The sequence below is a fragment of the Gossypium arboreum genome, chromosome 6 (genome assembly GCF_025698485.1).
Source record: "Gossypium arboreum isolate Shixiya-1 chromosome 6, ASM2569848v2, whole genome shotgun sequence".
NCBI lineage: Eukaryota > Viridiplantae > Streptophyta > Magnoliopsida > Malvales > Malvaceae > Gossypium > Gossypium arboreum.
Genome location: NC_069075.1, coordinates 3,161,923 through 3,288,245, shown reverse-complemented (window position 1 = coordinate 3,288,245; position 126,323 = coordinate 3,161,923). Strand labels below are relative to the sequence as shown.

The 126,323-nt window shown below is 35.4% G+C and overlaps 1 protein-coding gene, 2 long non-coding RNA genes and 1 pseudogene across 3 annotated transcripts; 3 read left to right on the top strand and 1 right to left on the bottom strand.

Moving 5' to 3' along the window:
* Window positions 1-40,085: 40,085 nt before the first annotated feature.
* On the bottom strand, window positions 40,086-95,304 carry LOC108485031 (lupeol synthase-like; annotated as a pseudogene).
* Window positions 41,617-43,009, top strand: LOC128293873 (uncharacterized). Its single transcript, XR_008283990.1, has 2 exons — window positions 41,617-41,758; window positions 42,676-43,009. It is a non-coding gene; the product is annotated as an uncharacterized LOC128293873 (long non-coding RNA).
* A 1,868-nt stretch (window positions 95,305-97,172) lies between the features above and the next one.
* Window positions 97,173-100,589, top strand: LOC128294069 (uncharacterized). The gene is made up of 3 exons (XM_053029799.1): window positions 97,173-97,198; window positions 99,527-100,114; window positions 100,208-100,589. Exons 1-3 carry the CDS (start codon window positions 97,173-97,175, stop codon window positions 100,587-100,589), a joined length of 996 nt encoding a protein of 331 aa, XP_052885759.1.
* Window positions 100,590-121,622: 21,033 nt separating this feature from the next.
* LOC128293875 (uncharacterized) lies at window positions 121,623-122,272 on the top strand. The gene is made up of 2 exons (XR_008283992.1): window positions 121,623-121,824; window positions 121,913-122,272. It is a non-coding gene; the product is annotated as an uncharacterized LOC128293875 (long non-coding RNA).
* The last annotated feature ends 4,051 nt before the right edge of the window (window positions 122,273-126,323 follow it).

The window sequence follows — 126,323 nt, the reverse complement described above, 5'->3', positions numbered from 1 at the left end:
CTATGTGAAAATGTTTAAAAATGCTATAGGTTAAATTGAAGTGGCCAAATAAATAGGAGTGCAAAATAGGAGGATTTGCATGACAAACCTCCCATTTTACATGAAGTGGCCAGCCATCATGTTGTTGTAGACAAAATGTACACTTGATATCCATAATTTATGGTACAAATTGATACAAATTGATATCCATTTTACATGCATGTACCTTAGATGCTAAAGGGAAAAATTGGCTAACATGTTGTGCTTTAAAATGATGAAATGGAGATTATACTTAAGTAAAATCATAGATATGTGATGATTGATTGGTGATATACATGTTTAAATAACATGCATGCAAGTTATGTGTGAAAGAGTGAATTTGGTAATAAATCTGCTTGGGACAGCAGCAGTAATGTGACTTTGGAAAATCACCATAAATTGTGGGAGATGAATTAGAAGCAGAATAAATTATGTAATTAAAGCTTGTTGAGTCTAGTTTCAAATGAAATAAACGAGAACATATTTTGAATTCTGTACAATGAGAAATATGATTCGTAATGAAGAGTGGTCAGATTAGTCAAACAGTGAAACATGGGAAACTTTAAGAAAAATCTGGTATTGATTGGCCATACCAAAAATTCTGAAAATTTTATAGATAGAAGATATATGAGTCTATTTTCAGGGAAAATTAACAGTACTTGATTTGGAGTTTCGTAGATCCAGTTATAAATAATTTAGTGACTGTTGCTCAGGAAGACAGCTTGCAGTGAAATTATGATTATGTGGTAAACATTGACAAAAATTTGTTAATGAGTTGCTTATTGATTTCTTATAAGCTTACTATGATTTGTAGGTGTGGTTGGCCGAATATTGTAAGGGGTTAATACGTAGTTTGTATTTGAATAGTTAGATTAACGTATTAGTAATCCAATTGTAGGCGGTTCGTGTGTGGATCTCGTCGGCATATCGTCGCAAAGCAGTGTAATCGACACCCTCTCATAGACTAGATTGGCAAAAGCGAAAAGCGAAATGCCGAAAAGTCAGATTTTGGGAATTTGCAGTGTGCGAATGCTCGTAAGATAGTTGGGTTTGTATATTTGGTAATCTAAAGTACTAAACTGCGATGCGCGCGATTTAGTACATTTTGATAATTTGGGCTTAATGGGTCAAAGATCGGGTTCATGGGTCAACGGGCCCAATTCAAGAAGTATTTATGTAAGTGTTCGATAGTACGTAAATAGTTAGGATATGCATGAAAACCCTAAAAGTAGCTAAATTACTATAATACCCTATGTATGGAAAATTCTTTGTTATACCCCTAGGTGCAAAATTATCGTTATACCCTAGGGTTAATTTTGACCTGAAAAGCATGACGATTTGATTACGTATGATGTATGCCATGGTTATATATCATTGCATGGGGACATGGGTTATATTATGGAGGAAGCGTTCTCGTGGCTATGCCACAAATATCGATCCGGTGGCTCGCCACATATATCTGATCGGTGGCTCGCCACGATTATCTCAGATCTGGTGACTCTGTCACATTATTCTGCTCGCAGCCATGCTGCAAATTCGTGGTGTGTAGCGGTTGGGTGGGTCGAGTTGTCTCCCCACACGGTGTAAGGTTGGTACAGGGGGTGTATACAGATTGGATATGGTTGGGTTTCGCATAAACATGTAATATCATTACGTTCATTATGGGCCTATGGGCTTTATTTTGAATTCGCTCGGGCTAAGGCCAACTTATTCTATTTCGTGGTTTAAGCCGATATAGGCTATGGTTGGGTTAATTTACACACGAGTTTCCCAAACTCACCCTTTTGTTTTCATCCACGCAGAAATCCCCAACCATAGTGGGCTTGGAGTCGTGAGGGAATTGGAGTGGCCACCCGCTCGAAAGTTTGATTTTCTTCTGGTGAACTGGACATCCTTTTAATTACGTTTGAGGTTTTGGGCTTTTAAATGTAATAAGGCCGCTTATTTATTTTTGATGGTTTTTATATGTTTTATTAAGATAGGTAATATTTATATTTAACTGTTGAAATTGGATAGCTTTAGGGCGCGTTTTCAAAAACAACAATTGATTTCAAAATAACACGACAACAAGCAAAGCTTCCGCAATGAAAGTATTTTCCAAAATTAATCACTTTTCCTAAAAATGACTTAATCAAATCGGTTTCCTAGAAATATCCATGACGTTAAGGTGTGGCAATGGCGGTATGCATGTCTAGGATTGGATCCGAAGGAGCTTGGTATTAGCGATCCGATGGACTCACCACCTCTTTTCCTGGTTTCCTACCGGTGCATGACTTCCATTCACTTTAACTTATAATGAAATTATCTTTTAAAACACTAAGTAAGTTTTTTCCTGGATCAACAATATAAAATGTTTTGAACGCTTCGATGTGGCATGTCGGATCCGGTCATAACTTTTGGGCCGGGTTTGGGGTGCTACACTTGGTGCAGATATTTGATCATGTTATTTTAAATATATAGTTTTTAAAAAGAAATCTATTTGTATATATAATTATGTTGTTAAAATATATTACGTATATAACTTATGATAAAGTTAATTTAATCCTATAATTTATATTTTAATTCCATGTTATTTTTGTATATAATTGTTTCAAATTTATTCACATATACATTTGTTTAGTTTCGTATTTTATACACATGCAATCTTCTCATATTTTATGTTTTTTTTAAATTATCCTTATTGTATAGATATTGTTAATTTCAAATAAATGTTTTATTTCTAAATATTTGGCATTTTGTTTGATTCAAATGTTTTAATTATATATTTATGTTCTTAGTTTTTTTTCTTTTATAAATTATTTCAAGTCCTAGCATATGTTATTTGCTCGTTAGTCCATTATTTTTAGAAATTATTTTAGTATTATATCAGTTTTATATTGTTTGGTATTTCATGAGTTAATTGTCCCCACGTCATTTCATGTATATTTACATCGCGTTTACTTGTTTCACCCATGCTCGTAGATTTTTTTGTTTTAAATTAATTGTTTGTTTGATTTGATTGGTTAAATAAGATTATGTTATCTGCACTTATCAAGTATTGTACGTTTTTCATGCATATTAACCCATATTCATCACTTCTTTTCCTCTTGATTTACAAAATGTTGTTTTGTGGTTTTTAACTCTCTGAAATCAATTATTTCATTTTATTTCTAGTAAGATCAATGTGTTTTGAGATAATTTACAACCATTTATTTAAATTTTTTGTTAAAAGCAAAGCAATATGCAATATTTGGAAATTCGGGAAATCGTGCCCATCGTGCTGGGTTTCGATTTTTTGTTGGACTAAATATCTGGATATCCTTTTATAACCTAAAAGCTTTCGGAAGTCAAAAGTCAATCATATTTTCAAAGGTATGAAAAATCGTGTCCAATCGTGCTGGATGTGATGCTACATACCTTTGAAATGAGAGAATTTTGACAACCAATTTGAACCACGCACGTGTTTTAATAATAATCATATTTCAAAATTTCTTTTCTCAAACCTTAAACATAAGGACAGCGTATAATCAACCTGGTACCAATCTTTGGGCGTAGTGAGGGTGCTAACCCTTCCCATACGTAACCGGCTCTCGAACCCATTTTTAAATTTACGTGGACCAAAATTGTTTTAAAATGTTTTATTAGGTGATTCAATCACACCTAAACAAAAGATTGGTGGTGACTCCACACTCGGTTTTTGTCGAAACCATTCTTTTGAAAACGGGGATCGACTTTGTTTGAAAGTGAAAATTAAAACGGGAGTCGCCACCAATCTTTTATTAGGTGTGATCGGATCACCTTTATTTTAATAAATCAATTTTAGTTTACTGAAACAGGGCCTTTGGTCTATGAAACTTGAGAGAATAAGTTCGGGAGTCGGTTACGTGCGAGGAAGGATTAGCACCCTCGACACGCCCAAAAAATTGGTACCGAATTGATTAGTTAGTGTCTTAATGTCAAAAATTAAAAATCGGGAAGGGACTTGAAATACGATCTTTTCTATTAATACCGATTTTAAAATTCTTGAATTAGCTTAAATCGATTTGTTTAAAGATTTCCTTATCTCGAGATATTGGAGTATCACATCCTGTAAGTTAGGACACAATACCATGAATTCTCGAGCACAAGGTTGTCTTTTAATTTAAATTGAGTTTCGTATGTTTTAAAACTCGAAAAGGATATTTAGCTATTTAGAAATAACGAGAAAATCGAAACCTCGTAAGTTAGGGCACAATTCCTTGATATCTCAAAATGCATAACATTGCCTTATTTGGAAAATTTCGTTTTTGAGTAGTAGCGAATATGGCATTTGAACGACGTACATTATTTGTTTGGAATAAAAAAAATCAAGCGATCCAAGTTGGGCAAGTATGTTGGGTTAATGTATGATATGATTTAAACTAGATAAAACAAAAATATAACATAGAGTACGTAATAACAACACAAATACAATATTATACAAGCAAATGGCAATAACGAAAATATGAATAAACTAATTATACAATACACAATGGCAATAATCACATAACATATGTAACTTGAATACTAATCATTAATAATCAAAGACAAGTGAATTAAAAATATTAGAACGCATAAACTAAAATGACTAAAACGTAAAAAAATTTCAAAATAATTAATAAATGAATTTAAAATAGATAATGAGAAAAGAAATTTAATCAACAATGTACAAAACAATTTAAAAATAGAATATATGTACACATATATATATTAGGTAAGGAATAAATAATATATATATAAAATAGACCAATATAAAATATATGCATAAAGCAAGTTAAAATAAATAATAAGAATTTAAACAAACAATACATTAAAATAAGTTGGAATAGATGTAAAATAAATAACATATAAAATATTTTAAATAACACATAGGTGAAATATTATTTTTTTAAAGTTAAAATAAATGGATTAAATAGATTTAGGACATGGTTGAAAACGAGTTAAAATTTGGGGTACAAAATTATAAATACTGGAAAGTTAATCAGGGACCTAATCAAAAACCAAACAAAATCTGAGGGTTAGAATTAAAAAAAACAAAAGAAAATTGGAAATGGGGGCCGATTGAATGGAGTTGCGAATGGAAAGGACTAAACGCACAAATATCCCTTTTAGGGAGAATTCACAACCCCCCCTACTACACTCACAGTACCTTTTCAAATGATTTTAAAAAAGCTTCCTACTTTTCTATTCTGCTAGTCCCTTTTTCAAGAGAAAAAAAAAACCAAAAACTCTTCCCTTCCCCCTTTTCATTTTCATTTCTCTGAAACAAACCTCTCTCTCACCAAGTTCAAGTGAGAAAGCTCCTATTTCGCCCTCTGAGTACTCGTCCCCCTCTTCTTTTCCATGGCCTAAATAAGAAACCTGAGGGGTTCCGTGGCCTTTTTGGATCGGGGAATCTCCGATGGGGGCGGGACGCGAAGAATAGGAAAGTTTTCAGCCCCCTCTTTTGTTTTTTATTTTTATTTTTTTAAAAAATTTTAATTCAGAAAATAAAATAAAAAAATCTAAAGAAAGAAAAAAAAACCAAGGAAAGAAAATATGAAAACAACCTTTTTTGTTCTCTTTTTTATTAATAATCTGTGTAATACAACCCCATTTTTTGTATTTGAAAACAAAAACCCCCTTTTTGTTTATTGATTTGCAGTAAATTTGAAAGGAAACTAAGAAGTTAAAACGAAATGAAAACAAATAAAATGAAATCGAAGATCCACCTTTCTGTGTTTTTTCTCTTGATTGCTAATGTTTTTTTTTTTTGGATTTTTTTTGCTGGAATTTTTTTGCTCTTTTTTTTGAAATGGGAGAATCCTCTCTTTTTTTTGTGTGTGTTCCTCTCTCATTTCTACCATTTTGCTTGTTTTTTATGCCATTTGCAGGTAGTGGGTGAAGAAGGAACAACCACCCATGTTTTTGGCCTGAAAATCAGGAAGTGGGTGCCCCAATCACGTAATATGTCCGAAGGACCAAATCACAAATGCAAAGAAAACTTCGGGGCTAAATGTAATTTTAGAAAATTTAGGGTTAAAATGTAATTTAAGGAAAGTTTAGGGGTCTAAGATGTAATTTTTTTCGAAATTTTTTTATTTTTTATTTTATTCTTTTGAAATTTTGGAACTTAAATACGAATTCTAGTCGGACAAAAATTTAGTGCTTACAGCTGCCCTTCTTTGCTCATCATTGTGAAATAAGGATAGTGCAAAGACTTAAAAGCACTAAATTTTGTTCAAATGTCCAATCTTTATTCTTTATTGAAAAACAAGAAACTGAAAATAGCTCGGGATGTGACCCGAAGTTCAATTCACCTCTCGAATTATGAGTTGATCTTTGAAAAAGCAAAAAAAAATTGAAAATATCTCAATGTGTGACCTAAGGTTTAACTCACCTCTCGCAATATGAGTTGATTTTTTTTTTTTTGAAAAATAGAAATTGAAAATACCTCAGGGCGTGATTTGAGGTTCAACTCACCTCTTGCAATATGAGTTGATTGATTTTTTTGAAAAGTAGAAATTAAAAATACCTCAGCATGTGAACCGAGGCTCAACTCACCTCTCGCAATATGAGTTGATTTTTTTGAAAGACAGAAATTGAAAATACCTCAACGTGTCTTGAGGCTCAACTCATTTCTCGCAATATGAGTTGATTTTTTTTAAAGACAGAAATTGAAAATACCTCAACGTGACTTGAGGCTCAACTCACCTCTCGTAATATGAGTTGATTTTTTTTAAAGACAGAAATTGAAAATACCTCAACGTGTCTTGAGGCTCAACTCACCTCTCACAATATGAGTTGATTTTTTTGAAAGACAGAAATTGAAAATACCTCAACGTGTCTTGAGGCTCAACTCATTTCTCGCAATATGAGTTGATTTTTTTTTTGAAAGGCAGAAATTGAAAATACCTCAACGTGTCTTGAGGCTCAACTCATTTCTTGCAATATGAGTTGATTTTTTTGAAAGACATAAATTGAACAGAAATTGAAAATACCTCAACGTGTCTTGAGGCTCAACTCACCTCTCGCAATATGAGTTGATTTTTTTGAAAAATAGAAATTGAAAATATCTCGGCGTGTGACCCAAGGCTCAACTCACCTCTTATGAGTTGATTTTTGAAAAACAAGATTTTTGAAAAACAAGAATTGAAATTACCTAAGCGTGTCCTGAGGCTCAACTCACCTCTCGCAATATGAGTTGATTTTTTTGAAACAGAAATAAAAACATCAGAATACCAAAACATGTTATCTGGTGGAACTCAGGTGTCTTTTCCTTTAATTCAGTATAGCTATCATCACGTCCTCTCGCTTTACTGGAATACCTGTAGATGTCATGCATAACGTTATCATGATATGCATATGTTTGTCTTAAATGCCTTTATGCCTACATGATTATGCTATGCGCCTTTGGCATGTTTGTCTTATGTCCTTTTTCATCACGATTTTTTTTTGTGATGATCTGCATTCATTTCTTCGGCTCTTGACTTTCTATTTAGGCCCTGTACCCATCCTCAAGTTTTTACAAGTAATCAACGTTTCTCAGATGCCCCTAGTCAAACTTTGTCCTTACCTTGAGACTCTTGTACTTATCAAATTCTTATCCGAGTAATGCTCAACATTTCTTTTGTCTAGAGTATGTCATTTCACATTTATCATTTAAATAAACCACATAATGAGATACATGAAAATGGTCAGGTAGGAATAAAGGGATACCTCACATTTATTTATTTCAAATGTAGCAAACAAAGAAAATTAACCAATGATAGTGAAAAAGTGTCATAAAGAGAAAAGGGATCGCATTCAATGGATACAAATGCTCTAGATATTCAACACATGAACTCTTCCACGTTTCTTATCAAGAATCTTTTCAAGCATGGCTTCTTGCGTAGAAGATTTTGAGCTACTGAAAAATGCTTCAAATGCTGTAGTCTCACTGTTTGACCCACCATTCAACCGCCTTGCTTTTTAAACCTGGGTTTGCTTCATTAGAATGCCCTTTCGGGTTTTTGTTCTAATCCTTTGTGTTAATCAAGACGCCCTTTTCGGGTTTTCACCTTGATCCCTTTTTTTTTTGAATTTTTTTTATTTTTTTCAGGCATAATATTTCTTCACAGCATCTGAATTCACTGGATTCGGTAACTCCTTCCATCCATCTCAGTGAGAATCAAAGCTCCTCCTAAGAATGCCTTCTTTACGACGTATGGTCCTTCCCAATTTGGTGCCCATTTTCCTCGTAAGTCCTTCTGTATTGGAAGAATCTTTCTCAGTACGAGTTCTCCTTCGTGGAATTCTCTTGGCCGTATTTTCTTTTCATGGGCCGCGATCATTCTCTTCTGGTACATCTGTCCGTGACAAATTGCCTTTAAACGTTTTTCTTCGATGAGGTTTAACTGGTCATATCGAGCTCGAACCCATTCTGCTTCCTCTAGTTTCGACTCCATTAATGTAATATCCTGATTTTGGGCCTAGTCGGAATAGTGGTTTCGTGACCACAAAATTCGAGATAGAAATAATTATTTTATGATTATTTTAAGGTCTATGATATGATTGCATGATTGTGTGAAAATTTCGTGAAGAAATTTTATGCATAAAGTGCTTAATTTGAAATTTGGGACTAAATTGAATAAATTGCAAAACTTGTGTTCTAGAAGTATTTTGCATAAAATTGAATTAGATTATTAATTAGAGGTCCTTAAAGAGTAATTTTACCAATTTCTAAGTCTATGGACAAAATTGGACATGGATGGAATTTTGGAAAGTTTAGTAGTAAGGGCATTTTGGTCATTTAGGGGTAAAATGAATTAAAATACAAAATTAAAAGCCAATTTTGCTCATCTTCAACCCCATGGCCGAATATAGCAAGGAGAAACCATGGCTAGGGTTTTTCAAGCTTCCAAGCTCGATTGTAAGTCCGTTCTAGCCTCGTTTTTAATGATTTTTACGTTTTTTGAGTCCCAGTAGCTCGATTTAGCTTATGCTAGCAATAATTTAACCTAGGGTTTATATTTGGAAAAATACCCATAGGTGAAATTTGTGTATTTTGGTGTTTTATGATAGAATATGAGGTTTTAAATTATGTTAGACAACTTGTGCTACTCGGTTTTAAGTGAAAACGAGCAAAAGGGCTTAATCGGTAAAAATACCTAATAGTCATAAGTACATGTTAGAGTGAGAATTTGATGCTGCCATAGAAGGGAAAAATGATCCGAATGTCATAAAACATAAGAAAATAGGCTGAATTTTAATTTACGAGCTTTGGGGCAAAAGTGTAAATATGCAAAAGTTTAGGGGCAAAATTGTAATTTTTCCAAAATATGATTTTGGGTCAATTTGAATAATGTGAGTCCTAATTAGACTATATTTTAAATGATAGAGCAAGGAAAACTGAAATTGGCTAAAATGGGGAAAATACCAAGTCGTGGGCGAAATGGTAAAATAGCCATTTTCAGCATACGAGGTAAGTTCATATGTAAATGTTGGTAACATAGTTATTATTTTAAATGTTTTAATGTTTTTAAATGATATGATAATTATTATGAAATATTATACTTGTGATAATTGTTTGATAATATGTCAAATTATGTGATATACTTGGAAAATGTGAAATACTACTGGGTATCGGATATCGGCATTCCGTAGAAGATGGTTGAGACACATGATTGGGAAAAAGGTCCGTTGAACCTTAGGAATGGATTAGGATACAAGTGACATGTCACTTTGGGATATTTGGGCATCCGAACTCGTTGAGTTGAGTCCGAGTTCACTTATGGATGCGAGCGTCTCAACTCGTTGAGTTGAGTCCGAGTTCGTGAGATGTAACTAGGCATCCGAACTCGTTGAGTTGAGTCCGAGTTCACTTATGGATGCGAACGCCGAGCTCGTTGAGTTGAGTCCGAGTTCACTTATGGGCGGGTTACATGGTAGCTTGGCTACATATGTGGCACTTATGTGCAAACTTTCCATGTATCCGAATTATATTCGATGTGTTCAACGGTAAAGTTCTACTCAAATGGAGGAATACTCAAGATGAAAGGGACGTATTGGTAAGTGTTGTGAAATGGATACTTTGAACAGGTATGTACTTAACCCTCGGGTTGAAAACTCGATATAACAACAATATGGTAAGATGATAAATGAAAAGGTGATATGAATGTCTTGGTGATGATTATGCAAATGATGTTTTATGTTTGCTTATATGGTTATGTTACTTGCTATTTGCATGTGAGCTTACTAAGCATTTATGCTTACTCCTCCTTTTCATTCCTTGTAGTGTTGACAAGCCAGCTCGAAATCGAAACGGTCGGAGGCACGCCACACTATCCGTATACCATCTTGGCATAATGGCTTGTATATTTTGAGTATGGCATGTATAGCATTATAATCATTTTGTATATATGGTCTTATGATATGGTTATTGAGTGGTATGAAAATAGAAATGCTTGGTAATGGTTAGCCATTGGAATGGCTAATCATGATCATATTTGGTATTATGTATGTCAAATTGCTAGCTAATCCATGGAAACCATGAAATAGGTAAAATTTACCATAAAATAGATTCAGACAGCAGCAGTGATGTGAGTTTGAAAAATCACTAAAAATAGTAGAAATGGAATTAAATAATGAATAAGTTATGGAATCGAAGCTTGATGAGTATATTTTCATATGGAATAAGCGAAACAGGTATATGAGCTATATTTTATGAGATGTTTAAAATTTTGTGAAACAGGGCCAGAGCGATTTCTGGATCCCCTGTTCTGACTTTGGAAATTCACCATAAATTTTACAAAGATAATTAGAAGTCACGCTTTATATGTACAGATTCCTTATTGAGTCTAATTTTATTAGAGACAAACGGAATAGTCATTGAAGCTCTGTATAGGGAGATATCTGATTTGTAATACACAGAGGTTAGAGTAGTTGAACCCTGAAACAGGGGAGACTTTAACTAATAAACTGTACTAATTGGCCCAACAAAAATTCTAGAAAAAATTAGTAGATATATATATGAGTCTAGTTTTAAGAAAAATTTAAGGAATTGGATTTGAGTTTCGTAACTCAACATATGATTTTTAAAGCGATCGTGATGCGCTTAGCTAGCTTGTCTGGAAATTTTAAAATGAATTGTATGAAATGTTTAATTAATGAATTAAGTCCGTTAACACCTCGTGTTCGACTCGGAACGGTCTCGAGTACGGGTGTTACATTTAGTGGTATCAGAGCAGGTTTAGTCGGTTCTCGGACTAACCTAGCATGTGTAAAAGTTTAGCTATACATGCCACTGATCTGTGATAGTGTGATGTCTTCCGACGCGTATAAGTACCGTCTTATTTAGACAGGGTACTCTCCAACCGAGCTGTGCCCACCATGTTCAATGTTATATAAAGATATTTGAGTAAAATTATGATTATGATAAGTCTCGGTTCAGAAAAGTATGAATAAAAGTTTATGATACATATGTGATAATATGTGAGATGAAAGTTCATGTTGTGATAAATATCCATATTTGCTTAATGCTCATACGATGTAGTGTATGTGGCTTACTTGATAAGATGAACGGAATAAATAAAAAGTAGTAGAGGTATGAATAAAGGTCATAATATCATAATACTGAATGAAAATGTCCTTGTCTTGATTGGACGTTGAATGTTGATGAATGTTAATGATATACAATTTTTTATGAGATAAAGGATTATAATGAAATGAACTTATCTATGTTAAATTGTTGGACCGAATTGTATGATTGTAATGATATGTACATGATGATGCACGAAATGAAAGTTGTGATTGTGTTGCAAATATCTATGTTTGTTTGGCCTTATATAATGTCATGAGCATGAATTAATTTAATTAAATGAATGGATAAGTAAAGTGTCTAGAAAACATAGAATGTATGCATAAGTATATTGTCTAAATGGGACAATAGGAAAATTGGTGTAAGCCAACATGAATGAATGACATGATTTTGATGATGTTACTATGATGATGGAAGTTGTGTCATATGTGTATGTATAAGAAAGTCGAGTCAGAGGTCCTACAACCCCTCCCCCTTACCAAAGTGGTACTTATAATGGAATTTCATGAGATTTGTATTGAATAAGTTTCCGGTTGAGAACCCAAAGAGTTCAGTGATAGAATAATTATAAGTATGATCCGAGATTGAAAATGAGCTGATAAGTAAAGTCGAGCCGAAAGTATCGGATTGATATAAAGATTATTGGAATTATGCATTGTCCCGAGTTAGAGAAGGAATTCTCTTTGGTAAATCGAATTACTCAAGTGCAAGGTCGAGAAAAGTGTAAATCGAAATTTATTCGAACCGACATTCTTTAGTGAATGATTTAATATGAAATTTGTGACGGCAGAACTAGTTGGGGAAATGATATTTCAAATGTGAATTATCTGAGTGTGACAGTTATGACCGGACAGATTTAGCAGTCTCTTTTGAGATGTTCTATGTGTTCACCCGTTCTCGTAAATATTTCTATGGCTATTGATCTTCAAGAAATTCTTGTTATATGGGAATGTCTTCTAATTCGGTGTTGGATGAAAGCATTCGTAGTCCGACTGGTTTATAATTTATATTGCTCTATTTTATCGGGTATTCTATTTCATTTAAATCGATAAGAATTGATGAGAGAATTCATATGATATTATGATTCTGCTTTCTTCTACTTGATGCTTCATCGATATATATGTATGGAAAGATATATTGATCTTGTTATATTTGATTTCATGGGATTAAATGATGTTTTCTTTTGGACTTTCTTTCTTTGAAGAATTATCGGGTATTCTGTATTTTCTCTATGAATTTGGTTTTCGATTCTCCTAAGATAGTATCGTATCTTGGGTTTCTTTATCCTGGATCTCTTTATTCTTGATTTCTTTATTCTGGGTTTCTCTATCTTGGATTTCTTTATTTGGTTTTCTTGTTATCTTTGTTCCATAATTTGTCAATTATGACTCATGTTCGAAGTACGTTCTTCATTCGTGATAATCATGTCAAATATGACTATACTTCTAATTTGATCTTGGTAATATGGTGATTTTAGTATTGGGATTTTTCTAATTTACGTAAGGATTTGACATCAAGAAAGGCATAGGTGATAAAAGCGCGAGTTTTAGTCGGTATGGTAAATTATTTATTTGAAAGATTTCATGTGACAATTATGTCGGGATTATTTTTCCCAAGTCGATAATAGAATTTCATTTTGTACGGATAAAAGAGTAAATAGTTTGAACGAGAAGTGTATATTTATTAGAAAGAGTTGAATATTAGTTTAAGTCACTACTGAATGATAAGGTTTCCATCTTGTGAAAGCTGAAAAGTTTATTACATGTTGACAGAGTTCGGATAGATGAGAATATTGGTAACAAAGCGTCCCGAACTAGACTGGTCTACATTGAGCAAAGACTTCGACTTTCGAAGAATGTATTGTTGTATGAATTGTGATGTGTTTCAAGACGGTGAGGTAATGTGATAGTTTAGAGCATCCGATGTTACATAAAATCGGAGTTGTTAAAGGGGTTAAAGCTGAGCATTGGGATCTATCAAAATTATCCTTGTCAATTTTGATATTGGGATGGAAATGAGAAGGATTATTCTTGAGGCCATATCAAAATTATTTCTATGGCGGAAAGAGGAAAATGTGATGTATCCTATTGTTAAATGTTTGGCGAGATCTATAAATCACATCTGTATTGAATGAATTCCTACTCATCAGATTCATGGAATTTCAGGTCTCTTTGATTGCTGGATTTCTTGGAATTCCAGTCTCTATTAAATCAAGTTGAGATCCGGGTTTTATGTCATGATATCATGGGAAATTGAGAAGGGTTGAAAATTTAAGAACAGTTGAGAGTTGAGACTGTAAGCTTTTAGATCATATGAGAAATTGAAGAGATGTATTGGAGGTACAGTCTAAGTGCAAGTTCTTGACACCAAATATGAGATTAAAAGTGAAGACCACTTTTCGGTAAGATTTTCGGGACGAAAATCCCGAAGGGGGAGAGTTGTAATATCCTCGATTTTGGGCCTAGTCGGAATAGTGGTTTCGTGACCACAAAATCCGAGATAGAAATAATTATTTTATGATTATTTTAAGGTCTATGATATGATTGCATGATTGTGTGAAAATTTCGTGAAGAAATTTTATGCATAAAGTGCTTAATTTGAAATTTGGGACTAAATTGAATAAATTGCAAAACTTGTGTTCTAGAAGTATTTTGCATAAAATTGAATTAGATTATTAATTAGAGGTCCTTAAAGAGTAATTTTACCAATTTCTAAGTCTATGGACAAAATTGGACATGGATGGAATTTTGGAAAGTTTAGTAGTAAGGGCATTTTGGTCATTTAGGGTAAAATGAATTAAAATACAAAATTAAAAGCCAATTTTGCTCATCTTCAACCCCATGGCCGAATATAGCAAGAAGAAACCATGGCTATGGTTTTTCAAGCTTCCAAGCTCGATTGTAAGTCTGTTCTAGCCTCGTTTTTAATGATTTTTACGTTTTTGGAGTCCCGGTAGCTCAAATTTAGCTTATGCTAGCAATAATTTAACCTAGGGTTTATATTTGGAAAAATACCCATAGGTGAAATTTGTGTATTTTGGTGTTTTATGATAGAATATGAGGTTTTAAATTATGTTAGACAACTTGTGCTACTCGGTTTTAAGTGAAAATGAGCAAAAGGGCTTAATCGGTAAAAATACCTAATAGTCATAAGTACATGTTAGAGTGAGAATTTGATGTTGCCATGGAAGGGAAAAATGATCAGCATGTCATAAAACATAAGAAAATAGGCTGAATTTTAATTTACGAGCTTTGGGGAAAAAGTGTAAATATGCAAAAGTTTAGGGCAAAATTGTAATTTTTCTAAAATATGATTTTGGGTCAATTTGAATAATGTGAGTCCTAAGTAGACTATATTTTAAATGATAGAGCAAGGAAAACTGAAATTGGCTAAAATGGGGAAAATACCAAGTTGTGGGCGAAATGGTAAAAATAGCCATTTTCGCATACGAGGTAAGTTCATATGTAAATGTTGGTAACATAGTTATTATTTTAATTGTTTTAATGTTTTTAAATGATATGATAATTATTATGAAATATTATACTTGTGATAATTGTTTGATAATATGTCAAATTATGTGATATACTTGGAAAATGTGAAATACTACCGAGTATCGGTATCGGCATTCCGTAGAAGATGGTTGAGACACATGATTGGGAAAAAGGTCCGTTGAACCTTAGGAATGGATTAGGATACAAGTGACATGTCACTGGGATATTTGGGCATCCGAACTCGTTGAGTTGAGTCCGAGTTCACTTATGGATGCGAAGTCCCGAACTCGTTGAGTTGAGTCCGAGTTCGTGAGATGTAACTAGGCATCCGAACTCGTTGAGTTGAGTCCGAGTTCACTTATGGATGCGAACGCCCGAGCTCGTTGAGTTGAGTCCGAGTTCACTTATGGGCGGGTTACATGGTAGCTTGGCTACAAATGTGACACTTATGTGCAAACTTTCCATGTATCCGAATTATATTCCGATGTGTTCAACGGGTAAAGTTCTACTCAAATGGAGGAATACTCAAGATGAAAGGGACGTATTGGTAAGTGTTGTGAAATGGATACTTTGAACAGGTATGTACTTAACCCTCGGGTTGAAAACTCGATATAACAACAATATGGTAAGATGATAAATGAAAAGGTGATATGAATGTCTTGGTGATGATTATGCAAATGATGTTTTATGTTTGCTTATATGGTTATGTTACTTGCTATTTGCATGTGAGCTTACTAAGCATTTATGCTTACTCCTCCTTTTCATTCCTTGTAGTGTTGACAAGCCAGCTCGGAAATCGGAAGCGGTCGGAGGCACGCTCACACTATCCGTATACCATCTTGGCATAATGGCTTGTATATTTTGAGTATGGCATGTATAACATTATAATCATTTTGTATATATGGTCTTATGATATGGTTATTGAGTGGTATGGAAATAGAAATGCTTATAATGATTAGCCATTGGAATGGCTAATCATGATCATATTTGGTATTATGTATGTCAAATTGCTAGCTAATCCATGGAAACCATGAAATAGGTAAAATTTACCATAAAATAGATTCAGACAGCAGCAGTGACGTGAGTTTGAAAAATCACTAAAAATAGTAGAAATGGAATTAAATAATGAATAAGTTATGGAATCGAAGCTTGATGAGTATATTTTCATATGGAATAAGCGAAACAGGTATATGAGCTATATTTTATGAGATGTTTAAACTTTTGTGAAACAGGGCCAGAGCGATTTCTGGATCCCCTGTTCTGACTTTGGAAATTCACCATAAATTTTAAAAAGATAATTAGAAGTCATGCTTTATATGTACAGATTCTTTATTGAGTCTAGTTTTATTAGAGACAGACGGAATACTCATTGAATCTCTGTATAGGGAGATATCTGATTCGTAATACACAGAGGTCAGAGTAGTTGAACCCTGAAACAGGGGAGACTTTAACTAATAAACTGTACTAATTGGCCCAACCACAAATTCTAGAAAAAAATCAGTAGATATATATATGAGTCTAGTTTCAGGAAAAATTTAAGGAATTGGATTTCGAGTTTCGTAACTCGAGATATGATTTTTAAAGCGACTGTGATGCAGTTAGCCAGCTTGTCTGGAAATTTTAAAATGAATTGTATGAGCTGTTTAATTAATGAATTAAGTCCGTTAACACCTCGTGTTCGACTCCGGCAACGGTCTCGGGTACGGGGTGTTACAATTAAGACTCGTAAAGAGGGGATTTCAACTTCGATAGGTAGCACAGCCTCCATTCCATAGACCAGAGAGAAAGGAGTTGCTCCCGTAGATGTCCGTACAGATGTGCGATATGCATACAAAGCAAATGGTAGCTTCTCGTGCCAGTCTTTATATGTCTCGGTCATTTTCCCAATAATCTTCTTAATATTCTTGTTGGCCGCTTCAACAGCTCCGTTCATTTTCGGGCGATAGGGCGATGAGTTATGATGCTTTATTTGAAATTGCTCACACACTTCCTTCATCATCTTGTTGTTCAGATTCAAAGCGTTATCTGAAATGATTCTTTCAGGCAAACCATATCGACAAATGATTTCTTTTTTCAAAAACCTGCAAACTGTAGTCTTCGTCACATTGGCAAATGATGCGGCTTCTATCCATTTTGTGAAGTAATCAATAACCACAAAAATGAATCGATGTCCATTAGAAGCTTTTGGGGTAATTGGCCCTATAGCATCCATGCCCCACATAGAAAAAGGCCACGGAGAAGTCATGACATGCTGGGGTGAAGGGGCTAAATGAATCTTATCACCATAAATTTGATATTTGTGGCATTTTCTTGCATAACTAACGCAGTCACTTTCCATCGTTAGCCAGTAATAACCGAGTCTCATAATCTTCCTAGTCATAGTGAAACCATTGGCATGCGTTCCACAAGTTCCTTCATGGACATCTTCAAGTATTTTTCTAGCTTCAGCATCACTCACGCATCTCAATAGCACTTGATCTTTTCCTCTTTTGTATAGGATGTCCCCGTCAAGAACGAATCCAGCTGCCATTCTTCTAATTGTTCTTTTATCGTTCTCATTTGCTTGTTCGGGATACCTTTGATTCTTGATATATTCTAAGACATCATGGAACCATGGTCGTCCATCTGGCTCTTTTTCAATGCTGAAACAATGTGCAAGGACTTCATATATGCTCATTTGAAGAGGCATTATTTCTGTTTCTCTGTTTACTTTAGACATTGAAGCCAAAGTGGGCAGGGCATCAGCCAATTGGTTTTCTTCTCGTGGAAAGTAATTAAATGTTATTTCTTCGAATTCTTTAATCAGCTCTGCCACTAGATCACTGTATTTAACCAATTTCGAATCCCTCACTTCCCAATCTCCACGGATTTGGTAAATCACCAATGCTGAGTCTCCATAAACCTCTAAAGTTTTGACGTTTCGTTCAATAGCTGCACAAAGTCCCATGATACAGGCCTCATATTATGCTATGTTATTGGTACAGAAGAAATTCAGCCTGGTAGTGAACGGATAATGATTCCCGTCTGGTGAGACTAGGATTGCTCCAATTCCATGCCCCAAAGCATTCGACGCACCATCAAAACTCATCTTCCATGGCTTCTCTTTTGATGACTCGAATTCCTTTTCTGTGATGCACATTAAGTCTTCATCTGGGAAATCAAATCTCAAGGGCTCATATTCCTCCGTCGTCCGAGTCGCTAAGAAATAAGCTATTGCGCTCCCTTTTATCGACTTCTGACTTACATAGGCAATGTCGTATTCCGATAGGAGGATCTACCATCGTGCCATTCTTCTTGAAAGTGGCGGTGATTCCATCATGTATTTTATTGGGTCCAGCTTTGAAATTAGCCATGTCGTATGATACAACATATATTGCCTGAGTCTCTGAGCTACCCAAATCAGAGCGCAACAGTATTTTTCAACGGACGGATACTTTGCCTCATATTCAGTGAACTTTTTGCTGAGGTAGTAGATCGCCTTTTCTTTCTTTCCTGACTCGTCGTGTTGCCCCGGTACGCAACCCATTGAATTTTCAAACACAGTCAAATACAATATCAATGGTCTTCCCGGAGTTCGCAGTACTAGCACTGGAGGATTAGACAAATATTGTTTTATCTTATCAAAAGCTACCTGGCATTCCTCGTTCCATTCTCCAGGGTTATATTTTCGAAAAAAGCCGAAAAATTAGGTTGCATTGGTTGGTAAGTTGAGCGATGAATCGGGCAATGTAGTTTAACCTCCTTAAAAATCCTCTGACTTTCTTTTGTGTGTGCGGAGGTGGCAACTCTTGAATGGCTTTTATTTTATCTGGATCAACCTCGATACCTCTTTCACTTACAATGAAGCCTAGCAATTTTCTCGAGGTAGCCCCAAATGTACATTTGGCCGAATTGAGCTTCAGCTGGAACTTTCTCAGTCTGTCGAATAACTTCTTCAGGTTCACTACATGCTCTTCTTTTCCTCGGGATTTAGCGATCATATCGTCTACGTAGACCTCTATTTCCTTATGCATCATGTCATGAAATAACGTCACCATAGCCCTCTGATATGTTGGCCTAGCATTCTTTAACCCAAATGGCATCACCTTGTAGCAAAATGTTCCCCACATTGTTACGAAGGTAGTTTTCTCCATATCTTCAGTGGCCATCTTGATCTGATTATACCCCGAGAATTCATCCATGAAAGAAAATAATGAATGCTTTGTTGTGTTATCCACCAACGTATCAATGTGTGGTAAGGGAAAATTATCTTTAGGACTTGCTCAATTCAGGTCACGATAATCCACGCACATTTGTACTTTACCGTCTTTCTTTGGTACCGGGACTATGTTAGCCACCCATTCTGGATATTTGGAAGCTTGTAAGAAACTTGCATCGAATTGCTTTTTGACCTCTTCTTTGATCTTCAACAGTATCTCAGGTCTCATCATTCTTAGCTTTTGCTGAATGGGTTTGCATTCTGGTTTTAATGAGAGTTTATGAACCACTACATCTTCATCCAATCTTGGCATGTCCTGATATGACCATGCGAATACATCTCTGTACTCGCAGAGCAAAGCAATTAAATTATGCCTAGTGCCCCCTGAAATAGAGTCCCAATCTTCACTTCTTGCTTCCTTTCTTCAGTTCCTAAGTTTATTATTTCAACAGATTCTTGATGAGGCAAAATCTGTTTATCCTCTTGTTCCACCATTCTTAGCAAGTCAGGAGACGAGACATAGTCTTCAGCATTTTCTTCGGCTTCGAATTCTCCTAAACAAATAGCCTTCTCAAAATCGATTTCAGGACTCGTAACGGGTTTGTTCATGCTGTTGACATCTGAGCACCAGAAAGTTGAATGATAAAGGAAACTATAGAGGGGCATCCCAGTATTGGAACCAACAAATGAAATGTTATGGCATGTCATGAGGCAAATGTAAGGATAGGCTATGAAATGAGAAAATGATTATGAAATTAGTGATAATGCAAAAGATCATGACAAAATGCATCTTCATTGATATTTATTTGAATGATAAAGAGCGAATGCAAGCTCTTACAAAAGAATTCTATTATGTTTAAGGACACAATATAATATTAATGTTTGAGCATTACTCTAAAGACTTATAAACTACAAGAAGGTCCTCGACAGTCCAATTGTTCAACATGAAACCCGGGGGACAAAGGCGTATCCTTGAGATATCTTTACTTGTGTCAGCTCCTTTGTCAATGACATTTATACTGATGTTCTGAAAACCCTTTTCGATCATTAACATTGTACCTTGTGCATTATCCTGCCTTGGGTATATCATTCCCGCAGACGTAAATATTCTTGACAAAGGAGGGAATTCCACAGGCTCACGTTCTGGTTCTCGGCCTAAGGTTCTCGCGATCCTTCTTTCTTGATCTTTCTTCCACTGTCTTCTTCTTTGACGCATATCCGGTTGGAACCCCAAACCGTATCGGGCCTTGTGGTGCACTGGTTTTAGAGCCCTGACTATTCCTTGCAGATATCTCTCTAAACCTCTTCTCGCTCAAGCTCCCCTTCCTACAATCAACTTGACACCCATTCTAGTATTTCTCGACAATTTAGGCACGGGAATTTTGTTTCCCTCAGTGACAAATGTGGCATTAATGAATTCAAGGGATCGGAAGGAGCATTCCACTACGTCCTTGCTCACTTCAAGGTATGGCGCATCAGCAGAGATAGATGCGACAATGTTTTCTTCTCCCTCGACAGTGACCAAACAGCCATCCATGATAAATTTCACCTTTTGATGGAGGGATGATGGGACCACTCCAGCAGAATGGATCCAGGGTCTTCCCAAAAGGCAGTTATATGAGGGTGCATTGTCCATAACTTGGAACTCGACATCATATATGTGGGGACTCACTTCCAGAGGGATCACAATCTTTCTTATGACTTCACGCCTTGTCCCGTCGAATGCCCTTACCATAGAATGACAGGGCCTTAAATGGGATAGATCTATCGAAATTCTAGAAAGCGTGGACAAAGGCATAACGTTGAGTGCCGACCCATTATCGATGAGCACGTTCGGTATTATGTAGCCCTTGCAGTGAGTCGTAATATGCAGTGCTTTCACTGAGCCTCTACTGTTGGATGGTATTTCATCATCACTAAAAGAAATGAAATTATCTGCGTTTAGATTATTCACCCATCTGTCAAGCTTCTCAACGGATATATTATTTGCCATGTAAGCTTGATTCAATACCTTCAGCAAAGCGTTCCGCTGTGGCTCCGAATTTAACAGCAGAGATAAAATTGAGATTCATGCTGGTTGTTTATTCAATTGTTCCACCATATTGTATTCACCATGTTTTATAAATTTCAAGAACTCCTGTGCTTCCTCCTCATCCACAGGCTTTTTAGTTTCTTGCACCAGTGGAATTTCTTGCTCGACTTCGGCCTCATGCATCACTGCTTTCCCTATTTGCTTCCAGTCACTATTCTTTTTCACCGGTTCGACCTCTTTCGAATAACATCTTCCACTACGAGTGAAATGACCTACCTCCCCAACACTTTCAGTCATGGCTTTGGGTTTTTCATCTTCAGGTGTGACGATATTGACGTCGTATTTCCATGGTACGGCTTTTTCGTCCTTGTACGGGAAAGGAGATGGTACTTCTATTATCATTTTTGGTTTCACCAGCTCCTTCGTCGCGTCATAATAAATTACCAACTACGATCCGCTATAAGGGGACTCGATGACCGGTCGTCGAGGCGATATTTCTCTTTCGTTGGCCTCTTCTCTCTTATTAAGGACCTTAATCTCCTTATTATCCATCCGGTCTTGAAGCAACCTTTTAAATTCCTCACACGACTGAATATTGTGTCCTACAATTCCATGAAAATTGCAAAAACCTTGACCTTCTTCTTCGAGAATTCTATCTGGGTGACAAAGCAATCCTTTCTTAACCAATACCTCCCAGATTTTCTACAGAGGCGTCCTTATTTCTGAAACACATCTTCTGACTTTCCATTCATCCTCTTTCCCCACTGTGCTCACATTTCCTTCGTTATGGTTAGGGAACGGGTTCCCAGTTGCGTTACTGGCACTATCGAATCGTAGGATACCTGCGTCAATGAGTCCTTGAACTCTCTTCTTAAAGGCTAGGCAATTCTCCATGGAATGCCCCTGGTTTCCGGCGTGGTATGCACAGCTAGCGTTTGAATCGTACCACTTTGGGTATGGAGGTTTAAGGGGTGCCATGTAATGGGGAGAAATCAGCTGTTTCTCCAAAAGTTTTGGGTACAATTCCCCATACGACACAGGGATGTGAGTAAATTATGGTCTCTTGGGATTAGGCCTTGCTGGTCTTGGTTCGTTTCTGGGCTAGCTTTGAGCAGATACCGTGTTTTGTGGGAATGTGGTGACTGGTCTTTGGTTGTTCGTGGCGTATACGGGGTAGGAAGGAGGGGGTGCTTGGTAGTAAGGGGTTTGAGGGGGATAATAGAAATTTGGAGGTGGATAATTTCGAGGTCGGGGTTGGTTTGGATATGGATTAGGGGTATAATGGCTTCTCGTTCCCACCATGTAGGCTTCTGGTTCTTTCTTCTTCATAGGCGCTGCCTTTTTTGAACATTCTGAACCTTCTATTCTACCGCTCTTGACGGCATTCTCTATGAGCTAACCGGATATTACAATATTCGCAAAATCCTTCGTGGCACTTCCCACTAGTTTGTCATAAAACAACGTTTTAAGGTGTTGATAAAGAGAACGGTGATCTCCATTTTTGTTAGTGGGGGTTCCATTTAGGCCGAGACGTCCCTCCATCTCTGCGCATATTGTCTAAAGGTCTCTGACGGCTTTTTCTCCATCATTTGCAAGGTCATCCGGTCTGGCACCATATCCGATACATGCTTGTACTACTCACAGAACGCTGATGCCAAGTCCTTCTAGGATCGGATCTTTTCCCTACTAAGCTGGTTATACCACCGACGAGCCGATCCTGCTAGACTATCTTGAAAACAATGTATGAGTAGCTTATCTTCGTTCACATAGCCGATCATCTTCCGACAGAACATGATGAGATGTGCTTTTGGGCACCTTGTCCCATCATACTTTTCAAAATCAGGCACCTTGAACTTCAGAGGCAAAATTAGATCAGGAATCAAATTGAGTTCTTTGGCACCTAGTGTGGAGAAGACTTCAATGCCTTCTATCACTTTGAGTCTTTCCTCTAGACTCCTATACTTCTCATTTACGTCATGATTATCTAATTTCATCCTAGCTATCTCTGCTGGGTCGTCCAAATCTAGAACTAGTGGATCAGCAGGACTAGCCCCTGGGTTCGTCACGAACATTCCTTGTCCCAAGTTAACAGGTGGTGCAGGTCATTGCTCCGAGCCTGTAGGTTCCCATTGAGTGTATCCTCTTTGTGTTGCTTGGGTGTGTGGTGGAGTAAATCCTGGCGGATGGGGCGGATCTTGATCGAGATTACCCCTTAACCGTGGTTCCACAACGTCAGGGTTCATAGGTCCCTTTCCCTTAACTAAAGCTGACATCATTTCTATTATCTTGGCCATTTGATCCTTTTGTTCGAGCGATTCTTCTCGGGATCTCACCATTAAGTCTCTTGTCTCTTGCTGCGATTTGACCAGTTGCTCTTGTAATTCCATTTAAATTCTTTTCATCCTCTCAATCCTTTCGTTGAATTTGGCCTCCATTACTCTAGCTTGTCGGCGCGTTCTATACGAATGACGTGGTTCCAGTCTTGTGGTATTACAACTTTCTGCAAATTGTATGTTTTAACCTTAGCAAATAATTATGGGACATGTACATGCAATGAATGAATGCAAAAAGAGGCGTTGATTACAATTCAATTTCATTAGAAGAACTTTACTAGAAGAAAAATTTCTTTACATAGAACGGATGATTACATATACGACTTCGCCCTAATGCCCAAAGTCTTAACTTTCCTAAGAAGCCAAGCTAAGCTTCAGCCTCGGTTTGATTCTGACTCATACTTCAAACTCAATATATCAGCCTGAACTGCTAAGGTTTGTAAGTGATCAACTACCTCCCAAACCTGAGCTATAGCTTCGCCCATGACATAGTCTCTATCTCTAATCTAATTTTGAGAGTGGTGAAGCTGTTCTCTGTAATGGTCGTTATTTGTCTCAAGAAGTTCCACTCAACTTTTGCTATCTCGCAGTGCGGTCTCGAGTTCTTCTATTTTCCCTTTCAACTCTTCGATCCTGCTTAGACTAGCCTTCAGTTTAATTATCGAATTATGGCTACGATGTTGCTGAAGTAATCTTTCCAATTCAGCCACCCGAGCTCGTAACTTCTCCTTTTTGTTTTGGGCTTCTAACAAACTCTTCTTCAGAGTGTCCTCTCGTACTCGGGCATCTTGAAACCTTTTCTCCCAATGGTCGGCTCTAGTATTTTCCTCTTTAATCTCTTGACGCCATTGTTCCAACGTTTTACCTAATTCGGTAGTTTTTATCGTTATACGAAGCTTCTTGTAATCGGTTTTCAGACTATCTAAATCTTCCTCAGCCTTATTCTTTCCTTTCCTTAACTTCTTGGCCTCTAGCTTGTGGATATCGACGTCTAACCCCAACTTCATTTTATCTTCTTCTAGCTGCTCTATCTTCTTCCCCAACTCCGAGTTTCTTTTCTTAAAATCTTACTTAATGATCTCTAACTCGAATGGGATGACCCGTAAATGCTCCTCTATCGGTTGAGTGTTCCCTTGATTCTGCCTAGGGATGTTGTCGTTGACTCTCCTACCCCAACACCATTCATACTCAGGAGTCGTCATCGGGCCTGCGGTGAATCCTTTCATTCCTCGAGTTTGGTTCCATGCATCTGATATCTCGCGAACCCTCTTCTTATAATTGTTGTCTTTATAGGGGAACTCACATTGCGCCAACCCTTGTGTCACCGGTATAAACTGCCTTGATCGATACTGCCTTAACACCATCAGTGGAGCGTATCCAACGGCTCCTCATATTCTAGCCAAAGGGACCCAGTCAAAATCACCGCACCTATATAAGATCTCGTCAGGAATCAACCATGGAGCCCTCCATTCAACGTCTTCCGCCCGTAAATTTTGGGGAATAGTTATCCACCTCTCTTCAGAGATGTCGTCCTGCCTCGATGTGGCCACTAATTCTCTTAATGGGAAATAATCCTTAGAGAATACCCGATAGGAGACCTTCTCTACCTTCCAAAAATGACTATGGAACCAAGCTAAAAGAAGCTATGCACAACCAATAAATCTTCCTTCGCCCGCTCTCCGGCATGCATTCAAGGATCAAAAAGTTTCTGCTAGGATTGCTGGGATGGGTGTGGTACCTTTATCAAGCCGATCGAATAAATCTGAGACGGCTTCATCTATGTGTCCAAGTGCTTTAGGAAAGACGATCAAACCGTAAATGCTTAAGGCAAAAACATCAACCTTTTTCTTTGAATCTGGGTGTGCAAGGATCAAGTCCCTCAAATTCCTCCAAGGAATACATTTACTATCTCTTTTTTGCTTGATGCGGGCCGTAACCCATTGTTCGCTCATCCCTGTGATATTCATCAATTTTTTCAAAAAAGGAGGGATGTTGACAGGTCTTGAATAAGCCCTATCAACCTGAATCTTCGAGCAATTAAGTAACGCCATATATTCCTCCACCGTAGGTACTAAATCAACTCCTCCGAAAGTGAAGCAACTGTAAGCGGGGTTCCAAAATTGCGCGAGGGCCCGAAACAAGTACTTGTCCACTTTTACATCGAGCAAATAAGGTAAGTCACCGTAGTTACAGTAAAAGAGTTGTTTGACTTCGCCATTCCAACTATTCCATATATCCTTTAACTCTTGCAGGTCATTTTGAGTCACACTGATGTGAGTGAAATCCTATAACTCTGATTCATATCCCTCGTTCAAACTATCTCCTTTCTCCTGTTGCATTCTCTCAGACCACACTCGGACTGTCGCATTATCCTCCACTCTATCAAGAAATCCTTTTTCCATGCTAAACTCTTCTAATTAGTAACCGAATGTAAATCAACACCCTTTTATGATGAAATGTCATGCGAAAATAATCAAAATACAACAAGTCAATATTATATACAAAGAATAGAATTCAAAGCAAAGAAGGAGTAAATAAGCACCTAATTAGGTAACCACTAGGGTTCGGTGTGGTTCTACCTAAGGTAGGGTCCTATGGCTCATTACATGTAGTTTGGTTCTAAAGTAAAGGTACCTGAACCAGCAGATTCCTCGATCCTCACCCATTATAGGTTCATACAGACCGAGTTTGATTCAGGGGAATACATTTCCCTACGGCTATACGGAGGTGAAAACCTCACAAAGACGCAGGTACGGATGTATCTCGAAAGCGATCCACTATCCTATACGGAGGTGAAGACCTCACGAAGGAGTAGTTTTTCACTTCCACTTAAGAGGGTGAAATTGACCAATGATGCGATATGCAAAGATCCCTCAAAGAATTAGACCACTTAAAGCAAGCATATTATGAAGAGAGTTGCGAAAATAACAAACAACATGCAATGTAGTAAATTTAAAACCGATTTTTGATTTCTGACAAAAGACAAAAAATAATCAATTTAAGGCTCGACTCTCGAGTTCCCTAGTGGAGTCGCCAAGCTGTCGAAACCATTCTTTTGAAAACAGGGATCGACTTTGTTTGAAAGTGAAAATTAAAATGGGAGTCGCCACCAATCTTTTATTAGGTGTGATCGGATCACCTTTGTTTTAATAAATCAATTTTAGTTTACTAAAACAGGGCCTTTGGTCTATGAAACTTGAGAGAATAAGTTCGGGAGTCGGTTACGTGCGAGGAAGGATTAGCACCCTTGTAACGCCCCAATTTTTGGGAATTCTGTGAATGTTGGCATAGGTTTAATTATGTTAATGGGCCTCTAGAAAGCCCAAACTTAAGATAGAACCCAGCAATTTTAGTTAATTTTTGTTCCATAAGAAAAAGGGGGTGAAATTATGAAATAGGACCTATGTGAAAATGTTTGAAAATGCTATAGGCTAAATTGAAGTGACCAAATAAATAGGAGTGCAAAATAGGAGGATTTGCATGACAAACCTCCCATTTTACATGAAGTGGCCAGCCATCATATTGTTGTAGACAATATGAGCACTTGATATCCATAATTCATGGTACAAATTGATAATGGGTTAGGTAAATGTTCCATGATAATGGATTAGGTAAATATTCCATGATAATGGGTTAGGTAAATGTTCCATGATAATGGTTTAGGTAAATGTTCCATGATGGGAATTTCATGTCTTTTGTATTAAAGAATTAAATGGATGAAATATGAAATTTTATTAAATGAAAAAGGGGTGAAAAGAACAAAGTTTTGTCCATATTTGTTCATCATAGCCTAAAGTTAGAGAAGAGAAAGGAGAGGAGAAAGCTCTTGAATGTTCGGTCACTCGGGGAAGAAAATTGAAGGTAAGTTCATGGTAGTTTGCTTCTATCTTGATGTTCATGAGTTCTTCTTGATTCTACCTTAACTCTTGAAGCATATTTTGGTTTTAGTTGTGTTGTGAGCATTTAGTCATGAATTAAAATGAAGGAAATGGTTGTTGTTTCATGTTTTTTGATGAAAAATGGAAGATAGGTGAAGTTGAGCCAAACAAATGAGCATGCATGTGCCTTAGATGCTAAGGGGAAAAATCGGCTAACATGTTGTGCTTTAAAATGATGAAATGAAGATTATACTTAAGTAAAATCATAGATATGTGATGATTGATTGGTGATATACATGTTTAAATAACAAGCATGCAAGTTAGGTGTGAAAGAGTGATTTGGTAATAAATCTGCTTGGGATAGCAGTAGTAACGTGAATTTGGAAAATTACCATAAATTGTGGGAGATGAGTTAGAAGCTGTATAAATTATGTAATTAAAGCTTAATGAGTCTAGTTTCAAATGGAATAAATGAGAACATATTTTGAATTCTGTACAATGAGAAATTTGATTCGTAATGAAGGGTAGTCAGATTAGTCAAATAGTGAAACATGGGAAACTTTAAGAAAAATCTGGTATTGATTGGCCATACCAAAAATTCTGAAAATTTTATGGATAGAAGATATATGAGTCTATTTTCATGGAAAATTAACGGCACTTGATTTGGAGTTTTGTAGCACCAGTTATAAATAATTTAGTGACTGTTGCTCAGGAAAACAGCTTGCAGTGAAATTATGATTATGTGGTAAACATTGACAAAAATTTGTTAATGATTTGCTTATTGATTTCTTATAAGCTTACTATGATCTGTAGGTGTGGTTGGCCGAATATTGTAAGGGGTTAATACGTAGTTTCTATTTCAATAGTTAGATTAACGTGTTAGTAATCCAATTGTAGGCGGTTCGTGTGTGGATCTCGTCAGCATATCGTCGCAAACAGGTGTGTAACTAACACCCTCTTTCTTAGTCTGGATCGGCAAAAGTCGAAAAGCCGAAATGCCGAAAAACGGTATTTTGTAGATTTGGGAGTGTACGAATGCTCGTGAGGTAAATCGATTAATGTTTTTGGTAAACTGCAAAATTTGGATTGCAAAGTGCATGATTTCTGTGCCCTCGATATTTTTGGGCTTAATGGGCCAAAATTGGAATGATGGGCCAACGGCCCAATTCGTAAGAACACTCGATGCGTGATTCGTTAGTACGTGAAAAGTAGGAATATGTATGAAAACCCTAAAATAGATAAATTATGAAATACCTTTAAAAGTGGAAAATTTACGCTTTACCCCTAGGAGATAAATTGCGAAATACCCTAGGGTTAAATTGACCTAAATGCATGTTTGATTGTTGTTATTTATTGTATGCCATGTTGTTATTATATGATGCATGGGATTGGGATATTGACGAGGAAGTATCGAAAGTGGCTTGTCCACGATCTTGGAGGCTTTGCCTCAATTTATCGATAAATGAGCAAAGAAAGGTCAAGAATCGTGGAGTGTTAATGGGTGGGTTGAGCTATTCCCCACATGGAGTGTATGGCTGGTACGGGTGGAGTGTAGTGGTTGGTGGGTTGAGTAGTCTCCCCAAATGGGCTTACATATGTTTATTGATGTTGCATGTATTTTGAAATGGGCCTATGGGCCATACTGTTATTTGAATAAGGGGCTAAGACCCGGTTTATTGTAATCTGAAAGGGCTCGCCCACTATCATCATTATTCTGAATGGGCTTAGGCCCAATGGGCTTCAAATGACTTGGGCTTTGAATGGGTTTTCCTTACAGTGAGTTTCCCAAACTCACCCCTTTTATTTTCATCCACGCAGAAATCCCCAACCATAGTGGGCTTGGAGTCGTGAGGGAATTGAGTGGCCACCCGCTCGAAAGTTTGATTTTCTTCGTGAACTGGACATCCTTTTATTTATGTTGAAGTTTTGGGTTTTAAATGTAATAAGGCCGCTTAATTATTTTTGATGGTTTTAATATGTATTACTAAGATAGGTATTACTTATTTTAACTGTTGAAATTGGATAACTTTAGGGCGCGTGTTCAAAAACAACAATTGATTTCAAAATAACACGACAACAAGCAAAGCTTCTGCAATGAAAGTATTTTCCAAAATTAATCACTTTTCCTAAAAATGACTTAATCAAATCGGTTTCCTAGAAATATTCATGACGTTATGGTGTGGCAATAGCGGTATGCATATCTAAGATTGGATCCGAAGGGAGCTTGGTACTTAAGCAGTCCGATAGACTCACCACCTCTTTTCCGGTTTCCTACCTGGTGCACAGCTTCCATTCACTTTAACCTATAATGAAATTATCTTTTAAAACACTAAGTAAGTTTTTCTGGATCAACAATATAAAATGTTTTGAACGTTTCGATATGGCATGTCGGATTCGGTCATAACGTCTGGGCCGGGTTTGGGGTGCTGCATTTAGTGGTATCAGAGCCTAGGTTGCAACAACTCGGCTGTAGAATGGGTTTACAAAAACAAAGATTTTTGAAAATGAAAATTTTATAAAGAATGCAAAAAACTCGATTTTCAAAATTTAGATCTTTAGAAGGTGGCATTCAATCTCCTACCAAGTCCGTAAGTATTACTCGAACTCTTCAATGTTTTTTGACTTATCATGCATCTTTGAAATCCTGCTAGGATACTCTAGATAGGATGATATGAAACCATAGGAAAATCGATAAGAGATGAAATCGTAGCTAGACTTCGATTATGCGAAAACAAACTCGAACTCATCATCGATTCATAAAACATTTGTAATAAACATCGAATATTAATTGATGCATAAAATTAAGTAATCAAGATAATACAATATGAGTACAAGAGGCCGTGGACGGAGCCGAAGAAGTGCTCGAGCGAGATCTTCGTCTTCGAGACATATACTAGCGGTGGATGCACCGGTACCACCGGCAACAGAGGTAGAGTCTCATGACAGCAGTACCGGGGATGATGCCCTGTCACAGACAATACTTCGTGTTTTGGAAAGGGTTTTCGAGGCAAGTACGGGCAATGGAGTTTGGGGATCTATTTCTGAATGACTTCGGGCTAACGGAGCGGAGATTTTTTGGGGCGTGTCTGGTATCGCCTCGAATATGGCAGAATATTGATTGGAGGCCACAGAATGGATTATGGACAACTTGGACTGCTCTGAGGAGATTGTGAGTGGGGTATCTGTACTAAGTCCTTTGAGTCACTCGGTTAGGGTAGACAAACTGTATAGGGATGTACCCTTGGAAACTCAAGGTAAGATTTTCCCTGGAGATCTGATGGAGTTACCGTTCAGAGAGTTTGATCTCATTTTGGGAATGGACTGGCTTGTTAAGCATAAAGCGACTCTGGATTGTGCTGCTAAACGAATGGTGTTAAGGACCACAAAGGATGAGGAGGTTATGGTGATAGGTGAGTGAAGGGATTATTTGTCCAATGTGGTGTCGGTATTAAGAGCCGAAAAGTGGATTCAGAAAGGTTGTAAGGTCTATTTGGCACTTGTAAGTCAGTCAGAAGAGGAGAGACTGACAGTGGATAAGGTTAGGACCGTAAAAGAGTTCCAAGATGTTTTTCCGAAGGAGCTTCCAGGATTGCCTCTGAACCGAAAAGTTGAGTTTAGAATAGATTTGTTGCCTGGAACGGCACCTGTGTCCATCGCACCGTATAGGATGGCACCGAAGGAGTTAGTAGAGTTAAAGGCTCAAATTCAAGAGTTATTGGATAGGGGCTTCATTAGGCCAAGCGTGTCTCCATGGGGAGCACCGGTGCTATTTGTAAAGAAAAAGGACGGGACAATGCACATGGGCATCGATTACCGCCAGTTGAACAAACTGACGATAAAGAATAAGTATCCACTGCCAAGGATTGATGATCTATTTGACCAGCTTAGAGGAGCTTCTGTATTTTCCAAGATCGACCTTCGATCTGGATATCATCAGTTAAGGGAGAATGAACTCTTTGTGAAGTTCAAGAAGTCTCGAACCAGATACTCTGAAGGTTTGTGGAAGGTTTTTCGTGATGGCGGCACCTCGACAAAACTCATAAGGAAAGGAGTACCGCTTGTATGGACCGAGAAGCGGCAGGAAGCTTTTGAGAAGTTGAAGAAAGTTCATTCAAGCACTGTGTTAATTCAACTGGAGTCTGGGAAGGATTTTAGTGTGTACAGTGACGCATCACACGTGGGTTTGGGCTGCGTGTTAATGCAAGAGGGTAAGGTGGTTGCATATGCATCACGACATCTTAAGCCTCATGAGGGGAACTATCTGACTCATGATTTAGAGTTGGCAGCAGTGATATTTGCACTTAAGATTTGGAGACATTACTTGTACGGAGAAAGGTGTATTATATACACTGACCATAAGAGTCTTAAGTATTTGTTGACTCAGAAGGAGTTGAACCTTAGGCAAATGAGATGGATTGAGTTACTTAAGAATTATGATTGTTCGATCGAGTATCACCCAGGCAAGGCTAATGTGGTAGCCGATGCTCTGAGTCTTAGAGCTGTATCTGATCTAAGAGCAATGTTTGCTCGTCTGAGTCTGTATGATGATGGAGGTCTGTTGGCTGAGTTGTAAGTGAGGCCAACCTGGGTGGATCAGATTAAGGAAAAGTATTTGAACAATGAGTCTTTGGTCACTCATTTCCAACAAGTTAAGGAAGGGGAAACTTCTGAGTTTGGGTTAAATGGCGAAGGAGTTCTATGTTTCTGAGGAAGAATTTGTGTTCCGAAGGACTCTGATTTGAGGCAGACAATATTGAAGGAAGCTCATGGAGGACTTTGTGCCATACATCCTGGAGGGAACAAGTTGTATCACGACTTACGAGAATTGTACTGGTGGCCTGGACTTAAGCGAGAAGTAACGGAGTTTGTAGGAAAATGTCTGACATGCCAACAAGTGAAAGCTGAGCATCAATTACCTTCGGATCACATTATTACGGTGAAGATACCACTTTAGAAGTGGGAGAGGGTAACCATGGACTTTGTGAGTAGGTTGCCCTTGACACCATCAAAGAAAGACTCGGTGTGGGTGATTGTGGATAAGTTGACCAAATCGGCCCATTTCATACTTGTTCGTACTGACTTTTCACCTCAAAAGTTAGCCAAGCTGTATGTGGCGAAAATTGTACGACTTCATAGAGTCCCAGTTTCATTTATTTCTGATCGGGATCCCAGATTTACATATCAGTTTTGGCAAAGGTTGTATGAGGCGTTGGGGACGCGATTGAATTTTAGTACGGCTTTCCATCCCCAGACTGATGGTCAATCGAAAAGGGTTATTCAGATTCTGGAGGACATGTTGAGGGGATGCGTGATTGACTTTCAAGGTAGTTGGGAGGATTACTTGCCGTTGGCAGAATTTGCATACAATAACAGTTACCAAAGTAGTATTCGAATGGCACCGTATGAAGCATCAGATGGACGAAGGTGTCATACACCTAGTTGTTGGACTGAACTAGGAGAGCGACAAATTCTTGGACCAGAGTTGGTAGCTGATACTAAGGATAAGGTCAGAATAATTAGGGACCGGTTAAAAGAAGCATCTGATAGGCAAAAGTCGTATGCAGATTTGAAGCGTAAGGAGATTGAGTACTCAGTAGGTGATATGGTCTTCTTAAAAGTTTCTCCTTGGAAGAAGATATTAAGGTTCAGTAAGAAGGGCAAGTTGAGTCCGCGGTTCATTGGGCCTTATCGGCTTTTGAAGCAAGTAGGCCCAGTGGCTTATCAATTGGAATTGCCTCCAAAGTTAGACAGGATTCACGATATTTTTCACGTCTCCATGTTAAGGCGTTATCGTTCTGACCGCTCATGTCCCGCCATTCATGAAATTGAAGTTCGATCGATTTGACCTTTGAGGAGGAGCCTATGCAAATATTGGCTCGAGATGTTAAGGTTCGCAGAAGGAAATCGGTCCCATTAGTGAAAGTGCTTTGGCGTAATCATGGAAGGGAAGAAGCTACTTGGGAATAAGAAGAGACTATGCGTCAACAATACCCTCAACTCGTTGGATCAGGTAAATTTCGAGGACGAAATTTCTTTAAGGAGGGTAGAGTTGTAACACCCCAATTTTCGGGAATTCTGTGAATGTTGGCATAGGTTTAATTATGTTAGTGGGCCTCTAGAAGGCCCAAGCTTAAGATAGAACCCAGCAATTTTAGTTAATTTTTGTTCCATAAGAAAAAGGGGGTGAAATTATGAAATAAGACCTATGTGAAAATGTTTGAAAATGCTATAGGCTAAATTGAAGTGGCCAAATAAATAGGAGTGCAAAATAGGAGGATTTGCATTACAAACCTCCCATTTTACATGAAGTGGCCAGCCATCATATTGTTGTAGACAATATGAGCACTTGATATCCATAATTCATGGTACAAATTGATAATGGGTTAGGTAAATGTTCCATGATAATGGATTAGGTAAATATTCCATGATAATGGGTTAGGTAAATGTTCCATGATAATGGTTTAGGTAAATGTTCCATGATGGAAATTTCATGTCTTTTGTATTAAAGAATTAAATGGATGAAATATGAAATTTTATTAAAAGAAAAGGGTGAAAAGAACAAAGTTTTGTCCATCTTTGTTCATCATAGCCTAAAGTTAGAGAAGAGAAAGGAGAGGAGAAAGCTCTTGAATGTTCGGTCACTTGGGGAAGAAAATTGAAGGTAAGTTCATGGTAGTTTGCTTCTATCTTGATGTTCATGAGTTCTTCTTGATTCTACCTTAACTCTTGAAGCATATTTTGGTTTTTAGTTGTGTTGTGAGCATTTAGTCATGAATTAAAATGAAGGAAATGGTTGTTGTTTCATGTTTTTTGATGAAAAATGGAAGATAGGTGAAGTTGAGCCAAACAAATGAGCATGCATGTGCCTTAGATGCTAAGGGGAAAAATCGGCTAACATGTTGTGCTTTAAAATGATGAAATGAAGATTATACTTAAGTAAAATCATAGATATGTGATGATTGATTGGTGATATACATGTTTAAATACCAAGCATGCAAGTTAGGTGTGAAAGAGTGATTTGGTAATAAATCTGCTTGGGATAGCAGCAGTAACGTGACTTTGGAAAATCACCATAAATTGTGGGAGATGAGTTAGAAGCTGTATAAATTATGTAATTAAAGCTTAATGAGTCTAGTTTCAAATGGACTAAATGAGAACATATTTTGAATTCTGTACAATGAGAAATTTGATTCGTAATGAAGAGTAGTCAGATTAGTCAAACAGTGAAACATGGGAAACTTTAAGAAAAATCTGGTATTGATTGGCCATACAAAAAATTCTTAAAATTTTATGGATAGAAGATATATGAGTCTATTTTTAGGGAAAATTAACGGCACTTGATTTGGAGTTTTGTAGCTCCAGTTATAAATAATTTAGTGACTGTTGCTCAGGAAGACAGCTTGCAGTGAAATTATGATTATGTGGTAAACATTGACAAAAATTTGTTAATGATTTGCTTATTGATTTCTTATAAGCTTACTATGATCTGTAGGTGTGGTTGGCCGAATATTGTAAGGGGTTAATACGTAGTTTCTATTTCAATAGTTAGATTAACGTGTTAGTAATCCAATTGTAGGCGGTTTGTGTGTGGATCTCGTCAGCATATCGTCGCAAACAGGTGTGTAACTAACACCCTCTTTCTTAGTCTGGATCGGCAAAAGTCGAAAAGCGAAATGTCTGAAAACGGTATTTTGTAGATTTGGGAGTGTGCGAATGCTCGTGAGGTAAATCGATTAATGTTTTTGGTAAACTGCAAAATTTGGATTGCAAAGTGCATGATTTCTGTGCCCTCGATATTTTTGGGCTTAATGGGCCAAAATTGGAATGATGGGCCAACGGGCCCAATTCGGTAAGAACACTCGGTACGTGATTCTGTTAGTACGTGAAAAGTAGGAATATGTATGAAAAACCCTAAAATAGATAAATTACTGAAATACCTTTAAAAGTGGAAAATTTACAGTTTTACCCCTAGGAGATAAATTGCTGAAATACCCCTAGGGTTAAATTGACCTAAATGCATGTTTGACTGTTGTTATTTATTGTATGCCATGTTGTTATTATATGATGCATGGGATTGGGATATTGACGGAGGAAGTACTGAAAGTGGCTTGTCCACGTACTGGTGGCTTTGCCTCAATTTATCATTAGATGAGCGACGACAAAGTCAAAATGTGGAGTGTTGGGTTTGGGTGGGTTGAGCTATTCCCACATGGAGTGTATGGCTGGTACGGGTGGAGTGTAGTGGTTGGTGGGTTGAGTAGTCTCCCAAATGGGCTTGCATATGTTTATTGATGTTGCATGTATTTTGAAATGGGCCTATGGGCCATATCATTATTGAATAAGGGCTAAGGCCCGCTTTATTGTAATCTGAAAAGGGCTCGCCCAAGATCACTTTATTACTGAATGGGCTTAGGCCCAATGGGCTTCAACTAACTTGGGCTTTGAATGGGTTTTCCTTACACCGAGTTTCCCCAAACTCACCCCTTTTATTTTCATCCACGCAGAAATCCCCAACCATAGTGGGCTTGAGTCGTGAGGGAATTCGGAGTGGCCACCGCTCAAAGTTTGATTTTCTTCCGTGAACTGGACATCCTTTTATTTATGTTGAAGTTTTGGGTTTTTAAATGTAATAAGGCCGCTTAATTATTTTTGATGGTTTTAATATGTATTACTAAGATAGGTATTACTTATTTTAACTGTTGAAATTGGATAACTTTAGGGCGCGTGTTCAAAAACAACAATTGATTTCAAAATAACACGACAACAAGCAAAGCTTCCGCAATGAAAGTATTTTCCAAAATTAATCACTTTTCCTAAAAATGACTTAATCAAATCGGTTTCCTAGAAATATTCATGACGTTATGGTGTGGCAATGGCGGTATGCATGTCTAAGATTGGATCTGAAAGGAGCTTGGAACTTAAGCAGTCCGATAGACTCACCACCTCTTTTCCGGTTTCCTACCTGGTGCACAGCTTCCATTCACTTTAACCTATAATGAAATTATCTTTTAAAACACTAAGTAAGTTTTTCTGGATCAACAATATAAAATGTTTTGAACGTTTCGATGTGGCATGTCAGATCCGGTCATAACGTCTGGGCCGGGTTTGGGGTGCTACAACCCTCGACACGCCCAAAATATTGGTTCCGAATTGATTAGTTAGTGTCTTAATGTCGAAAATTAAAAATCGGGAAGGGACTTGAAATACGATCTTTTCTATTAATACCGATTTTAAAATTCTTGAATTAACTTAAATCGATTTGTTTAAAGATTTCCTTATCTCAAGATATCGGAATATCACATCCCGTAAGTTAGAACACAATACCATGAATTCCCGAGCACAAGGTTGTCTTTTAATTTAAATTGAGTTTCGTGTGTTTTAAAACTCGAAAAGGATATTTAGTTATTTAGAAATAACGAGAAAATCGAAACCCCGTAAGTTAGGGCACAATTCCTTGATATCTCAAAATGCATAACATTGCCTTATTTGGAAAATTTCGTTTTTGAGTAGTAGCGAATATGGCATTTGAACGACGTACATTATTTGTTTGGAATAAAAAAAATCAAGCGATCCAAGTCGGGCAAGTATGTTGGGTTAATGTATGATATGATTTAAACTAGATAAAACAAAAATATAACATAGACTACGTAATAACAACACAAATACAATATTATACAAGCAAATGGCAATAACGAAAATACGAATAAACTAATTATACCATACACAATGGCAATAATCACATAACATTTGTAACTTGAATACTAATCATTAATAATCAAAGACAAGTAAATTAAAAATATTATAACGCAAATTAAAACGACTAAAACGTAAAACAAATTTTAAAATAATTAATAAATGAATTTAAAATAAATAATGAGAAAAGAAATTTAATCAACAATGTACAAAACAATTTAAAATAGAATATATGTACACATATATATAGTAGGTAAGGAATAAATAATATATATATAAAATAGACCAATATAAAATATATGCATAAAGCAAGTTACAATAAATAATAAGAATTTAAACAAACAATACATTAAAATAAGTTGGAATAAATGTAAAGTAAATAACATATAAAATATTTTAAATAACACATAGGTGAAATATTATTTTTTTTAAAAGTTAATAAATGGATTAAATAGATTTAGGACATGATTGAAAACAAGTTAAAATTTGGGGTACAAAATTATAAATATTGGAAAGTTAATCAGGGACCTAATCAAAAACCAAACGAAATCTGAGGGTTAGAACTAAAAAAAACAAAAGAAAATTGAAAATGGGGGCCGATTGAATGGAGTTGCGAATGGAAAGGACTAAACGCACAAATATCCCTTTTAGGGAGAATTCACAACCCCCCCACTACACTCACGGTACCTTTTCAAATGATTTTAAAAAAGTTTCCTATTTTTCTATTCCGCTGGTCCCTTTTTCAAGAGAAAAAAAAACCAAAAACTCTTTCCTTCCCCCTTTTCATTTTCATTTCTCTGAAACAAACCTCTCTCTCACCAAGTTCAAGTGAGAAAGCTCCTATTTCGCCCTCTGAGTACTCGTCCCCCTCTTCTTTTACATGGCCTAAACGAGAAACCTGAGGGGTTTCGTGGCCCTTTTGGATCGGGGAATCTCCGATGGGGGCGGGACGCGAAGAATAGGTAAGTTTTCAGCCCCTCTTTTGTTTTTTATTTTTATTTTTTTAAAAGATTTAACACAGAAAATAAAATAAAAAAATCTAAAGAAAGAAAAAAAAACAAGGAAAGAAAATATGAAAACAACCTTTTTTGTTCTCTTTTTTATTAATAATATGTGTAATACAACCCCCTTTTTGTATTTGAAAACAAAACCCCCTTTTTGTTTATTGATTTGCAGTAAATTTGAAAGGAAACTAAGAAGAAGTTAAAACGAAATGAAAACAAATAAAATGAAATCGAAGATCCACCTTTCTGCGTTTTTTCTCTTGATTGCTAATGTTTTTTTTTTTGGATTTTTTTTGCTAGAATTTTTTTGTTCTTTTTTTTTCAAATGGGAGAGTCTTCTCTTTTTTTTGTGTGTGTGTGTGTTCCTCTCTCATTTCTGCCATTTTGCTTGTTTTTTATGCCATTTGCAGGTAGTGGGTGAAGAAGGAACAACCACCCATGTTTTTGGCCTGAAAATCTAGGAAGTCGGTGCCCCAAATCACGTAATCTGTCTGAAGGACCAAATCACAAATGTAGCAAAACTTCTGGGGCTAAATGTAATTTTTAAAAAATTTAGGGTTAAAATGTAATTTAAGAAAAGTTTAAGGGTCTAAGATATAATTTTTTTAAAATTTTTTTATTTTTTATTTTATTTTTTTGAAATTTTGGAACTTAAACACGAATTCTAGTCGGACAAAAATTTAGTGCTTACAGTTTTAAAAGTCGATCCTCATTTTTCCCAAACATAAAAATGGTTTCGACAGCTTGGCGACTCCGCTGGGGACTGAACAAGAGAGTCAGGCCATAAGGTTGATTATTTGTTGTCCTTTTGTTAAAGAATTGAAAATTTATTTTGAAAATTATGATTCTTTTGATTGCATTTGTTTGTATGATTGTTATGGTTTGGGTCTTGTAGAATAATATTGCATTACATTGCATGACCGCTGTGGTTATACTTGTTAAGTGGGAGTAAGAAATTATGCTTTCGTGAGGTTTTCACCTCGGCATGGGCTAGTGGATTGCTTCCGGGATATATCCGTACCTATGATTTTGTGAGATTTTCATCTCTGCATGGTCATAGGGAAATGTATTCCCCTGAACCGAATTCGATCCATATGAGCCTATAATGGGTGAGGATTGAGGAATTTGCTTGTTCAGGTACCCTTTCTCTAAAACCGAGCCACATGTAGTGAATCCTAAGAGTCCACCCTAGGTAGAACCTTGCCCAAAGTTAGTGATCACCCGAGTAGGTACTTTATTTGTTGTTTATTTCATCTGCACTAACGTGTTTGTTTGTTTTGTTGATGATTGCATTGCATTACATTATCATAGAGAGGAGGTGTTGATTCATATTTGATTGCTAATTAGAACAGTTTGTCATAAGAAAACGAATTTCTCGATAAAGTGGATTATAATACGGTTGTCTGAATATGGTCTAAGTGAACACAACGGAAAAAACTGATGGTTCGCGGAGGAAAACAATATTTTATCTGAGGATTCAAGTCATTAAAGATGATTCGAGAGCCGTCACATCCTGACTTTCTTAAAGGAGCTAATCAACATCGCGAGGATAATAAGTCGCGGTCTGGATTAAGCAAAAAGGAGCTAATGAAGGCATTTATTGGAAGCTTACGAGATTGGACTTTTATGAAGAAAAGGAGATCGGTGTCTTCGCTTGGAATATGAAAGCAAGACCGTATAAGTAATCCGTTTTATGTAAAGGAATTTGTTTTCTAGAAAAGTTGTTCTAATGGAATTGAATTCAAAATCAACTTATTTCTTTCTTTTGCATTCATTTCATGCATTTGCATTGCATCGCATCATTGCATCATTTGCATGAGATTTTCATAAAAGGGTCCCAAATTAATTGAAATCATTTCAGTTAATCTGGAAACTAATAAAAACTTACCAACCAAGCGTCGTTACGGTACCCGTGCTAAGACAAAAGATATAGACCAAAGATTGGAAAGACTTGAACAACTTCAAAGAGAAATGCAAGACCAGTTACAAATACAGATGCAAGAGCAACTGGCGAAGATTAGGCAGGATATGAGAAATACAATATATATAAATAGTTTATTTGTTAATTTGGGTACATTAAAATTATAAAATCATTGTTAATTGCAAGTAAAGCATACCTGGCCGCCAATAATTAAACCCATCAAAGCCTGAGCAGTATTTACCAAATTCGATTCTTTTCCTTCGATAGGTGTATATACCTTTTATCAATAAGGAAAATAAAACTATTTAGAATTACATTTATATTGTTTCCGAAGAGATTCATGATTCCAAAAGGGTAAATTTCAAATTTACACAAGTTACTATGTAAAAACTATCAAATTAATATTTTAGATTTATCCTCTAAAATAAAATGAAGAAAAGAAAGAAGCTATATTAAATATTAATTACCCTTTTAGGACAAGAAAGATAGCTCTCCCCCCAACCACCATCTTCTCTTTGGGTTTTAAGCAAAAACTCAACTCCTTTCCTAATAGCCAAGCAGTTTTTGAAGTTCTTTCCTGTAGCCTTAAGACATAATAGTGCAAACTGTGTTCCGTAAAAAAAAAGAAAATTCCCCAACTTCCATACCTATACATTTATATGAAATTTTATTAAAAGTGTATGCGTGTAAAAATTATATATTTAGAATGTAGAAATATGTTTAAAAATAATATACAAAAATAATAAAATGTATGGTTTGCAATTAATTAACAATAACAAATGAAATATATAAAATATTAAAAAATAGATTAAATTGTGAGTAAAATGAAATTTAAACACAAAATTACATCAGATAAAAATATTAAATGAATACAATTGTTATCATAGTGTTGTCATCAATCATGAGTTGACATTAAGTTAACTTGTTGTGTCAACTCACGCGATAACATTATTAATACTAAAAATTCTATCACGTGTATATTCGTGTGGGAACTAGTACTTAAATTTGAAACTTTACCATATGAGCAAAAGGACATTTATATTAAATATTAATTACCTTTTTGGGACAAGAAAGGTGACTCTCTCTGTAACGCCCCAATTTTCGGGAATTTTGTGAATGTTGGCAAAATTTCATGCTTTGATTTTGTCATTTCTGAGTGAAATTATGAAATAGGACCTATGTGAAAATGTTTGAAAATGCTATAGGCTAAATTGAAATGGCCAAATAAATAGGAGTGCAAAATAGGAGGATTTGCATGACAAACCTCCCATTTTACATGAAGTCGCTAGCCATCATGTTGTTGTAGACAATATGAGCACTTGATATCCATAATTCATGGTACAAATTGATAATGTGTTAGGTAAATGTTTCATGATAATGGATTAGGTAAATATTCAATGATAATGGGTTAGGTAAATGTTCCATGATAATGGTTTAGGTAAATGTTCCATGATGGGCATTTCATGTCTTTTGTATTAAAGAATTAAACGGATGAAATATGAAATTTTATTAAAAGAAAAAGGGGTGAAAAGAACAAAGTTTTGTCCATCTTTGTTCATCATAGCCTAAAGTTAGAGAAGAGAAAGGAGAGGAGAAAGCTCTTGAATGTTCGGTCACTTGGGGAAGAAAATTGAAGGTAAGTTCATGGTGGTTTGCTTCTATCTTGATGTTCATGAGTTCTTCTTGATTCTACATTAACTCTTGAAGTATATTTTGATTTTTAGTTGTGTTGTGAGCATTTAGTCATTAATTAAAATGAAGGAAATGGTTGTTGTTTCATGTTCTTTTGATGAAAAATGGAAGATAGGTGAAGTTGAGCCAAACAAATGAGCATGCATGTGCCTTAGATGTTAAAGGGAAAAATCAGCTAACATGTTGTGCTTTAAAATGATGAAATGGAGATTATACTTAAGTAAAATCATAGATATGTGATGATTGATTGGTGATATACATGTTTAAATAACATGCATGCAAGGTATGTGTGAAAGAGTGATTTGGTAATAAATCTGCTTGGGACAGCAGTAGTAACGTGACTTTGGAAAATCACCATAAATTGTGGGAGAAGAATTAGAAGCTGAATAAATTATGCAATTAAAGCTTATTGAGTCTAGTTTCTAATGAAATAAACAAGAACATATTTTGAATTCTGTACAATGAGAAATTTGATTCGTAATGAAGGGTGGTCAGATTAGTCAAACAGTGAAACATGGGAAACTTTGAGAAAAATCTGGTATTGATTGGCTAAACCAAAAATTCTGAAAATTTTATGGATAGAAGACATATGAGTCTATTTTCAGGGAAAATTAACGGCACTTGATTTGGAGTTTTGTAGCTCCAGTTATAAATGATTTAGTGACTATTGCTCAGGAAGACAACTTGCAGTGAAATTTTGATTATGTGGTAAACATTGACAAAAAAATTGTTAATGAGTTGCTTATTGATTTCTTATAAGCTTACTATGATCTGTAGGTGTGGTTGGTCGAACATTGTAAGGGGTTAATACGTAGTTCATATTTGAATATTTAGATTAACGTGTTAGTAATCCAATTGTAGGCGGTTCGTGTGTGGATCTCGTCAGCATATCGTCGCAAACAGGTGTGTAACTAACACCCTCTTTCTTAGTCTAGATCGGCAAAAGTCGAAAAGCCGAAATGCCGAAAACCAGTATTTTGTAGATTTGCGAGTGTGCGAATGCTCGTGAGGTAAATCGATTAATGTTTTTGGTAAACTGCAAAATTTGGACTGCAAAGTGCATGATTTCTGTGCCCTCGATATTTTTGGGCTTAATGGGCCAAAATTGGAATGATGGGCCAACGGGCCCAATTCGGTAAGAACCCTCGGTACGTGATTCTGTTAGTACGTGAAAAGTAGGAATATGTATGAAAAACCCTAAAATAGATAAATTACTGAAATACCTTTAAAAGTGAAAAATTTGCAGTTTTACCCCTAGTAGATAAATTACCGAAATACCCCTAGGGTTAAATTGACCTAAATGCATGTTTGATCGTTGTTATTTTCGCATGCCATGTTGTTATTATCGATGCATGGGATTGGGATATTGACGGAGGAAGTACTGAAAGTGGCTTGTCCACTTCTCGGAGGCTTTGCCTCAATTTATCGTTAATCGAGCAGCAAGGTCGCAACTGTGGAGTGTTAATGGGTGGGTTGAGCTATTCCCACATGGAGTGTATGGCTGGTACGGGTGGAGTGTAGTGGTTGGTGGGTTGAGCAGTCTCCCCAAATGGGCTTGCATATGTTTACTGATGTTGCATGTATTTTGAAATGGGCCTATGGGCCATACTGTTATCTGAATAAGGGGCTAAGGCCCAGTTTATTGTAATCTGAAAAGGGCTCTGGCCCAGTACCACTGTTACCCAAATGGGCTTGCATATGTTTACTGATGTTGCATGTATTTTGAAATGGGCCTATGGGCCATACTGTTATCTGAATAAGGGGCTAAGGCCCAGTTTATTGTAATCTAAAAATGGCTCTGGCCTAGTACCACTGTTACCTTAATGGGCTTAGGCCCAATGGGCTTGAGCTGACTTAGGCTTTGAATGGGTTTTCCTTACACACTGAGTTTCCCCAAACTCACTCCTTTTATTTTCATCCACGCAGGAAATCCCCAACCATAGTGGGCTTGGAGTCGTGAGGGAATTGAGTGGCCACCGTTTTGAAAGTTTGATTTTCTTCCGTGAACTGGACATCCTTTTATTTACGTTTGAAGTTTTGGGTTTTAAATGTAATAAAGCCGCTTAATTATTTTGATGGTTTTAATATGTATAACTAAGATAGGTATTACTTATTTTAAGCTGTTGAAATTGGATAGCTTTAGGCGCGCTTTTCAAAAACAACAATTGATTTCAAAATAACACGACAACAAGCAAAGCTTCCGTAATGAAAGTATTTTCCAAAATTAATCACTTTTCCTAAAATGACTTAATCAAATCGGTTTCTAGAAATATCCATGACGTTAAGGTGTGGCGGTGGTGGTATGCATGTCTAGGATTGGATTCAAGGAGCTTGGTACTTAAGCAATCCGATGGACTCACCACCTCTTTTCCGGTTTCCTACCGGTGCATGACTTCCATTCACTTTAACCTTTAATGAATTAATCTTTTGAACATCAAGTACGATTTTCTGGACTTAGAATGGAAGATTTTTTTTACGTTTTTGATGTGGCATGCCGGATCCGGTCTAACTTCTGGGCCGGGTTTGAGGTGCTACACTCTCCCCAACCACCATCTTCTCTTTGGGTTTTAAGCAAAAACTCAACTCCTTTCCTAATAGCCAAGCAATTTTTGAAGTTCTTTCCTGCAGCCTTAAGACCTAATAGTGCAAACCATGTCCCATAAAAGAAGCAAATTCCCCAACTTCCATACCTATACATTTATATGAAATTTTATGAGAAGCGTATGATTTAGAAAGTAGAAATGTGTTTAAAAATAACATACAAAAAGTAATAAAATGTATAGTTTGAAACTAATTAATAATAACAAATGAAATATATAAAAATTAAAAAATAAATTAAATTGTGAGTAAAATGAAATTAAATACAAAAGTACATCATATAAAAATACTAAATGAATACAGTTTTTATCATGGTGTTGTCATCTATTTTGAGTTGGCGTTGAGTTAACTTATTGCACCAACTCACGCAATAACATTACGGGTAAATTACACCCATGGTCACTTTTGTTTACCTCAGGTTACGTTTTAGTCACTTATGCTTGAAATGTTACGTTTTAGTCACTTATGTTATCGAGTTGTAACATTTTAGTCACTGAGCCTTTAATTGTCGTTAACGGTAGAACGGTAAGCTAATGTGGTGCATTAAATCATCATTTCAAATAAAAAATTAGGTTAAATTATACAAATGGTCCCCATATTTTTTTCATTTTGAGCAATTTAATTTTTTTTATGTTCTTTTAACTTCTTTTTTTTTCATTATTTTCCATTCTCTTCTACTTCTCCCTCTATTTTCCTACTTTTTCCATTTCTTTCAACATATTAGGAAGTCGAATTGGCAGTGAAGAAAAAAGCATGGTATGAGTTTATGGGTTTTGGTTATAGGCAATGATGGTTTTCGACTTCCTACTTATTTCTTCACTGTCAATTCGACTTCTTGATATGTTAAAAGAAATGGAGAAGATAAGAAAATAGAGGGAGAAACATAAGATAATGGAAAATAAAGAATAAAAAATTTAAATAACATAAAAAAATTAAATTGCTCAAAACGAAAAAATATGGGAATCGATTGTATAATTTACCCTAAATTTTTGTTTAAAATTATAATTTAACGTGTCATGTCAACTTATCGTTACACTGTTAGCGACAATTAATAGCTCAGTGACTAAAATGTTACAATATAATAACGTAAGTGACTAAAACGTAACATTTCAAACATAAGTGACTAAAATGTAACTTAAGGTAAACAAAAGTGACCATGGGTGTAGTTTACCTTAACATTATTAATACTAAAAATTTTATCACATCTATTTGGAGTAACTCGTTAAATTATTTGTTTGAGGAATTCATAAGGGCCATTACCAAGAACCATCAGGGTATTGTACATCTTCAATGAACTTTGCAGCTTTTCTGATGCAATTTTCAATCTCTATTTTTCTATGCCCAGGGTATAATTTCTTGAAAATAGCTAGTGCCTGGATTGATGATGAAGTGCACTCTACATGCCTGGATTTTACAATTATTTTTCCTTCTCATTACTATAAACTTTATAAACCAGTTTTCCATAACAGTGTATAATTAATTAAATTAATTATAATAAAATAAAATAAAATAAAAAAAGCAGAGGAATCTTACTCATATTCTATGGTCAGATCCTCAAGAAACTCTACTGGATTCAACCACTAAAAGGATAAGTTAAGGTGCAAAAAATGCTTTATTAAATTCATAGGAAATTATATAATATCGAAGACAAGTACAAATATTGAAATATTACCTCCCACCAGAATGCACCTCCTGCTGGTTCCCAAATTGTATAACCACCATTTTTACTCTGCAATCATTTGTAAATTATACTTAAACCAATATGTTTATTTATTTAGATTTTTAGAGTACATTTTGTAGCACCCCAAACTCGGCCCAGAAGTTATGGCCGGATCCGGCATGCCACATCAAAAATGTTAAAAAAAAAAATTCCATTCTAAGTATAGAAAATCGTACTTGATGTTCAAAAGATTAATTCATTAAGGGTTAAAGTGAATGGAAGCTGTGCACCAGGTAGGAAACCGGAAAAGAGGTGGTGAGTCCATCAGACTGCTTAAGTACCAAGCTCCCTTCCGATCCAATCCTAGACATGCATACCGCCATTGCCACACCTTAACGTTATGGATATTTCTAGGAAACCGATTTGATTAAGTCATTTTTAGGAAAAATGATTAATTTTGGAAAATACTTTCATTATGGAAGCTTTGCTTGTTGTCGTGTTATTTTGAAATCAACTATTGTTTTTGAAAACGCGCCTAAAGCTATCCAGTTTCAACAGTTAAAATAAGTAATACCTATCTTAGTAATACATATTAAAACCATCAAAATAAATAAGTGTCCTTATTACATTTAAAAGCCCAAAACCTCAAACGTAATTAAAAGGATGTCCAGTTCACGTAAGAAAATCAAACTTTCGAACGGGTGGCCACTCCGAATTCCCTCACGACTCCAAGCCCACTATGGTTGGGGATTTCTGCGTGGATGAAAATAAAAGGGTGAGTTTGGGGAAACTCATGTGTAAGGAAAACCCATTCAAAGTCCAAGTTAGCTCAAGCCCATTGGGCCTAAGCCCATTCAGTAATGTGTGGTAATGGGCCGAGCCCTTTTCAGACATAATAACCGGGCCTTAGCCCTTATTCAGATAATGATATGGCCCATAGGCCCATTTCAAAATACATGCAACATCAAGAAACATATGCAAGCCCATTTGGGAGACTACTCAACCCACCAACCACTACACTCCACCGCACCAGCCATACACTCCATGTGGGAATAGCTCAACCCACCCCGCCTAACACTCCACAGTGCAACCTTGCTGCTCGCTTATCATAAATTGAGGCAAAGCCTCCAAGACGTGGACAAGCCACTTTCAAGACTTCCTCCGTCAATATTCCAGTCCATGTATCGATAATAACAACATGGCATGCAAGTAAATAACAACATCAAACATGCATTTAGGTCAATTTAACCTAGGGTATTTCGGTAATTTATCTACTAGGGGTAAACGTAAATTTTCCATTTTAAAAGGTATTTCAGTAATTTATCTATTTTAGGGTTTTTCATGCATATTCCTACTTTTCACGTACTAACAGAATCACGTGCCGAGGGTTCTTACTGAATTGGGCCCGTTGGCCCATCATTCCAATTTTGGCCCATTAAGCCCAAAAATATCGAGGGCACAGAAATCATGCACTTTGCAGTCCAAACATTGCAGCTTACCAAAAACATTAATCGATTTACCTCACGAGCATTCACACACTCGCAAATCTACAAAATACCGGTTTTCGGCATTTTGGCTTTTCGACTTTTGCCGATCTAGACTAAGAAAGAGGGTGTTAGTTACACACATTTGCTTATGATATATATGCTTGACGAGATCCACACACGAACCGCCTACAATTGGATTACTAACACGTTAATCTAACTATTCAAATACAAACTACGTATTAACCCCTTACAATATTCGGCCAACCACACCTACAAATCATAGTAAGCTTATAAGAAATCAATAAGCAACTCATTAACAAATTTTTGTCAATGTTTACCACATAATCATAATTTCACTGCAAGCTGTCTTCCTGAGCAACAGTCACTAAATTATTTATAAATGGAGCTACGAAACTCCAAATCAAGTTCCATTAATTTTCCTTGAAAATAGACTCATATATCTTCTATCCATAAAATTTTCAAAATTTTTGGTTTAGCCAATCAATACCAGATTTTTCTCAAAGTTTCCCATGTTTCACTGTTTGACTAATCTGACCACACTTCATTACGAATCAAATTTCTCATTGTACAGAATTCAAAATATGTTCTCGTTTATTCCATTTGAAACTAGACTCATTAAGCTTTAATTATATAATTTATTAAGCTTCTAATTCATCTCCTACAATTTATGGTGATTTTCCAAAGTCACGTTACTTCTGCTGTCCCAAGCAGATTTATTACCAAATTCACTCTTTCACACCTAACTTGCATGCTTGTTATTTAAACATGTATATCACCAATCAATCATCACATATCTATGATTTTACTTAAGTATAATCTCCATTTCATCATTTTAAAGCACAACATGTTAGCCGATTTTTCCGTTTAGCATCTAAGGCACATGCATGCTCATTTGTTTGGCTCAACTTCACCTATCTTCCATTTTTCATCAAAAGAACATGAAACAACAACCATTTCCTTCATTTTAATTCATGACTAAATGCTCACAACACAACTAAAAATCAAAATATACTTCAAGAGTTAAGATAGAATCAAGAAGAACTCATGAACATCAAGATAGAAGCAAACTACCATGAACTTACCTTCAATTTTCTTCCCCAAGTGACTGAACATTTAAGAGCTTTCTCCTCTCCTTTCTCTTCTCTAACTTTAGGCTAGGATGAACAAAGATGGACAAAACTTTGTTCTTTTCACCCCTTTTTCTTTTAATAAAACTTCATATTTCATCCATTTAATTCTTTAATACAAAAGACATGAATTTCTTATCATGAAACATTTACCTAAACCATTATCATAAAACATTTACCTAACCCATTATCATGGAATATTTACCTAATCCATTATCATGGAACATTTACCTAACCCATTATCAATTTGTATCAATTTGTACCATAAATTATGGATATCAAGTACTCATATTGTCTACAACAACATGATGGCTAGCCACTTCATGTAAAATGGGAGGTTTGTCATGCAAATCCTCCTATTTTGCACTCCTATTTATTTGGCCACTTCAATTTAGCTAATAGCATTTTCAAACATTTTCACATAAGTCCTATTTCATAATTTCACTCCTTTTTCTTATGGAACAAAATTAACTAAAATTACCGGTTCTATCTTAAACTTGGGCCTTCTAGAGGCCCACAAACATAATTAAACCTATGCCAACATTCACAGAATTCCCAAAAATTGGGGCGTTACACATTTGATAATTCAGGAACGAGCATAGGATCCTAAAGATTAAATTCAAGTGCTAATCCCATACAATACAAAAATTTGTTGGCAAATAAAAAATTTATAATAAAAGGACAATTTAGAGCATTCTAGATATAATTTTTACCTCCATGGAAATAAAAATAATTTGAAATTCTATCTTAAAGATTTTCTATGTCTATATTTCTATCTTAATTGACTTAATGTCACAGGTCAATCGGTTACCAATTTTGTTAAGGAAGTTATGTAAATGGTTACCCAACTATTAAAAACTTTTTTGTTAAACCACCAACTTTTAAAAGTTACAAAATAATCACCCAATTTACAAAAAAAAGAGTCTAAAACCGTTAAATTACTGATACTCGGCTGACAAGGTTGTTGACTTAATGACATGTTGACTCAACCATTAATTTTATTCCACGTGTTAAAATTTTTTTGATAAGTCGAATGACTATTTTGTAATTTTTTAAAGTTGGTGACCTAATAAAAAAGTTTCTAATAATCAAGTAATCATTTATGTAGTTTACGTATAAATAAATTATATTAATACGATGGTACTTTTAATAAAATTAGTAAAAATATTGCATAAGGTGAGAATTGAACCCATGCTATCAACATCTATAAAAAATTCTTTCCACATCGACCCAATTTTTATTTTAATGTTTTACACATTTCAATTTTGTTACACATATTTCACTCTCATTGTTTGTATATGTATACTTATATTTAAACTCTTTATTAAGTAGGTGTAACAGTAAACCAATCACCAAGAAATTATGAAAATATTCTTCCATATACAAATAAATTATATTATTACAATGATACTTTTTATCTTTTTATATTTTTACTAAAATCAATAAAAAATTAAATATAATGAGATTTGAACCCCTTACGCAATTAATAATCCTTTTTAACGTGGACATTCTACATATTGTACCTGTAAAGATAGAAGAACATTGACAGCATCATAAATTGCTCGTCTTCCATTTTATTACCGACCATTTCTGGCGCCATCAATGCAAAATTTACACAACACTGCAAAGTACTTGTGATTAAGTCATTCGTCTAAGTTGATTAATATTTGAAAAAAATTTAAATATGTTGAAAAAATAAGTATTTTAAGATCCAACATTAAAGGTTTGAACTTAACCAGAATTATTTTTTCAGATAGTGTTAGGAAAATGAACCAATCGTGAATATAATTGAGTTTATGAACACCACTTATTTAATTGAATGAAACAAAATTTACATTTAAACTTTCTGCAGTACAATCAGAAACTTGCCATCCATGACCTCGATCAGAGAATGTCCATGAGCCTTTAGAAATATGTCTAAACATTCTTTTAAAGTCTCCTGAAGGATTATCCCTAACCTTAAAATTTCAACCAATTTCGAGCAAATTGGTAAAATTAACCACTAACTTTGTGTTGTGTGGTGAAAATGAAAATAGTTAAAGAAATTATATATAATGTTTAGGGTTTTAAATTTAAGGTTCAGACAACCTGTGAATTCTTTAAGAAATTGTGCCCCTTCATCAGAGTTAGTCCAATTTCATCGTATAAATTCTAGCAAGCAAAGCTTGCAGAAGGAAACTAGCTAGTATCCCAAACTTGACTTCCAAAGCCCTTCATGGTGAAATATTGAAAAAGAAAAAAAAAAAGAAAAAAAAAGAGAGCATACACTAATTAGCTAAAATAGTAATGAACAATCAAAGTCAATAATTTACTGAAAGTTTAACTAATTCAACAATTCTAGTATTTAATAATTAACAAACCTGCATCTTTATTCCATCTTCTCCAACCCACACATAGTAATCAATCCTAGCAAGATGCTTCTTAAAATAAATTCCATTTGGATCTTCAACCCAACAAGCAAGCATACATAGAGGCTGCCCAATGTATTATATCAAGTGTATTAGCAAGCATTATATGTTGACAAATATTATTCAAAATTATTTATACTTTAATTGTATTACCTTTTCCACACATCCAATGGTAATATAGCGACTGCTTTCATCTTCATAGTGAATGATATCCATTGCTTTCATCTTCATAGTGAATGATATTCATTGCTACTTTAAGAGATTTTTTCCTCAATTTATTAAAGGGCCAACGATTAAGGAAAGGCTCTGAAAATAAGTGGAGACTATCCCAAAGCAATATTTGAAGCCATGTATGAGGATAGTGGAGATCTTCCTGCATGCAATGAATGAAACAGTCTGCTTTCACATTTTCTAGTTAAGGAAAAAATATATAAATATTGTATCAAACATATATAGATTATGATTACCTTTGCACATAAATGCCTCTTTTTGCTCCAATCGATTTGTTTAGTGTGGAGTTCTTGTCTTAACTGTAAAATCAGAGGTGTGATTGGACCCACAAATTTTCTTCCATACAAATAGGACATTGACAGGTAAGCTAATCGGCAATAACAAAGCATCTTTGCTGCGTTGCAATATCTTCATCATTATGATATATACATACATATATATATAGACAAATAATTTATATGGTTTGTGGAAACCATTTTTTTGGAAAAAACAAGGATCGACTTGATTTTGGAAATGAAAACGAGAATGGGAGACGCCACAAATCCTTTTTGATGAGGTGTGATCAGGTCACCTTATAAAGTGGTTATTTTTAATAAATGATTTGATTTATTTAAAAAACGATTTTAGTCCGCGAAAATACAGAAAATGAGTTTGGGAGTCGGTTACGTATGAGGAAGGATTAGCTCCCTCGTAACGCCCAAAATTGGTACCAAATTGATTAATTAATGTCTTAATGTCTAAGATTTTAAAATATTTTGAAATATGGTTCTTTTTTAAAACATTTGTGAGGTTCAAGTTGGTCGTCAAAATTCTCTTGTTTCGAAGGTATATAGCATCACATCCAACACGATTGGACACGATTCTTCATACCTTTGGTAATACAATTGATTTTGATCCTCAAAGTTTTGCACGTTGAAAATTACAAAAGGATGTCTCATGATTTAGTCTAACGAAGAATCGAAGCCTAGCACGGTAGGACACGATTTCTTCGAATTTCTAAATATCAAACATCGCCTTTGTTTTAAGGTTTAGAAAACGCAAATGAAATTTTGAAGGGAAATTTGATTATTTAAACAAACGAAAGATCGAAACGCAACACATTAGGGCACGAACCCTCGAATTGCTAAACATCAAACTTCGTCTTTGTTTTATAAAGTTGACCCAAAATACATTAATTTGACTTGAAATGAAATGAAATCATGATTTTAGATTAATATGTAGAAGATAACAATGCAACAATTGCGAATGAAGGGCGAAATCATAAACATGAGACAATATATATGGATAGCGAACTCTAAATGAGAATAGTATAAAAATAAATAAACAAATAAAAACATACAAAATAACATTAAGCTCGCATCCAAACATTAACTATCAAAATAGTGAAAACTAAAAATAAAACTAAAGAAACAAATCAAAATAAAAACCTTAACAAGTATTCAAATCTAGATAAATAAAAAATTAAGGTAGCAACACAAAAGACTAATGGACAATATGAAATAATATGAAAACAACAACAAAAAACACATATAACATACATCATTTAAATATCAACATAAATAATCAAAGGCCAATGAATTAAAATAATATAAAAATAAATAATATAACAAAGGTTTAAAATAAATGATAAATGAAACCAATTAAAGTATAAAATAAAAAGTTTAAAATAAATAATATATAAAAAAAGGTTTAAAATAATAATATATGAAACGGTTCGAATAAGCAATATATATAAATATTAAAATAAAGTATAAATCAATTTGAAATAAATAGTTTATAAAGCAAATTTCAAATAAATAATATGTTAAATAAATTAAGATAAATAATACACAAAGTAAAATAAAAAGGGCCCTTTCAAATACATATAAAAGAGCTTAAAATAAATAATGTATAAATAAAAAATTAAAATAAATAATATACAAAAACAGTTTAAACAAAAACATATATAAATATAGTCCAAAGTAACATATGTATATATAAGTTTAAAATAAGGAGTATAAAAATATTTTAAAATAAGTACAGTATAGAAAATTCAAAATAAATAATCACAATTGGAATTTAAAACGATTAACACGCAAACTAGTATAACTAAATACCATATAAGAAATTTTAAAATACCCATTATATATAAAATGATTTAAAATAAAATTTTCAAAATGAATAATATGTATAGTAGTTAAAATGAATAATATATAAATTTTAGAATGAATAATAGTTTAAAAATAAAATAAATAATAATAAAACCATTTAATATATGAGGAAAAAGGTTTAATAATGAATAAATGACAAATTTATAAAATAAATTTGAATCAAACAGATTTAGGACTAAATTAAGACATAGATGAAATTAAAAATGAAAACTGCAAATAAAATAAGCAAAGAGGGACCAAAATGAAAGGTCGCGAATGGGAGGAGGACCAAACGAGAAATATTCCCGTGTCCACAAAACGACACCATTCCAATGTCCAATCTTCAGATGGTCAGAGGACCAGATTGAAACAAATAGAAAATTATGCGGCAAGATTCAAGAAAAATAAAAGAAACAAGCAAGGGCCGGATCGCACTACGTCACAAAAGCGGAGGGGCCTCGCGCGCAAATAGCCCAATTAGCAGAAACATGCAGATCCCATAGAAGGCAGGTCGGGTTGCGATCAGGTCCTCTTAAACGGCGCCGTTTAGGCGCTGGTGATTCTGGTGCAAAGCGGCACCGTTTCACCCCTGTATATAAACCATTTATTTTTTTTTATTTTTCATTCTGCTGTTTTTTTCTAAAAACTTTAAACGCTTTCCTCCTTTTCTCTGCTAGGGTTTCAAAACCCTAGCTTTTGCACCGCCATCGTCTGTCCACCGCTCCTCCGCCATGGACGGTGGTTGAAGTTTGGCAAATCAGGGCCTTTAGCGCTTGTTTTAGCCCCATTTGAAAGCTAGGCATACTTAGCCCATGATTGGAAGAAGAAAGTTTTCCCCTTGTCCCCTTTTGATTCGGTTTTGAAGATGGAGAGAACTCCGACGACGTAACCGTGAGGCGATTCAGGTAAGTTTCTTCCTTCTTCCTTTTTGTTTTCGTTTACATATATAAATAAAATATAAAAAATCAATAAAAAAAGCAAAAACGAACAAGAACTTAAACGAAAGTAAAAAAAACCTTTGAAGCTTTTCTCTGTTTTTTGTTTTTGATTTCCTTGAAAGTAAGTTCGTGTAATACAATATTTTTTAGTGTTTTCAAAAAAAAAACCCTTGAATACATTGATCTCCCTTTGCTTTTATAGCCGAAAGTGCTATGTAATATTTTTGCCTTTCTTTGTTACTATTTGCTGTTTCTCTGCTTTGTTTGTCTTCTTTTTTTCTCTATTTACAGGTAACGTCGGAGCAGGTGGACAGAGGTGATAGGACGGGGCGTCTGTCTCGGGCGCTGAATGCGCTGACACCACGTGAGGAGAGGCGCGGCGCTGGAGAGGCTAGGGTTTCTTTTGCCGAAACTAGTTTAAGCATTCGGGCCTGGGCCATTAGGGTTTTTGTTAGTTTTGGGCAGATAAATTTGGTTTTTTTAGTGGTTTGGGCTATTGAGGTTTGTAATATTTGGACTGTTAATGGACTGTTTAAGGTTTATTGGGCCCGGTTAAATTTGGACATTTACAGCTGCCCCTCTTTGCTCGTTGTCGTGTAACGAGAATGAAGCAAAGACTTAAAAAAGTCCAAATTTGTCGGGACCTACCGAGTCTCGACTTCTTTTTATGCTTCTTTCCTTTAAGTAGCTTCATTTTAATCCACTGCATCCTCAGAGGTATAGGAATTGTTACTTTGATCTACTCCACTGCGACTACTTGTGGTTTTAACCTGTTCAATTGCAACTTCAGGGAGATGAGGTTTGTGGCTTTAATCTATTCTTCTGCAATCGTAGCTTAATCTGCTCCATTGCAACTTCAAGGAGATAAGATCTGCTATTTTCAGTCTACTCCACTGTAACTTCAGGGAGATAAGACTTGTAACTTCAACTTGCTCCACTGCAACTTCAGGGAGATAAGGTTAGTGGATTCGATCTGCTCCACTGCAACTTTAGGGAGATAAAATTGGTATCTTTAGTCTGCTCCACTATTGCTTAAAGAGATAGGATGGTGGCTTAAATCTGCTTCACTGCAACTTCAAGAAGACAAGATTCACCGTCTTCGATCTGCTCCACTGTAACTTCAGGGAGACAAGATCTACAATCTCCAACCTACTCCACTACTGCTTAGGGAGATAGGATGGTGGCTTAAATCTGCTTCATTGCAACTCCAGGAAGACAAGATTCGCTGCCTTCGATCTGCTCCACTGCAACTTTAGGGAGGTAAGATCTACAATCTTCAATCTACTCCACTACTGCTTAGGGAGATAGGATGGTGGCTTAAATCTGCTTCACTGCAACTTCAAGAAGACAAGATTCACCGTCTTCGATCTGCTCCACTGCCACTTCAGGGAGACAAGTTCTACAATCTTCAGCCTACTCTACTACTGCTTAGGAAGATAGGATAATGGCTTAAATCTGCTTCGCTACAACTTCAGGACGACAAGATTCACCGTTTTCGATCTGCTCCACTGCAACTTCAGGGAGACAAGATTTACAATCTTCAGCCTACTCCACTACTTCTTAGGGAGATAGGATGGTGGCTTAAATCTGTTTCACTGCAACTTCAGGAAGACAAGATCCACAGTCTTCGATCTGCTCCACTGTAACTTCAGGGAGACAAGATCTACAATCTCTAGCCTACTCCGCTACTGCTTAGGAAGATAGGATGGTGGCTTAAATCTGCTTCACTACAACTCCAGGAAGACAAGATTCGCCGTCTTCGATCTGCTCCAGTGCAACTTCAGGGAGGCAAGATCTACAATCTTCAGTCTACTCCACTACTTTTTAGGGAGATAGGATGGTGGCTTAAATCTATTTCACTGCAACTTTAGGAAGACAAGATTCGCTGTCTTTGATCTGCTCCACTACCACTTTAGGGAGACAAGATCTACAATTGTAGCACCCCAAACCCGACCCAGAAGTTATGGCCGGATCTGGCATGCCACATCAAAAACGTAAAAAAAAACAATTTCCATTCTAAGTCCAGAAAATCGTACTTGATGTTCAAAAGATTAATTCATTAAAGGTTAAAATGAATGGAAGCTGTGCACCAGGTAGGAAACCGGAAAAGAGGTGGTGAGTCCATCGGATCGCTAAGTACCAAGCTCCTTCAATCCAATCCTAGACATGCATACCACCATTGCCACACCTTAACGTCATGGATATTTCTAGGAAACCGATTTGATTAAGTCATTTTAGGAAAAGTGATTAATTTTGAAAAATACTTTCATTATGGAAGCTTTGCTTGTTGTCGTGTGATTTTGAAATCAATTGTTGTTTTTGAAAACGCGCCTAAAGCTATCCAATTTCAACAGTTAAAATAAGTAATACCTATCTTAGTAATACATATTAAAACCATCAAAAACAATTAAGCGGCCTTATTACATTTAAAAGCCCAAAAACTTCAAACGTAAATAAAAGGATATCCAGTTCACGGAAAGAAAATCAAACTTTCGAACGGGTGGCCACTCAATTCCCTCACGACTCCAAGCCCACTATGGTTAGGGATTTCCTGCGTGGATGAAAATAAAAGGGTGAGTTTGGGGAAACTCAGTGTGTAAGGAAAACCCATTCAAAGCCTAAGTCAACTCAAGCCCATTGGGCCTAAGCCCATTCAGGTAACAGTGGTACTGGGCCAGAGCCCTTTTCAAATTACAATAAACTGGGCCTTAGCCCCTTATTCAGATAACAGTATGGCCCATAGGCCCATTTCAAAATACATGCAACATCAGTAAACATATGCAAGCCCATTTGGGTAACAGTGGTACTGGGCCAGAGCCCTTTTCAGATTACAATGAACTGGGCCTTAGCCCCTTATTCAGATAACAGTATGGCCCATAGGCCCATTTCAAAATACATGCAACATGAGTAAACATATGCAAGCCCATTTGGGGAGACTATTCAACCCACCAACCACTACACTCCACCCGTACCAGCCATACACTCCATGTGGAGATAGCTCAACCCACCCAGCCCAACACTCCACAGCTTGCAAAGATTGCTTTCAGTTATCAATAATTGAGGCAAAGCCTCCAGTACGTGGACAAGCCACTTTCAGTACTTCCTCCGTCAATATCCCAGTCCCATGCATCAGATAATAACAACATGGCATGCAGTAAATAACAATAGTCAAACATGCATTTAGGTCAATTTAACCCTAGGGGTATTTCGGTAATTTATCTCCTAGGGGTAAAACTGTAAATTTTTCACTTTTAAAGGTATTTCAATAATTTATCTATTTTAGGGTTTTTCATGCATATTCCTACCTTTGTCATAGTAATCCCTTACAATATTAATCCCTTACAATATTCGGCCAACCACACCTACAGATCATAGTAAGCTTATAAGAAATCAATAAGCAACCCATTAACAAATTTTTGTCAATGTTTACCACATAATCATAATTTCACTGCAAGCTGTCTTCCTGAGCAACAGTCACTAAATCATTTATAACTGGAGCTACAAAACTCCAAATCAAGTTCCGTTAATTTTCCCTAAAAATAGACTCATATATCTTCTATCCATAAAATTTTCAGAATTTTTGGTTTATCCAATCAATACCAGATTTTTCTCAAAGTTTCCCATGTTTCACTGTTTGACTAATCTGACCACTCTTCATTACGAATCAAATTTCTAATTGTACAGAATTCAAAATATGTTCTTGTTTATTCCATTTGAAACTAGACTCATTAATATTTAATTACATAATTTATGTAGCTTCTAACTCATCTCCCACAATTTATGGTGATTTTCCAAAGTCACGTTACTGCTGCTGTCCCAAGCAGATTTATTACCAAATCACTCTTTCACACCTAACTTGCATGCTTGTTATTTAAACATGTATATCACCAATCAATCATCACATATCTATGATTTTACTTAAGTATAATCTCCATTTCATCATTTTAAAGCACAACATGTTAGCCGATTTTTCCCTTTAACATCTAAGGCACATGCATGCTCATTTGTTTGGCTCAACTTCACCTATCTTCCATTTTTTTCATCAAAAGAACATGAAACAACAACCATTTACTTCATTTTAATTCATGACTAAATGCTCACAACACAACTAAAAATCAAAATATACTTCAAGAGTTAAGGTAGAATCAAGAAGAACTCATGAACCTCAAAATAGAAGCAAGGTACCAAGAACTTACCTTCAATTTTCCTCCTCCTAATGACCGAATACTCAAGAGCTTTCTCCTCTCTTTTCTCTTCTCTAACTTTCAGCTATGATGAACAAAGATGGACAAAACTTTGTTCTTTTCACCCCTTTTTCTTTTAATAAAACTTCATATTTCATCCATTTAATTCTTTAATACAAAATACATGATATTCTTATCATGAAACATTTACCTAACCCATTATTATGAAACATTTACCTAACCCATTATCATGGAACATTTACCTAACCTATTATCATGAAACATTTACCTAACCCATTATCATGGAACATTTACCTAACCTATTATCAATTTGTATCAATTTGTACCATAAATTATGGATATCAAGTGTACATTTTGTCTACAACAACATGATGGTTGGCCACTTCATGTAAAATGGGAGGTTTGTCATACAAATCCTCCTATTTTGCACTCCTATTTATTTGGCCACTTCAATTTAGCCTATAGCATTTTCAAATATTTTCACATAGGTCCTATTTCATAATTTCACTCCCTTTTTCTTATGGAACAAAAATTAACTAAAATTACCGGGTTTTATCTTAAGCTTGGGCCTTCTAGAGGCCCACTAACATAATTAAACCTATGCCAACATTCACAGGATTCCCGAAAATTGGGGCGTTACAACAATCTTCAGCCTACTCTACTACTGCTTAGGAAGATAGGATAGTGGCTTAAATCTGCTTCGCTACAACTTCAGGAAGACAAGATTCGCCGTCTTCGATCTGCTCTACTTCAACTTCAGGAAGACAAGATTCGCCGTCTTCGATCTGCTCTACTGCAACTTCAGGGAGACAAGATCTACAATCTTCAGCCTACTCCACTATTACTTAGAGAGATAGGATGGCGGCTTAAATCTGCTTCACTGCAACTTCAGGAAGACAAGATTCGCCGTATTCGAACTACTCCATTGCAACTTCAAGGAGACAAGATCTACAATCTGCAGCCTACTCCACTACTGCTTAGGGAGATAAGGCTTGTGAATTCACTGATTCCACTGCACTGTCTTCTGAGGAACATGATCTGTAAAATCAGTTTTGTCGAAACCATTTTTTTGAAAAACGAGAATCGGCTTTATATTTTGAAAAGAAAATGAAAATTGGGAGTCGCCACCAATCTTTTTTGTTGAGGTGTGATCAGATCACCAAGAAGTTTGGGCATTTCAATAAAACATTTTGGTTTACTAAAACAACCATTTTGGTTTACTAAAACAACAATTTTGGTCTACGAAATTTGAGAAAACGGGTTCGGGAGTCGGTTATGTACGAGGAAGGATTAGCACCCTCGTAATGACCAAAATTGGTACCTAATTGTTTAATTAATGTCTTCATGTCGAAATTTAAAAAGATTTTAAAATAAATTTAAAATACAATCCCTTTTTATGAATATTTGGATAACTTGAAGTGGATATTAAGATTTTCTTATTTTGAAGAAATAAAAAATCATATCTAGCACATACGACACGACATTTCAAATCTTCGATGCCAAAATCATCTCATGATTTCTAAAACTCATGCATTGAAATTTTAAAAAGGATATTAGGTTATTTGGTCAAACGATAAATCGAAACCCAGCATGTAGGACACGATTTCTCGAAATTTCCAAACACGAAATATTGCATTGTTTTAAACTTTTACAATCCCACTTTATGAATATTCGTTTTACAAAAATATTTGAACAAATCGAAGCGGATACTAAAGACCTTCTTGTCTCAAAGTAATAAAATACCACATCCAGTATGTTAAGACACGACATTTTAAAACCTCGAGAATAAGCTTGTCTTTTGATTTTGAAAGGTTATTTGGGTTAAACGAGAAAAATCAAAACTCAGTAAGTTAGGGCAAGATTTCTCGAACTTCCCAAAATACGAAATATTGCGTTATTTTTGAAGTTTTTAAGAAGGAACAATTATAAAAACGGACTTAAAATACATTTATTTGGTTTATTTGAAGTTAAGAAAATGAAATGTTCAATTTTAAGCAAAGAAAAAAAACAATCATGATATAATATACGGAAATGAAGAACGAAGTAACAAATATGGAAAATATGCATGGTTAACATATTATACAAATTATAGACAATAATATAAAGAAACCAATACGTAAATTAAAACACACCTAACAATAATACACCATCCAACATTTCTAAGTAAAGCTTAATGAAAAAAATCTATTTAAATGGTGATGAACCATGTTAAAACCAATAATGTCAAGGAAGATAAATTGGAAATCGAGAATGTAAAAACATTTCAAAAGTAAAATATATGTATATAAACAACTGATACATGCAAAAATTCGCAATAGATCGTAAAATAAATAAGATAAAAATAAATAATATACAAAACATGAATTTTAACATATGAATGAACTTTAAAACAACTATTATACGAAGGAACTTAAAATCAGTGCTACACAAAACAATTTTAAACCAAAATTTACATATTAGAATATAATATAAATTATGCACATAAAAATTAAAATGTATGCTCATATGAAAGTTTTAAAACAAATTCTATACATATTAAAAATTTTAACATAAATTATATGAATATAGCCGTATAAAAACCTACAAAAGGATATATATGAATAACAATTTAAATAATATGAAGTCAATAGTCACACAAAATAATTTGAAACGAGGTTTATTAATCAATAATTAATCATATACATAAAGGGAAATACTTAGTGTAAATAATACATATATAAAAATACTGATGGATGAGAGTATAAAAAACAAAATATCTAGTAGATAAGATATTTGACAAGAATGAATTATATATATAAATGGATTTAAAAAGATAATATAAATATCATGAAATTAATAACGTTCATAGAATAAAACCGATTTTGATATAAACTATATACATATGTATTAATTATTATATAAGAGTAATTAAATTTAATATCATATAAAAATTCAAAGCAATATGATAATAAATAAGGTCTTAAAATAATAACTATAACAATAATAATAATAATAATAATAATAATAATAATAATAATAATGATAATAATAATATTTCTAAATTTTGAAAGTACATGAAAAGTAGTAAATAGATAAATAAAAGGGAAGTAAAATGACGATAACAATAAAATAATAAATAAATAAGCTAATTTAAAAAGAGTGAGTAAATGAATAAATAAAAGCTAATACAAATTTGGTTTAAAAAGAAAATAAATAAATAAATAAATGAATAAAATATAAAACAGTAGATTAAATAAATCATTTTTAAAATAAATGAATAAACAAAAGGGATAATAAATAAAAGAATCCAAATTTAAAAGAATAAGGACTTGATTGCAGCTAAAATGAAGTTTAGGGCTCAAAATTAAAATAAAATAAATGCAAGGATATAAAAAGATTAAATTGGAACCTAAATAAAACTCCAGACAAGCATTCGAAACAACAAAAATGGGATAAGGGACCAATTCGCAACACGCTGAAAATTCCAGGGAGCAAAAGAGAAAAGATCCCATGCCACTATGTTCAGTGTTTTATCCGAGGGACTAAAATAGAACACATGCGAAGGAACAGGGGCTAGCTGGATAATTATTTCCTAACCTCAATGTGTTGCGCTTCAAAACAGGACTAAAATGTAACCAAAATAAAATTATGCAGACAAATATCAAATATATAAAACAACTATAGGACTGGATTGAAAAATATAAGAAAAGTAGAGGGATCAAAACAGAAAATAGCCCATTTGGGCCTTAAAAACACTCGGATCCTTCCCAATCGGGTCGGGTCGAACTGCTTTCCCCTCAAAACGATGTCGTTTAGGCATCTGGGGAGCCAAATTTGAAACGACGCCGTTTCAATCTCAGTATTTAAACCCAAAATTTTTTTCATTTTTTATTTCCAGCCCTATTTTTTTTAAAACAGAGAGCTTTTACTCTCTCCCTCTCATTTCCACCTCTGCTAGGGTTTCAAAAACCCCTCTTAACGTCGCCGCCATGATCACTGTGAACCCGCCGTGACTTCCACAGTAGACGGTGGTCCAAAGCCTCATGGAATCGGGTGTTTTTTTTACCTTTTTGAAGGGCGATTCGGTGGTAAGGCCTCCCTAAACCGAAGAAAACAGAGGAGAAAGGACCCCCCCGCCTTCTTCTTGCGTCGATTCTGATGACGGGAAAGAAGAATCCGGCGACGCGACCCCAGGTTTGGGTAAGTTTTCTTTCTTTCCTCTTTTATTTATATTTTGTTAAAAAAGAAATTTAAAAAGCAGAAAAAAATAAAAAAGAAAACCGCCAGAAAAAAAGAACAAGAAAAGGAGATTTAAAATCAACCTTTTGTTTTTTTTCTTTTTGATTCCTTAATCGTCTGTTTGTGTAATACAACATTTTTCTTTTTTAAGAAGAAAAAAAAAAGAACCCTCCATAAGATTGATTTTCTCCTCTCTTTATAGCTGATTACACTCCTATTTTACTGTTGCTTCTATTTGCCTGCTGCCATTTCTCTGCTTTGTTTCTGTTTTTGTGTTCTTTGCAGGTTTTGCTTGGTCAATGGAGAAGAGACCTTGCCATTTCGGTGCAAGGCTGAACAAAAGGGGTCAGACCTCGAGATGAGGCGCGGGCGGTGCGCTCGAGGCATGTGGGAAGAGCTGCGGCTCTGGAGAGGGGAACCCTAGGGTTCCTCCGAAAATGTTAAGTTTTCGGGCTGGGCTTAGGGTTTGCAAAATTGGGTAGTGAGTTTTGAGTCCATGCTTGTAACTTGGGTATCGGGCCTATAGCCTGTTTTGTAATTTGGACCTTGTAATAATGGACTTTTGTTATTATTATTTTTTTTGGATTTTGGTTTTTTTGTTAGTTTAGGCTCGGGCCGGGCAAAATAGGCCTGTTACAGCTGCCCCTCTTTGCTCATTATCGTGCAACGGGAATAGAGCAAAAACCATAAAAGGGCCAATTTTACCGGGACCTGCTGAGTCTCGACTTCTCTTGGTGCTTCTTTTCTCCAAGTAGCTTCATTCTATCCCACTGCATCTTCAGGGGTATTAGTACTTCGATCTACTCCACTGTAACGTCAGGGAGATTTGATTCGCATCTTCAATCTGCTCCACTGCAACTTCAGAGAGATACGATTTATAACTTCAACTTGCTCCACTGCAACTTCAGGGAGATAAGATTCGCTATCTTCAGTCTGCTCCACCGCAACTTCAGGGAGATAAGAATTGTAATTTCAACTTGTTTCACTACTGCTTAGGGAGATAGGATGGTGGCTTAAATCTACTCCACTGCAACTTCAGAGAGACAAGATTTGTAGTCTTCGATTTGTTCCACTGCCACTTCAGGGAGACAAAATTTGCAATCTTCTACCTACTCCACTACTGCTTAGGGAGATAGGATGGTGGCTTAAATCTGCTCCACTGCAACTTCAGAAAGATAAGATTCGTCATCTTCGATCTGTCCCACTGCAACTTTAGGGAGACAAGATCTGCAATCTTTAGCCTACTCCACTACTGCTTAGGGAGATAGAGCGGTGGCTTAAATCTACTCCACTGTAACTTCAGGAAGATAAGATTTGCCGTCTTCGATCTGCTCCACTGCAACTTCAGGGAGACAAGATCTACAATCTTCAGCCTACTCCACTACAACTTTAGGGAGATAGGATGATGGCTTAAATCTGCTTCACTGTAACTTCAGGAAGACAACATTCACCGTCTTCGATCTGCTCCACTACAACTTCAGGGAGACAAGATCTACAATCTTCAGCCTACTCCACTACAACTTTAGGGAGATAGGATCTACAATCTTCAGCCTACTCCACTACAACTTTAGGGAGATAGGATGGTGGCTTAAATCTGCTTCACTGCAACTTTAGGAAGACAAGATTCACCATCTTCGATCTGCTTCACTGCAACTTCAGGGAGACAAGATCTACAATCTTCAGTCTACTCCAATACAACTTTAAGGAGATAAGATAATGGCTTAAATCTGCTTCACTGCAACTTTAAGAAGACAAGATTCGCTGTCTTTGATCTACTCCACTGCAACTTTAGGGACCTACTCTACTACAACTTTAGGGAGATAGGATGGTGGCTTAATCTGCTTCACTGCAACTTCAGGAAGACAAGATTCGCCGTCTTCGATCTGCTTCACTGTAACTTCAGGGAGACAAGATCTGTAGAATTGGTCTCATGTATCTATGATTAGGATGCTATGATCAAAATGAATCAAATGCCCCTAACTAGATGTGATGCTTATGTCAAATAATTAGGATGTTATGATCGAAATGAATCAAATGCTCCTAACTAGATGTGTTATGAATGATATATGAATGCAGAAATAAAAATGATCCATTTTTTTTTCAAAAGGCTTAAGGTGTCATTGCTCGTTATTTATCAGGACATTATCACTAACGTATTACGCGGCCATCTTGTTCGGCTGGTATTCTTGACAGCAATGTCAAAGAAACAATCACATTTTGCTTAGCAAGCTTGCCCTGCTATAAATTCGGAGTCCCTTCCACTGTACCTTCTGGGGACATAAAGTTTATACCTCTCACTGCAACTTCAGAGGAATAAGGTTCACTATCTATCTTGCTGCAAATCGGAGGTATAGGATTTGTATCATCTTCAATCAATTTGATCTGTTACACCATTCCTTGGGTATAATGACCCTATGCATATGTCTAATATTTGCATGAATGCGGAGTTTTTTCTTTTCTCGAGAATGATCCCCTTTTACACTTGGATTGACATTGCTCGTTATTTGTCAAGGTGGCATTGCCGACACAATATCTTGTTTCTTCTGCAACTGATATCTTTAGCAAAGAGTCTGGTGAGATAGCCACAATTTAGACTCCTATCCCTCAAATATTTCCAACCCTTAGGCTTGGCGAGTTCTAAATAACGGTTCTGTTTCAGGTTCCTGTACTATTTAGATGCTTCTAGGGTAATATGCAGAACTTCTTTTATGAAAGTATTATTGGTCCATTAATCGTTATTTCAATGCAAAATGCTTGAAAAAGATCATAACAATGGACAAGAAGGGAATTGATTGGGAGCATAGCTTGAAATGAATAAATTAATCAAAGATTGCAAATGCAATAAGAATTAACTCGAGACGAATAAGTTAATCAAAGATAGCAAATTCAAAATGGGTAAAATGGGAAACTAGGTGCCCTAAATATCGCAGCTTGAGCCTCTTTGTATCGACTTCTTTGAGGACCCTTCTGAGCTCAATATGTGTTTAGAAGATCCAAAGTACTTTGTCGATACCCCAAGATGTAGCATACTTCTTCATTGTTAATTTAAGCATAGCAAAACTGTTGTATGCCCCACTTTGATCCAAATTTGAGTAGCCCTTTTCGGGTTTTCAACTCGAATCCCCTTTAGTCTTGAGGCGCCCTTTGCAGGTTTTTGCCATGGCCTCTTTTTTTTTTTGAAGTCTCAAAGCTCCCTTTGTAGGTTTTCGCCTTGGCCTCTCACTTTCTAAGTGAAATACTTTTTGACGAAATTTGAATTCACCGATTTGGGAAAATCTTTGCCATCTATTTCGGTCAATATTAATGCCCTTCCAAAACAGGTCTTCTTTACTAGATAAGGTCCTTCTCAGTTTGACATCCACTTTTCTCTAAAGTCTTTTTGTATAAGAAGGATCTTCTTCTATATCAAGTTCCCCTAGTAGAATTCTATAGGATGAACCTCTTCATCATAAGCTCACATCGTTCATTAGACCATGATAGATGGCTTTCAACCTCCTTTCTTTAAATTCAACTGATCATATCGGGATTGGATCTATTTTACCTTATCCAACTTCAACTCTGTCAAGACTCAGAGACAAGGAATCTCTTCTTTAAAACCATTTTTATCCCATAGACTAATGAAAAATGCTGCCTCAGCGAAGGCCTTGGCCAACGTTCGATGAGCATAGAGGGTAAATGATGACTTTTTATGCCAATCTTTACAAGTCTCGGTCATCTTCCCCATGATCCTTAGTTTTTTTTTTTTAGAATTTGATGATTGGCATATGAAGTGACTTTCACCCTCTGGGCGAAATAATTGATGCCTGCTGGAAGCTTTCGACGAGATTGGTCCAATAACCTCCATGCCCTACATAAAGAAAATCTACGAAAAAATGAAGGGACACATGGATCTTGTCTCCATAAATACGGCATACTGATGCAATCCCCTTCTATGGTGGACCAGTAGAATCCGAATATCATGATTAGCCTAGCCATCATAAAACCATTATCATATGTTGTTCGAACACCTTGTAGCATCCTCACGTCTTAGTAACCCAAGCATATCTTAATGCGATCATGTGAAAACACCTTTGACTTCTTGGAATGACTCAATGATGTCTTGCTTTGTCTTTGCGGTGATGTAGACTCCAATGTTTGCCTCTTTCTCTTGTCCTAGGCTTACTGTCCACTAACTCTTTATAAGGTAGGATATCTTGTTCTACCATTCTTAACAAATTTGGAGATAGGTTACCATCTCTGTCATCTTTAAAATGCTGAGATCCCTTTAGGCCAATATTTCGCTCAAAATGAGACTCGGAGTCGGTGACAGCGTCGTTCACATCATTGATATCTGGGGACCTGTTGAAGGCAGATTCCAAAGAATAAATGATTCTAAGGATGATTATTTGTATGGTATGATGAAGAATAAATGAATTTTTGAAAGAAAGTCTAAAGAGCAAAAGAATCTAAATAAAAATAAAAGAATATTTGTTCAAAAAGATGCATTTTATTGAAATAAAGATTTTGGGCAAAGCCTATTTCACAAAAGGATTCTTATTGCTTCTAGGCTTAAAGCAACAAGCGTGTTTTGAATATTAATCTAGAATAGCTCTAAAAATACAAGGATTCTCTTCCACAGTCTCATGGTTCAAAACACTTCTAAGTATGCAAGGGCAGATGCTCGCAAAATTCTATTCCCGAGTTCCTTCTTTTGATACATCGTTAACATTCGGATTCCCCAATACCAAGTCTTGCACTAGAGTCCTGAGCTCGATGTACCATTGGATCTCATTCCCCTATCAATCATGGAACTCATAATGTCCACCCCTTTAACAGAAAGGTTGGATAACAAATTTTCAGCTCCAGAGGGATCATCGAATTTCACGATACCCAATTTGATAAATCTTTCAATTAACTTTTGAAAGGCGATACAGTTTTCGATGGAATGCCTCGTGATTCCCGCATGATATTCACATTGGCCGCTTGCATCGTACCATTTAGGGTATAGAGGCTGTATTAGTTTTATGTAAAAAGGGGATACGACATGTGTGTTGAACAAAATGTGGTACAACTCCCTGTACGTGATTTGGATGGGCGTGAATTGGGGTTTTTTTGAGTTCGTTCTTCGATTGAGCTCTTGCCTTGGGAAGACCTGATGACTGGTAGTTATCGTCCTTGGCTGGCTTACTGTAATCAACTTCGAATGGCCCTTGTTATGTATACTCGTGCTATTCGCTTCCTTTTTCTTCTTCTTTGGGGTCTTTAGAGTCAATTCTCCCATCTTCTTTGTTTCTGCTAGAACGACTGGTTTGTCTTGATTGTCTTCTGGGTTAAAACCTGAACCCATCAGAAAGTTCAACAGTGCCGAGGCATTAGCCTGATATTGGGGTCCGATAATGACAGGTACCCCTTGCATGTCGGATTGGCTCAGGACGCTTATTGGGGTAAAACTTGGGGAATAGATGACGCCTTCATTATCATCCTCATTATTGACCACTGGGCCACTCCTTTTTTCGAGTTCTCCGACCAGTAACTGGGTTAACTAGCCCATCATATTTCTTTGGAGTTCTAGCATTTGTTCTCGCATATCTTGTTGAATTTTGGTCAATTGCTCTTGCATCTGTATTTGCATTTGCTCTATTCTCTCCAACCTTTGGTCCATATCCTTTGTCGGTTCTGAAATAAATTTATCTAATTAGGGTCTTTTAGGGAAAGTCTAATGCAAATGATGCAATGCAATGCAAATGATGCAATGCAATGCAAATGCATGGAATGAATGCAAAAGAAAGAAAGGCGTTGATTTTGAATTCAATCCCATTAGAATAACTTTTCTAGAAAACAAGTTCCCTTACATAAAACGGATTACATATGCGGCCTTTCTCTCATATTCCAAGCGAAGACACCTATCTTGTTCTTCATATCCAGATGTTATGGTTGAGTCTCACAAATTCTCCAAAAGATGTCATTATTAACTCCTTTTTACTTGATCTAACCCGCTATTCATTGATCACTTATCTCCGCGATAGTCGTCAGTTCCTTTAAGAAAGTCAAGACGTGACAGCTCTCGAATAATCTTTGTCGGCTTGAATCCTCGGGCAATGAAATAAATTTTTGTATTACTCCATTACATATGTAGCCTTGCCCTCATATTCCAGGCGAAGACACCTATCCTCCTCTTAATATCCGGATGTTATGGTCGAGTCTTACGAATTTTCCAAAAGATGTCCCCATTAACTCCTTTTTACTTGATCCAGGCTATGACTCATTGCTCACTTATCCCCGCAATACTCGTTAGCTTCTTTAAGAAAGTCAAGACGTGATGGCTTTCGAATAACCTTTGTCGGTTTTAATCCTCGGGCAATGAAGCAAAGTTGTGTATTTCTTCATGGACTATCAGCCTTCTTCCATTGTGTTTACTTGGATCATATTTAGACAACCGTGTTATAATCCACTTTATCAAGAAATTCGTTTTCTTATGACAAACTGCTCTATTTAGCAATCAAATGTGAATCAACACCTCCTTTCTATGATGATATAATGCAATGCAGTTATAAACAAAACAAAAATAAAACACGTTAGTACAGGAGAAATAAATAACAAATAAAGCACCTATTTGGGTGACCACTAGGGGTTCAGAGTGGCTCTACTTAGGGTAAGCTCCTAGGTCTCTCTATATGTGGCTCGGTTCTAGAGTAAGGGTACCCGAACCAGTAGATTTCTCGATCCTCACCTATTATATGCTCATATGGATCGAGTTCAGTTCAGGGGAATACATTTCCCTATGACCATGCGGAGATGAAAATCTCACGAAATCATAGGTACGGATGTATCCCGGAAGTAATCTACTAGCCCATGCAGAGGTGAAAACCTCACGAAAGCATAGTTTCTTACTCCCACTTAAAAGGTGTGGCCACATGGTCATGCAATGCAATGTGCGAGGATATATGCATAAAAACTTGAATCGATAAAGAAAAAAGAAATAAAACGATGAAAACCATAAGAAAAATGGATGAAATGCAATGAAGGGATCATAAGTTTAAAACGAATTTTCAATTTTCGACAAAGGACAAAATTTGATCAATTTATGGCTCGACTCTCAAATTCCCCAGCGGAGTCACCAAGCTGTCGAAACCATTTTTTTGAAAAATAGGAATCGACTTTATATTTTGAAAAGAAAGCAAAAATTGGGAGTCGCCACCAATCTTTTTTGTTGAGGTGTGATCGGATCACCAAGAAGTTTGGGCATTTCAATAAAACATTTTGGTTTACTAAAACAACAATTTTGGTCTACGAAATTTGAGAAAATTGGTTCGGGAGTCGGTTATGTACGAGAAAGGATTAGCACCCTTGTAACGCCCAAAATTGGTACCTAATTGATTAATTAATATCTTAATGTCGAAATTTAAAAAGATTTTAAAATAAATTTAAAAAGATTTTAAAATAAATTTAAAATACGATCCCTTTTTATGAATATTTGGATAACTTGAAGTGGATATTAAGATTCTCTTGTTTTGAAGAAATAAAATATCACATCCAGCACGTAGGACACGACATTTCAAATCTTCGATGCCAAAATCATCTTATGATTTCTAAAACTCATACATTGAAATTTTAAAAAGGATATTAGGTTATTCGGTCAAACGATAAATCGAAACCCGAAATTTCCAAACACGAAATATTGCCTTGTTTCAAACTTTTACGATCCCATTTTATGAATATTCGTTTTACAAAAATATTTGAACAAATCGAAGCGGATACTAAATACCTTCTTGTCTCGAAGTAATAAAATACCACATCCAGTACGTTAGGACACGACATTTTAAAACCTCGAGAATAAGCTTGTCTTTTGATTTTTGAAATTCATGCGTTTTAATTTTGAAAGGTTATTCATCATTTGGGTTAAACGAGAATAATCAAAACTCAGTAAGTTTGGGCACGATTTCTCGAACTTCCCAAAATACGAAATATTACGTTATTTTTGAAGTTTTTAAGAGGGGACAATTATAAAAACGGACTTGAAATAAATTTATTTGGTTTATTTGAAGTTGAGAAAATGAAATGTTCAATTTTAAGCAAAAAAAAAAAACAATCATGATATAATATACGGAAATGAAGAACAAAGTAACAAATATGGAAAATATGCATGGTTAACATATTATACAAATTATAGACAATAATATTAAGAAACAATACGTAAATCAAAACACACCTAACAATAATACACCATCCAACATTTCTAAGTAAAGCTTAATGAAAAATCTATTTAAATGGTGATGAACCATGGTAAAACCAATAATGTCAAGGAAGATAAATTGGAAATCGAGAATGTAAAAACATTTCAAAAGTAAAATATATGTATATAAACAACTGATACATGCAAAAATTCGCAATAGATCATAAAATAAATAAGATAAAAATAAATAATATATAAAACATGAATTTTAACATATGAATGAACTTCAAAACAACTATTATACAAAGGAACTTAAAATCAGTGCTACACAAAACAATTTAAATAATATGAAGTCAATAGTCACACATAATAATTTGAAACGAGGTTTATTAATCAATAATTAATCATATACATAAAGGGAAATACTTAGTGTAAATAATACATATATAAAAATACTGATGGATGAGAGTATAAAAAAACAAAATATATAGTAGATAAGATATTTGACAAGAATGAATTATATATATAAATGGATTTAAAAAGATAATATAAATATCATGAAATTAATAACGTTCATAGAATAAAACCGATTTTGATATAAACTATATATATATGTATTAATTAATATATAGGAGTAATTAAATTTAATATCATACAAAAATTCAAAGCAATATGATAATCAATAAGGTCTTAAAATAATAATAATAATAATAATAATAATAATAATAATAATAATAATAATAATAATAATAATAATTCTAAATTTTGAAAGTAAATGAAAAGTAGTAAATAGATAAATAAAAGGAAAGTAAAATGACGATGACAACAAAATAATAAATAAATAAGCTAATTTAAAAAGAGTGAGTAAATGAATAAGTAAAAGCTAATACAAATTTGGTTTAAAAAGAAAATAAATAAATAAATAAATGAAATATAAAACAAGAGATTAAATAAATCATTTTTAAAATAAATGAATAAACAAAAGGGATAATAAATAAAAGAATCCAAATTTAAAAGAATAAGGACTTGATTGCAGCTAAAATGAAGTTTAGGGCTCAAAATTAAAGTAAAATAAATGCAAGGATATAAAAAGATTGAATTGGAACCTAAATAAAACTCCAGACAAGCATTCGAAACAACAAAAATGGGATAAGGGACCAATTCGCAACACGCTGAAAATTCCAGGGAGCAAAAGAGAAAAGATCCCAGGCCACTATGTTCAGCGTTTTATCCGAGGGACTAAAATAGAACGCATGCAAAGGAACAGGGGCTAGCTGGATAATTATTTCCTAACCTCAATGTGTTGCGCTTCAAAACAGGACTAAAATGTAACCAAAATAAAATCATGCAGACAAATCTCAAATATATAAAACAACTATAGGACTGGATTGAAAAATATAAAAAAGTAGAGGGATCAAAATAGAAAATAGCCCATTTGGGCCTTAAAAACACGCGGATCCTTCCCAATCGGGTCTGTAGCGACGTAAAAATTTATCTATTTTAGGTCGCTAATTGTGGCGATTTAAAACTTGGAAATTGAAATTTAATTTAAAATAAACCGGGAGTCGCCACCGATCCTTTTTCTAGGTGCGATCGGACACCTATTAATTTCTTTTTAAAAACGAGGAAAAGGCAGAGTTAAGGTCTACGTTAAAAGCCAGAGAAAAATTAGGGTTCGGGAGTCGGTTACGTGCGAGGAAGGTATTAGCACCCTCGCGACGCCCAAAAATTGGTATTTCATAAACAAGTGTTGTCTTGATTTTCAAAATATGAGTTCAAAGTAATATTCAATCGTGATCCGATCAAGATACGAGCATCTTAAGGTTTTTTTTTTTTTTTTTAGAAAGGTATCCCGCTTTTAACACGAGCCATCCGTGATTCACCCAACATAGCGATGAAATCACCGGCTTAATGCTAAAGTCGGCACATTACCTTGTTTATTAAAACTTAAGAGATTATAGACAAATATTATTGACGAAGGAATAAAAATGTGAACTAATGTGCTAAAATTCGAAGCAGATAATGATAAAAGGTAAAAATATACGAAACAAACAACACATAAACATTAATGATGCATACGTAATGATTATAACGATGTAAATATAACATATAATTCTAGGTTTTAGAAAGGTATAATGATAGTATTAAAATATATGCATAATATAATATAAGAAATGTGCAAACCAAATATTAGGAATGCATACGAGATATAATATAACATTTAATAGCATGCATAATATAAAAGGAATATTAAAACATATTTAATATATACATAGCAGATGCAAGAATAACTACTAATATACGAATACTTACTTATAATGCACTAATATTAAAAGAAATATACGTAAACTTATACACGATGGAATTAAAGAAACGAAAATATATGTACAAAAAAAAATAATAAATAAATAAATAAATAAATAAATAAATAAATAATACAAATATTGATAATAGCAAAGCATTAGTAAACAATAAATTTAATAATAGTGAAATTAATAAAACACAATAGTAATAATAACATCATAAAAACACTAATTAATAGCAATAACACAAAATAATAAAAATAATAGTAAGTAGTAATACAATATCGAAAATAATACTAAACGTAATATAGTAATAAATACAAAGTAAATAGAACTTAAAACAAATACAAATACTACTATGTAAAATACTATACTATATGTATGTGCATAAATATAATAATACTAATAATAATAATAATAGAGAATACATATAATTAATATATATGAATAACAATTATATAATAATAATAAATAATAATAATAGATAATAACAGAAATAGAATAACAAAATTAATTAACTATAATAAACTAGGACTTAATTGGAAGTAGAATAAAGACCTCGGGCTAAATTTTAAAATTAAAACAAGTAAAAGGACCAATTAGAACACGCTTAAAACCCCAGAGGACCGAAATGTAATTGTCCCAACTATCTTGAAACGTCTGTGACCTGGGGATCACATTGGAACACGGATGACTTCGAGGCCAAATTGCAAAGGGATAGGACTTAATTGCAGATTACACAGAAGCGGAAGGACCAAGGTGGCAAATTTCCCACGTGACGTCACAGCACGCGGACCTGGAGTGGGTCGGATCGGGTCGACCCGACCCGAGTTCAAAAGTATAAAAGGCCAAAAATTTCATTTCAGCTCATTTGCATGAGGGAAAGGAAAAAAAAAAAAAAAAAAAGAGAGGGAAATGGGAGAGAAGAGAGGAGGGAGAGGGGAGGGCCCGGAGCGATTTTCGGTGGGACTCTGGCTAGGAGTCCGGTCACCATCCACACGGATCGACGCCGCGCCACGGCCATCATGAAGGTAAAAAAAAAAAAAAATTTTTTTTGTGTTTTTTATTTAGTATTTTTTTGTATTCTAAGTTTTGTTATTATTTATTTATATATGTACTGTAAATGCTAGAAAAGTGTTTGGAAGTAAAACTAAAAAATAAACGATGGAATTTTCACCTTAAGATTTAGTTTCTGGTTCTGTGATCTGGGATCTTCCCTTTGTTTGGCTGCTTTTCTGTTTATCTAATGCTGAGGAAAGAATTGCTATCGCTTAGGGTTTTTTCAAAATGATTTCTTATATTTTTTGTTTTCAAACTGTCGACCTCTTTACAAAGCATTTTCCTTTTGTTTTTATAACCGTTTACAAATGTTAATCTAATATTCTTGTCTTTTCGTGATCTTCTTGCAGGTGACGCGTGGTGTTGCAGGGTATGGAGGTGCTGGTGGTGGAGAAGAAGCATGCGGTGGCAGATGGTGTCAGACGCGTGGGGGCTGAGTGGTCGCATAAGTGGTTTAGGGTATGGGTGTTCTTGGCGCAAGTGGGGCTTAGGGTTTCAGGTTTCTGAAGATAGGTCATGGGCTAGTTGGGTTTGTGATTTGGGCTAGGGTTTGGGTTTCTGCTGGGTCTTGGGTAGGTTAGTTGGGTTTTTAGTTCTTGGGTTAGGTTGGGTTATGGGCTAAGAGATTTGTTGGGTTTAGCTTGTTGGGTCTGTTGTAAAAAGGTAATTGGGTTGTTTGGTTTAGGGCCCAAAATTGGCTTGTACAGGGTCGGGTCGAACCGCTTTCCCCTCAAAATGATGTCTTTTAGGCATTTGGGGAGCTAAATTTGAAACGGCGCCGTTTCAATCTCAGTATTTAAACCCAAATTTTTTTCATTTTTTTATTTCCAGCCCTATTTTTTTTTAAAACAGAGAGCTTTTGCTCTCTCCCTCTCCTTTCCACCTCTGCTAGGGTTTCAAAAACCCGTCTTAATGCCGCCGCCATGATCACCGTAAACCCGCCGTGACTTCCACCGTAGACGGTGGTCCAAAGCCTCATGGAATCGGGTTTTTTTTACCCTTTTGAGGGGCGATTCAGTGGTAAGGCCTCCCTAAACCAAAGAAAACAGAGGAGAAAGGACCCTCCGCCTTCTTCTTACGTGGATTCCGACGACGGGAAAGAAGAATCCGGCGACGCGACTCCAGGTTTGGGTAAGTTTTCTTTCTTTCCCCTTTTATTTATATTTTATTAAAAAAGAGATTTAAAAAGCAGAAAAAAATAAAAAAGAAAATCGCCAGAAAAAAAGAACAAGAAAAGGAGATTTAAAATCAACCTTTTGTTTTTTTCTTTTTGATTCATTAATCGTCTGTTTGTGTAATACAACCTTTTTCTTTTTTAAGTAGAAAAAAAAAGAACCCCCCATACAATTGATTTTCTCCTCTCTTTATAGCCGATTACACTCCTATTTTACTGTTGCTTTTATTTCCTTGCTGCCATTTCTCTGCTTTGTTTCTATTTTTGTGTTCTTTGCAGGTTTTGTAACGCCCCAATTTTCGGGAATTCTATGAATGTTGACAAAATTTCATGCTTTGATTTTGTCATTTGTGAGTGAAATTATGAAATAGGACCTATGTGAAAATGTTTGAAAATGCTATAGGCTAAATTGAAGTGGCCAAATAAATAGGAGTACAAAATAGGAGGATTTGCATGATAAACCTCCCATTTTACATGAAGTGGCCAACCATCATGTTGTTGTAGACAAAATGTACACTTGATATCCATAATTTATGGTACAAATTGATACAAATTGATAATAGGTTAGGTAAATGTTCTATGATAATGGGTTAGGTAAATGTTTCATGATAATAGGTTAGGTAAATGTTCCGTGATAATGAGTTAGGTAAATGTTTTATGATAAGAATATCATGTCTTTTGTATTAAAGAATTAAATGGATGAAATATGAAGTTTTATTAAAAGAAAAATGGGTGAAAAGAACAAAGTTTTGTCCATCTTTGTTCATCATAGCTGAAAGTTAGAGAAGAGAAAGGAGAGGAGAAAGCTCTTGAGTATTCGGTCATTAGGAGGAGGAAAATTGAAGGTAAGTTCTTGGTACCTTGCTTCTATTTTGAGGTTCATGAGTTCTTCTTGATTCTACCTTAACTCTTGAAGTATATTTTGATTTTTAGTTGTGTTGTGAGCATTTAGTTATGAATTAAAATGAAGGAAATGGTTGTTGTTTCATGTTCTTTTGATGAAAAATGGAAGATAGGTGAAGTTGAGCCAAACAAATGAACATGCATGTGCCTTAGATGCTAAAGGAAAAAATCGGCTAACATGTTGTGCTTTAAAATGATGAAATGGAGATTATACTTAAGTAAAATCATAGATATGTGTTGATTGATTGGTGATATACATGTTTAAATAACATGCATGCAAGTTAGGTGTGAAAGAGTGATTTGGTAATAAATCTGCTTGGGACAGCAGCAATAACGTGACTTTGGAAAATTACCATAAATTGTGGGAGATGAATTAGAAGCTGAATAAATTATGTAATTAAATCTTATTGAGTCTAGTTTCTAATGAAATAAACAAGAACATATTTTGAATTCTGTACAATTAGAAATTTGATTCGTAATGAAGAGTTGTCAGATTAGTCAAACAGTGAAACATGGGAAACTTTGAGAAAAATCTGGTATTGATTGGATAAACCAAAAATTCTGAAAATTTTATGGATAGAAGATATATGAGTCTATTTTCAGGGAAAATTAACGAAACTTGATTTGGAGTTTCGTAGCTCCAGTTATAAATGATTTAGTGACTGTTGCTCAGGAAGACAACTTGCAGTGAAATTATGATTATGTGGTAAACATTGACAAAAATTTGTTAATGGGTTGCTTATTGATTTCTTATGAGCTTACTATGATCTGTAGGTGTGGTTGGCCGAATATTGTAAGGGATTAATACGTAGTTTGTATTTGAATAGTTAGATTAACGTGTTAGTAATCCAATTGTAGGCGGTTCGTGTGGATCTCGTCAAGATATCGTCGCAAAAGTGTGTGTAACTAACACCCTCTTTCTTAGTCTAGATCGGCAAAAGCCGAAAAGCCGAAATGCCGAAAACTAGTATTTTGTAGATTTGCGAGTGTGCGAATGCTCGTGAGGTAAATCGATTAATGTTTTTGGTAAGCTGCAATGTTTGGACTGCAAAGTGCATGATTTCTATGCCTCGATATTTTTGGGCTTAATAGGCCAAAATTGGAATAATGGGCCAACGGCCCAATTCGTAAGAACCCTCGATGACGTGATTCTCGTTAGTACGTGAAAAGTAGGAATATGCATGAAAACCCTAAAATAGATAAATTACTGAAATACATTTAAAAGTGGAAAATTTACGCTTACCCCTAGTAGATAACTTATCAAATACCCCTAGGGTTAAATTGACCTAAATGCATGTTTGATCGTTGTTATTTATCGCATGCCATGTTGTTATTATCTCGATGCATGGACCGGGATATTGACGGAGGAAGTACTGAAAGTGGCTTGTCCACGATCGGAGGCTTTGCCTCAATTTATCGTTAATCGAGCAAAGAAGGTTGCAACTGTGGAGTATTAAATGGGTGGGTTGAGCTATTCCCACATGGAGTGTATGGCTAGTACGGGTGGAGTGTAGTGGTTGGTGGGTTGAGTAGTCTCCCCAAATGGGCTTGCATATGTTTACTGATGTTGCATGTATTTTGAAATGGGCCTATGGGCCATACAGTTATCTGAATAAGGGGCTAAGGCCCAGTTTATTGTAATCTGAAAAGGGCTTTGGCCCAGTATCACTGTTACCCAAATGGGCTTGCATATGTTATTGATGTTGCATGTATTTTGAAATGGGCCTATGGGCCATACTGTTATCTGAATAAGGGGCTAAGGCCCGCTTATTGTAATCAAAAGGGCTCGCCCAAGACCACTATTACCGAATGGGCTTAGGCCCAATGGGCTTGAGTGACTTGGACTTTGAATGGGTTTTCTTACACACCGAGTTTCCCAAACTCACCCCTTTTATTTTCATCCACGCAGAAATCCCCAACCATAGTGGGCTTGGAGCTGAGGGAATTCGAGTGGCCACCGCTCGAAAGTTTGATTTTCTTCTGGTGAACTAGACATCCTTTTATTTACGTTTCAAGTTTTTGGGCTTTTAAATGTAATAAGGCCGCTTAATTATTTTTATGGTTTTAATATGTATTACTAAGATAGGTAATACTTATATTTAACTGTTGAAATTAGATAGCTTTAGGGCGCGTTTTCAAAAACAACAATTGATTTCAAAATAACACGACAACAAGCAAAGCTTCCGCAATTAAGGTATTTTCCAAAATTAATCACTTTTCCTAAAAATGACTTAATCAAATCGGTTTCTAGAAATATCCATGACGTTAAGGTGTGGCAATGGCGGTATGCATGTCAGGATTGGATCCGAAGGAGCTTGGTACTTAAGCGATCCGATGGACTCACCACCTCTTTTCCGGTTTCCTACCGGTGCATGACTTCCATTCACTTTAACCCTTAATGAATTAATCTTTTGAACATCAAGTACGATTTTCTGGACTTAAAATGGAAATTTTTTTAACGTTTTTGATGTGGCATGCCGATCCGGCCATAACTTCTGGGCCGGGTTTGGGGTGCTACGGGTTTTGCTTGGTCAATGGAGAAGAGACCTTGCTATTTCAGTGCAAGGCTGAACAAAAGGGGTCAGGCCTCAAGACGAGGTGCGGGCGGTGCGCTCGAGGCACGTGGGAGGAGCTGCGGCACTGGAGAAGGGAACCCTAGGGTTCCTCCAAAAATGTTAAGTTTTCGAGCTGGGCTTAGGGTTTGCAAAATTGGGTAGTGAGTTTTGAGTCCATGCTTGTAACTTGGGTATCGGGCCTGTAGCCTGTTTTGTAATTTGGACCTTGTAATAATGGACTTTTGTTATTATTATATTTTTTGGATTTTGGTTTTTGTTAGTTTAGGCTCGGGCCAGGCAAAATAGGCCTGTTAAAAGTTTCATGTATCTATGCTTATGCCAAATAATTAGGATGCTATGATTGAAATGAATTAAATACTTCTAACTACATGTGTTATTATATGAATGTAGCAATGTCATGAGAATGATTCCTTTTTAAAATCTTAAAGTGTCACCACTCGTTATTCATCAGAGTTTTATCACTGTCATATTATGATGCCTTCCTGCTCGACTAGCATTTCCAACGAAAACCCACAGAAACAACATATTTTGCTCAAACGGCTTGCCCCCACTGTAGTTTCACAATCTCTTCCACTGTACCTTTTGGGACATAAAGTCTGTACTCCCCACTGCAACTTCAGGGGAATAATCATTTGATTTCTTCTATCCATCCTGCTGCCACTCAGAGGCATAGGATTTGCATCATCTTCAATCAATTTTATCTTGTACACCATTCCCTAGGTGTAATAAATAGATGTATGCCTGATATCTGCATGAATGCAGAATACCATTTTCCTTTTTTCGAGAATAATCCCATTGCACTTGGGTTAACATTGCTCGTTATTTGGTGAGGTAGCGTCACTGACATAATACCCCTTCTTTTTTTTTGTGCAACTGATTTTTTTAGCAAAGAATCTAGGGAGATAGCCACAATTTAGATTCCTATGTCTCAAATATTTCCAACCCTTAGTCTCAGTGAGTTCTAAATAATGGCCCTGTTTCAGGTTCCTATACTATTTAGAAGTTTCCAGAATAATATACAGAACCCCTTTTGCGAAGGTATTATTAGTCCATTAACCGTTATTTCAACACAAAATGCTTGAAAAAGATCAAAACAATGGACAAGAAGGAAATTGATTAGGAGCGTAGCACGAAATAAATAAATTAATCAAAGATTGCAAATGCAATAAGAAGGCAATTAACTCAACATGAATAAGTTAATCAAAGATAGCAATGCAATAAGAAGGAAGTTTATTGGGACGTATCTTGAAAAGAATAAGGTAATCAAAGATAACAAATTCAAAATGGCCAAAATGGAAACTAGGTGCCCCAGATATAGCAGCTTGAGCTTCTTTGTACCAACTTCTTGAGGACCTTTCTGAGCTCAATATGTGTTTAGGGGATCCGGAGTACTTTGTCGATGCCCTAAGACGTAACATACTTCTTTGTTATTAATTCACGCATAGCAAAACTGTTGTATGCCCCACTTTGATCCAAATTTGAGCAGCCCTTTTCTAGTTTTCAACTCGAATCCCCTTTGGTCTCAAGGCGCCCTTTGTGGGTTTTCGCCTTGGCCTCTCCTTTTTCTTTTCTCTCTTTTTTTTGAAGGTCTCAAAGCACCCTTTGCGGGGCCTCTCACTTTCTAGGTGAAATACTTATTGATGAAATCTGAATTCACCGACTTGGGCAAATTTTTGCCATCCATTTGGTTAATGTTAATACCCCTCCAAAACAGGTCTTCTTTACTACATAAGGTCCTTCTCAGTTTGGCATCCACTTTTTCTGAAGTCCTTTTGTATAGGAAGGATTTTTTTCAATATCAAGTTCCCATCGTGGAATTCTCTAGGATGAACCTCTTCATCGTATTCATTGGACCATGACAGATGGCTTTCAACCTCCTTTCTTCAAATTCAACTAATCATATCAGGATTTGATCCGTTTTGCCTTATCTAACTTCAGCTCTGACAAGACTCAGAGAAAAGTAATCTCATCTTCAATGGGCGAAAGTGCTTCTATTCCATAAACCAATGAGCAATGTGTTGCCCCGGCTAAGATCCTGACCGACGTTCGATAAACATGGTGACTTCGTATGCCAATCTTTACAAGTCTCGGTCATTTTCCCCACGATCCTTAGTTTGTCATTTTTTTTGTGCTTCTTTTGCCGCACTACAATATAGCGCCTAATCTTTGAACAAACTGCAAACTTTTGACATTGTGCAGTTGTGCTAGACATGATCTTTTCTAGCTTTTTTTTATTGGCACCCCTTTTTGTTTTGTTTTTTTTTTGTTTTTTGGAATTTGATGACTGTCGACTTAGTAACATTGGCATATGAAACAACTTTCACCCTTTTCACGAAGTAATCGACGATCTCAAAGATGAATCGGTATCAGTTAGAAGCTTTTGACGAGATCAGTCCCACATGCCCCACATATAGAAAGTTTGTGAAGAAATTAAGGAGGCATAAAAGTCTTGTCTTCCTTTATTTGGCATTCATGGCTTGACTGATACAATCCCCTTCCATGGTGGATCAGCAGTACCCGAACCTTATGATTAGCTTGACAGTCAAGAAAACATTATCATGTACTTTTTGAACACCTCATAGCATCCTCATGTCTTAGTAGCCTAGGCATATCTTGATGCGATCATGTGAAAACATCTTTGAATTCTTGGGATGACGTCTCACTTTCATCTCTGTAGTGATATAGGCTCCGATCTTCATATTTTTCTCTTCTCCTAGGCTCACAATGTCCACTGACTTTTTGTAAGGTAGGATCTATTTTTTTAATCTTATTCTACCATGCTTAACAAATCAAGAGATAGGCTACATCTCTGTCATCTTCAAAGTGCTGAGATTCCTTTAGGCCCATATTTCGCTCAAAAAGAAACTTGGAGTCAGTGACATCGTTGCTCACATCATTGATATTTGGGGACCTGCTAAAGGTAGATTCCAAAGAATAAATGATTCTAAGGATGATTATTTGTATGGTTTGTTCATGAATGAAGAATAAATGAATTTTTGAAAGAATGCTCAAAGAACAAAAGAATCTAAGAACAATGTTAACAAACATGCATTTTATTGAAATAAGGATTTTGGATATAAGCCTAATTCACAAAAGGATTCTTGTTGCTTCTAGGCTTAAAGCAACAAGTGTGTTTTGAATGTTACTCTAGATTAACTCTAAAAATACAGGAGTCTCCTCCACAGTCTCATGGTTCAAAACACTACCCAGTATGTAAGGGCAGATGCTCGTAAAATTCTATTCCCAGGTTCCCTCTTCTGATACATCGTTAATGTCCAGGTTCCCCAACATCAAGTCTTGCACTACAGCCCTTAGCTCAATGTACCCTTGGATCTTATGCCCCTATCCATCATGAAACTCATAATGTTTACCCATTTAACAGAAAGGTTGGGTAACGAATTTTCTGCACCAGAAGAATTATCAAATTTCACGATACCTAATTTGGTAAATCTTTCGATTAACTTTTTAAAAACAGTGCAGTTCTCGATGGAATGCCCCGTGACTCCCGCATGGTATTCACATTGGCCGCTTGCATCGTACCATTTACGGTATGGAGGCTATATTGGTTCTACGTAGAAAGGGGATACAACATGTGCGTCAAACAAAATTTGGTACAACTCCCTATACGTGATTGGGATGGGCACGAACTGGGTTTTTTTTTTAGTTCGGTCTTGGATTGGGTTCTTGCTTTGGGGAGACCTGATGGCTGGTAGTTACCGTCCTTGGCTGGCTTACTGTAACCTGCTTCGAATAGCCCTTGTTATACCCACTCGCATTATTTGCTTCCTTTTCCTTCTTCTCCGGGGCCCTTAAAGTCCACCCTCCCATTTCATTTGTTTCTGCCAGAATAATCGGTTTGGCTCGATCATCTTCCGGGTTAAAACCTAAACCCATTGGGAAGTTCAACAATGCCGAGGCATCAGCATAATATTGGGGTCCGATAATGACGGGTACCCCTTGCATGTCTGGTTAGATCAGGACGCTTATTAGGGTAAAACCTGAGGAATAGATGATATCTTCATTGTCATCCTCACAATTGACCACTGGGCCACTCCTTTTTCAAATTCTTCGGCCAGTAACTGGGTTAACTAGCCCATCATATTTCTTTGGAGTTCTAGTATTTGTTCTCGCATATCTTGTTGAATTTTGATCAATTGCTCTTGCATCCGTATTTGCCTTTGTTCTATTCTCTCCAACCTTTGGTCAATATCCTTTATCGGTTCTGAAATAATTTTACCTAATTAGGGTCCTTTTGGGAAAATCTAATGCAAATGATATAATGCAATGCAAATATATGGAATGAATGCAAAAGAAAGAGGGGCGTTGATTCTGAATTCAATTTCATTAGAACAACTTTTCTAGAAAAAAAATTCTTTTACATAAAACGGATTACATATACAGCCGTTCTCTTATATTCCAAACGAAAATACCTATCTTCCTCTTCATATCCAGATGTTATGGTTGAGTCTTGCGAATTTCCTAAAGATGTCCCCATTAACTCCTTTTTGCTTGATCCAGGCTGCGACTCGTTACTCACATATCCCTACAATAATTGTCAGCTCCTTTAAGAAAGTCCAGACATGATGGCTCTCGAATAACCTTTATTGGTTTTAATCCTCGGGCAATGAAGCAAAGTCGTGTATTTCTTCATAGGCTATCAGCCTTCTTTCATCGTGTTTACTTAGACCATATTTAGACAACCGTGTTATAATCCACTTTATCAAGAAATTTGTTTTCTTATGATAAACTGTTCTATTTAGCAATCAAATATGAATCAACACCTCCTTTCTATGATGATGTAATGCAATGCAGTTATAAAAAAAAACAAAAACAAAACACGTTAGTATAAGAGGAATAAACAAAATAGAGTACCTACTTGGGTGACCACTAGGGGTTCGGAGTGGCTCTACCTAGGGTAACCTCCTAGATCTCTCTATATGTGGCTCAGTTCTAGAGTAAGGGTACCTGAACCAGTAGATTCCTCAATCCTCACCCGTTATAGGCTCATATAGATCGAGTTCGGTTCAGGGGAATACATTTCCCTATGATCATACGGAGATGAAAATCTCACGAAATCGTAGGTACGGATGTATCCTGGAAGCAATGACTAGCCCATGCGGAGGTGAAAACCTCACGAAGGCATAGCTTCTCACTCCCACTTAAAAGGTGTGACTACAACGGTCTTGCAATGCAATGTGCGAGGATATATACATAAAAAAACTCGAAGCAATAAAGAAAATTGGAATAAAATGATGAAAACCGTAAAAAAATAGATGAAATGCAATAAAAGGATCGTAAATTTAAAACGAATTTCCAAATTTTGACAAAGGACAAAAATTAATCAATTTATGGCTCGACTCTCAAAGTCTTCATTGGAGTCGCCAAGCTGTCGAAACTATTTTTTTGAAAAAACGAGGATCGACTTGATTTTGGAAATGAAAACGAGAATGGGAGTCGCCACCAATCCTTTTTGATGAGGTCTGATCGGGTCACTTTGTAAAAGTGGTTGTTTTTAATAAATGGTTTGATTTATTTAAACAATGATTTTGGTCCGCGAAAACAGAGAAAATGGGTTTGGGAGTCGGTTACGTATGAGAAAGGATTAGCACCCTCGTAACGCCCAAAATTGGTACCAAATTGATTAATTAATGTCTTAATGTCTAAGATTTTAAAATATTTTGAAATATGGTTCTTTTTTAAAACATTTGTATAGTCCAAGTTGGTCATCAAAATTCTCTTATTTCGAAGGTATATAGCATCACATCCAGCACGATTAGACAGGGTTCTTCATACCTTTGGAAATATGATTGATTTTGATCCTCAAAGGTTTGCACGTTGAAAATTACAAAAGGATGTCCCATGATTTAGTCTAACAAATAATCGAAGCCCAGCACGGTAGGGCACGATTTCTTCAAATTTCTAAACATCAAACATTGCATTTGTTTTAAGGTTTAGAAAACGCGAACGAAATTTTGAAGGGAAATTTGATTATTTAAACAAACGGAAGATCGAAAACCAACACATTAGGGCACAAACCCTCGAATTGCTAAACATCAAACTTCGTCTTTGTTTTATAAAGTCGACCCAAAATACATTAATTTGACTTGAAATGAAATGGAATCATGATTTTAGATTAATATGTAGAAGATTACAATGCAACAATTGCAAATGAAGGGCAAAATCATAAACATGAGACAACATATATGAATAGCGAACTCTATTGATGAATGAGAATAGTATAAAAATAAATAAACAAATAAAAACGTACAAAATAACATCAAGCTCAAATCCAAACATTAACTATCAAAATAGTGAAAACTAAAAATAAAACTAAAGAAACAAATCAAAATAAAAACCTTAACAAGTATTCAAATCTAGATAAAAAAAATTAAGGTAGCAACATAAAAGACTAATGGACAATATGAAATAATATGAAAACAACAACAAAAACACATATAACATACATCATTTAAATATCAATGTAAATAATCAAAGACCAATGAATTAAAATAATATAAAAATAAATAATATAACAAGGTTTAAAATAAATTATAAATGAAACCAATTAAAGTATAAAATAAAAAGTTTAAAATAAATAATATATAAAAAAAGGTTTAAAATAATAATATATGAAAGGGTTCGAATAAGCAATATATATAAATTTTAAAATAAACTATAAATCAATTTGAAATATGTAATAGTCCATTTTTACCCGGCCCATTCCAGTATTTAAAATAATAAACCCCCAAAAAATAAAAATAAAACAAAGTCCAAGTCTAGTACAAAATTACAAATATATAATTTGGCCCAATCGGAATGGCCCATTACTTGAAATGATTTAAGGTTCATCTATAAGCTTGACTCATATGGAAATATAATCTTTAAGGATATGCAATCTTAGATATGATATGCAATCTTAGATATGATACAATCTTAGATATGATATGCAATCTTGAATATATTATCTTGTAATCTTGGAGATTTAATTTGTAGATATCTTTTAATCTTAACCGTTGATGTAATTGATCTGTACCGTTGGATTTGGGGAGGCTCAACTATAAATAGAGGCCTCTCCCTTCATTGTAACACATTTGAGTTTTGGGAAGCAATAAGAATTCTTGAAAGCATTCACTCAAATTTCTCTCCCTCTTACGTTCTTACTCTCTGTGGTTTGTTCTTATTTTATTCTTCATCTATCTTAGTTTTTCAACCTTTTTATTTTAATTTCTTCATTTTTCAAATATGTATATTTATTCCTATCTTTTATACATTTGATTATGTATTTTATATATTATAATATTTAACCTTTTATATAGTTTATTTTCAAATATATATTTTCTATGCATGTATATATATTATATTATCATTTCATGTATTTTGAACTATTGCATTATATTTTTATAATTTGTAAATGTTCTATTTATTCATTTTTTAGTGTATGTCATTTATCTTATTTGTGCATAGTTTCATTTTTATATGCTATGTTTAATTATTTCTTTTATGTGCTATTTTATGATATATATTATTGTATAAGTTTTGCATGTATTATGTTTTTCTTTTAGTTTACTCATGTTTTTATTTGTTTATTATCTTATATTTACCCTAGTATGATTTTTTCATTAAACATATGTTCATGTTACTTATTTTTGTCTTAATGATATTATTTATGTTTGTATGGAAATGTTAGAATATTTTGTACATCTATGCTTCAAGATGCATTAATATGTCATCCTAAAACGTCATTTAAAATAATATTCCAAGGTTTTTTTAAAAAAAATAAAAGGCAATGCTTGATGTTTGGAAACTTGAGAAAGGTAGTGCCCTAACTTCTTCGGGTTGCGACTTTTCTCGTTGAATTCAATAGTCAAGCACCCTTCTAAGTGATTTGGAGTTTTCAAAACTTAAACAATTATTTCGAGATTTCAAAACATAGTGTCCTAACTTACTGGATATGGCGTTTTGTTGTTTCGAGATAGAAATTTTCAAAAGACGAGCTTAGTTTCGAAGGTTTTAAAATGTTGCGTCCTAACTTATTGGATGTGATGTTTTGACTCGTTTGAAATAAGTGAGCCTTAATTTTCAAAATTGAGACATTCTAATTAAAAGATGTTTGCATCTTAAAACTTTCAAATTTCTGACATTAAAGACACTTGATAATTAATTAGGTACCAATTTTTGGGCGTTACGAGGGTGCTAACCCTTCCTCGTACGTAACCGACTCTCGAATCCGTTTTCTCGACTTTCGTAGACCAAAATTAATGTTTTAAAACAAAACATTTTATAAGGTGATCCAATCGCACCTAAAAAGATTAGTGGCGACTCCCGTTTTCGTTTTTCTTAAAGTCGATTCCCATTTTCCAAAACTCGATTTAAAAAATGGTTTCGACAAAATAAATAGTTTATAAAGAAAATTTCAAATAAATAATATGTTAAATAAATTAAGATAAATAATATACAAAGTAAAATAAAAAGGACCCTTTCAAATACATATAAAAGAGCTTAAAATAAATAATGTATAAATGAGAAAATTAAAATAAATAATATACAAAAACAGTTTAAACAAAAACATATATAAATATAGTCCAAAGTAACATATGTATATATAAGTTCAAAATAAGGAGTATAAAAATATTTTAAAATAAGTAAAGTATAGATAATTCAAAATAAATAATGACAATTGGAATTTAAAACGATTAACATGCAAACTAGTATAACTAAATACCATATAAGAAATTTTAAAATACCCATTATATATAAAATGATTTAAAATAAAAATTTTCAAAATGAATAATATGTATAGTAGTTAAAATGAATAATATATAAATTTTAGAATGAATAATAGTTTAAAAATAAAATAAATAATAATAAAACCATTTAATATATGAGGAAAAAGGTTTAATAATGAATAAATGATGATTTGCGAAAATAAATTTGAATCAAATAGATTTAGGACTAAATTAAGACATAGATGAAATTAAAAATGAAAACTGCAAATAAAATAAGCAAAGAGGGACCAAAATGAAAGGTCACGAATGGGAGGAGGACCAAACGAGAAATATTCCAGTGCCCACAAAACGACACCGTTCCAATGTCCAATCTTCAGATGGTCAGAGGACCAGATTGAAACAAATAGAAAATTATGCGGCAAGATTTAAGAAAAATAAAAGAAAAAAGCAAGGGCCAGATCGCACTACGTCACAAAAGCGGAGGGGTCTCGCGTGCAAATAGCCCAATTAGCAGAAACACGCGGATCCCATAGAAGGCGGGTCAGGTCGCGATCAGGTCCTCCTAAACGGCGTCGTTTAGGCGCTGGTGATTCTGGTGCAAAACGGCACCGTTTCACCCCTGTATATAAACCATTTTTTTTATTTTTCATTCTGCTGTTTTTTTTCTAAAAACTTTAAAAGCTCTCGCTATTTTTTCTGCTAAGGTTTCGAAATTGTAGCTTTTGCGCTGCCATCGTCTGTCCACCGCTCCTCCGCCATGGACGATGGTCGGAGTTTGGCAAATCAGGGCCTTTAGCCCTTGTTTTAGCCCCATTTGAAAGCTAGGCATACTTAGCCCACGATTGGAAAAAGAAAACTTTCCCCTTGTCCCCTTTTGATTCGGTTTTGAAGAGGAGAGAACTCCGACGACATAACCGTGAGGCGATTCAGGTAAGTTTCTTCCTTCTTCCTTTTTTTTGTTTACATATATAAATGAAATATAAAGTAATCAATAAAAAAAAAAGCAAAAACGAACAAGAACTTAAATGAAAGTAAAAAAAACCTTTGAAGCTTTTCTCTATTTTTTGTTTTCGATTTCTTTGAAAATAAGTTCGTGTAATACAATATTTTTTAGTGTTTTCAAAAAAAAAACCCTTGAATACATTGATCTCCCTTTGCTTTTATAGCCGAAAGTGCTATGTAATATTTTTGCATCTCTTTGTTACTATTTGTTATTTCTCTGCTTTGTTTGTCTTCTTTTTTCTCTGTTTGCAGGTAACGCTGGAGCAGGTGGACAGAGGTGATGGGACGGGGTGTTTGTCTCTGGCGTTGAATGTGCTGACACCACGTGAGGAGCTGCGCGGCGCTAGAGAGGCTAGGGTTTCCTTTGCTGAAACTAGTTTAAGCATTCGGGCCTGGGCCATTAAGGTTTTTGTTAGTTTTGGGTCAGATAAATTTGTTTTTTTAGTGGTTTGGGCTGTTGAGGTTTGTAATATTTAGACTGTTAATGTAACACCCCAAACCCGGCCTGGAAGTTTGGCTCGAATCTGGCGTATCACATTGAAGTGTTTTTCAGAAACCATGTTTCCATTAAAAACCCTTCTTAATAATTAAAAACTTGTACCCTTTTTAAACCTTGTTAGAAAACCTCAGCTGAATAACATTTTTAACAACTTTGTAAAAAATCCTGGCAGTTGCGGAAGCTTAATTTAAAAACAATTGCGATTACGTGATGCTTTGAACAACAGTAGTTGTTTTGAAAAACCATGTTCTAATACTAGCAATTATAAGAACAATAAATAAAATTCCAAATTTGAAATCTAGAAAATTACAACGGCTTTACTACAACCCACATAAAAACATTTAAAAGCAATAATCAAAACTATAACATAAACAAGGTGTGTGGCTTCCTCCAAGCCCTCGTAGCCCGATCCGTCTAAGGTGGAAATTACGAAGGTTAATAAACGGGTGAGTTTACGAAAACTCAGTGTGAAATCCCTACTATATAAAAGGAACAATCACCATATAAAAGAATTAAAAGTTGGCTGACCCTTACTTACGCCAAGATCAATTGGGCCTTAGCCCATTTTAATGACAATGCAGATGGGCTTTAAACCATTACGTATAAGAAACATTATCGAACTAGAATCGTAATCGAATCGAATTAGGTGACGAATCAAAATCGAGATCGTAATGTAATCAAAATCGTAATCATTATCGGAAATGAATCAAAAATCGAATGTGAATGCAATCCCAACCCAATCCACCTATAACCAACCGCTACACTCTACCCGTATCAAATTTACACTCTATGTGGGGAATAGCTCAACCCACCCAAATTTCTACACTCTCACATTTGCAAAAGATTGTTTGCTCGGTTATCGATATTGTGACAGAGTCACCATATACAGATATTGTGGTAGAGCCACCAGAACAGATATTTGTGGCATAGCCACGAGAAACAGATAATGTGGCAAAGCCACTTAACAGAATACATGGCACAAAACCATCAATAACTGTATTACGTTAGGCACATAGCCATCAACTGGAGTAACATAACCGGCACACAGCCCTAGGTAAATGTGATCGACACAGAGTCGTCAATAACCACATATTGGCACATAGCCTTAGGCAAATACGTTTGGAACACAGCCATAATCAGGTTGGCATAGAGCAATATGTAGGTTGACACAAAGCCATAATCAGAAGGCTTGAAGCCATCGGTAGCTGTATCATGTTAGGCACATAGCCATCAGCGACGGTAATATAGTCGGCACACAGCCTCGGGTGAATATAACCGGCACTCAGCCATTGATCGGTCCACAGTCGTCTTGGGCAACCCGTGCGACCTTATCAAATCAGTACGAATATACGGCTCTTAAGCCTTCGGTGGATCCACAGTCATCAAGCAACCATGCGATCCTAACAGATCAGATCTTCCTCCGTACAAAATCCCAACCCATGCAACATGTCATGTATGCAGAATGTCATGCCTATATTTGAATCAAACAATCACAGTCAAGTCATTCATATACCAACATATATTCACAATCAAATTCGTCAACCACGCAGTCCAAGTTAGTCACTTGGCCACAAGGGCAAAATAGTCATTTAACTTCTTAGGGGCAAAATGGTAATTTTACCCCACAAGGTATCTCAGTAATTCCACCCTACAGGGGTATTTTAGTAATTCTACCCTACAGGGGTATTTCGGTAATTCTACCCTACATGGGTATTGAGATAATTCTACCCTACATGGGTGTTGCGATAATTCTACCCTATAGGGGTATTTCGATAATTCTACCCTACAGGGGTATTCTGGTAATTCTACCCTACAAGGGTATTTCTGTAATTCTACCCTACAGGGGTATTCCGGTAATTCTACCCTATAAGGGTATTTCGGTAATTCTACCCTACAAGGGTATTTTGGTAATTCTAGCCTCTGTGGGTATTTCAAGAATTCTACCCTACTGTGGGTATTTCTAATTCTACCCTACAGGGTATTCCAAGAATTCTACCCTACAGGGGTATTTCTAATTCTACCCTACTGTGGGTATTCCTAATTCTACCTACTGGGGTATTTCAAGATTTCTACCCTACAAGGGTATTTCGATAATTTTGTAAATTGAGGTAAAACCAGTGAATTCAGAAATTAAGGGTACTTTGGTAATTTTACAAGTCGAGGGTATTTCAATAATTTTACAGGTCGAGGGTATTTTAGTAATTTCACAAATCAGGGATATTTTGGTAATTTTACAAACTAGGGGTATTTTGATAATTTTGCAAACCAGGGGTATTTTGGTAATTTTACAAACTAGGGGTATTTTGGTAATTTTATAAACAAAGGGTATTTTAGTAATTTTACAAACCAGGGGTATTTTGGTAATTTGGTAAACTAAAGTATTCTAAACAGTGATAACAATACGAATGGCCCTAAAGCCTATTCTCAGCCCAAATGGGCCCACACGCTCATGTGGCCCTTTTAGCCTAAATCTAGTCACAGATATGAGATTCCCCTAGCCTAGTCCAATATTTACTACACAACAAACAACTTATCCAATTGGGCCCGTAGGCCCATTGGGCCCACATGGCCCTTTTCGGCCCATCACGGCCCGAAGTAGCCATCCTACAGCTAGAGTAGTGAGAAATACACACCTGATTGGAGACTGGAGTTAATCCACGCTCCGAGCACTCTTAGCTGACGCCCAACCCAAACGAGCACGCCATAAAGTGAAAGGGATCAGCCAAGAAAGGTACCTTTACTCTCCTCATGGTTCTCTATATTTAAAGCCAGCTGCGCATCCACTCTTATGTTAGCTTCCCGATGTGGGATCCTTTCATCATCAGAGTTTAAATTCAACACCAACTCTTGCCGCCCCCTGTTAGCAAAATAAATGCTCTTTGCTTGCCATGGGATTCGATCCCATGCCTCCCCTAAATGCTCCACACGCTACTTGCCACTAAGCCACAAGGCTTTTTGTGTCACAATTTCTCCAACAATATTCTTAAGGCCTACCTACTACACCCAGGGTTGATTCACCTTAAACCAAAATTTTTGCTAGAGTCCAGGTTTGAACCCAGGACTTCTCCAACACTTCTCACCACACTTAACCACTAAAACAAGCCTTCATTAACGAAATTTTCACGCACAACAGAATATTATAAGCTGCCTTCAACCGCTCCCATGCTCAAGGCCCAAAACTTCTAGGCCCAAATTCAGAGTGTTACAGTTAATGGACTGTTTAAGGTTTATTGGGCCCGGTCAAATTTGGGCATTTACATGGTTCGTTACAAACCTAGATTAATGGGAAAATAAATAGGAAAGAGCCAAAACTCCGGAGGCATTGGGTGGCAGCCTGACCATTCATAAACACCCAATATCTACGTACAACAAAATTAATATATACATAAAATAAGTAGTAATTTTATTTAGTTCAAGTTAAAACTGATATAATATGGTTAAAATAAATTGGGCTTAAATGTGTAGATAGTGATGTAATTAATTTACAATTGATCATGCATTAATTAGAAATTAATGTTAATGTACAAAAGTTATATATTAATGTAGGGGTGAGCGTCCGATCGAATTGAATCGAATCGAATCGAATGAAAAAAATTTGAGTTAATCGAGTTGACGAATCATATTTTATCATCCTAATTTGATTTGAAATTTTCTAAAATCGAATTGAGTGAGATGGAATCCGAATCGAATCGAATCGAATATATTTGTTCGAGTTAAATTTTAAAAAATAATTTTGAGTCATTGTAACCACTGTCACCTATCGTAACAAAATTTGTCCACCTTAATCAAATTTTTTATTAACTTTCATCACCTCATAATTTATTTATTAAACTTTTATATACGGGTTAGCTTCTTTTCTTGCTTAGTTGTTTCAATTATCTTTAAATTCTTGTCATTATATATTTTGGAATTAAAAATATATTAAATGTAAAAATGTGATTTTTAATAAAAGTTATTTTAAAGATAAAATGTGAAATTGATACCAATATAAAATTTTAACATGAATATTTAATGGCATAATTAATAATTCAATTTTAATATAAATATTCAATTTGACTAAACAATTCAATAATATAAATAATATAAAATGTGAAATTTAATTTAATAATATAAATAGTAGATATAAATAAAATTATTGCTATTTATGTTTAATGATTTTTGGATAATTTTATTTTTATTTGAGAGTAAAGGGTGAGAAGTAAAAGTTTAGGGGAAAATAAAAAGTTTTGGGGATTAAAAGTTTGAGGAAAAGTAAATAAATAGGGGAGTAAAATTTTGGAGGAAAAATATTAAAAAAAATTGTGGGGGTGGGGGGGGGGGGATGGGTTTGGGTAGATGGGAGGTGGGATGGGAAGTGTCGAAATCATTTTTTTTGAAAAACGGGGATCGACTTAGGTTTTGGAAAGGAAAACGAAAAAAGGGAGTCGCCACCAATCCTTTTTGATGAGGTGTGATCGGGTCACCTCGTAAAAGCGGTTGTTTTTAATAAATGATTTGATTTATTTAAACAACGATTTTGGTCCACAAAATTTAGAAAAACGGATTCGGGAGTCAGTTACGCACAAGGGAGGATTAGCACCCTCGTAACGCCCAAAAATTGGCGCCTAGTTAATTAATTAGTGTCTTAGTGTTGAAAATTGAAAACTTGAAAGACTTTAAAATATGATCCCTCTTTTTGTAAAAAGCACTCGAATGTTAAAGACCTTCTCGTCTCGAAGTAATAAAATGTCACATCCAGTAAGTTAGGACACGACATCTCGAACTTTTGAGAATGAGTTTGCCTTTAATTTAAAATTAATGTATTTTAACCCTTTTTTAAAGGGATATTCGATTATTTAGGGTAAACGAGGAAGATCGAAACCCAGTAAGTTAGGGCACGATCTCTCGAACTTCCAAATACTGAATATTGCCTTTATTTACAAAAATATTATTTAGGTTAAATGAGAAAAATCGAAACCCAGTAAGTTAGGGCACGATTTTTCTCGAATTTCCAAATACGGAACATTGCCTTTATAAAAGAATCAATTTTGCCGGGTAAAGGTTAATACAACATAAATTCGTAATAAAATAAAATAATGAAGAATGAACAAACAAATAAAAATTTCGATATTAACAAACCAAACAGAAAAAGATAAATGCATAATAAGAATAATGAGAACAGAAATGGAGAAATAAAACGAACAAGCAATGTAAAAGAAAAATAAAAGGTTCATAATAATAATAATAATAATAATAATAATAATAATAATAGTTAAGTAGGAAACAATATCAGTACATTAATAATACAAATAATATAATAACAGTGATAGTACTAAAGAAAATAATAATACTAATAATAGTAATAAATATAATGGTAATAATAATTATAATTAATACTAATACTAACAATAACGTAATAGTAAAATACCACAATAATAATAATAAATATAATAATAACAAATAAATAAGTAGCAAAGGAAATGTAATTTTAATGGTAATGATAAGGAAAATAATAATAGTAATAATCGATCGTAAAGTAGTAATAAAAATAAAAATAACAACAATAGTAAAAACGTAATAAATGGTAGTAAAAGAAAATAATAAAATTAACTAATTTAATAATAAAGTAGCTAAATAACTAAACAATGGACTAAGTTGAATTTAAAACAAAAATTCGGGGCAAAAATCGAAATAACATGGAGGGACTAAAAGGGCAATAATTCCCACACCCCAAAACGCACAGTTTCAGTAGGGACTGAACTAGAATCCAGGCAAAATTTGGGGCCAAAATTGAAAAATCAAAAGACTTGATTACAAAGTAATAAAAAGGATGAAGGACCACGCGCGCAAATTCCCCCTTTTTCCAAAAACAAGCGGATCCTGAGGCGGGTCGGGTCGGAACGAGTCGGTGCATGGGTAAACTGATAAAACGATGTCGTTTTGGCACTGGGGCCCGTTTCATCAGGTTTATAAAATTAAATTTTTTTCTAAAAACATTCATTTTTCAGGTGCTTAAAAAAAACAAGGTTTGAATGCTCTCCCCTCTTCCTGGATAAACCCAGAATTCCGCCAGAGAGTCGATCGGCCTCCGCCATAGCCCATAGACGCTGTGGTAAAACTCCAAAAAGGTATTTTTTTATTTCTTTAATGTATTTTTTATATGTGTGTGTAATCAGTAAAAGAAAATAGAGTAAATATGTTCAAAAAAGAGAGAAAAATAATAACGAAAATAGATAAAACCTTTATTTCAAAACCTTTGAACTCTGTTTTTGGTGTTTCTTACTGCGATAAGTGCTTATGTTGGTGTTTAAAACTTTTTGATTGTATTTCCACTCTATTTTTGCATTTGGAAGTCTGTTTTTTTATTTCAAAGGAAAAAAAGGTCCTTAAAGTTTACATTTTTTTGGGCTTTTATAGCCCGATTTCATTACTATTTTTTGCTACTTGTTTGTTGTCATTTCTTCTCTGATTTTGCAGGTGGAGGTGGCAAGGGCGGTAGGCAGGTGCGCCACTTGCGCTGATGATGTGACGGCAACTGCGCTAGCTGTTGATTAGGGTTTTAGCTTTTCTAAAACCCTAAATTTGGCTAGTTAGGTCTATTAAATTGGGCCTACATGTGGGTTTGGGTCTGTTTAGGGTTTGAGCTTGTTTAGGCTCATTTGGGTTTGTTTGTTTTGGATCTAGGTTTCAGGTTGTAAATGGGTTTAATTGGTTGGGTTTTGAGGATGTAAATGGGCCGGGCAATTTGGGCCTTCTACAGGAAGGAAGTAAAAATTTTAAGGGGAAAGTTAGAGGGAGTAAAAATTTTGGGGAAAAATAAAAAGTTTTGAGGGTTTTTGGAAGTAAAATTTTGAGAAAAAGTAAATGGGATAGTAAAATTTTGGTGGGAAATGGATTTGGGGTAGATTGGGGGGTTGGGATGGAAGGGGAGTAAAAGTTTCGGGAGAAAGTGGGAAGGAGTAAAAGTTTTGAGGGAAAAGTAAAAAGGTTTGAAAGTTTGGGGTAAAAATGTAAAATATTATAGTTTGATATTCGAATTATTCGAGTTATTCGAATTCAAAAGCTCAACTCGATTCGAACTCAAAATTCGAAAAAGAAATTCTAGTTGACTCAAATAACTTGATTAACTCGAATAACTCGATTCGTTTAACTCGAAATTTAAATTTTTTTTATTTTTATGAGTCGAATCGAGTTTTGCTCACCCCTATATTAATGTTATGGTCTCAAATTAAACATACCTAATTTTTCTAACATCTCATCTTCAAAAAGAAAATTGTCTTTTAATTTCGAAATTTTGAAGATTTTAACATATCAATATTGATGTAGAGGCCCAAATTTGCTCGGCCCAAAAAATTAAAATCAAATCTAAATTCTACCCAATTCACAAACCTAATTACAAAATTAGACCCAAAACTAAGCCCAAATAATAAAAACCCTAGCCCAATACAACCTAAACTTATTTAAAAAAAAAAAAAAGAAGACAAAACCCTAGCCACCTTGCCTCCCACTTGCACCTACTCCACCACTTTGCCTCCCACTTGTACCTACTCCACCACCATGTCTCCCACTTGCACCTACACCATCAAATGGAGAAGAGACATAGAATGATAAGAAATGTATGTAAGATGGCTATAAAAGCAAAACCAAAAGTCCATTGTACAAAAAGGAGAGGAGGAAAGAATTGTATTTTTGAAAGGTTTATTTGATACAAAAAAAGAAGAAGAGAAGAATGTAAAAGCAAAAGGTTTGCAAGCAAATCTGAAATAAAAAAAGCGAGTATTGAAGAAGAAAAGATTCAAACGCGTTAAGGTTCTTATTTCTTTTTTCCTTTTTATTTTCACTTTTTTTTGTACATATAAACATTTTTTCTTTTTTTCTTTTCTTTCAAAAATAGTATACATATATTTAGATATAAAAATAAAAATTTTTAAATTCAACCACTAGTCTGACAGTAACAAAGGCAATGACGGACCTTAGGTCCGACCTTTGGTACTGACAGGACCATGGCCGGAATGGGAAAAGAGGGAGAGAGTTGAGAGCTTTGTTTTATTTTTTTTATTTTATTATTTTTACTATTATTTATATTATTATTATTATTTCTCATGTATATATTATTATTTATATTAATATTATATTATATATACCTCTCCATATTTATTTATATTATTACTATCATTATTGTTACTTCTATTATTTTTATTTCGACTACTATTATTATATATATATATATATATATATATATATGTATTATTGATTGTATTATTATTATTATTATTATCACCACTATTGTTATTACTTTACTTTTGTATTCTAATATATTATTAATATTACTCATATTTTTATTATTTTTGCTATTACTATTATTATTATTATATATTAGTGTATATTTTATGTATATATATATATATTTATATATAGTATTGTTTTTTATTACTTTAATTTAATATTTTTATTATATTTGCTTTTGTATTTCTATATTTATTATTATTATTATTATTACATAGTAGTGTGTATTTCTATTATATACATATATATATATATATTTATATATAGTATTATTATTTACTTTACTTTAATATTATTATTATTATCATTATATCCAACCCAATAATAATTTTTTCATAAAAGTAATATTCCGTATTTGGTAATTCGAGACAATCGTGCCCTAACTTACTGGGTTTTGATTTTTCTCCTTTAACCTAAATAACAAAATACTCTTTTAAATCGCGACATGAGTTTTGAAAAATGCTTATTCTCGGAGATACGAGGTGTTGTGCCCTAACTTACCGGGTATGGGATTTTGTTACCTCGAAATAAGATTTTTGCAAGTAAAGGCAATATTCTATGTTCGGAAATTCGAGGAAACGTGCCCTAACTTACTGGGTTTCGATTTTCCTCGTTCACCTTAACTAACTGAATAACCTTTTGAAATACACGAATTTTTATATAAAAGGCAAGCTCGCTCTCGAAAATTCAAGATGTCGTGTCCTAACTTACTGGATGTGACATTTTATTTTGTGAGACGAGAAAATCTTTAACATTTGAGCATTTTCTTTACAAAGAGGGATCGTATTTTAAATTCTTTCAAGTTTTCAAATTTTCGACACTAAGACACTAATTAATCAACTAGGTACCAATTTTGGGCGTATCGAGGGTGCTAATCCTTCCTCGTGTGTAACCGACTCCCGAACTCATTTTTTGATTTTTGTAGACCAAAAATTATCGTTTTAGTAAATCTTAACTTTTATTAAAATGATTAATTTAAGGTGATCCGATCACACCTCATCAAAAAAGATTGGTGGCGACTCTTCTATTCGTTTTCATTTCTAAAAATCTAAGTCGATTCTCGTTTTTACAAAAAAAAATGGTTACGACAGCTTGGCGACTCCACTGGGAACTAAATAAGAGAGTCAAGCCATAAGTTGATTAACTTTTGTCTTTTTATTGAAAATTGAAAATATGGTTTTGAAATACGATCCTTTCATTGCATTTCATCAGTTTTTTTTGTGGTTTATGATATAATACCTGTTGCATTGGTTTGAGTCCTTAAATAGTTTTGCATCGCACTGCATGACCGTTGTGGTCACACCTTTTAAGTGGGAGTGAGAAACTATGCTTTCGTGAGGTTTTCACCTCCGCATGGGCTAGAGGATCGCTTCCGGAATACATCCGTACCTATGCCTTCGTGAGGTTTTCACCTCTGCATGGGCATAAGGAAATGTATTCCCCTAAACTGAACTTGGTCCATATGAGCCTATAATGGGTGAGGATCGAGGAATCTGCTGGTTCAGGTACCTTTGCTTCAGAACCGAACTACATTTAGTGAACTTTAAGTGCTTGCCCCAGGTAGTATGAGGATGACCTTTAGTACCTACCTTTATAAGTGCTTGTTTATTACATCTTTTTATATGATACTAACTTGTTTTTTATTTTATTTTTTTTGTCATCATCGCATACCATTCATTATTAAAAGGTGTCGATTCAAGGTTCGATTTCTGAGTTAGGAAGTTTTATAATGAGGAACGAATACCTTAGTAAAGTGGAGGACAATGCTTCTATCTGTACCTGGTCAGAGAAAACCCGGTTAGAGAAAGGAGATAGTGTCACTGAGGGATATACGTCAGAATTATGGGATTTCACCTGTTTTAATTCGACGCAAAATAAGTTGCAGGAGCTGAGAAACATTTGGGCCCAATGGGATGATAAAGCTAAGCAACTTTTCTATCGGAATTATGGAGACCTTCCATATTTGCTAGACGTCAAGGTAGATAGACACTTGTTTCGAGCTATGGTACAGTTCTGGAACCCTACTTATAGTTGCTTTACATTTGGGGATGTTGATCTTGTACCTACTTTGGAAGAGTATACGACTTTATTGCATTGCTCGAAGATTCAGGGTCACAAGGCTTATGTCAGGCCTGCTAGCATTCCAACTTTTACGAAGAAGTTGGTAATGATTACTGGGATGAGTGAGCAGTGGGCTGTAGCTCGTGTGCAGCAAAAGGGTGATAGTAAATGCATTCCATGGGCCATTTTAAGGGATTTGATATCGACACATCCAGACGTGAAGAAAAAGGTCGACGTCCTAGCTTTGAGTATTTACGGCATGGTGATTTTTCCAAAGGCGTTGGGGTATATAGATGAGGCGGTTGCGAATTTATTCGATCGACTTGGTAAACAGAACACACCTGTGTCCGCGATCCTAGCTGAGACGATAAGATCCTTGAATGCATGTCAAAGAACCGGTGAAGGAAGGTTCATTGGATGTGCACAGTTACTGTTGGTCTGGTTTCATAGCCACTTCTGGAAGCTTGATAAGGATCCTTGTCGAGTATTCTTTGAGGGTTATTCTCCCTTAAAGGAATTTGTAGACATGCCTAGAAGAGATGACATTTCAGAGGAGAGGTGGATAGATATGCTTCAGAATCTTCGAAAGGAAGATGTTATGTGGAAGGCTCCTTGGTTGGTTCCTAGTGAAGCCCTTTACTGATGTGGCAGTTTCGATTGGGTCCCTTTGCAAGGAATTTGGGGAGTTGTTGGATATACACCATTGCTTGTTCTAAGGCAGTATCAAGCAAGGCAGTTTATACCGGCTACACAGGGTTTAGCTCAGAGCGATTTCTCTTATAAAGGTGATCACTATAAGAAGAAGATGCGGGAGATTTCTGAGGCTTGGAAGAAGTCTTTCTGTATAAAGATCTTGACTGAAGGCTCGACGTCAACTCCTGAGTATAAAGGGTGGTTTAGTAAGAGATTCAACGATAATATCCCTATTCCGATTTTGGGAGAGGCTCTATCATTAGAGGAGAACTTGCGAGTGATCCCGTCGGAGTTGGAGGTTATGAAGCAAGAGTTTGAAAGGAAGAATTCAGAGAGCTAGAAAAGAGGATTGAGAAACTCAAAGAGGAGAAAATGTGCTTAAGTCTCGATGTTGACGTTCAAAAGATGAAAGTCGAGAAGATAAAAAAGGAAAAAAGGAAGGTCGACGAAGATCGAGATAACCTAAAGACACATTATAAGAAAGCTCAGATGACACTGAAAAGGGTCGGATTAGGGAAATCTTTAGAGCAATGGCAACAAGAGATTCAAGAAGAAAGAGTCAAGGCTGAGTATTGGGAGAAAAACTTCCAAGAAATGCAGTCTTGTAATCAGGCCCTAAAGAAGGAAAATCAAAGGTTAAAAGTTAAGGTGTCAGAGCTTGGACGAACCCTTCATCATTACCGAAGTCGTAACTCTGCAATTGAGTTAAAGGCAAGCTTGGACAAGATTGAGAATATGAAGCATAACATTAGAGAGTTAGAAGTGGCACTACAGGACTATGAGGTACGGATTGAGCAGCTCGAGACAAGAGAAGAACAGTGGAAGGGAGAACTTCACCATCTTCGGGATCAATTAAGAGATAGGGATCATGTCATGGAAGAGGCCCTAGTTTAGATTCGAGAGGTTGCTAAATACTTGCAAGATTTGGCAATACAAGCTAGAACGCTGAGTATGATGTATGAGTCATCGTCAGACAAAGGACGAGAGTTAGCATTATTATTAGATAAGGTTAAGACTCTAGGCCTACGGGCAAAAGTTTATTTGTAATCTATTTTACAAAAAGATTTTTGTTCCTTAAATAACATTTTCTAAAATGAAACTAAATCAAAATCGACATCTTTTTGCATTCATGCATTTGCATTTCATCACATCATATGCATTCGAGTTTATAGAAAGACCCTAATTAGTTAAAATTATTAGGGAGAAGGAGAGTGGGAGAAAGAAAATCTGGAAGTAACACATCCTTACAGTACACGCGCTAAGTCGAGAAATATGGACCAAAGATTTGAACAGTTACAGAAAGACATACAGGACCAATTGCAAGAGCAATTGGCAAAAATGCAAAATGATATGAGGGAGCAAATGATGGAGGCTCAAAGGAACATGATAGCTGAGATGGCTCAACTACTAAGAGCCATTGACAAGGGAAAGACTCCCATGGAAATCACTGAAGAGGAGAATGAGGGTTATCCCCCTGGTTTCACTCCACCTTATGTACAAACCCAACCTGAGGCATATCCCCGAAGGTCATCTGTCACTATAAGGCCTCAACAAAGGCCAGCCGATGCTGGGATCCCTATAAATTTCCCAACTGATTCAAGATTCAATTTGGGCGATAATCCTGCAAATCTTGCTATTCCTGATTTAGACATGGTTGAAAAAGATGACTTAAGAACTAAGGCTGCAAGACAGTTGGAAGAACGCTGCAAATGGTTGGAGGAAAAATTTAAGGTTTTGAAAATGCTGATGGGCATCATAGAGTTGATGCCAAAGATTTAAGCTTGGTTCCAGATTTGGTGCTTCCTCACAAATTCAAGATGCCAGAATTTGAGAAGTACAATGGGACTACTTGCCCGGAAGCCCATATTACGATGTTCTGCAGACAAATGGCAGGTCATGTTAATAATGACCAACTATTAATTCACTGCTTCCAAGAAAGTCTGGTTGGGGCCGCTTCTAGATGGTACAACCAACTAAGTCGCGCCCAGATCGATTCATGGAAAGATCTAGCACAAGCTTTCATGAAGCAGTATGGACATGTGGCAGACATAGCCCCTGATAGAATCACTTTACAGAATATGGAAAAAAAGCATAATGAGAGCTTTAGGTAGTATGCCCAGCGATGGAGAGAGGTGGCCACACAAGTCCAACCCCCTTTATTGGAAAAGGAAACCACTATGCTCTTCATCAACACCCTGAAGGCACATTTTATTAACCACATGCTAGGAAGCGCAACCAAGAGTTTTTCAAACATATTAATGTCTGGAGAAATAATAAAAAATGCAATAAGATGTGGGAAAATAGAGGCTGGGGAAAACGCCAAGAGGTCAACATCGAGGAAGAAAGAGCACGAGGTGAATAATGTAAGCTCATATTCGAAATCGATCACCGTAAGCCAACCAAAGTCCACAATGTAACGTCCCAATTTTCGGGAATCCTGTGAATGTTAGCATAGGTTTAATTATGTTAGTGGGCCTCTAGAAAGCCCAAACTTAAGATAGAACCTGACAATTTTTGTTAATTTTTGTTCCATAATAAAAAGGGGGTGAAATTATGAAATAGAACCTATGTGAAAATGTTTGAAAATGCTATAGGCTAAATTGAAGTGGCCAAATAAATAGGAGTGCAAAATAGGAGGATTTGCATGACAAACCTCCCATTTTACATGAAGTGGCCAGCCATCATGTTGTTGTAGACAAAATGTGCACTTGATATCCATAATTTATGGTACAAATTGATACAAATTGATAATGGGTTAGGTAAATGTTCCATGATAATGGGTTAGGTAAATGTTTCATGATAATGGGTTAGGTAAATGTTCCATGATGTTGTATTAAAGAATTAAATGGATGAAATATGAAGTTTTATTAAAAGAAAAAGGGGTGAAAAGAACAAAGTTTTGTCCATCTTTGTTCATCATAGCCTAAAGTTAGAGAAGAGAAAGGAGAGGAGAAAGCTCTTGAATGTTCGGTCACTTGGGGAAGAAAATTGAAGGTAAGTTCATGGTAGTTTACTTTTATTTTGAGGTTCATGAGTTCTTCTTGATTCTACCTTAACTCTTGAAGCATATTTTACTTTTTAGTTGTGTTGTGAGCATTTAGTCATGAATTAAAATGAAAGAAATGGTTGTTGTTTCATGTTCTTTTGATGAAAAAAGGAAGGTAAGTGAAGTTGAGCCAAACAAATGAGCATGCATGTGCCTTAGATGCTAAGGGGAAAAATCGGCTAACATGTTGTACTTTAAAATGATGAAATGGAGATTATACTTAAGTAAAATCATAGATATGTGATGATTGATTGGTGATATACATGTTTAAATAACAAGCATGCAAGTTAGGTGTGAAAGAGTGATTTGGTAATAAATCTGCTTGGGACAGCAGCAGTAACGTGAATTTGGAAAATCACCATAAATTGTGGGAGATGAATTAGAAGCTGAATAAATTATGTAATTAAATATTAATGAGTCTAGTTTCAAATGGAATAAACGAGAACATATTTTGAATTCTGTACAATGATAAATTTGATTCGTAATGAAGAGTGGTCAGATTAGTCAAACAGTGAAAAACGGGAAACTTTAATAAAAATCTGGTATTGATTTACCATACCAAAAATTCTGAAAATTTTATGGATATAAGATATATGAGTCTATTTTCGGGGAAAATTAATGGAACTTGATTTGGAGTTTCGTAGCTCCAGTTATAAATAATTTAGTGACTGTTGCTCAGGAAGACAGCTTGCACTGAAATTATGATTATGTGGTAAACATTGACAAAAATTTGTTAATGAGTTGCTTATTGTTTTCTTATAAGCTTACTATGATCTGTAGGTGTGGTTGGCCGAATATTGTAAGGGGTTAATACTTAGTTCGTATTTGAACAGTTAGATTAATGTGTTAGTAATCCAATTCTAGGCAGTTCGTGTGTGGATCTCACAAGATATCGTTGCAAACAGTGTGTAACTAACACCCTCTTTCTTAGTCTAGATTGGCAAAAGCCAAAAAGCGAAATGCCAAAACCGTATTTTGTAGATTTGCGAAAAGCGAATGCTTGTGAGGTAAATCGATTAATGTTTTGTTAAGCTACAATGTTTGGACCGCAAAGTGCATGATTTCGTGCCCTCGATATTTTTGGGCTTAATGGGCCAAAATTGGAATGATGGGCCAACGGGCCCAATTAGGTAAGAACCCTCGATGCGTGATTACATTAGTACGTGAAAGGTAGGAATATGCATGAAAAACCCTAAAATAGATAAATTACTGAAATACCTTTAAAAGTGGAAAATTTATAGTTTTACCCATAGGAGATAAATTACCAAATACCTCTAGGTTAAATTGACCTAAATGCATGTTTGATTGTTGTTATTTACTTGCATGCCATGTTGTTATTATCGATGCATGGACCGGGATATTGACGGAGGAAGTACTGAAAGTGGCTTGTCCACGTCTTGGAGGCTTTGCCTCAATTCTTTGATAAATCGAGCAAAGAAAGTCAAGCAATCGTGGAGTGTTAAATTGGGTGGGTTGAGCTATTCCCACATGGAGTGTATGGTGATGCACGGTGGAGTGTAGTGGTTGGTGGGTTGAGTAGTCTCCCAAATGGGCTTACATATGTTTATTGATGTTGCATGTATTTTGAAATAGGCCTATGGGCCATACTATTATCTGAATAAGGGCTAAGGCCCGCTTTATTGTAATCTGAAAGGGCTCGCCCAAGACCACTGCACTGAATGGGCTTAGGCCCAATAGGCTTGAGCTTACTTGGGCTTTGAATGGGTTTTCCTTACACACCGAGTTTCCCCAAACTCACCCTTTTATTTTCATCCACGCAGAAATCCCCAACCATAGTGGGCTTGGAGTCGTGAGGAATTTGAGTGGCCACCGCTCAAAGTTTGATTTTCTTCGTGAACTAGACATCCTTTTATTTACGTTTTAAGTTTTTGGGCTTTTAAATGTAATAAGGCCACTTAATTATTTTTGATGGTTTTAATATGTATTACTAAGATAGGTAATACTTATTTTAACTGTTAAAATTGGATAGCTTTAGGGCGCGTTTTCAAAAACAACAGTTGATTTCAAAATAACACGACAACAAGCAAAGCTTCTGCAATGAAAGTATTTTCCAAAATTAATCACTTTTCCTAAAAATGACTTAATCAAATCGGTTTCCTAGAAATATCCATGACGTTAAGGTGTGGCAATGGCGGTATGCATGTCTAGGATTGGATCCGAAGGGAGCTTGGTACTTAAGCAGTCCGATGGACTCACCACCTCTTTTCCTGTTTCCTACCTGGTGCACAGCTTCCATTCACTTTAACTTATAATGAAATTATCTTTTAAAACACTAAGTAAGTTTTTCTGGATCAACAATATAAAATATTTTGAACGCTTCAATGTGACATGCCGGATCCGGTCATAACGTCTGGGCCGGGTTTGGGGTGCTACATTTAGTGGTATCAGAGCCTAGGTTGCAACAACTCGGCTGTGGAATGGGTTTACAAAAGCAAAGATTTTTTAAAACGAAAAAAATTATAAAGATTGCGAAAAACGCGATTTTCAAAATTTAGATCTTTAGAAGGTGGCATTCATAATCTCCGGTCCAAGCCTGTAAGTATTACTCTGAACTCTTCTGAATATTTTTCTGAATTATCTGTCTGGACTGAAACCCTACTAGGATACTCTAGATAGGATGATTCTGAAACCATAGGAAAATTTGATAAGAGACTGAAACTGTAGCTAGACTTCGATTCTGCGAAAACAAACTTTGAATTACTGTCTGATTCATAAAACATCTGTAATAAACACTGGAATATTGAATTGATGCATAAAAATTCGTAATCAAGATAAATCGATATGAGTACGAGAGCTACTCGGGGAAGAGGCCGTGGTCGAGGCCGAGGTAGTACTCAAGCTGGATCTTCGTCTTCTGAACACATACCCACTGGAGTAGCAGACCACCACCGAATGGGCCGTATGATAGGGCCGCCGAGGATGATGCCCTGTCACAGGCAATGCTTCGTGTTCTGGAAAGGGTTGTTGGGACAAGTTCAGGCAACGAAATTCGAGGATCGATTTCTAAACGACTCTGGGCCAACGGAGCGGAGATCTTTAGAGGTGTGTCTGGTATCGCCTCGAATGTGGCAGAATATTGGTTGGAGGCCACAGAACGGATTATGGACAACTTGGACTGCTCTGAGGAGATTGTGAGTGGGGTATCTGTACTAAGTCCTTTGGGTCACTCGGTTAGGGTAGACAAACTGTATAGGAATGTACCCTTAGAAACTCAAGGCAAGGTTTTTCCTGGAGATCTGATGGAGCTACCGTTTGGAGAGTTTGACCTCATTCTGGGAATGGATTGGCTTGTTAAGCATAAGACGACTCTGGATTGTGCTACTAAACGAATAGTGTTACGAACTACAAAGGATGAGGAGGTTATGGTGATAGGTGAGAGAAGGGATTATTTGTCCAATGTGGTGTCGGCATTAAGAGCCGAAAAGTGGATTCAGAAAAGTTGTGAGGCCTAATTGGTATTTGAAAGTCAGTCGGAAGAGGAGGGACTGACAGTGGATAAGGTTAGGACCATAAAGGAGTTCCAAGATGTTTTTCCGGAGGAGTTTCCAGGATTGCCTCCAAATCGAGAAGTTGAGTTTGGAATAGCCTTGTTGCCTGGAATGACGCCTATATCTATCGCACCGTATAGGATGGCACCGTAGGAGTTAGTAGAGTTAAATGCTCAAATTCAAGAGTTGTTGGATAGGGGCTTTATTAGGCCAAGCGTGTCTTCATGGGGAGCACCAATGCTATTCGTGAAAAAGAAGGATGGTACGATATGGATGTGCATTGATTATCGCCAGTTGAACAAAGTGACGATTAAGAATAAGTATCCACTGCCAAGGATTGACGATCTATTCGACCAGCTTAGAGGAGCTTCTGTATTTTCCAAGATCGACCTTCGATCTGGATATCATCAATTAAGGGTCAAGGAGGCAGATATCCAAAAGACGACATTCAGGACTCGGTATGGTCATTACGAGTTTCTGGTTATGCCATTTGGACTAACGAACGCTCCTGTAACGTTTATAGATCTGATGAATCATGTGTTCCAACCATTTTTGGATCAGTTCGTAGTCGTCTTTATTGACGATATCCTGGTATATTCTGAAACTGAAACAAAACATGATGAGCATCTCTGTATAGTCTTTGTAAGTATTAAGGAGAAGGAACTCTTTGCGAAGTTCAGCAAGTGTGAATTTTGGTTGAGGGAGGTAACCTTCTTAGGACATGTGGTCTCTGCTGAGGGGATTAAGGTGGACCCTCGGAAAATTGAAGCGATTTTGGAGTGGAAGCCGCCTAGGTCAGTGTTAGAAATACGGAGTTTTTTAGGACTGGTAGGATACTACAGAAGGTTTGTAGAAGGTTTTTTTTTTTGTGATGGCAGCACCTCTGACAAAACACATAAGGAAAGGAGTACCGTTTGTATGGACTAAGAAACAGCAGGAAGCTTTTGAGAAGTTGAAGAAAGTTCTGACTGAAGTACTTGTGTTAATTCAGCCAGAGTCTGGGAATGATTTTACTGTGTACAGTGATGCATCACACGTGGGTTTGGGCTGCGTGTTAATGAAAGAAGGTAAGGTGGTTGCATATGCATCACGATAGCTTAAGCCTCATGAGGGAAACTATTTGACTCATGATTTAGAGTTAGCGCGATGATATTTGCACTTAAGATTTGGAGACATTACTTGTACGGAGAAAGGTGTATTATATACACTGACCATAAGAGTCTTAAGTATTTGTTGACTCAGAAGGAGCTGAACCTTAGGCAAAGGAGATGGATTGACTTGCTTAAGGATTATGACTGTTCGATTGAGTATCACCCAAGCAAGGCTAATGTGGTAGCCGATGCTCTAAGTCGTAGAGCTGTATCTGCTCTGAGAGCAATGTTTGCTCGTCTAAGTCTATATGATGATGGAAGTCTGTTGGCTGAGTTGCAAGTGAGGCCAACCTGGGTGGATCAGATTAAGGAAAAATAGTTGAACGATGAGTCTTTGGTCACTCGTTTTCAACAAGTTAAGGAAGGGGAAACTTCTGAGTTTGGGAGCCAGAAGAGACGATGCAACAGCAATACCCTCATCTGTTTGGATTAGGTAAATTTCGAGGACGAAATTTCTTTAAGGAGGGTGGAGTTGTAACGCCCCAATTTTCGGGAATCCTGTGAATGTTGGCATAGGTTTAATTATGTTAGTGGGCCTCTAGAAAGCCCAAACTTAAGATAGAACCCGACAATTTTAGTTAATTTTTGTTCCATAACAAAAAGGGGGTGAAATTATGAAATAGAACCTATGTGAAAATGTTTGAAAATGCTATAAGCTAAATTGAAGTGGTCAAATAAATAGGAGTGCAAAATAGGAAGATTTGCATGACAAACCTCCCATTTTACATGAAGTGGCCAGCCATCATGTTGTTGTAGACAAAATGTGCACTTGATATCCATAATTTGTGGTACAAATTGATACAAATTGATAATGGGTTAGGTAAATGTTCCATGATAATGGGTTAGGTAAATGTTTCATGATAATGGGTTAGGTAAATGTTCCATGATGTTGTATTAAAGAATTAAATGGATGAAATATGAAGTTTTATTAAAAGAAAAAGGGGTGAAAAGAACAAAGTTTTGTCCATCTTTGTTCATCATAGCCTAAAGTTAGAGAAGAGAAAGGAAAAGAGAAAGCTCTTGAATGTTCGGTCACTTGGGGAAGAAAATTGAAGGTAAGTTAATGGTAGTTTGCTTTTATTTTGAGGTTCATGAGTTCTTCTTGATTCTACCTTAACTCTTGAAGCATATTTTACTTTTTAGTTGTGTTGTAAGCATTTAGTCATGAATTAAAATGAAGGAAATGGTTGTTATTACATGTTCTTTTGATGAAAAATGGAAGATAGGTGAAGTTGAGCCAAACAAATGAGCATGCATGTGCCTTAGATGCTAAGGGGAAAAATCGGCTAACATGTTGTACTTTAAAATGATGAAATGAAGATTATACTTAAGTAAAATCATAGATATGTGATGATTGATTGGTGATATACATGTTTAAATAACAAGCATGCAAGTTAGGTGTGAAAGAGTGATTTGGTAATAAATCTGCTTGGGACAGTAGCAGTAATGTGATTTTGGAAAATCACCATAAATTGTGGGAGATGCATTAGAAGCTGAATAAATTATGTAATTAAATATTAATGAGTCTAGTTTCAAATGGAATAAACGAGAACATATTTTGAATTCTGTACAATGATAAATTTGATTCATAATGAAGAGTGGTCAGATTAGTCAAACAGTGAAACATGGGAAACTTTAATAAAAATCTGGTATTGATTGACCATGCCAAAAATTCTGAATATTTTATGGATAGAAGATATATGAGTCTATTTTTGGGGAAAATTAACGGAACTTGATTTGGAGTTTCGTAGCTCCAGTTATAAATAATTTAGTGACTGTTGCTCAGGAAGACAGCTTGCAGTGAAATTATGATTATGTGGTAAACATCGGCAAAAATTTGTTAATGAGTTGCTTATTGTTTTCTTATAAGCTTACTATAATCTGTAGGTGTGGTTGGCCGAATATTGTAAGGGGTTAATACGTAGTTCGTATTTGAACAGTTAGATTAATGTGTTAGTAATCCAATTGTAGGCAATTCGTGTGTGGATCTCGTCAGCATATCATCACAAACAGGTGTGTAACTAACACCCTCTTTCTTAGTCTAGATCGACAAAAGCTGAAAAGCCGAAATGTCGAAAACCGGTATTTTGTAGATTTGCGAGTGTGCGAATGCTCATGAGGTAAATCGATTAATATTTTTGGTAAGCTGCAATGTTTGGACTGCAAAGTGCATAATTTTTGTGCCCTCGATATTTTTGGGCTTAATGGGCCAAAATTGGAATGATGGGCCAACGGGCCCAATTCGGTAAGAACCCTCGATGCGTGATTACATTAGTACGTGAAAGGTAGGAATATGCATGAAAAGCCCTAAAATAGATAAATTACTGAAATACCTTTAAAAGTGGAAAATTTACGGTTTTACCCTAGGAGATAAATTACCAAATACCTCTAGGTTAAATTGACCTAAATGCATGTTTGATTGTTGTTATTTATGCATGCCATGTTGTTATTATCGATCCATGGACCGGGATATTGACGGAGGAAGTCTTGAAAGTGGCTTGTCCACGTCTTGGAGGCTTTGCCTCAATTTACTATTAACCGAGCAGACAAAGCTGCAATCGTGGAGTGTTAATGGGTGGGTTGAGCTATTCCCCACATGGAGTGTATGGCTGGTACGGGTGGAGTGTAGTGGTTGGTGGGTTGAGTAGTCTCCCAAATGGGCTTGCATATGTTCTTGATGTTGCATGTATTTTGAAATGGGCCTATGGGCCATCTTGTTATCTGAATAAGGGCTAAGGCCCGGTTTATTATGTCTGAAAGGGCTCGCCCCAGACCACCACTATTACTGAATGGGCTCGGTCCAATAGGCTTGAGTGACTTGAGCTTTGAATGGGTTTTCCTTACATTGAGTTTCCCAAACTCACCTTTTATTTTCATCCTCGCAGAAATCCCCAACCATAGTGGGCTTGGGTCGTGAGGGAATTGAGTGGCCACCGTTCAAAGTTTGATTTTCTTCGGTGAACTGGACATCCTTTTATTTACGTTTGAAGTTTTGGGCTTTTAAATGTAATAAGGCCACTTAATTATTTTTGATGGTTTTAATATGTATTACTAAGATAGGTAATACTTATTTTAACTTTTGAAATTGGATAGCTTTAGGGCGCGTTTTCAAAAACAACAGTTGATTTCAAAATAACACGATAACAAACAAAGCTTCCGAATGAAAGTATTTTCCAAAATTAATCACTTTTCCTAAAATGACTTAATCAAATCGGTTTCCTAGAAATATCCATGACGTTAAGGTGTGGCAATGGCGGTATGCATGTCTAGGATTGGATCCAAAGGAGCTTGGTACTTAAGCGATCAGATGAACTCACCACCTCTTTTCCGGTTTCCTACGGTGCATGACTTCCATTCACTTTAACCTATAATGAAATTATCTTTTAAAACACTAAGTAAGTTTTTCTGGATCAACAATATAAAATATTTTGAACGCTTCGATGTGGCATGCCGAATCCGGTCATAACGTCTGGGCCGGGTTTGGGGTGCTACACACAACCATTGGTCAGTAGGGCCCACCCAGACAAGAGCCCAATACAAAGTAAAATAGGGAGAAACTCCAATTTACGCCCATTCCAATGACGTACAAGGAGTTATTCCAAAGTTTATTCAGTGCACATGTCGTGTCTCCATTCTATCTAAAGCCAATACAACCTCCATACCCCAAATGGTATGACGCAAATGCCCAATGCGAATACCATGCAGGAGCCACAGGACACTCGATAGAAAACTGCACCACTTTCAAGAAATTGGTTGAAAGACTCATCAACATGGGCATCGTGAAATTTGACGATACATCCAGTGCAGAGAATCCATTACCCAACCATGGAGATATAGGGATAAATGCGATAATCGAGAGTTCGGGGAAAGAAATTAAGGTGAATATTGCAGAAGTGAACACCCCGCTGAAAGAAGTATGGAAGAAAATGGTGGAAAGAGGGTTGATAAAACAAAATTCAAGGGTTAGACCCTGAGAAGCAAAAAATTATTGCGAGTTCCATGATCAAGAAGATTACGAGATTCAGAAATGTAGTGAGTTTAGGGTTTTATTACAATGATTGATGGATAATAAAGAGCTGGAATTCTTCGAATATGTTGGGAGCCCAGAAGAAACAGATATGTGTGCCTCCGAAGAGAGGTCGATGAAGGACGTTTACAAAGTCAACCACCCAGTGGTTATCATATCTCGTCCGAGAATGAATGAAGTCAGAGCACAAGTTGCGCCAAAGGTCATAATCCAGAAGCTCGTTGCTTTCCCTTATAAAGATAGCAAAAGGGTACTGTGGAACTATAGCTGTAATGTGACAATCCCAGGAGAGGAGATCCCAATTAATGCATCAGAGAAAGGTCAAGATGAGGGTTTTTATACGCGCAGCAGAAGGCGTTATACCCCAAATACAAAAGTTGAGCAGGTTAAATAAAAATCATTAGCAATTGAACAAGAGAAAGAGAAGCCAGCGGGACCTGAACCAACTGTTAATGAGCCAGTGACTGAAATAGAAGCAAAAGAATTCTTAAAATTCTTGAAGCACAGCAAATATAGTGTCGTAGAATAGTTGCACAAATAGCCAGCTCGTATATCAGTACTGGCCTTACTCTTGAGCTCCGAAACCCATCGCAGCACATTGATGAAGGTGCTGAATGAAACTTATGTTGCTAATGATATCTCTGTAAACAAACTGGACCACTTAGTCAACAATATAAGTGCCGACAACTTCATTTTCTTTAACGATGATGAAATACCACCGGGAGGTATGGGGTCCACAAAAGCTCTGCACATTACCACACGTTGCAAGGGATTCACATTACCGGGGGTATTGATTGATAATGGATCGGCACTAAACGTCCTACCTCTATCCATATTAAATAAGTTGCCTGTGGATAGTTCCCATATGAAAACATGCCAAAATGTGGTAAGGGCGTTCGATGGTACCGAAAGGAAAGTAATGGGGAGGATCGATATACCCCTTTTAATTGGCCCTAGCACGTACGAGATAGATTTCTTGGTAATAGACATCAGGCCCTCTTACAATTGCTTATTGGGAAGGCCTTGGATTCACTTAGCGGGGGCAGTACCGTCATTGTTACATCAAAAGCTCAAATTTATAACGGAAGGACGATTGGTGACCGTGAATGCGGAAGAAGATATCATTGCATCCGTTACCAGCAATGCACCATATGTGGGGACAGATGATGAAGCCATAGAGTGTTCTTTTCGGTCGTTAGAATTTGTAAATGCGACTTTTGTTGTTGAAGGAAATAAGATCCCGATGCCCAGCATCTCTAAAACTACAAGAATGGGCCTACTACTGACGGTTGGAAAAAGGAGCTTTGCCAGGGAAAGGGCTTGGAAGAAGCCTACAAGGGAAGGTTGAAGCACTTATGCTCATGGAAAAATGAGACCGCTTTGGCTTAGGATTCAAGCCGGATGCAAAACAAAAGAAAAAAGAGCAAGAGAAGAAACAAGAAAGGAGAAGAGTGCGTTTAAGTGGGGAAGAGGTTAAGTGGGAGCCGATGACCTTTCCCCACATATCCAGAACATTTGTGTCAGGAAGGACTATTTACTCTGAAGGAAGAGCAACAAGGAAAGGATTTTCTGAAGAAATGTTGGAAGACTTAAGCATTAACGCAGCATATGAAGAAGGGAATGGAGTTGAAGATTTGTCGGGCATTCGCCCTTATGAGCTGGAAAGTATTCTGAATAATTGGACTGCGGAAGAGATTCCGATAGTCTTTAGAACTAACACAGAGTAATACTCAAAACACACCTATTACTTCAGGCCTAGGAGTAATAAGTGTCCTTTTGTGAAATAGGCTTATGTTTGAAATCGTTATTTCAATGAAATGCATCCTTTTGACTTATTTCATGCAAATATTCTTTTATTCTTTCATTTATGATCATACCATACATAACATTATTCTTAGATTCTCTTGTTCTTTGTATCTTTCTTCGCACCTACAACAGGTCTCCAGATATCAACGATGTGAGTGACGTTGCTACTAACTCAGAGTCTCCTTTTGAGCGAGATATGTGTCTAGAGCGATCTCAGAACTTTGAGGATGACGAAGACTGTAACTTATCCCCTGATTTGTTAAGGATGGTAAAACACAATGAGAAACAGATTCTACCCCACAAAGAGACCGTAGAAGTCGTAAACTTGGGAGATGAAATAGAAAAGAAAGAAGTAAAGATTGGGGCTTGTATTACCACTAAGACAAAACGGGACCTTGTGGAGTTACTCCAGGAGTTTAAGGATGTCTTTGCATGGTCATATCAAGACATGCCTGGGCTAAGTACTGACATTGTGGTACATAGACTCCCCATCAAAGAAGAATGCAAGCCAGTTCAGCAAAAGCTTCGAAGGATGAGACTCGATGTGTTGTTGAAAATAAAAGAGGAGGTGAAGAAGCAATTCGATGCTGGTTTCCTACAAGTGGTTAAGTACTCGGAATGGGTAGCCAATATTGTCCCTGTCCCTAAGAAAGATGGAAAAGTACGGATATGTGTGGACTACAGGGATCTGAACAAAGCCAGCCCGAAGGATAATTTCCCGTTGCCTCATATTGACACTTTAGTGGATAACACGGCAGGTTACTCACTCTTCTCCTTCATGGACGGTTTCTCAGGGTACAATCAGATCAAAATGCATCCTGAAGATATGAATAAAACCATATTTGTAACCATGTGGGGAACCTTTTGCTATAAGGTGATGCCGTTTGGATTGAAAAATGCGGGAGCAACATATCAGAGAGCCATGGTAACCCTATTCCATGATATGATGCATAAAGAAATTGAAGTCTATGTTGACGACATGATCGCCAAATCTCGGACTGAAGAATAGTATGTGCAAGTCTTGAGGAAATTATTTTTGAGGTTGAGAAAATTCCAGCTGAAACTCAATCCAGCAAAATGTACCTTCGGGGCCAGGTCAGAAAAACTGCTAAGATTCGTGGTTAGTGAAAAAGGGATTGAGATTGACCCAGATAAAGTCAAAGCCATACAAGAGTTACCTCCACCACGAACTCAGAAGGAAGTTCGGGGATTCCTAGGAAGATTAAATTACATCGCTCGGTTTATTTCACAACTAACCGAGAAATGTGACCCCATATTCTGTCTCCTTAAGAAACACAACCCTGGTGTTTGGGACGAGGAATGCCAGAAGACTTTCGACAAGGTTAAGCAATATTTGTCTAATGCCCCAGTGTTGACACCACCTAGCCCAGATAAGCCACTAATACTGTATTTTAGAGGGTGTTAGTTACACACCTGTTTGCGACGATATGCTGACGAGATCCACACACGAACCGCCTACAATTGGATTACTAACACGTTAATCTAACTATTCAAATACGAACTACGTATTAATCCCTTACAATATTCGGCCAACCACACCAACAGATCATAGTAAGCTTATAAGAAATCAATAAGCAACTCATTAACAAATTTTTGTCAATGTTTACCACATAATCATAATTTCACTGCAAGCTGTCTTCCTGAGCAACAGTCACTAAATCATTTATAACTGGAGCTACGAAACTCCAAATCAAGTTCCGTTAATTTTCCTTGAAAATAGACTCATATATCTTCTATCCATAAAATTTTCAGAATTTTTGGTTTGTCCAATCAATACCAGATTTTTCTCAAAGTTTCCCATGTTTCACTGTTTGACTAATCTGACCACTCTTCATTACGAATCAAATTTCTCATTGTACAGAATTCAAAATATGTTCTTGTTTATTTCATTAGAAACTAGACTCAATAAGCTTTAATTTCATAATTTATTCAGCTTCTAATTCTTCTCCCACAATTTATGGTGATTTTCCAAAGTCACGTTACTGCTGCTGTCCCAAGCAGATTTATTACCAAATCACTCTTTCACACATACCTTGCATGCATGTTATTTAAACATGTATATCACCAATCAATCATCACATATCTATGATTTTACTTAAGTATAATCTCCATTTCATCATTTTAAAGCACAACATGTTAGCTAATTTTTCCTTTAACATCTAAGGCACATGCATGCTCATTTGTTTGGCTCAACTTCACCTATCTTCCATTTTTCATCAAAAGAACATGAAACAACAACCATTTCCTTCATTTTAATTCATGACTAAATGCTCACAACACAACTAAAAATCAAAATATACTTCAAGAGTTAAGGTAGAATCAAGAAGAACTCATGAACCTCAAAATAGAAGCAAGGTACCAAGAACTTACCTTCAATTTTCCTCCTCCTAATGACCGAATACTCAAGAGCTTTCTCCTCTCCTTTCTCTTCTCTAACTTTCAGCTATGATGAACAAAGATGGACAAAACTTTGTTCTTTTCACCCCTTTTTCTTTTAATAAAACTTCATATTTCATCCATTTAATTCTTTAATACAAAAGACATGATATTCTTATCATGAAACATTTACCTAACCCATTATCATGAAACATTTACCTAACCCATTATCATGGAACATTTACCTAACCTATTATCATGAAACATTTACCTAACCAATTATTATGGAACATTTACCTAACCTATTATCATGAAACATTTACCTAACCCATTATCATGGAACATTTACCTAACCTATTATCAATTTGTATCAATTTGTACCATAAATTATGGATATCAAGTGTACATTTTGTCTACAACAACATGATGGTTGGCCACTTCATGTAAAATGGGAGGTTTATCATGCAAATCCTCCTATTTTGCACTCCTATTTATTTGGCCACTTCAATTTAGCCTATAGCATTTTCAAATATTTTCACATAGGTCCTATTTCATAATTTCACTCACAAATGACAAAATCAAAGCATGAAATTTTGTCAACATTCACAGAATTCCCGAAAAATTGGGGCGTTACAGCTCAAGCCTTGAATGTTCAAACCTGAACTCAGATCATTTTTAAATAAGCCTAATTTTTTAATCGAACTAATTTTTTAGACCTAATATTTTTACTTAAATTCTATTAAATTTCAAACCAACCTTCACGCACCCTAGTATGCCCTCCCCTTAAATTTTATCTTTCATATTTAATAATGACAATTAGTGATTGTGGTGTAAAGTCTTATATTTTATCTTTCATGTACTAATGGCAACTATTGGTTGTGGAGTAAAGCCTATAAGATGAGTACTTTGTTCATGAATAGGAAGAAAATGTGGAGGCTTAAGATAGGGGAAGGTGGCAGTAATCCCTAATTACAGATTCAACACGCAATTATCCAATTCAAATTTTCAGCTAATTTGATTCACTAATTTCAACTAAAAATCGAACTTTTTAATATAGTTGAAATCCAGTTCATTATATTAGCTATGCGGTAATTTAATTATAGAAATAGTACTAATTTCACATACTCAAACATAAATGTCGAAACCCTTTTTTTTTGAAAACAACGATCGACATTTTATTTTGAAAATGAAAACGAATATGGGAGTTGCCACCAATCTTTTTTGTTTAGGTGTGATCGGATCACCTCGTAATTTGATTGTTTTAATAAAATGTTTTGGTTTTGCTAAAACAGTGATTTTGGTCTACAAAATTCGAGAAAATAGGTTCGGGAGTCGGTTACTTACGAGGAAGGATTAGCACCCTCGTAACGTCCAAAATTGGTACCTAATTGATTAATTAATGTCTTAATGTCGAAAGTTGAAAATCCATAAAAAATTTAAAAATACGATCCTCCTTCTTTATTAATGTTAATTTTACAAAAAAATGTTTGGATAAATCGAAGCGGATGCTAGAGACCTTCTTGTCCCGAAGTAATAAAATGTCACATCCAGTACGTTAGGACACGACATTTTAAACCCTCGAGAATAAGCTTGTCTTTTGATTTTCAAAACTCATGCATTTTAATTTTAAAAGGATATTCGGTCATTTGAGTCAAACGAGGAAAATCGAAACCCAAAACATTAGGGCACGATCTCTCGAATTTTCAAACGTGGAATATTGCTCCCCTTTTTTTTATTTAAAAGTCATGCGTTTTGATTTGAAAGAATATTTGGCTTTTTTAAGTTCAACAGAAAATCGAAACCCCGTAAGTTAGGGTACGATTTCTCGAATTTCCAAAATATGAAATATTGCTTATTGTTAAAATTTTAATTTGACGAGTTTAGGTAAAAATGTATAATATTTAAAATGATACACAAATGAAATGTAGTATTAGCGAAAGGCAATAATGAATACATTAACAAAACAACGCATGAGAATCATATAATGTACACTATTTTAACATAAACAAGAGCCATCAAGAGATAAATAAAATAGATAACGACAATGATGATAGTAGCCATACACAACAAATAAAGAATAATGCTATCAAATAATGGAGGCATAGAAACAACTACACAAATCAATACAGGGAGAAATAATTTGTAAAATACCAAAAATAAAGAATCAAGTTAAAGTAAAATAAAATTGAGGATATAATTTGTAACAAAATATGTAAACAAATAATGATGGTAATAAAAACAAGTAAAAATAAATAAAATGCATAATAAAAGGAAATAAATCAATTTGAAATATTTAAAAAGCAAGGATCAATAGATAAATAGATAAATAATAAGTAAAATAATAAATGATAATAAAAATAAATAAATAAAAAAGGGTCAAGAGGGACAAAATTAAATGAACGAAGACCAAATTGGAATTAAAATGAACTTGAGGGCCTAAATTAAAATAAAATGAATGTCTAAAGGATTAAAATGTAATTTAGAGGATTTAAAATAATAATATTAATAATGATGATGGTAATATTAATAATAATAATAACAACAAATAGAAATAATAAATATTCTAAAGTTTGAAATTATTTAAAAGATATAAATAAAATGAATGATAAAATGATAATAATAAGAGTAATGATATATAAAAAATAAAATAAATGTTCTAAAAATAATATTAAATTATTTAATATAATAATAATAATAACTTATATGTAAAAACAAAAAAAAAGAAGAAAATATAATAATGATAATAATAATAGTAATACAATAGTAATAATAATAATAATAATAATAATAATAATAATAATAATAAATAGTAATAAAATAATATTAATAATAAAAATAAAATTAATTAATTTTAATAACAAAATAGCAAAATAACTAAAAAGGACTAAATTGAATTTAAAACAGAAATTTGGGGAAAATTAGAAATAAAAATAACAAGAAAAGGACTGAATCGAACACACGAATAACAAGGAGGGACCAAAATGGGAAATAATCCCCCTCCAAAACGTGTAGCTTCGATATGGACCTGATTGGAAACGAAATAAATTAAGGGGCAAAAATTAAAAAAAAAGAAACTTAATCGCAAAATAATCAAAAGCCGGAAGGGCTAAAAGCGCAATTAGCCCTTCTGATTAAAAACACGCGAATCCTAGGCTGGAGCTGGTTGGGTCGGACGGGTGGAGCATGAAACGAAGCCGTTTTGGCCCTTAGATGGCTTAAGCAAAACGACGCTGTTTTGCTTCATGTATTTAAATTAGAAATTTTTTTAAAGCCTCATTTTTTCACTTCTTCTAAAAAAAACATAAAAAGCTCTCAAAACCTTCCCCCTTCCCCGATTTCCGGCCTAGCTCTGGTCTAACTTCGGTTGCCGGACCACCGTGGCGGTTGTCCAAGGTGGTCGAAAAAATTGAAAAAGGCCATTTTTTTTGCTTTTCGACTCCCCGAGCCCAAAAATGCCATCTTTCGTCGGAGATGGCGGCCTTGACCTCCCCACGACGGCACGAATGCAAAGAAAGGTAAGATTTTGACTCATTATCCTTTTTTAGTCTATTTCCTTAAAAAAAAGAAAAAATAAATATATAAAACATGATAAATGAACCACCTTTTTGAAATTTCTCTGTTCTTGCTATTTTGATTTTGAGTGTATGTATTCAATGATGCGTAAACCAATACAAACTATTTGTGGCTTTTTTTATAGTCGAATGAAAAAAGAAAAATCAAAATCAAAATACAATGTTTTTGTTTTTTCTCTTTTTGAGTTTCTTCTATGTTATTTTGTCTTCTTCACGGGTACGGAGGCAAGGCCGACTGTGGTGGTGTACAGGCATGTTGACGTGGAGGTGGAGGCGGCGGCTAGCATTAGGCAGACCTAGGGTTTCTTTTGGCTAAAAATGTTTTAGGTTTTGGGCCAATTAGGTTGCTAGGGTTTTTTATTATTTTGGGTCTGTTGTATTTGTAAAATTGGGCCAAATAATTTGGGTTGTAATTTTTGGACTGTGGACACTTTATTATTTTTTTGTTTCATTTTTATTTTTGTTTTCTAGTGTTGGTTTGGGCCCTGGCAAATTAGGCTTTCTACAATAAACATTATCAAAGCAAAATAGAATGCATTTTTTTATTTACGTTTCTTGAAACCCTAATATCCAAAATCCCTGTATTTTACTACACTCGGCTCAAATCCATATATGATTTTATAGCTATACTTTAACAACCTCAAATTATAAAAAAACACTAATTTTTTTTCTAAAACTAATCATAGTTTTAGTTTATAATTTCTAATAGCTTTCTAATATATATATATATATATATATATATATATATATATGATATTTTCCAATGTAAAGGTAGTATTAGATATATTGGGAACAATTCTCAGAGGTACAATAAATGATAGTGATGGTTTTTGTAAAATTGGGTTCTAAGAAGATGATGAAAAGATAGACTATTTGAGACTTAGTTTTTTCTACATCATTGATGTGGTAGGTTTCTTGGGGCTTTTGTAAGTAGTTTCTTATTGATCGAAGTTCATCATTAGGTTGGCTTGATGATAGTGGGGCTGGAATACAATTTTCAATGTTTTGATTGAGGTGCTGCATTTTTATTTGTTTCTGAATGCTTCTAGTGTTGTGAGTACCACCAGTTTGTCTTTCTCATCTTTTGGAGTTATTTTTCATATCATTTGTGCATCAGTTTGTAGTGTATTATTTATTGTTTGTCCTATGTGCTATGTCTTTATATATTTATGATTCACTGTTTTTATCAATAATAATATTTTCTTAATGAAATTAATTTCAAGTTATGATTTTACTATCAGATATGATTATTCTCACAAGAAGTCCTTAGCTATTTATTTATTTGGATTTTCAAAGTCCTTCCCCTAGAGGTGTTACTGGTTGGGTTGGACTTAATATTAATACAATTTAAGCTTTCACAAACCCAGTTCGTCCGAAAATATGGGCCTAAATTTTGTCCAATTTGACCAATATTTTGCAAATAAATAACTGAAGCCCATTTAGGCCCCAAATGTTATTTTAAAAATATTAAAATTTTTAATATTTGATAATTTAATATTTTTATTTATGAAAATTTTATTTATAATTATCTTAATATTTTTTAATGCCTACATTATAGTAGTGTTATGTATTAATATAGATTTAATTATTATATATTATATATTATATAATATATAAAAATAAAATAATATAAAATATTATAAATTTAAAAAACGAATCTAATCAAACTCATACCTCCCAAACTCAAACTATATTTTAAATGAATCTAATTTTCTGCCAAAACTCATTTTTCGAACTAGTGTGTTTAGACACGCTACCGTCTACCCCTCCCCCTTAAATATTATCTTTCATTTAATAATAGCAACTAATGCTATTGGTGTAAAGTCTGTATAAGATGATGACTTTGTTCATGAAAATTTAAGGAAGAAAATGTGGGGGCTTAAGATAGGGGAAGGTAGCAATGATCCCTACCTTTACAGTACCAACAATTTTCTGGGAAGGCAAACGTAGTTCAATCCAAATGCAGGCATAGCTGAAGAACGAGCTGAGGGTGAAGAAGCTCGTCTTAATATCTACAACAATCGGTACATTGTTCAACCCAGTTCTGATCTTCCCTGGCAAATGCAGGTACATCATTTTCCTGAATGTAACATTTTATAATATAAAAGAATTAAATAGACTTATTTATCATTATTTATATGTTTAATTAATGCAGTTTCTAAGAGAGAAGAAGATGCAACAAACCATTCCCCAACCAAAGATAGAGGATGGTGAAGAAGTGACATATGAAGTTAAAACTGCAGCAATGAAGAGAAGTGCCCACTTGTTTTCAGCTCTACAATCAAAACATGGCCATTGGCCAGCTGAGAATTCTGGCCCCATGTTTTGTTTTCCTCCTTTGGTCATGTCTCTATATATCACAGGTCATCTCAATACTATATTCTCTCCAGAGCATCGCAAAGAAATTCTCCGTTGTATTTACTATCATCAGGTAATAAATATAAATATAAATATAAGTAGATATATGTATTGAACGGTGGATTGATAATAATAATAAAAAGAAAGTTTGTTTTGGCATGGCAGAACGAGGATGGAGGATGGGGATTATACATAGGGGGTCAGAGTACAATGTTTTGCACAGCTCTCAACTACATTTGTATGCGTTTAGTGGGAGTAGGACTTGGCTTTCACTATGTTGTCTTCCTTTTATTTACCATAAAACTTAATTTTCACAAATTAACCTATGATATAAAACTAAATAAATTAAGATTTATCATATCAATTGTCGTAACTATTTTTTTTCAAAAAACGGGAATCGACTTAGATTTTTGGAAATGAAAACGAATAGAGGAGTCGCCACCAATCTTTTTTGATGAGGTGTGATCGGATCACCTTAAATTAATCATTTTAATAAAAGTTAAGATTTACTAAAACGATAATTTTTGGTCTACGAAAATTAGAAAATGAGTTCGGGAGTCGGTTATGCACGAGGAAGGATTAGCACCCTCGATACGCCCAAAATTGGTACCTAGTTGATTAATTAGTGTCTTAGTGTTGAAAATTTGAAAACTTGAAAGAATTTAAAATACGACCCCTCTTTGTAAAGAAAATGCTCAAATGTTAAAGACCTTCTCGTCTCACAATATAAAATGTTACATCCAGTAAGTTAGGACACGACATCTTGAATTTTCGAGAGCGAGCTTGCCTTTTATATAAAAATTCGTGTATTTCAAAAGGTTATTCAATTAGTTAAGGTGAACGAGGAAAATCGAAACCCAGTAAGTTAGGACACGTTTCCTCGAATTTTCGAATCGAATATTGCCTTTACTTGCAAAAATCTTATTTCGAGGTAACAAAATGCCATACCCGGTAAGTTAGGGCACAACACCTCGTATCTCCGAGAACAAGCATTTTTCAAAACTCATGTCGCGATTTAAAAGAGTATTCCGTTATTTAGGTTAAAGGAGAAAAATCGAAACCCAGTAAGTTAGGGCACAATTGTCTCGAATTACCAAATACGGAATATTACTTTTATGAAAGAATTATTATTGGGTTGGATATATGATAATAATAATAATATTAATGTAAAGTAAATAATAATATTATATATAAAAAAATATATATATATATGTATATAATAGAAATACACACTACTATGTAATAATAATAATAATAAATATAGAAATACAAAAGCAAATATAATAAAAATATTAAATTAAAGTAATAAAAAACAATACTATATATAAATATATATATATATATATATACATAAAATATACACTAAAATATAATAATAATAGTAATAGCAAAAATAATGAAAATATGAGTAATATTAATAATATATTAGAATACAAAAGTAAAGTAATAACAATAGGGTGATAATAATAATAATAATAATACAAACAATAATACATATATTTAATAATAATAGTAGTCAAAATAAAAATAATAGAAGTAACAATAATGATAGTAATAATATAAATAAATATGGAGAGGGTATATATAATATAATAATAATATAAATAATAATATATACATGAGAAATAATAATAATATAAATAATAGTGAAAATAATAAAATAAAATAAAAAATAAAACAAAGCTCTCAACTCTCTCCCTCTTTCCCCATTCCGGCCATGGTCCCATCAATACCAGTGTCAGACGGCGTGGCCACTGCCTTTTGTTGTTGTCATTGCCACCGTCTTGTGATGGTAGAATTTAAAAATGTATTATTTTTTATTTTCTTTTTTATTTTTATATCTAAATATATGTATACTATTTTTGAAAGAAAAGAAAAAAAAGAAAAAAAGTTTATATGTACAAAAAAAAGTGAAAATAAAAAGGAAAAAAGAAATAAGAACATTAACGCGTTTGAATCTTTTCTTCTTCAATACTCGTTTTTTTTTTATTTCAGATTTGCTTGCAAACCTTTTGCTTTTACATTCTTCTCTTTTTTTTTTGTATCAAATAAACCTTTCAAAAATACAATTCTTTCCTCCTCTCTTTTTTTTACAATGGACTTTTGGTTTTGCTTTTATAGCCATCTTACATACATTTCTTATCATTCTATGTCTCTTTTCCATTTGATGGTGTAGGTGCAAGTGGGAGACAAGGTGGTGGAGTAGGTGCAAGTGGGAGGCAAGGTGGCTAGGGTTTTGTCTTTTTTTTTTTTTAAAAATAAGTTTAGGTTGTATTGGGCTAGGGTTTTTATTATTTGGGCTTAGTTTTGGGTCTGATTTTGTAATTGGGTTTGTAAATTGGGTAGGATTTAGGTTTGATTTTAATTTGTTGGGCCGAGCAAATTTGGGCCTCTACAGCTGCCCCTCTTTGCTCATTGTCGTGTAACGAGAATGGAGCAAAGACTTAAAAAGGGCCAAATTTGCCTGGTCTCACCCGGTCTCGACTTCTTCTGTGCTCCACTTCTTCATGTAGCCTCACTTCAGTCTATTACATCTTGATGCTCCGATCTATTCCACTGTAACTTCAGAAAAATAAGACTTGTGACTTCAATCTTCTCCGCCGAAACTTTAAGGAGATCTGCTGTGGCTTATAACCGCTCCAAGCCATTTCAAGGAGAAGAGATCCGCTGAAACTTCAATGAGGTATGAATAGTAGTTCGAGCCTCTCCAGTGCCATTTCAGGGAGAAGAAAGTTGTAATTTTCAGCTTGGTACTCTACTGCTTAGGGGTTTAAGACCCATCGTCTTCGATCTGTTTCCCTCTTGCTAGGGTGTTAAGACACAAATTTAGCCTGTTACCCTCTTGTTTAGGGGTTAAGGCTTGTCACCTTCGATCTGTTTCCCTCTCGCTAGGGGTTTAAGATCTATAAATCTTCAGCCTGTTACCCTACTGCTTAGGGGTTTAAGGCTTGTCACCTTCGATCTATTTTCCTACTGTTTAGGGTCTGTAAATTTAACCTGTTACCCTACTGCTTAGGGGTTTAAGGCTTATCGTCTTTGATCTGTTTCCCTACTACTTAGGGGGTTAAGATCTGTAAATTCAGCCTGTTACCCTACTACTTAGGGGTTTAAGGCCCATTGCCTTCGATCTGTTTCCCTACTGCTTAGGGGGTTAAGATTTGTAAATTTAGCCTGTTACCCTACTGCTTAGGGGGTTAAGGTCCACCACCTTCGATCTGTTTCCCTACTGCTTAGGGGGTTAAGATCTGTAAATTCAACCTGTTACCCTACTGCTTAAGGGTTTAAAGCCCATCATCTTCGATCTATTTCCCTACTGCTTAGGGGGTTAAGATCTGTAAATTCAACCTGTTACCCTATTGCTTAGGGGTTTAAGGCCCATCATCTTCGATCTATTTCCCTATTGCTTAGGGGGTTAAGATCTGTAAATTTAGCCTGCTACCCTACTGCTTAGGGGGTTAAGATCTGTAAATTCAGCCTGTTACCCTATTGCTTAGGGGTTTAAGACCCTTTGTCTTCGATCTGCTCCACTACTGCTTAGGGAGATAAGATCTGCAATTTGGTCAGTTACCCTACTTCTTAGGGGTTTAAGACCCTTCGTCTTCAATCTGTTTCCCTACTGCATAGGGGGTTAAGATCTGGAAATTCAGCCTGTTACCCTACTGCTTAGGGGTTTAAGGCCCTTCGTCTTTGATCTGCTCCACTACTGCTTAGGGAGATAAGATCTGCAATTTGTTCTGTTATCCTACTGCTTAGGGGTTTAAGACCCTTCGTCTTCGATCTGCTCCACTACTGCTTAGGGAGATAAGATCTGCAATTCGTTCTGTTACCTTAATGCTTAGGGGTTTAAGGCCCATCAACCTCGATTTGTTTCCCTACTGCTTAGGGAGATAAGATCTGCAAATTCACTGATTCTAGGGACATGACCTGTAGAATCAGTTCCATGTATTTATGCTTATGTCAAAGAATTAGGATGCTATGATCAAAATGAATCAAATGTTCCTAATTAGATGCACTTATGAATGATCTATGAATGTATGAGTACAACATGTTGTAAGCGTAAATCCCTGTTTAGGTTGCCATTGCTCTTTGTTCATCAAGGTTTCTTCACAGAAATGGTACTCTGTCTTCTTGTTCAACTCAAATTTTGAACAGAAAACACGAAGAGGTAGTCCCAATTTAAACTCTTTCTTCTCAGATGCTCCCAATCT

Excerpts from the sequence above, each read along its gene's own strand:
- LOC128294069 (XM_053029799.1), top strand. The coding sequence starts at position 97,173 with ATGACGGACCTTAGGTCCGACCTTTG. Across the intron at positions 97,199-99,526 it reads GACCTTAGGTCCGACCTTTG|TTGCTTTACATTTGGGGATG; the intron begins GTACTGACAGGA and ends CCCTACTTATAG. Across the intron at positions 100,115-100,207 it reads GATGACATTTCAGAGGAGAG|TTTCGATTGGGTCCCTTTGC; the intron begins GTGGATAGATAT and ends CTGATGTGGCAG.